This window comes from Elephas maximus, chromosome 18, assembly GCF_024166365.1.
Source record: "Elephas maximus indicus isolate mEleMax1 chromosome 18, mEleMax1 primary haplotype, whole genome shotgun sequence".
Lineage (NCBI taxonomy): Eukaryota > Metazoa > Chordata > Mammalia > Proboscidea > Elephantidae > Elephas > Elephas maximus.
The window spans coordinates 69,169,151-69,290,307 of NC_064836.1; the positions used below are offsets into that span (position 1 = coordinate 69,169,151).

General features: G+C 39.8%; 1 protein-coding gene and 1 long non-coding RNA gene across 2 annotated transcripts; both read right to left on the minus strand.

Annotated features, from left to right (window-relative positions):
- Positions 1-13,236: 13,236 nt before the first annotated feature.
- CPOX (coproporphyrinogen oxidase) lies at positions 13,237-28,596 on the minus strand. The gene is made up of 7 exons (XM_049858158.1): positions 27,954-28,596; positions 23,607-23,750; positions 22,879-22,989; positions 21,398-21,539; positions 19,918-20,136; positions 15,801-15,905; positions 13,237-14,732 (listed from the first exon to the last, which is right to left on the minus strand). Exons 1-7 carry the CDS (start codon positions 28,471-28,473, stop codon positions 14,645-14,647), a joined length of 1,329 nt encoding a protein of 442 aa, XP_049714115.1. The 5' UTR covers positions 28,474-28,596; the 3' UTR covers positions 13,237-14,644.
- A 13,504-nt stretch (positions 28,597-42,100) lies between these two features.
- Positions 42,101-106,541, minus strand: LOC126061673 (uncharacterized). The gene is made up of 3 exons (XR_007513865.1): positions 106,363-106,541; positions 89,392-89,505; positions 42,101-42,311 (listed from the first exon to the last, which is right to left on the minus strand). It is a non-coding gene; the product is annotated as an uncharacterized LOC126061673 (long non-coding RNA).
- Between the last annotated feature and the right edge of the window lie 14,616 nt (positions 106,542-121,157).

Consider the following 121,157-nt stretch of genomic DNA (forward strand, 5'->3'; position numbering starts at 1 on the left):
CACATGAGAAAATGCTCCTGATCACTAGCCATTGAAGAAATGCAAATCAAAACCACAATGAGATACCATCTCACCCCAGCATTACTGGCATAAATCAAAAAAAACAGGAAATAACAAATGTTGGAGAGGCTGCAGGGAGACCGAAACTCTTATGCACTGCTGGTAGGAATGCAAAATGATACAACCATTTTGAAAACTGATATGGTGCTTCCTTAGAAAGCTAGAAATAGAAATACCATATGATCCAGCAATCCCACTCGTAGGAATATACCCTAGAGAAATAAGAGTTATCACACGAATAGATATTTGTACACCCATGTTCACTGCAGCATTGTTCACAATAGCAAAAAGGTGGAAACAACCTAGATGCTTATCAACAGACGAATGGATAATCAAACTGTGGTACATACACACAATGGAGTATTACACGATGATAAAGAACAAAGATGAATCTGTGAAGCATCTCATAACATGGAGGAATCTGGAGAGCATTATGCTGAGTGAAATAAATCAATCACAAAAGGACAAACATTGTATGATACCATTACTGTAAAAACTCATGAGAAGGTTTACACACAAAAAGAAACAATCATTGGTTTTTACGAGGGAGGGGAGGGGTAGGGATGGAAAAACACTTAATAGACAATAGATAAGTGGTAACTTTGGTGAAGGGTAAGACAGCACACAGTACTGGGGAAGCCAGCACAACCTTGCACAGGTCATGGAAGCTCCATAGACACATCCAAACTCCCTGAGGGACTGAGCTGTTGGGCTGAGGGCTATGGGGACCACAGTCTCAGGGAACATCTAGCTCAATAGGTATAATGTAGGTCATAAAGAAAATGTTCTACATTCTACTTTGATGAGTAGCATCTGGGGTCTTAAAAGCTTGTGAGTGGCCGTCTAGGAGACTTCACTTGTCTCACCCCTTCGGGGGCAAGGAAGAATGCAGAAAACTAAAGATACAAGGGAAAGATTAGTCCAAAGGACTAATGGACCACAACTAGCACAGCTTCCACCAGACTGAGTCCAGTACAACTAGATGCCACCCGGTTATCACCACTGACTGCTCTGACAAGTCATCACAATAGAAGGTCCTGGATAGAGCTGGAGTAAAATGTAAAACAAAATTCTAATTCAGAAAGAAAGACCAGACTTGCTGGCCTGACAGAGCCATGAGACACCCTTAGAATATGGCCCCTGGACACCCTTTTAGCTCAGTAATGAAGTCATTCCTGAGGCTCACCCTTCAACCAAAGATTGGATAGGTCCATAAAACAAAACATGACTAAAGGGGCACACCAGCCCAGGGGCAGGGACTTGGAGGCTGGAGGGAACAGGAAAGCTGGTAAGAGGGAAACAAAGTTGAAAAAGGAGAGTGTTGACGTGTCAGGGGGTTGTTAACCAATCTCATAGAACAATGTGTGTACTAACTGTTTAAGGAGAAACTGGTTTGTTCTGTAAACCTTCATCTAAAGTACAATAAAATTTTTTTTTAAATGAGCTACTGAAAATGAATTTTGTATTAATTTTTTATGAGCATTATATAATGAAAACATTTCTGATGAAAGAAAATTGAAGGGTTCAAGGATAAAAAAACATATAACTGAGGAAAAAAATATTCTGTATACATGTGTTTGTCAATATGTGCTTACTTCCAACTCTGAAATGTTTTTCTGAGCTAATAAAAGTTCAGATAAATTTTCTTACTATGTCAACGAGGTACAGTATGACACTAAAAATTATGAGAAATGAGAAACAGTGAACTCAGAGTGTCACACTACAAAAGTAGAATAAGAATGAGAGGACTCCCCTCCCCTCCTCACCTCAACCCTCCATCCACAGAAGAACTTGGTCAGGGTATACAACAAACCATGTAACAACATCGAGAGGAAGCCCAAAGATTTCAGGAAGAAACATTCTTCTTCTTGTGATCCAGCTTTCCTAAACAGCAAGTGTCCTTCGATCTTATTTCTTAGCTCACCTGTCTCATACCACTCAAACCGCAAAGCAATGAGGCTGTGGTGTCAGCGTGTAGATTGTGTGACAGGCCATGGAAGAAACTCAATGTTTTGTTCAAGTTCCTGGTTGACTCATTCCTTCCACTGATCTTCCTCTAATTTGGTGGGAGTCGTGGAGAAACAGGAAGTTATCTGGGTCCTTGTTTTTTAGTTAGGTCACTTTACATTCAGGTCCCTGTTCCAGTAATTGGCAAAACAAAAAAAACCATATGGAGGTTTTTCTGCCATGGCTAGTGTCCTTTTCAAATTGTCTATAACATATTGTTGTTGTTAGGTTGTTAGGTGCTGTGGAGTTGGTTCCAACTCACAGCAATGCTATGTACAATAGAAAAATAATGAAATAATAATAATAATAAAGAATAAAATATAATGTGAAGAAAATGAAGTAGAACTATAAAAACTGGAATATGTTTATTTACTTATTTTTTTTTTTTTTAGCTTTCTTCCTGTGTAAACACAGATATGCTCAAGTTCCTACGTAACTCATGAGGTATCTCTGTGATTGAGCCTGAGGACTACTGTGTCTAGAAAACATAACCTCAGAAACAGCAGTCAAATTGTTAAACGGTCATTGATGATTTATATGTAACTTCTAAACTCTTAGGCAAAAACTTCAGCGAGGTCACACATCTGGAACATTGTCCAACCCCTCACCCTCTGAAACACCTTCCCTATACATATACCTGGAAACCCTGGTGGCTTAGTGGTTAAGAGCTACGGCTGTTAACCAGAAGCTTGGCAGTTTGAATCCACCAGGCGCTCCTTGGAAACGCTACGGGGCAGTTCTACTCTGTCCTATAGGGCATATACCTTGTCGTTTCTGAAATTTGTGATGCTACAGTTTAAATTTCACGAACAGTAGTTTTCCTTTTTAGTATAAATAGAAAAGATACTTGAGTATCACACAAAAAATTCTACGACTCTTTAAGAACTAATTAGAACCTGTTAGATAATCCTTTTCTCTAAGCATGCCTGATTTCTCTAAGAGAGAACTAGTTAGAAGGTAATGTTTACTTAATTAATGTTAACGATGAGGTTAAAGACAGGAAGGAGGCCTTCAGAAAATACTGATAAAGTACTGGCAACTCGTGATAAAAATGAATGTAACAGAATGGAAAGTTAGTTCGGATAAGAAACACCTCTACGATGAAAGGTAATCCTGGTAGCTAGTGGTTGCAAGCTATGGCTACTAACCATAAAGGCTGGCAGTTCAGATCACCAGGCGCTCCTTGGAAACCCCATGGGGAAGTTCTACTCCGTCTTACAGGGCTGCTATGAGTCGGAATCAACTCAACAGCAATGGGGGTTTTTTTGTAGCTGTTGTTCTGTGATAAAAAATATGCATTATTCAAGTGATGTTCTGAGACTTTAAAAACATCCAGGACTTTTACTTTCTAATACTTTTATTAATCTAATAAATGCACTCAGTTTTTTAAAACCCAGATAGTACTAAAGGAGTTTTATAGGGAAGACCAGCAATGCCCTATCCATCCACGGTCCTGTTCTCCAGAAACAATCATTCTTAAATCCTTTAGCTGTTTCTTCTGTTATTTACCTCTGTGTTTCTAAATACAGCTTAATCTCTTATCTGTTTGAAGATATTAATAAGAAGTCTGCTGATCTTTCTTTCTCCTACTTGGAGACAGGCCTCAAATGTCTGATGATTCTTGGCCATCCATACCTACAATGAGGCGCCAACAACCTGCCTGGATGCTCTGGGTGTTCAGGTGGGAATACCAAAGTTTCCAAAGTAAAAAAAAATTTTTTTTTTTTGGAGAAACTACTCACTTAAAGAATCCTTGAATCTCCTGCCTGGCCTGGAGGCCCAGTTTGTACGGCGGAAGTGGGTGGTCACAGGTTAGAATACATCTCCACCCACCCTGACCCACTCCCCTCTCTTTCTACTTCCCCAGTCCCCGTCAGTATCTCACTTTCAAGAAATCCTTTATGTTCAACCCCAGCCTGTCCTCCGCCTTTGAAAGTTTTAAATAACGGGGAAATGCGTAAGGTATAAAATTAAAAGGAAAAGGTCAAGATACAAAACTATATGTGCAGTATGTGTGAACTATATTAAGACATGTATAAATAACGAAGAAGATACACAAAACTATTAACAGTGGTTATATCTGAGTGATGGAATAAAATGTGATGGTTATTTTTTCTCGATACTTTTGTTTATTCTCCAAAATCTCCACAAAGTAAATACATTAAATATTAGGGGAAAAAAATTTTTTACAGAAACACAACAAAACCCACAGAGGTACAAGTTGATATCAGAGCAAGAGAACTTTTCTGATCCAGATTTAAAAGGATTTTGATTAACTATTTAGCATATACATATTAATATTTAGAAAATAGGAGTACGATATTAAGAAATAGTCTATTGCAATGCTGAAATTTTGAAATAGCCACTTGTATACCAGAAAAAAAAAAATTTTTTTTTTTTTTTTTTTTTTATACCAGCACCCAGCTCAAGAAATACAACGCAACTAACCACTTCGAAACCCTGAGTGAGCCCTGCCTCAAGCCGATTCCCCACCCTTGAATTTGGTGTTTGTCATTGGCTTTTTATTAGAGTTTTGTCACCTGTGGCTATCTCTAAACAATCTATGGCCTAGCTTTGCATCTATTAAATTTTGTACAAATGGAATCGTACTGTCTATATTATTCTGCTGGTTGATTTTTTCACTCAATATTACATTTGTCAGATTTATACACATTAATGTCCATTGCTCTGTCATACATGAGGAGGCCTGGTGACACAGTGGTTAAGCGCTCGGCTGTTAACCAAAAGGTCAGCGGTTTCAAACCCACTAGCTGCTCTGTGGGAGAAAGGCGTGGCAGTCTGCTCCTGTAAAGATTAAAAAAAAAGACAAAAACCCACTGCCATCGAGTCGATTCCGACTCATAGCGACCCTATAGGACAGAGTAGAACAGCCCCATAGGACTTCCAAGGAGCACCTGGCGGATTGGAGCTGCCGACCTCTTGGTTAGCAGCAGTAGCACTTACCCACTAAGATTACAGCCTTGGGTGTGAGTTGAAATCAACTCGAGGGCACTGGGTTTGAGTTTTTGGTTTTTTATCACGCAATTCTACTCTGTCCTATAGGGTCGCTACGAGTCGGAATCAACTCGAGGGCTCCGGGTTTGGGTTTTGGTTTTTATATATAGATAGATAGATAGATAGATGATAGATAGATAGATAGATAGATAGATAGATAGATAGATAGATAGATAGATAGATAGATAGATAGATAGATAGATAGATAGATAGATAGATAGATAGATAGATAGATAGATAGATAGATAGATAGATAGATAGATAGATAGATAGATAGATAGATAGATAGATAGATAGATAGATAGATAGATAGATAGACATAAATTTATAAGTCTATAAATAAATTCTGGTATATTAATAAAATGGAATGCTATAGACTGTATGAGAGATACACATACGTGATATATTTATATATTCTTTCATTGATTAAAGTCGGGTTGTTTACTGATTTTTGTTTTTACAGTTTAACCTATTCTTTACTAACTCTTATACCTCTTCTTTTTTCTTTTTGCATAAACCACGAATTCTATTTTCTTGAGCACACCTGCTCCCCCTACTGGTTCTTGAGCACACCTGCTCCCCCTATTGGTTCTTGAGCACATCTGCTCCCCCTACTGGTTCTTTCGAGAATTTAATCTTTAAGCGCAACAAGAAACTAGAGATAGAAACTGGGATGTTAATGGAAATAATTTTTTTGTTTAAATTTCAGTGCATAAGAAGACCTTAGTAATTTATGGCCCAGGATTTTTTTTTAATTGCATTGAATTCCCAATTTATCAAACATGTTAACATAGAGCATGTATTATTTTAGCATCTTCTCTTATATTTAGAAACATAGCTATTGTAGCATTTTAACCCCTATTACGATCACATCCAACTTGTCCTTTTCTGTTTCCTTTTTCCTTATTCCATGTGTCCAGTGAGCTGCTTCTTATCAGCCTTCCCTGACGCCTCTTTTCATGCTCATTTCTCTGCCCTCAAATTCAGTCTTTTCTCATTACACAATAGCCACTTCCTTGGGTAGTACACCTCCTCCCACTTTTTCGGTTATCACCTCCACACAATTACAAAATTCGGGTTTCTAGTCTGAACTTCCCTCCCAAGCTCTAGACTCACATTTCCAAACACCTGCATAGATGGCTGGCAGGCGTGCCAAACTCATCGAAACAGCCACCTCCTTTCTTATTTCTGTTAAGGGCATCTAACCAGTTATCCATTGCTGTTTAACAAACTACCCCAAATTTAGAGATGTAAAACAGCAACCATTCAACTTTGCTCCCAGTTATGTGAGCCAGGAATGCAGAGGGCGCCTCAGCGATGGCTTGTCTGCTCCTCAAGGCCTGGGGCCTCAGCTGAGAAGACCCAGATGGCTGAGGGTGGAATCGTCTGGAGGTTTTTACTCACAGGTCTGCGCCTAGGCTAGAATGATGCAAGGGCAAGGCTCTGTTTGGACTGTGGACCAGAGCGCCTACATGTGCCTCACGACACGTGTCCAACAAACAGCTGTCTTAATCAGAGTTCTCTAGAGTAACAGAATCAGTAAGATAGGGAGAGAGAGAAAGAGAGAGAGACAGATGGGGTAGGGGTAGAGGGAGGAAGAGAGGGGGAGGAAATGAAAGAGAGAGGCTGATTAATTCAAGAAACTGGTTCATGCGATTGTTGAGGGCTGCCAGGATCTGTAGGTCAGGCAACAGGCTGGAGATTCCTATAGTCTTGCCTCCCAAAATTTGTAGGTCAGGTGAGTGGAAGAGTGAAGCCTCCCCACTGTCTATTTATAGTCCAGAGGCAGAATACACCCTAGGGAAAACTCCCTCTTTGCTCCTAAGGCCTTCAACTGATTGGTGAGACCTGCCCACGTTATGGAAGGTAACTGTTTTACTTAAGACCAACTGATTTCATCACGTGTAGCTATTTCACAACAGCACCTAGGCTAGTGTTTGACCAAACACTGGGGATTAGAGCCTAGCCAAGTTGACACATAAAATTTTCCATCACGATGTAGAAGCAACATGCTTTTTTCTGACCTTGCCTCAGAGGTTCTGTGGTGTCACTTCACCCACAGTCCATTGGTACAAGCGAGTCACTAAGGCCAGCCCCAGATTCAAGAAGAGGAACTTAGATCCCTACTCTCAATGGGAGAAGTGTCAAGAAATTTGTGGCCATCTTTAAAACTGCCACACTCCAAACCACAAAGTAGACTTGATTCTTTCCCTCATTGCTTTTTTCAAACCCTGTAGCATTTACCTTTGAACTGTCTCTTGGCTTCCTTCCTCTGCCCATTGACACAACCCTACTTTGATCCCTCATTCTCTCTCATCTGAACTTTTCCAATACTCTGCTTTCCTCTGGTCTTTCTCCCTCCCTTTAGAATCATTTCCCCAAGTCCTATTATCACTACCCTGATCAAATATTCTAACCTCCCCTTCTCCTACAGACAAGATTATAAACTCAGCCTTACATTCAAAGCAGTCCACCATTTGACTCCTACCTTTCTTTTTAGACTGTCTTCTTCTACATTCCTTCCATGCACCTCATCTTCCATCATACTCCCACCACTCACCCTTTTGCTGGCCATTCTCTGTCCAATCTGGTGTTTTGCCAACGCAGCTGCTAGCTCTCCTTGGGATCTCTATACTCCTGTCTATCCTTTCATGCCCAGTTTTCAAATCTCCTCTAAGAAATTTTGTTTGGAATCAACGTAGAGGGTCAGCGATAAAGAGGAAGACTCTCAGTGAGATGGACTGACACACTGGCTGCAACAATGGGCTCAAACATAGCAATGATCATGAGGAAGGCACAGGACCTGACAATGTTTCCTTCTGTTATACATAAGGTTGCTATGCGTCAGAGCCAATTCCACAGCACCCAACAACAATTACAACAACAGCAATTGCTCCTATCTGTATTCAATGCACACTCTATCTTGCAATATATTGTGGTTTCAAGCCTAATATTGTTTGGCTGTGTGTATAACTGTGTTATCTCTAGGTTGCAAAGACAGAAGTTCCCAGTTTACATCTCTTAAAAGCCCTTTTAGAAATTGTTTTCAAGGCTGTCTTGTATCATCTCTGGCACGAGTATCAATTATGTATGTAAAATCTCACGTTTTTAAATTTGGCCCTTCTTCCCAAAGAAATACACATATAAAATTATAATTTCATAGTAAACCCAAATTAACACATTTAAGTTAGTGAAGCTTAAACATGTACAAACAAATGGCTTGACTAAATTCCCTTGTATTGCTACTTGAAACCAAGTCATCGGTTATGCAATACAGAACCTCCAAAACTTGTTTCTACAGGTGGCTTTATGTTGCATATGCACTAACATACGCCAGCACAGTAACGTAATTAAAGCGCATTCCATCTTCCAATCCATGTACTGGGTTCTACCTAGAAGTTAAGCTCATTCAAACAATATTTTTAATAATTCTTCACCTGGCAATCCCCTTTCACTTTGAAAACCTGTTTGAACATAACACTTCACATAATTTAACTCATCATGGTTTCGACAAGTTGGCATAAATACAACCATTTAGGAAAGCAAATTGGCTTTGTAGTAAGAGTCGCAACATTGACTCTGCCATGGATGCGTTTATAAAATGTTTGGGGAGTTATTAAACTACATTCACAAATACAGCTGAACCAGCTGAGTGCCTCTATTACTTAACAGCAAGTGAATAATACATTTGTAAATAGAAGTCTTCATAGTAATTCATCTAGGATCAGGTCTAGTCACGATTGCTTCCATTTTCCAGTTTGTTGAGGCAACCATCCAGAGCCTGCACGGCGAGTCCTTGGTTCCAGCATGAGGCTTTTGGAATCCGCTCCACATCTATTGCTGGACATCCTTCTAGCCATGAGTATAACATGCAAATTCAATTCCATTTTATCAATCTCTTATAATTCAAGCTGTAGTTTTAACTATTAAAAATAACTAATCGAGTAGATATTCTCAAGGAACATTTAAATTAAAAATTATCTATATTAATACAAATAATTTCATTAACTTCTGCTCAAAGTTGTTTTTACTCTTTAATGTGTATTTGATCGTATATGTAATTTAACATTAGGGTGGTACTTAAAAATAATGTGAATATTTCCAGGAAACAAAGAATAAGGACCTACTTTTCATCTTTTAACACCCCCCACCCTGTGTTGGTAATGTGAGAGAGATATGGTATCACACTTCTAACCGAAAGACTCATGGGAGGATAAATCATAAAGAAACGGATTACCATATTTTTACACAAATAACACATGCCTTCTCCATTTGTTTGCCAAACACACCCTCCCTGCCATGAGGTATTATCACAAGCGTGTGATGCTATTTTTTTTTTTTAACATATTTGGCTTCTTTCTAATCTGGTACTCTGGAGCATGCAGAAGTGATTATCTCACTTAAACACTCAGTTGAGTAGGGGGTAAGAGGAGCATAGTAGTTAAACTGCGGTAGGTCTGGGTTCAAATCTTATTTCTACAAGTTACTAGCTATATAACTCGATGCAAGTTAGCTCACTTCTTCAAGTTGCAATAGTTTCCATCTGTAAAATAGGCATAATATAGAGCCTATCAGATGTTTATTTGTGAGAATTAAATAAGAAAATGATTGTGAGCACTTTGCACAGTGTTTAGCATATCATAAACCTGCCAAAAAAAAAAAAGCTATTTAAAATCCTGCAAATTTCTGATATACACAGTCTTTCTCTCATTACAGGCAGAGTCACGGCCCGTTCAGTAACCTAAGGCACATGAAATTGCTGTAAGCAGTTAGTTAGCTTAGAAGGTGAGATGCTTTAGGGCTTTTGTGATATGCGTGAAGCCAAAGATTACAGTATTTCTAAACATGCCTGGTCCCAAAACAGAAGCTATAAATCTAGTACAGATTACTCTGTCCCTGCTAATGTCTTGGCTTTGGAAAGAGAACATTCATCATTTGGTATGCCTGTTAGTTGGAAAGAACTAATGTTACAATAGAATATTAAACATATTAATATGTTCTAATTTTAGGCACAGGGTTTTTTTTTGTTTTTAAAACCACCCTACAAGGTAAATAATACCATCTCCATTTTACAGATACAGAAACTGATAAACTAGAGAGGTTTAATAACTTGTTCATCATCACTCAACTAATGAATGGTAGAACTGGGACCGGAACCCTGGTTTACCTGATCCCAAAGACCATGCTCTTGGCAACTATTTACTGCCAATTTACTTCAAATAAGGTAAGGCAACTCCATCCTAGAGGTAGGATGATCCTTTTTCCTCAACTCCGGCTCCCTCTGCCCCTTCCCCCGGTCCCTAACTCAAGGCTTGTGCTCTCCACTCAGACTCATGCTCCCTCTAGACCTAAAAAGCAAAGGACTTGTAGATGCAAAGGCTCTAAGCCATGCAGGCTGGGCTAAGCCAAACAATTTGCCACAGTTTCTCTGAGTTAGATGACTGGCCGACACACCCCTTCCATGGATCAAGAAAGACTATTATTTTGAATTCAAGTATACTCACTATCAATTCTTACTTAACAGCATGAACAAAGCTCAAGATTGGGTCAACTAAGTGTGTATTCATCCTGAAAACTAATAACAATGTATAATTTTCTGAGATCTAAAATAACTCTGGCCTATTGTTGGTAGAGGTCTTGTGTAAGTAGATTTTAAAGATGAGTTTTGTAATCAAATATAAATTATAGCTACAAAATACCTTCTGACTACCTCTCCTACACCTGATTGATCAGAGTATAACACTCATAAAAGTGATTATACACATAAAAGGATGTTCATTAAAGTGTTACTTATGATAGCATCTGGAATAGACTCAAATACTCATCAACTGGTGAGTGATAAACAAACTGTAGTACATCCGCACAATGTAATACTACTGAGCAATACAGAGAAATGGACTACCAATACATATAAAATGGATAATTTTCAAATGCGTTACGCTAAACGAAAGAAGCCAGACTCAAGAAGTTACATACTGTATGATTTCATCTACATGACATTCTGGAAAAGGCAAAACTACAGGGATAGAAAACAGATCAGTAGTTTGCAGAGTCTGAGCGTGAGGGTAGGGGATTGGCTACAAAGGGGCACGAAGGAATTTTGGGGGCTGATGAGAATATTCTCTATTTTCCTTACGGTGGTGATTGCATGACTGTGTGCATCTGCCAATATTCATAGAACTGATCACCTAAAGAGGGTGGATTTACTGTATGTAAACTATTCCTTAATAAACCTGACTTTAATAACAAAATGTTATTTATGATAGTGAAAAAATCAGAAACAAACCAGATGTCAGGAACAGTGCACAGGCTGACTAGATTGGGTAAAATGAAATGCTATAAAACCATCAAAATGACTTGGATGCATTTTATTGACATTAAAAAAATTCTGCATGTTAGTTTAAAACAGTTGTTTATAGTATGTTTAGTATGAGGCTGTGCATGATAAAAGTATCAGCAAGAAGTACATAATTAAATGTGTTAATAAGGACTGTCACTAAAAAAAAAAAAAATGTCACTAGGTGGTATGATTTTATCTGATTTTTAATTCTATTTTCTTTCTACTTATCTCTCTTTTTTTTTTAATTTTTCTATTACTTGCATTTTTTTTTCCCCCTCCTTTTAAATGGCAATAGGATTAGAAACACTAGTACGGTAGATAGAAAGTACTGGTTAGAAATTTGCTCCCAAACATTGCAACTCCTGCTTCCTACTCTTTACGATCACTAGTGTGCCTGTGTGAGGCAGCAGGAGTCAGGTGTTCAGTAATGTGCCCATGGAACAAAGAAATGCAGGCCAGGCCATTTGGAGGTACAGCCTGAGCCCCCAGTAAACGCAGAGTAGATGTCACCAAGAATTTGAAAGAAAAATTCACTTTGAATAAGCAGCAGAAGGATCTATTTTTCAGTAGTTACGCAGTTGTTATCTTTTTCCAGATACGGCCTCTTTCTTAGTAAAATTACATGATTATTAAAGAGCAAAAAAAGTTGCACACAAAAAAATTTCAAATTTTGCCTTAGTGTATTTCCCAGCACCTAACAACCTTAAACAAACCATGTAGGCTATCAGATCTACAATAAGAGACTACTTTTTATTTTAAAAGGAGAGATTTGTTCCTATACACTTCCCGCTTATTGACTATTGCATTATCCAACATTTTGCATTTATGACAATAGTAAAAAATCTACTATTTTGCACATTAACAATGTACATCTGGCAATAACTAATGTTGAATCGAAGGTGACTAACACTGGCTGTGATGGTTAAGGTTATGTGTCAACTTGGTTGGGCCATGACTCTCAGAGGTTTAACAGTTACGTAATGATGTAATATGGTGGTTATGTAATGATGTAGTCATCCTCCATTTTCATATAACACCAATCTTCACGTAACGACCTGGCTTTGAAGCCTAACCATGTCGATAAGTGAGGAGTGGGTGTATTTTTATATTAAACTTTTTTTCATCAGCCTCATTGTTTGATGAGTTTTGATAAATGCACAGTCCTGTAATCCCACCTCAATCAATACACAAAACATTTCTGTCAACTCAAAAGGTTCTCTTTGCCCTTTCATGGTACATTCCTTTCCTTCCTTCCCCACCCTCGGCAACCACACAACTGCTTTCTATAGCTAAAGTTTTGCCTTTTCTAAGTTTCCATATAATGGAGTCATATGGTAAGTATTCTTTTGTGTCTAGCTTCTTTCACTAGGTATAATGTTTTTGATATTCATCCATTTTCTTACATTTAACAAGTTTGTTCCCTTTTATTGAGCAGTATTCTCATGCATGGATATACCACAATGCCTCTATCCACTCACGGGCAGATGGACGTCTGGGTTATTTCAAATCTTGGCTAACATGAATAAAGATACTATGAAAAATTAAGTATAAAATTTGTTTTCATTTTTCTTGGGTAAATACCTAAAAAACCAAACCAGCTGCTGTTCAGCAGATTCCAACAAATGGTGGCCCCATGTGTGTCAGAGTGGAACTGTGCTCCATAGGCCTTCCAATAACTCTTTTTATACTGAAGAGTGAGGAAATACTGTTTTAGTACTAACAAATACTTGTGTCTTCTTTTTATTGATTATTTTGACAAAAAGAAAGGGTGCAAACATTTTTTACTCTTATTTGTAATAAGATTTATTAGTGGATCTGTTCTAAAACAGTTGAAGAATTAAAGTACATTGAGCTTCATACATTTTCTAGCCCTGAAGAGTCACACACAATAACATATATTCGACATATTCCAAGACATTCTTAACAATAAGATACTATTCCTTAGAAACTTCAATGTTTATGAATCATAACAATATACTCACATTATTGTATGAACAAAGAAGCCACACATTAGAAATTCTGTTGTGATTCTCTTAAGAGTAAAGATAAGAATCCCATTTTGCAGAAAGTATTTTGATAACGGATGGTAATTTCAATTCCAATTCATTCCAAAATGAGAAACTTTTCTAAATTTCACAACTTCCCCAGCATTATTAGTCTAAACTTCCATATAGAAATGTCTACAATAGAAAATTTTAAGTATCAGAATCCAGGGATATAAGTTTTCACATTCAACAGAACAGAGAATGCCAACATTAACACACTGCCATATTTTTACCCAAATAACACGTGTCTCCTATGTTTGTCTGCCAACCATGCCCTCCCCCTGCGAGGTATTTTCGTAAGTGCTGCCATGCCAATTTTTTTTAAATGTTAACATAGCATGCTTACAAAAACACCTCATTGGGGGAGGGTGTCGTTGGCAAACAAAATAGGAGGTGAACGTCATTTGCGTAAAAACACGGTGTAGTTCTACAAAAATCAAAATTACAACTCAAACATCCTTACTTAAATACCAATGATGTCACTTTGGAAGTTAACAGCTACAGGTAATCACGGAACTGTAGCACATGCATAGATAAGGAAAATATTAAGTTTTCCTAAGGATGTATAGTTTAAAAAAATGAATATTTTACAATATTATGGCCTCTGGGGGATACAAAATATAAACACGGATGATCCAAGAAACTTCAGTGTAGACAAAGTAAAACTTTTACATTAGTTTCAAGCTACTTTCTAAAATTACTAATAAGTCTCAATGTCACTGAATTAATGAAAATGAAAGTTATCCCAGGATGGAGATTTTTGTGGCCAAAACAAAAACTTTTAAAAATACATAAAACAAAAATAACATGAGAAGCTTCATGATATAAAATTATTACATTTAGATTCCCTTTATTCAGCACTTATAAATTCAATGACATATTTTATAAACTAGTCGTATAAAATGATTCTAAAAGTATAAACCAATTTTTGTACCAATTAAACGGCTCTAAAGAACAAACACTCCGCCATCTTACAGGCCGACACTGACAACATTCACCCAGAAGTTGTGGTGTGTAAAACACACTTTACCCCCAGAGAGGAGGGGGGCCCAGAGCGGAGAAGACCGGGAAACACGTAGGCACAGGAAACAAACTGCTAAGTAGTGGCCACATGCTGGCCAGGGGGAGGGTGCACACTCTGTGTCCCCCAAACCCCAGCATGGTGGCTCCGCCTGCATCAATGCACCCAATCTCTCGGGTGGCGTAGAACTTCCAGAATTTCAGCTTCTTTGGAATTCTCTGAGGGTGAATGCATGTACTCCCATCTGTGCAGGGCCCAAACAGAAGGGAAGAAATGTAATAATAATAGAAGTAGTAACTGACACACACACCTCTTTACTTTTTATATCAAAATAAATCAAAAGTTTCTAAATACATGAGAAATTCTAAAAGAGTAAAAAATGCCTTACACGTCTTTGTCTCTAATATGCCTAATGTGCCTTGCATGCACTAGGCTTTTAAAAACTATGAGAGTCCTGGTGGAGCAGTGGTTAAGTGCTTGGCTGCTAATCGAAAGGTTGGCAATTCGAACCCACCATCCATTCCACGGGAGAAGACCCAGTGACCTACTCCTGTAAACACTAAAGCCTTGAAAACGCTATGGGGCAGTTCTCCCCTGTCCTATAGGGTTGCTATGAGTCAGAATCAACTCAATGACACACAACAACAACAAAAGAAATTAAGTTTCTTAATAAAGAAGCTATGTAATTTTTTTCTGATCTTTCAGTCTGGACACACATCATTCTGACTTTGTTATAGCCAAGACGAAAACTGCAGATCTTAACACCATCAACCTAAGAGCACCAACCTAAATATACATGTGGCTTTAAAACTCCCCAAACAAATGCAACAAGCTTGTACGGACGGCTGCTAGAGCAGCTCGTAAAGCACAGGCAGAAAGCTGCGTGCCTGAAATATCCCTCATACTTTCAAATAGGTTTAACACCTCATCCTGGAAAGTAAGATGTTTCTACCAAGAATGTTAATTTCTAATAAAGTTTAAAAGCTGATGTACTAAATAAATTTGCTTTGCCCCTAGCTCTTCCCAGAAAATTATCAGGTAAGGAAGGTTAACTTGGCCTCCTTGGACACACCACGCTACCTTCTCACTCCTGTTCACCCCAGTCTTACACACAGTGCTATGCCATTCATCCTTCACCCTTAAAGAGCCAATTTGATTTTCCATAAGTATTTGACCCTGATTTTCCTATAAAATCAGAAAAATCAAGTCCAACTAAGTCTGAGGTAAGACATTTGTGGTGTTAACTTTCATATTCTGTTGGCGTTAGGGAATCAAGGAGAGGAGGAATAACTTCTGTAAGTTACCTCCTTACCTGGCAGTTAGAGGTAAAGACATCAAGATGCTTTCGATCCTGGATCCTGGAGTAAAGAGGCCAAACTTTGTGCCCCGATCATACAGCAAGTTAAATTCCACATACCTGCCATGAAGACATCAAATAACATTAAGGGTCAGCTAAATAAAATCTTAAAGATTAGTTGATAACAAATACATAAAGTAGAGAGGGTTTTTACCTTCTGCCCCCTCCCCAATCAGCTGGAACTGGCTCAGAGAACACCAGTCTTTGGCCAGTTGAGTTTTCTCCATCTGGATGAGCATGAACAAAAGGGTATTCTCCTCACCAAACAATAGGATATAGAGTCTGCCCCAGCACGGAACAGTTATAAGAAGGTTATGTTTTCCAGTAAACAAACCGAATGGACACAAAGCTGCCGACTTGAAGGCACAAGGACAATTCAGAAAAAGAGCTGTCATCCTTTCTCAGCATTACACACGTCCTGCTGGTCCTCCCCATAGTCTGAGATGTTTCAGGGTCAATATTTCATTTCTCTGTCTACAACTCACAAGTACTTGCACTAAGACAGTATAAAATGTTTATAATTGAAAAACCACGTATAGCTAACAGTAACATATTAATAATTACTAATATATTCTGAGACTCCCCTTTTCTTAAAGTAGCTAAATGCATCAGTAAGTTGTCACATAAGCCAATCTTCCTGCATATTCATAACAGCCATGCTCAAAAGGCAGTGTTTGCATTACAGTGCTCAGTTTTTGGTTTTTTAGAAAAATATCCTCAACATCAGTGAAAACTTGGTCCAACACATTAGTTTCCTATTAACTACCATAGAGTTTGATCTACAGAGACTCAATCTAGCCTAAAGGCTGTGTCTGCCTTTGACATCAGGGTATACTATGTGAATGGTCTGTCCTATCCAATTTCAAAAGGGTAATCTCTTGTACTACCTAGAATTCAGCACGATCCACGAATCTAAAATTTTCACTAAATACTTCCTCTTTCAGAGTTCATTCAGAAGCTACTCTCTTGGTCTAAGCTTTTCTTAGAGGTTAACATTTACTCCATCAGCTCCGGCCTTTAAGTCTAACCCACTGTCGTCGAGTCGATTCCAACTCATATCAACTGTACAGGACAAAGTAGAACTGCCCCATAGGGTTTTCAAGGCTGTAAATCTTTATGGAAGCAGACTGCCACTATCTTCTGTGGAGCAGCCGGTGGGTTTGAACCCCCAACCTTTGGGTTAGCGGCCACGCAAGCACCAGGGCTCCTTTCTTTAGGTTCACAAAATCAAAATATTCTCTAGAACCCCACAGCACTTCAATTTTTTTAAAGTACGCTTTTGTGTGGAAACTTGCAAAAGGACCTACAAAAATTTAAATAAAATGCATCCACGGATACCTTCTTAGTCTTCATCATTTACTTACTATTGACTGAATTTTGTGTACTACTATTTAACACCTTCCTCATGCCTGTTTCAAAGCATAATTTAAGAGGAGCTTTGAAACTTCATCCTCAGACTCTGGAAGGGCATTTCAGTCTCTTGGTCACCTTTCTGTCACCCCTGATCTTACCCTTCTGAAACATGATCTCTAAGGGAGGATCAGGACTCTGTAGTTTGTACTGATATATACAAAGACCTTCCTCAGAGACCCTTGTAAGGAGTTCCCTAAATTAACTTCCTCTGGCCCACTTAAGTTCTATACTGTGATCTACCTATAGCATCCCTGGCTCCTTTCGCTCCTTGAGTGAAATATGCCCCATTCCCTACATTAACCTCTCTGACTCCCACCAGGTTCCATTTAGATATGATCTTTCTGATCCTTCCCACACATTTATTCTCTGAGCTGCCTGTCAGTTATGGACTTTAACCATCCCCTTCAATGTAACTAATGCTCCAAATATTATCCTGTTTTTCTCCCCCTGCCAAAAAAAACCAAAAATGAGTCAACATCTTTAACTTCTATTCTCCTATGAAAAAAGTGACTATGAAAGAGAAGTTCAACGGCTTAGGGAGAGTAGTTGAGGGCCCGAGACTAGCTAAGACTGCCAGATAAGAGACTGAGAAGTCAAAAGGGAACCAGGCTACTCCCTGCAAGGGTAACTCGTATTTTATGGTGGGGGAAGTAGCAAAGAGTAACCTGTAAAGGATACAGATAAGGGGTTATGAATGTAATTTAAGAAAGTGAAGACAGTGCTGACAGCCCCAGTAAATAGCTGGGGGTCATCTTAAACCATAGAAAGTACTACCATCCTAAAGCTCAGAGATAAGGGAGACAGAAGGCTTACTTTGAAGACCAGTCACACACCACACCACAGAAAATTAACCTGACAGCCCACATTTCTGCCTCACTCAAAAGACACCAGACATGCAGTGATACACCCACAAATGAAACTTTCAGAATGCCTCGTATCCAAATAAATTGAAAACTTATGTCCACACCAAAACCTACACACAAATGTTTATAGCACCTTTGTTCATAATTGCCCCAAACTGGAAGCAACCAAGATACTCTCAGCAGGTTGAATGGATAAACAAACTGTGGTACTTTCATACAATGGAATGTTACTCAGCAACAAAAAGAAACAAACTACCAAGACACGAACACACATGGAGGAACCTTACATTTCACTTAACAATATTCATTTAGGTTAATTTCTGTCTTCCCCACTCAACTGTAAACTTCTTTTTGGCAAGATCCATCTCCTGCTCACCTCTGCAGCCAGCAGACTGCCTGACCACGGAGGTACACCATAACTGCAGGGGGAGGGAAGTGAGTGGAAGGAGTGATAAAAAATATCTCGGAATCATGGAAACAAATAAAAACCAAAGTGTCCCAAAAGAGATGCATTGTTTAAGAAATTTCTAAAAAGAAAACTTAATCAACTCTCATTAATCCAAGTTTATAATGGGGACCAGGTAGTATAGGCAAACACAAAAATCATTTATCTTTAGTTTTGGAGCATTATTTAAGTTGGCCTTTTCAGGGCAATAGTTTTACCTTCTTAAGTACCCAAAATTTCTTATGCCTGAGACAGAATTAACATTAAATGAGGACATCTATTTTATAGACCATTGACTAGTAATATAGATGCAGTGAAGGAGGCAGTAGGAAATGGATGTAGTCCCGCTGTGTGGAAAACTTGGGGCTGATTCACAAGTACGTATGGCTGAAGATGACCTAAGGTTGGTCACCCAGCTGAGCCTGCCAAGCTCAGCGCACAGAGCAGGCTGGCTAAAACGGGCATGATGGTGAGACACACAAACTGACTGAACTACTTAACTTCCTTCGTGTGCGGGAAAGGTTTTAAGTTTGGAGTCATGATATCCTAGTTCCTAAGTTAGTCGTGATATCTTAGATCCACTAGCTGTGTAATCCTGGGCAAGGGCTATACCTGAGAGTAACTTCTATCATCTGTAAAATGGTGATAATTACACCTATCTCATAAGTTTGTTGAGAAAATTAGATTCAAAATGTCTAAAATAGTATCTGGCACATAGTTAGGGCTCCATAATAAACATTATTTTTAAGTATAAATAAATTTTGAAATTATTACTTCAATTAAAACATTCATGAAACCTTTAAGATGAACGAAAAGAGGTGTGATTCCAAATTTACCAAGCAGCAAAAACATTAAATGATGACTACATCTTGGCCTAAGGCTGTAGGGTGTTGCTAGAAGACTGATTAAAAGAAATCAGCTGAATTCGATTCAGTCTAAGTATTTACTACACGGAGTCTCTAATGTACTGGATAGATGAATTAAATAAACTTTGCTATTCCTGGTGGCACAGCGGTTAAGAGCTTAGCTGCTAACCAAAAGGTCAGCAGTTAGAATCTACCAGGCGCTCTTTAGAAACTCTATGGGGCAGTTCTACTCTCTACTATAGGGTCGCTATGAGTCAGAATCGACTCAACGGCAATGGGTTTTTAATTCTTATAATACTATTGTATATAATGTCTTTTAATATTCATTTAATATATTCAAGATTCATCTACTTATGAAAAACAATTAGGGTGAGTATTAAGGAGACCATTAAAAAGTACCTAAGACAGCACGGCACCCAAAATTATTACTGCTGCTCCATTTCTCCCAATTATGCAAGGAAACCGTTTATTCTCGTGTCACTCACCGGCCTCTCCTGAGCTGCTGCCACAGCTTCTCCTGGGGAGTGAATGAGTCATTACAGTGCTTTTTCACAAGAGGAATGTAAGAAGGAACCACAGCCTGGGCACAGCTCTGCACAAAGCGAAACACCTCTTCCTTGGATGGAGAGTCAAGATCGTCAAAAAAGATCCCACCAACGCCCCTCCGCTCTCCACGATGGGCTATAAAAAAGTAATCATCGCACCTGGAAATGCAACAAGGCAAATCAGGGGTCAAAGGGAAAAAAAGGAAGACATGAAAAATCAATGTGAACACATCCATTTAGAGCACTGTCCTTGACTAATATCCTTGAGCAGTATCCTTGGCTCCCTTACTTTTAACTATGATAAAGAAACTAGGACTTTAAACAGACTTCTTGCAGACATCCTCAATGCAGAAAATGCTTATATTCTTATCTGCAAAGCAACAAGGCAATTTAACATAAGTCTAGCCAACCAAAGCCAAACCCACGCCCACTGCTATAGCATCGATTCTGACTCATGACTATGGGAAGAGCTGGTGGAAGGAAACATTCAGAGAATAAGAGTCTTCAGTCATATCCAGTGTGCCCATGTGAGTCAGCACATGAAATGATCCATCTCTCTTTGAGTCTTTGCCTACTACAGTGGGTTTCCTATGAAGCTATTCCCTAAGTGCTAAATTTGTAGAATAATTTACATCTTGGAAATAGTTCTTTCAATGATCTCTATACAATAAAAAAAAAAAAAAACCAGTGCCCTCGAGTCAATTCTGACTCAGTGACAAAGGGCTCCTAAATATAAAAACCTGTACAAACAAAAACTAAAAGCAGTTTCAAAGGTCACCTTAAAAACAGCCTTGATTGCTTAAATAAAACAAAAGGCAGCAAGCACATGCAAATTCCTAGAATTGATGCGTTGGTAAAATTCAACTCAATTTTGACTTGTTGGCTTTCGTTTACATACACATTTTATTAATTTAGTTAAGAAAGTATATCCTGAGCAAGCCGGTAAAGTCAGCTTTTAAACCAAATCATATTACTTCAAAATATCTCTTCACGAGATTATAAAATTAAGAGATTTACTAAACACTTACTAAAAACTTTTTAACTAGCCTAAAAAACAAAAACCCAGTGCCATCGCGTCGATTCCGCCTCATAGCGACCCTATAGGACAGAGTAGAACTGGCCCATAGAGTTTCCAAGGAGCGCCTGGTAGATTCGAACTGCCGACCCTTTGGTTAGCAGCCGAACTCTTAACCACTATGCAACCAGGATTTCCAATTTAAGTTATAGACATACACGTATTTCTAAATAAGTAATTTATTAAAACCTCTCATGTTAAGACTGGTATTCCAACTCTGGTGAGCAAAGCTCCATCTTCACAAGCTAAAGAAGGTATTTAGTGACAAAATAGTTACCTTTGGGACCCACAGAGAAAAATGGAATATACTTTTAGAATCACAGTAAGTTCAATACCTTTACCTACCATTTTTTAAATTTGGGGTATAGGTCTGGACCATGCTTGTCACAAGCCTCCTTTAGAGTTCTGTGAAAATGGACAGCATCATCTTGGTTCAAATATGTTGGAGTAAGGTCACATCCACCACCAAACCACCACTGCTTGTTACCTACCAAGTCAAGACACATGATTCTAACATGTACTTTGAAATTCAACACATTAGTAATCGTATCAGCAAACATAACTTATCAGCTTAATTTATTAAGCATGGAATGAGTGAAAAAAAACAAAAACCAGAACAATTTCTTTAGCCCTGGATGGCTAGTAAGGCCTAGGCAGGAAAGAAAGAGGTAGAGGCAGAAAGAAAAAGAGAAGAAATTAAAAACTGGAGAGAGCAGGAATGATATGCATGGTAGGGGAATGACATGCCCATGACTGCGAAGGATAAACACCACACGCTGGACCTGACAGTGGATCTCAATTCTGGCTGCTTCTACCTCTGCTAGACAAGATTAAAATCACATCTCTGGGTGTAAGACCCAGGCATCTATAGTTTACAAAAACTCCCCAGGAGATTCTGACACTCCCTGGAGGAAGAACCTCTGCTACCACTGCCCCCTTCCCACTAGAGCGTTTATGGAGGGAGGCGACTTAACTATTTGAGAACTATTTGATGCACTACTTAGGTCTACAAGTTGTCAGTACCAGTTTAAAAAGGAGTTGCCTTGATGTCAACTGTGACTCAAGACAAGCCCATGTGTCAGAACAGAACCGCCCCATAGGGTTTTCAATGGCTGTGACCTTTTGGAAGTAGATCGCTAGGCCTTTCTTCCGAGGCATCTCTGGATGGATTTGAACCACCAACCTTTCGGTTAGTAGCTGAGCTGAGCACTTAAACTGTCTGTTACCCAGGCACTCCTGTCAGGGCCAGTTACCAACTTCCAAACATGTAAAGGTTGAACAAACTGAATGACTTCAAAATGAAAAATTACAACAATGGCTTTAAATGCCACCATCTGCAGAGACATCAAGAGGCATAGGTGTGGCGTTGCACAGATGCTCTGGCGTGTGGTGACAGCTGGCCCTGCTGATAGGAAACCCAGGCTGGAACCACAGGGGCATGAGGCATGATCGACTGCACTCCCTTTAAACCACTGACAGTGCACTGGTGCCTGGCAATGCTATGCATCTAGAGGATACTTTCCAAAAGCAGGTTCTCAATTTCAACTTAATGTAATGAACTTATATTTGCAAAGAACTCAGTGTGTCCTACAATATTATTATATTATATTGCAGAAAATATGGGGAGGTCGGAATCCGGCCACTACCCTTCTCACTTCTCATGTCGCCTGCGTAATTCATCACATCTGCCAAGGAATAAACCTTCTTGTGCTATCTGAAAAACCTGGGAAGACTCTATTCTTTCTCACTTCAGATCCTATGCCCTCTTATCTATTTTAAAATACACATTTCACACGGTAAGTTTCCACAGCACCAGCGGCCCTTACCATCTGCTTCTTCAACTTCAAAGTATCTGTAGTTGAAATGGATAGTAGGTGCATGAGGGTTCTTGGGATGGATAACGGAGCTCACGCCCATAGCAGAAAATGGCAATTTACCTGGCAAGTAAAACACACAGTGAGTTGCAGGCAAACACCTGGACTCATATAAATTAACTCCAATGTGGTTTCTGGATCAATTTTCAAAAGAAGATTTTAAATTGGCTCTTAAAATATAATCTTTTAAAAGTAATTGTTGTTGTTGTTAGCTACCATCAAATCTGTCCCTGACTCATGATAACTCCATGCACAACTGAACAAAACGCTGCCCAGTCCCACAACCATCTGCATGACTGGTTATGTACCAGACCACTGTGACCCACAGAGTGTTCACTGGCTCACTGTTCAGATTACCAGGCCTTTCTTCCTGGTCTACACCAGTCTGGAAGCTCCACTGAAACCTGTTCAGCGTCACGGCAGCACGCAAGCCTCCTGTGACTGAAGGGTGATACAACCGTGGGTGAGCTGCACCGGCCAGGAACGGAACCTGGGTCTTCCACATGGAGCACGAGAATTCTACCACTGAACCATCCACTACTCCTCAAAAGTAATCACTAATACGTTACCTGGCATAGGTACTCAAACGGCATTTTTCAGAAGAGATGTTTATTTTATAGTAAGACTTGTGGGGGGAAAAGCTTTGCATGGACTGTTAAAGGCTGTTAAAATTGATTTACCATCTTTAGTCTTCAGGATTTTCCCTCTGCTTCTCATTTGTTTTGATGCTTCCTCAGAAAGATTTCCATGAACAACAGAAATGCTCACTCCAGCCTTCTCAAAGACATGACCATCTTGAAGCACGCAGCTTATGCCACCACCTCCTGTTTATATAAAGGTAAAATGAGAAAATGTAAGGGTATACACAAAATTGGAAACAGCGCTTGCATGAAGATGGTAGGATACAGCAGTTATTTTCTTCTAATTTCCAAATCTTCTAAAGTATCATTACATTTATGATTTTTAAATACAATGCAATTAGATAACTAATTTAACTTTATGGTATTAGCTACTGATATTGGGCAAAGCTTATGCCTCCTCACCGCTCTCAAGTGAAGATGTCTTCTACACTCTTACGCTGTCACCTACAATAAGGTCCTAGAATATTTTCCTTCAAATGCCACTGCTCAGAATGGCAACCACCAATTACGATATAATGAGAGAAAGCTAAGGTGAAAAACAAGAATGGGTATATTTGAAGGGAATTCCACTATTATTACTGAATTTAAGAACTCCATACTGTTTCAATTTTTTTTTTTTAATTAAATTTTAAAAATGTGCTTTCGGTTGAAGTTTACAGCACAAATTAGTTTCTCATTCAAAAATGTATACACAAATTGTTTCATGACATTGGTTGTAATCCCTGCAATGTGTCAGCACTCCCCCTTTCCACCGCGGGGTTCCCCATGTCCATTTGTCCAGTTTTCCTGTCCCTTCCTGCTTTCATGTCTTTTCTTTTGGGCAGGTGTTGCCCACGTGGTCTCCTATACTTGATTGAACTAAGCAGCACATTCCTCACATGTGTTGTTTGTTTTATAGGCTTGTCTAATCTTTGGCTGAAAGGCGGACTTTGAGAGCAGCTTCATGGTGTCCAGAGGCTACAGTCTCAGGGGTTCATCCAGTATCTGTCAGACCTGTATGCCAGATCCTTTTATTGTGAATCTGAATTTTGTTCTACATTTTTCTCCTGCTCTGTCCTGGACCCTCTATTGTGATCCCTGTCAGAGTGGTCGGTGGTGGTAGCCAGGCACCACCTAGTTCTTCTCAGGCTGGTGGAGGCTCTGGTTCATGTGGTCCATCAGTTCTCTGGACTAATATTTTCCTTGTGTCTTTGGTTTTTTTTTTTTTTTTTTTTTTTCATTCTCCTTTGCTCTGCATGGCCTGGGACCAAAACATGTATCTTAGATGGCCACTCACCACCTTTTAAGACCCCTGACACTACTCACCAAAGTAGAATGTAGAACATTTTCTTGATAAACTGTTATGCCAATTGACCTAGATGTTCCCCAAGACCAAGGTCCCCAGCCCTCAGCCCTAGTCCCTCACAGTGTTCTGATGTGTCTAGGAAATTTCTGTGACTTTGCCTTGGGAACCCTGGTGGCAGGGTTAAGTGCTACAGCTGCTAACCAAAAGGTCAGCAGTTCGAATCTACCAGGTGCTCCTTGGAAACTCTATGGGGCAGTTCAACTCTGTCCTGTAGGGTCACTATGAGTCAGAATTGACTTGATGGCAACGGGTTTGGTTTTTTGGTTTTTGCCTTGGTCAAGTTATGCTGACTTCCTCTATATTCTGTGTAGTCTCTTCCTTCACCAAAGTTAATACTTGTTTAATATAGTGATTTCCCCTTTCCACTCCTCCCTTTTCTTGTAACCATCAAAGATTATTTTTTCTGCGTGTAACCATTTTCTTGAGCTTTTATGATAGTTGTTCCATACATTTGTCCTTTTGTGATTGACTTATTTCACTCAGCATAATGCCCTCCAGATTCATCCATGTTGTGAGAGGGTTCACAGGTTCATCATTGTTCTTTATTGTTGCACAGTATTCCATTGTGTGTATGTATCATAATTTATCTATTCATCTGTTGACAGGCATTTAGGTTGTTTCCATCTTTCTGCTATTGTGAATAATGCTGCAATGAACATGGATATGTATATGTTTCTAGGATATATTCCCAGGAGTAGGATTACCAGATCGTATGATATTTCTATTTCTAGCTTTTTAAGGAGGTAACATATCATTTTCCATAGTGGTTGTACCATTTTACATTCCCACCCGCAATGCATAAGAGTTCCAATCTCCCCGCAACTTCTCCAACATAAGTTATTTTGTCTCTGCTTTATTTTTTCTTATTTTTTTAGTGCCAGTAATGTGGGGGTGAGATGGTATCTCATTGTAGTTTTGATTTGGATTTCTCTAATGGCTAATGGAAACCCTGGTGGTGTAGTGGTTAAGTGCTACAGCTGTGAACCAAAGGTTCGGCAGTTCGAATCCGCCAGGCACTCCTTGGAAACTCTATGGGGCAGTTCTACTCTGTCCTATAGGGTCGCTATGAGTCGGAATCAACTCCACAGCACTGGGTTAGGTTTTTTTTTTTTTGGGTAATGGCTAAAGATCACGAGCATTTTCTCCTGTGTTGGTGAAGTGTCTGCTCATATTCTTTGCCCATTTTTTAATTGGACAGTTTTTTTTTGTTGTTGTTGTTATTGAGGTACCGAAGTATCTTATAGATTTTAGAGATTAAACCCTTGTCGGATATGTGGTAGCCAAAAATTTTTTCCCAGCGTGTAGGCTGTCTTTTTACTCTCTTGGTGAAGTCTTTTGATGAGCGTAAGTGTTTAATTTTTAGGAGCTCCCAGTTGCCTAGTTTATCTCTTGGTGTTTGTGCATTGTTAGTTATGGTTTGTACTGTACTTATGCCACATATTAGGGCCCCAATGGGTTTCAATTTTTTTCTCAGTGTGCTGTCTGCCTTTTAATTTTCTTTAAAGGCAACTACAAAACAGTAAGTATGGAACTCTTAAGGACTCAGAACCTTACAATGAGTGAACCAACCAACTGCTTCCAAGTCAATTCTGACTCATGGAGACCCCACGTGTGTCAGAGTAAAACTGTGTTTCCAGCGGCTGATTTTTTGGAAGTAGATCACAAGGCCTTTCTTCCGAGGTTCCTCTGGGTAGACTCAAACCTCCAACCTTTCGGTTACCAGCTGAGCACATTAACCACCTGCATCACCCAGGGACTCCTACAGTGAGTAGGACACCCGTTAGTACTTAGCCATGCCGTTAGTAGCTGTTAGTAGTTGTTTGTTAAAAGCACTTGGGTTACCACAGGGGCAGTTGTTTCATGAGGATCCACGCTCGGTTTGTTTTATTTCTAAGGACTTTTGGAACTGGATGGAATATGAGACGATCCAGTACAACTCTTGAATATTCCAAATGAGAAAACTGAGGCCCAGAGAGGCAAAACATCTTATCCAAGGTCACACAGCTGGTAAGTGACTGGAACAATTTGTCTCAGTGCTTTCTGTATATCAGACAATATTACAATAGCTTTACACGTATCCATCCCATTTAATCATCGTTACACCCCTATATATTATTACCTCATTCTAAGATGGGGGAACAATGGCAAAACGAAAAAGGATAACTTCCCAGGGTCATACTGTTAGTCTAGGACCTGAGGTTGTGTCCTGCTTCAGTGGTCTTCATTTGAAAACATCTCAAGATTGAAAAACACGATGAAAGCCAGATTTAACGTCATTTAATATAGATGTGACAATATCACAGCTCAGAATCTGCTAGTGACAAACTGCTGTAGAATTCCAGGCTACAAAAAGCCAGGAATCCTTCAAAGAGTACAACCAAGATGTGGAGTTTCACTATAAAGACAATACGGTCAAGAATACACGACTCCGCAAGAACTGGTTTTTAATACTAAAATATTTTGGCACTGGAAGAAAAGTATTTCCCTAGCAGGAAATCTCAAGAGAGCATTTGGAAGTAATGACAAGCCAATGAAATTATTTCTTGTGCAAGGGGAAAAAGAAGTGGGAAGATTCTGAGGCAATGACACCCTCAGCTAGGGAAGTCTGGCTGTCACTTAAAAAAAAAAAAAAAAAAGGCTGTCACTTAGCATGGAGGAATTCCCCCGTCTACCTCCAAAGAAGTGAAAAAGGTAAAGAATGCAGAGAAGCAGATGAAATGTGGGGAAAATTTTCCTTCTATACAAACCGTGGATATGGCTACAAGTATTCCTAAAATATCTTTAATAATGCCGTTATATAACTGTAAAATTTTTTCAAATGCCCAGTACTAAAGTGACAGCAGATTTGAGTCCACACTTATAAGCAGAGGGTTGATGACCCTTACGGTTTCAATCTTTTTCACGGTGTTCCCCGCAAGCAGCCCCTCCGTCGGATTCCCCCCTCCAACTCCCATCTCTATTCTGGGCCCCTTTCTGCCTGCAACCGAGCTCCCGGCTGCTTTCCCCCAACTCCACCTCCCGCTAGAGGCCGAGCTCCTCACCTTCCTTCCTCTCCCACCGGTCCACAGAGAAGCTGGCGCCTCCGTCTACCTGTGCCAGCGCCTGGCACACCTGAGCCTGGGTCTCCATGATCAACAGCTCCATCTTGGTCTTCATGTCGTCTGGCCTCCTCCGCAGCTCGCGCAGGTCGGTCACAGGCGAGGCCATGAAGCAGCTGCAGCGGCGGGCCAGGTCGTCCTGCTCCTCCGGCCTCCCCGGCTGGGGGCTCCGCGCCCCCGTGCTCTTGGGCACCATCTCCGCCCGCTTCACATGTCCGAAGGCGGCGGCGGCCAGCCCCGCCAGCCCAGCTAGCGCCGCGGTCAGGCCGGCACCCAGCCTGGGGCCGCCGCCCGCTGCGGGGCCGTGTCCCAGCCCGCGGCTCTGCACCGCGCCAGCCGTGCCAGGCAGTCGGCAGATGCGCCCGGCGGCGCAGCGCGGGGGCCCAGCGCGCAGAGCTCCGCAGCCGCCCCGCGCCGCACGCCAGCAGGGGCCCGCGCTCAGCCTGCTCACGTGCAAGGCCATGCTCCCGGCGCTGTCACCCCGGGCAGTGCCCGCGCCGCCGAGTCGGGACCCCGAGCCCCCCCGGGGTGCCAGGCGGCGAGCTGCGAAGCGAGGAACCCGGAGCGGAGAGGAGCTACTACCGGGTCCGGGGGCTGGCAGGGGGCGAGGGATGCTGGGAGCTGTAGTTCCCGCCCTGTCGCCGCCTGCCGGCGCCGCGCCCGCCGGTTGCCCGCGATAAAGGATCCACCGCGCCAGGAGGGCTGGTCCGACGGGAGAGCTGGGCGCGGAGGGTGCAGGCGGGCTGTGCAAGCCAAGGTGGAGATAAAAGGGGTTCTTTGGGCCTGCTGTTTTTATCAGCCGCAGGGAGAAGACAAAGTAGGACCGGGGGGTTGAGGATGGGCGCGAGCAGAAATATAGCCAGAGACAGACTCCCTCCCTGACTTAAATTTTCAAAGTCAGTTCTGTAGCTATGAAATGCCCCTTGGCCTGCGCTCATGGAGTCTCCTAGACCTTCTGGAGCTTGCAGGGGCCAGAGCCTGGGAAACTCCTTACCTAAAGGCTAAACTTTCAAAGGAGTAGGAAAAATTAGTAAAGGGCTTTTAAGAGAATCCTGGGAACAGGCTTTGTGGAATCAATTCCACATCTCAGTTCTGAAACTAAAATCTTTCCAGGCCTTGATTATTTTAGAAATAGGAAAAGCAAAGTAACTGTTTCACTTAACCAGCATAAAACTCCTAATTGGATGTTTGGGTGATTCAGAAACCAGAGGTTTGAAAATACTTATTATCCTACAATTGTAGAGGTCTGCCACGTTTCTCACGTTTTATAATCCTGACGACTCCTGTAAACTGAGGCAGGGAAATACCTACACTCCCCGCCTGGCCCCCCACCCCGGTGCAGCTCTCCACCCACCTTCTCCCCCTCCAGCACGCACTTTAAACAAAGGGGAAAGAAGTTAGCAAGATACTCACGTTTTTTATTACTTAATCATCTCAGTGGGAGTCCCTAGGTGGCGCAAGTGGTTGAATGCTCCACTACTAACCAAAAGGTTGGCCGTGCAAACCCACCCAGATGGGCCCAGGAGACAGGCCTGGCACTCTGCTTCCAAATGGTCACAGCCTTGAAAATTCCATAAACCTTCTGTATCCATGGGGCTGCCATGAGTCAGAATCGATTCATGGCAAATAACAATAATCATCGCACAGCCTAGTGGCATTAGCACGTAAAAGTGTATGAACAATTGTCATAGGTTAATTTGTCCTTGAGCCTCCAGAATATTTTATTTTCTAGTCGTAAGAATGTCTTAGAAGTACAGCCAGAATGCTACTTAGAAACGAGGATGGGAAGACTTTTTCTTGCTTACTTTGACAGGTACTGGAGGGACCAATCCCTTGGTCAAGTAGAGGGTCAGCAAAAAAGAGGAAGACCCTCAGTGAGATGGATTGACACAGTGGCTGCAATAATGGGCTTAAACATAGCAACAATTGTGAGGATGGCACAGGACCCGTCTGGTTTCGTTCTGTTATGCCTGGGATTGTGATGGCACCTAACAACAGTACCGATAAAACCAAACCAAACCCCTTGCCATTGAGTCAGTTCTGACTCATAGTGACAGTAGTAAGTAACCTAAGCAGTGATGGAACTTTGGTAGCTATAGGTCAGACCAACTGCATCTGGTGGCTCTTACAGTGGGGACACGATTAATGATAAGTAGAAGAACCTGCCTGCCCAAGCCTAGCAGCTAAGATTCAATGGGAGGGAAAGGCCTGGACTGAGAAGGGAGTAACCTACTTTGAGGCAAGAAGAAAAACTACTGGCTTTTATCCACAGTGTAACTTGTGAGGAGGCTGAGTTGGAAGAGGAGGAAAGATAAGACTTATCACTCTAATAAGGGTTGTTTGTCTCTTCTGGGTACCTGTGATAGGGCTTGGCAGGACTGGTGGTGGTGATAAATGAACCTAGTTAATGAAAGGGAACCTCTTTGGCTCATTTTTCTATAAGAACCCTCTTCAGTATTGCCCTAATTCTGAGAATACCCATGAAGTTAGTAAAAAAAATAAGCAGGAACAGGCCATTTGAACATTTTCCCAGTCACGTAAGCTGGTCCTGAGCAAATTGGCTACTAGCTCCTGGGTTTCCATCCCTTCCATCAACATTACCTGCTCCATGCAATGGGCCTCCCTCCTTTCCTCCTCTGGCTCCAGCCCACTTCCTATTTTCATCCCTTAGGAAAGGCCTTAACAGTCTGGTTAGTGTGAATTTGAATCACCTTCATGGAGTTCAAATTATCTCCAAGTGGGTACTTACACTTGTCTTATTTGTTAGCATAGAAAAAAAAAAAAAGACATTCTCTATTCAAGCAATCTCCAGCATCAAAATGCTAAAAAAAGAAAAAAAAAACTATCAAAATGCTAGTGGGGATAAAATAAGTTGTAAAGCATGAGATATACAGTAGACGTTGTCTTTTTTTTTTTTTTTTTTAACCCAGGGTCCTGCACTGCTTTATAACTTTATCTTCTATACAGCCCTACCAGCCAAAAAAGATTCTGTCTAGCCTTATACAAACTCAGTATACAAACTCAGTAGGCATAAAAAAAAAAAAAAAAGGCATAGGTATATTAAATATCATTTTTTAAACTCTACATGCTTCTCCCAATCCTTATAAGCTTCACCCCTCCTCCGTCCCCCAAAGCCCTGTTGAACATCACAGCTTTTAGGCCTGCTGGTGGTATATTAGTCTGTCCTTTTCTGGAGAGAAGTAGACGGGTCTCTGACTTCATCCCTCTAGTAGCTTTACTGCCTTCTAACCACACACACACACAATATCATATAATTCCTTCCAAAAATAAACAAAACCCATTGCCGTCGAGTCAATTCTGACTCATAGCGACCCTATAGGACAGAGTAGAACCGCCCCATTGGATTTCCAAGGAGTGCCTGATGGATTCGAACTGCGGACCTTTTGGTTAGCAGCTGTAGCTCTTAACCACTGCGCCATCAACCAAAAAATAAAAATAAAACCAAACCCATTGCTGCCAAGTCAATTCCAATTCATAGCAGCCCTATAGGACAGAGTAGGACTGTCCCATAGAGTTTCCAAGGAGCACCTGGTGAATTCAAACTGCTGATCTTTTGGTTAGCAGCCATAGCTCTTAACCACTATGCCACCAGGGTTTCCACTACACTTGCAGGGTTTCCTAATTCCTTCTGGTTTTACCAAATTATACTGTTGTCGCCAATTCCCAAATTTTGAAAGCCAAACTTAAGAAATGTACTATCGAAGTGATTCACTTCTGTTACTTTAAGATAGGGCCAGAGATGCAGGCTAATTATTAAAAAGTATTGCTAAGCGGATGTGTTTGCCTTGTCACACTGCCATCTAACTTACCAGAAATTCTAATGAAGGTGATGGCATGATTGGCAAAGAAGTGAAATCTTTGAAAATTTTACCCATTTTAGTCCTAGAATTTATATTTAAAATTTTTAGGCACTAGCTTTCACAAATCATTAATGTGACCCCAATACCCCCCAGCATGTTTTCTCCTTTTTCCAAATGGGCAACTGAGAGCTTAACATAACTAAGGCCATGATAAACCTATAAGTTATTCTTCTTCTGCCTGGCTCCTTCACATACCTGCATTAATGACTTTGTTTTGACCAAATGTTAATGACTTTGTTCTTTGTTTTAAACTGAGGCAAATAACCTTTTGTTCTGTCCAGACTACCTGTGGCATACAACCCCAAAAGGAAAGTTGGAGCCCAGGTACCAGATATGTATATCTTTAGCCTAATAAAGAAATGTCTGGCAGGGGACTACAAAGACACCTGTAACCCTTGTGAGATTCTATGTAAGCTTTAATGTAAAATTGCTCTTTGGGGCTTCATAGAGACAGGCTGTGTTGCTGCTGGGTCCCCGATGATGTATACTTCTCCTTAATAAACTTTCTCACTCCTTCTGACTTGGAGTATGTTTCATTGGCTCGACTGCTCCAGGGCACGGACACTAATCGGGTAAAAAAATAACGTTAATATAAAACCCAGACCCAGTGCCGTCGAGTCGAGTGGTTCTTAAAACTAAGTGTAGACTAACTAGCCCATGCAATTTGGTGTTGCTGACTCACTTCTCACTTTAACAGAAGTAATTTTTTGTTCTTTTTTTTAATAACAATTTTTTTGTGTTTTCAGTGAACGTTTGCACAGCAAATTAGGTTCCCATTTGACGATATCTACACAAATTGTTTGGTGACATTAGTTACATTTTTCACAATGTGCCGACATTCTCTTTAATTGTGTTCTGGTTGTTCTGTTTCCAGCACTCTAGTTCCCATGCCCGCTTACCGTCTCATCTTTGCTTTAGAGTAATTGTTGACTTTTTGGTCTCATATCTATATAGATGGTTTTTTAATAGAGCACCATACTCACAGTTAATATCCTTTATTTTCTGTGCCAATCTGTTATTTTGTCTAAAAGTTGACCCCAGGGGATAGTTTGGGTTAAGTGAAGTAATTTTTAAATTAGTTTCTCACAGAGATATAGATACTAAAAAATAGATACTACCACCCAGATATTCTAGAAAGTTTTATAAAAGCGGATTAGACTCACCTGACCTATCTCTTCAACCTTTTACATATTCCCTTTAGCATCTCCTCAATTCTTCCCTCCTGTAATATGCATGTGATGCCTGGAGTTGCAGCAGCCATTTTGTGACCAAGATTACGAACTTGACATGAAAATTTTGCAAAGTAGGAAGATAGAAGAGTGTGGGTCCTGGTGATATCCTAAAGCAGATGGAGCAGCCCTGGGCTGCCTACCTTGGAATTTCCTGTTATGTCAGAAAAAATAATTTAAGGTATTGTTTGTCAGGTTTTCTGTTACAGACTCTAATTATTCCGCCTTGAGTCAGGTACCTGCCCTGGAACGGTGACCAGGAGCCAGGATTGGGATCATGTAAGACCACAGGGAGCTCCCACTGTAATTGTTTGATGGGGTGGTGGTGAGGGTGTGGGACATTTCTAGAAAATGTGATGAGTAGAAAGTACCATAGATGTCTCCTCTGGGGTGTACAGAGGTGTATCTGTAGAAAATAGCGCAGATGGCAAGCCACGAAATCGCATCCCTGCTGAGGCGTGGCCAGGAGTTGCACCCCACCCACCCCCGATTTCAAGATGAATAGATGTGGATAACAGGTTGCTTCAGCAGAAACACCTTACCCCTCTTGCCCAGCTGCCTCAGTCAGGTTCCTTTCGTATTTGTGGTGCTTTGGGATGTCGTTCTACGGGCCTCATCTGGCACCTCCTTGTAGTTGCACCCAGGGCCAAGTGCCCCCCCTGCCTCCCCCTTGCTGTGACTCTGCACCCCATTCAAACATCTGACACCCATCTCTTAGATAACTTTACCATAATAAACCATAATACCAACCCAAAAATACAAGTCAGGCTCGTTTAATCTTTTTTTTTTTTTTAAACATGTTATGGCACTACATGAAAATTACAACTGCCCCTTCCTTGCTTTCTTGATGAAAATTGGTCTATGATGTGCTCAAAGTAATTTTTTTTTTCCCCAGTATCTTCTCTTTCTGCCCTCAGCAGAGCAAGCTCACACAGTCTACCTTGACCCACGGAGGCTCTTAAATATGAAAATATTAGTCTTAGCTTGCTGGATAATCTTTCACAGCTGGTGATGGAAACAGAGATGGTTAATAGAAACTGCACGTCCCTCCCTCACCCCATTCAGGTGGCGCCCAGGGCACTGTCATACCTGCCATGCCTTAGCTACACCTCTGGCTAAGATTAACAAAAATAGACTTCAAAAAAGAACCAGCAGAGGCGGAGCCAAGATGGCGGACTAGGCAGACACTACCTCAGATCCCTCTTACAACAAAGACACGGAAAAACAAGTGAATCGATCACATATATAACAATCTACGAACCCTGAACAACAAACACAGATTTAGAGACGGAGAACGAACTAATACGGGGAAGCAGCGATTGTTTCCAGAGCCTGGAGCCAGCGTACCAGTCAGGTACGGCACAAGCACAGAGAGCGGCTCCACCCCCCTGAACTTACCCCGGGAGGGGGAACAGCCGGTTCCACGGGCGGCGTGGGACGCAGCCGGTAGGAGAAGTCCCCAGGAGGCAGTGACTGGTCTTGGAGCAGAAAGAGCAGCGTCCGAGCCGGGGAACCGTCCCGCAGGGATTTGGACTGGACGCAGCGGATTTTCTGGAAAAACTAGTTTCCCAGTGATGGCTCGGAGACAACAATCCATATCAAACCACTTAAAGAAGCAGACCATGACAGCTTCTCCAACCCCCCAAACAAAAGAATCAAAATCTTTCCCAAATGAAGATACAATCTTGGAATTATCAGATACAGAATATAAAAAACTAATTTACAGAATGCTTAATGATATCACAAATGAAATTAGGATAACTGCAGAAAAAGCCAAGGAACACACTGATAAAACTGTTGAAGAACTCAAAAAGATTATTCAAGAACGTACTGGAAAAATTAATAAGTTGCAAGAATCCATAGAGAGACAGCATGTAGAAATCCAAAAGATTAACAATAAAATAACAGAATTAGACAATGCACTAGGAACTCAGAGGAGCAGACTCGAGCAATTAGAATGCAGACTGGGACATCTGGAGGACCAGGGAATCGACACCAACATAGCTGAAAAAAAAATCAGATAAAAGAATTAAAAAAAATGAAGAAACCCTAAGAATTATGTGGGACTCTATCAAGAAGGATAACCTGCGGGTGATTGGAGTCCCAGAACAGGGAGGGGGGACAGAAAACACAGAGAAAATAGTTGAAGAACTCCTGACAGAAAACTTCCCTGACATTATGAAAGACGAAAGGATATCTATCCAAGATGCTCATCGAACCCCATTTAAGATTGATCCAAAAAGAAAAACACCAAGGCATATTATCATCAAACTCACCAAAACCAAAGATAAACAGAAAATTTTAAAAGCAGCCAGGGAGAAAAGAAAGGTTTCCTTCAAGGGAGAATCAGTAAGAATATGTTCTGACTACTCAGCAGAAACCATGCAGGCAAGAAGGGAATGGGACGACATATACAGAACACTGAAGGAGAAAAACTGCCAGCCAAGGATCATATATCCAGCAAAACTCTCTCTGAAATATTAAGGCGAAATTAAGATATTTACAGACAAACACAAGTTTAGAGAATTTGCAAAAACCAAACCAAAGCTACAAGAAATACTAAAGGATATTGTTTGGTCAGAGAACCAATAATATCAGATATCAGCACAACACAAGGTCACAAAACAGAACGTCCTGATATCAACTCAAACAGGGAAATCACAAAAACAAATTAAGGTTAATTAAAAAAAAAAAAAATACACATAACAGGGAATCATGGAAGTCAATAGGTAAAAGATCACAATAATCAAAAAGAGGGACTAAATACAGGAGGCATTGAACTGCCATATGGAGAGTGATACAAGGCGATATAGAACAATACAAGTTAGGTTTTTACTTAGAAAAATAGGGGCAAATAATAAGGTAACCACAAAAAGGTATAACAACTCTATAACTCAAGATAAAAACCAAGAAAAACGTAACGACTCAACTAACATAAAGTCAAACACTATGAAAATGAGAATCTCACAATTTACTAAGAAAAACGCCTCAGCACAAAAAAGTATGTGGAAGAATGAAATTGTCAACAACACACATAAAAAGGCATCAAAATGACAGCACTAAAAACTTATTTATCTATAATTACCCTGAATGTAAATGGACTAAACGCACCAATAAAGAGACAGAGAGTCACAGACTGGATAAAGAAACACGATCCATCTATATGCTGCCTACAAGAGACACACCTTAGACTTAGAGACACAAACAAACTAAAACTCAAAGGATGGAAAAAAGTATATCAAGCAAACAATAAGCAAAAAAGAAGAGGAGTAGCAATATTAATTTCTGACAAAATAGACTTTAGACTTAAATCCACCACAAAGGATAAAGAAGGACACTATATAATGATAAAAGGGACAATTGATCAGGAAGACATAACCATATTAAATATTTATGCACCCAATGACAGGGCTGCAAGATACATAAATCAAATTTTAACAGAATTGAAAAGCGAGATAGATACCTCCACAATTATAGTAGGAGACTTCAACACACCACTTTCGGAGAAGGACAGGACATCCAGTAAGAAGCTCAACAGAGACACGGAAGATCTAATTACAACAATCAACCAACTTGACCTCATTGACTTATACAGAACTCTCCACCCAACTGCTGCAAAGTATACTTTTTTTTCTAGCGCACATGGAACATTCTCTAGAATAGACCACATATTAGGTCATAAAACAAACCTTTGCAGAGTCCAAAACATTGAAATATTACAAAGCATCTTCTCAGACCACAAGGCAATAAAACTAGAGATCAATAACAGAAAAACTAGGGAAAAGAAATCAAATACTTGGAAAATGAACAACACCCTTCTGAAAAAAGACTGGGTTATAGAAGACATTAAGGAGGGAATAAGGAAATTCATAGAAAGCAACGAGAATGAAAATACTTCCTATCGAAACCTCTGGGACACAGCAAAAGCAGTGCTCAGAGGCCAATTTATATCAATAAATGCACACATACAAAAAGAAGAAAGAGCCAAAATCAGAGAACTGTCCCTACAACTTGAACAAATAGAAACTGAGCAACAAAAGAATCCATCAGGCACCAGAAGAAAACAAATAATAAAAATTAGAGCTGAACTAAATGAATTAGAGAACAGAAAAACAATTGAAAGAATTAACAAAGCCAAAAGCTGGTTCTTTGAAAAAATTAACAAAATTGATAAACCATTGGCTAGACTGACTAAAGAAATACAGGAAAGGAAACAAATAACCCGAATAAGAAATGAGAAGGACCACATCACAACAGAACCAAATGAAATTAAAAGAATCATTTCAGATTATTATGAAAAATTGTACTCAAACAAATTTGAAAACCTAGAAGAAATGGATGAATTCCTGGAAAAACACTACCTACCTAAACTAACACATTCAGAAGTAGAACAACTAAATAGACCCATAACAAAAAAAGAGATTGAAACGGTAATCAAAAAACTCCCAACAAAAAAAAAGCCCTGGCCCGGACGGCTTCACTGCAGAGTTCTACCAAACTTTCAGAGAAGAGTTAACACCACTACTACTAAAGGTATTCCAAAGCATAGAAAATGACGGAATACTACCCAACTCATTCTATGAAGCCACCATCTCCCTGATACCAAAACCAGGTAAAGACATTACAAAAAAAGAAAATTATAGACCTATATCCCTCATGAACATTGATGCAAAAATCCTCAACAAAATTCTAGCCAATAGAATCCAACAACACATCAAAAAAATAATTCACCCTGATCAAGTGGGATTTATACCAGGTATGCAAGGCTGGTTTAATATCAGAAAAACCATTAATGTAATCCATCACATAAATAAAACAAAAGACAAAAACCACATGATCTTATCAATTGATGCAGAAAAGGCATTTGACAAAGTCCAACACCCATTTATGATAAAAACTCTTACCAAAATAGGAATTGAAGGAAAATTCCTCAACATAATAAAGGGCATCTATGCAAAGCCAACAGCCAATATCACTCTAAATGGAGAGAACCTGAAAGCATTTCCCTTGAGAATGGGAACCAGACAAGGATGCCCTTTATCACCGCTCTTATTCAACATCGTGTTGGAAGTCTTAGCCAGGGCAATTAGGCTAGACAAAGAAATAAAAGGTATCCGGATTGGCAAGGAAGAAGTAAAGTTATCACTATTTGCAGATGACATGATTATATACACAGAAAACCCTAAGGAATCCTCCAGAAAACTACTGAAACTAATAGAAGAGTTTGGCAGAGTCTCAGGTTATAAAATAAACATACAAAAATCACTTGGATTCCTCTACATCAACAAAAAGAACACCGAAGAGGAAATAACCAAATCAATACCATTCACAGTAGCCCCCAAGAAGATAAGATACTTAGGAATAAATCTTACCAAGGATGTAAAAGACCTATACAAAGAAAACTACAAAGCTCTACTACAAGAAATTCAAAAGGACATGCTTAAGTGGAAAAACATACCCTGCTCATGGATAGGAAGACTTAACATAGTAAAAATGTCTATTCTACCAAAAGCCATCTATACATTTAACGCACTTCCGATCCAAATTCCAATGTCATATTTTAAGGGGATAGAGAAACAAATCAGCAATTTCATATGGAAGGGAAAGAAGCCCCGGATAAGCAAAGCACTACTGAAAAAGAAGAAGAAAGTGGGAGGCCTCACCTTACCTGACTTCAGAACCTACTATACAGCCACAGTAGTCAAAACAGCCTGGTATTGGTACAACAACAGACACATAGACCAATGGAACAGAATTGAGAACCCAGACATAGATCCATCCACGTATGAGCAGCTGATATTTGACAAAGGACCAGTGCCAATTAACTGGGGAAAAGATAGCCTTTTTAACCAATGGTGCTGGCATAACTGGATATCCATTTGCAAAAAAATGAAACAGGACCCATACCCCACACCATGTACAAAAACTAACTCCAAGTGGATCAAAGACCTAAACATAAAGACTAAAACGATAAAGATCATGGAAGAAAAAATTGGGACAACCCTAGGAGCCCTAATACAAGGTATAAACAGAATACAAAACATTACCAAAAATGATGAAGAGAAACCCGATAACTGGGAGCTCCTAAAAATCAAACAACTATGCTCATCTAAAGACTTCTCCAAAAGAGTAAAAAGACCACCTACAGACTGGGAAAGAATATTCAGCTATGACATCTCCAACCAGCGCAGGATCTCTAAAATCTACATGATTCTGTCAAAACTCAACCACAAAAAGACAAACAACCCAATCAAGAAGTGGGCAAAGGATATGAACACACATTTCACTAAAGAAGATATTCAGGCAGCCAACAGATACATGAGAAAATGCTCTCGATCATTAGCCATTAGAGAAATGCAAATTAAAACTACAATGAGATTCCATCTCACACCAGCAAGGCTGGCATTAATCCAAAAAACACAAAATAATAAATGTTGGAGAGGCTGCGGAGAGATTGGAACTCTCATACACTGCTGGTGGGAATGTAAAATGGTACAACCACTTTGGAAATCTATCTGGCGTTATCTTAAACAGTTAGAAATAGAACTACCATACAACCCAGAAATCCCACTCCTAGGAATATACCCTAGAGATACAAGAGCCTTCATACAAACAGATACATGCACACCCATGTTTATTGCAGCTCTGTTTACAATAGCAAAAAATTGGAAGCAACCAAGGTGTCCATCAACGGATGAATGGGTAAATAAATTGTGGTATATTCACACAATGGAATACTACGCATCGATAAAGAACAGTGACGAATCTCTGAAACATTTCATAACATGGAGGAACCTGGAAGGCATTATGCTGAGCGAAATGAGTCAGAGGCAAAAGGACAAATATTGTATAAGACCACTATTATAAGATCTTGAGAAATAGTAAACCTGAGAAGAACACATACTTTTGTGGTTAAGAGGGGGGGAGGGAGGGAGGATGGGAGAGGGTTTTTTATTGATTAATCAGTAGATAAGAACTGCTTTAGGTGAAGGGAAAGACAACACTCAATACATGGAAGGTCAGCTCAATTGGACTGGACCAAAAGCAAGGAAGTTTCTGGGATAAAATGAATGCTTCAAAGGTCAGCGGAGCAAGGGCGGGGGTCTGGGGAACATGGTTTGCGGGGACTTCTAAGTCAATTGGCAAAATAATTCTATTATGAAATCATTCTGCATCTCACTTTGAAATGTGGCGTCTGGGGACTTAAATGCTAACAAGCGGCCATCTAAGATGCAGCAATTGGTCTCAACCCACCTGGAGCAAAGGGAAATGAAGAACACCAAGGCCACACGACAACTAAGAGCCCAAGAGACAGAAAGGGCCACATGAACCAGAGACCTACATCATCCTGAGACCAGAAGAACTAGTTGGTGCCCGGCCACAATCGATGACTGCCCTGACAGGGAGCACAGCAGAGGACCCCTGAGGGAGCAGGAGATCAGTGGGATGCAGACCCCAAATTCTCATAAAAAGACCAAACTTAATGGTCTGACTGAGACTGGAGGAACCCCGGTGGCCATGCTCCCCAGACTTTTAGTTGACACAGGACAGGAACCATCCCCGAAGACAACTCATCAGAAATGAAAGGGACTGGTCAGCGGGTGGGAGAGAGACGCTGATGAAGAGTGAGCTAATTATATCAGGTGGACACTTGAGATTGTGTTGGCAACTCTTGTCTGGAGGGGGGATGTGAGGATAGAGAGAGAGGGAAGCCGGCAAAAGTGTCAAGAAAGGAGAGACTGAAAGGGCTGACTCAAGAGGGGGAGAGCAAGTGGGAGTAGGGAGTGAGATGTATGTAAACTTACATGTGACAGACTGATTGGATTTGTAAACGTTCACTTGAAGCTTAATAAAAGTTATTAAAAAAAAAAAAAGAACCAGCAGATATGGAGTGGGAGTTTACAGAGGAGACAGGAGGTAATCAATTTGATACAGACAGTTAACAAAAGGGTCGTTTCTACCAATTTAGTGGACACTCCCTATCTGTTCCACTTCCCCAGGTACAAGAGATGCTGTACCCGTCAGTGTACCGTGCTCTCACCCCTCTGGGAGGCTTAAGAGCGTCATGGGCTAACTGAAAGGATGGGTCATTTGCCTTGGCACAGAGGCTTCCAATATTGAATTTTCAGAAGCTGCTGAGGTCTGATAAGAGAGACAATTATCTGACAAATTCAGACAACATTCATATAATTCTTTTAGTGACAAAAATAAATTTATGGTAGTATTAACTTGTGAAATCTTTGATATCGAAGTAACTTATCCTGCTAGAGCCATTAAACATTGTATATCACGAAATTTGTCTCTCTTGTAAGACGCAGATAAAAAAAGATCAATACGTCATCAAAGAATGTGACACTCAAGCATGTACACTAGAGGGCGCTCACCTTCCACTCGTTCGTATTTGAACAAACGAACAGCAATGGTTCTCAAACCGCACTGGGAAGAATGACCTTGGGATCTTGTTAAAGCTGTGCCGCTGCTTGTGAATCCGCATTTTTAATGGGAGGAAATATAGGATCGTGGTTTAGAGTATACCTTGTAGAGCCTGACTGCCAGAGTTTGAATCCTGGCTTTGCCACTTGTGATCTTGGACAGTTATTTCTCTGTGTCTCAGTTTCCTCATCTATCAGATGAAATTAGAAATGTACTTGCCTCTTAGGGTTGTTGTGATGATTAATGAGTTAACTTAGAACGGAACCTAGTGCCTGATAATGAGTATTAGCTCTATTACTATAAGTATTATTTTTAATAGGAAGGACATCATGTTTGGTAAAGTGGAGGGTCACTGAAAAAGAGGAAGACCCTCAATGAGACAGACTGACACAGGGGCTGCAACAGTGAGTGGTGTTACCCCAAATTGTGGATTCCAGCCGCCTGCCGCAAGCCAATGTGAGACAAGAGGAGGTAAGCGGCAAGAGGGCTTTATTGAACACTGTGTTCAAGAGACAGAGGGGGCAAAGTTTCCCCCAGATTCTGTCTGCCCCAAGAGGGCTACAAAAGGGTTTTATAGGGAGAGGGTCAGGGTTTAGAAATTCCCAGGAATGTTGATTCTTCTCTGAGGGGGACGTAATGACGAAGTGACTTATTTTTGACGTCTTGCAGGCCTCTTTACACCATCCTGGCTTCGGTCACTGGATGGGTCCGGGGTGAGGGTCCGGGGTGCTGATGGTATCGCCCATTGTTTTTGTCACCTCAGAGAGAAACATGGTTTAATCAACAACAAAAATCTTGATTATCTTGTATTTCTACAATGGGATTTGTTTTTCTACAATGGAACAATCGTCAGACAGATTCTAGTGCAAATAATCAACGCTTTTAAAGACTAAAGATTTTAATCACAGCTTATACAGCTAAACTAGAAAATATATTCTCTTTTATTTTACTACTAAAACACTACAGAAAATGTATTTTCTCTACTTCAGTGGGCTCACACGTAATAATAATTGTGAGGATGGTGCAGGACTGGGCGGTGTTTCCTTTGTTGCACATAGGGTCGCTGTAAGTTGGAACCTACGGCACCTAACAACAGCAACATTTTTAATAAACGCTTTCATTGATTTTTGTTGCAGGAAGACCCAAGGACCGCCCTTGAGAAACACGGGACTACTTTAAAAAGAAAAACAAATAGGAGGATACTCTATCAGCTATCATTTTAGCTTATATGTATGTGTATATATATATATATATATATATATACACATGGTCACTATGAGTCAGAATTGACTCGATGGCAACGGGTTTGTTTTTGTTTGTTCTATCAGCTAAGCGAAGACCTCAGGTTCTGCCCTTCAGCTAGAGTTTTAATGGAATGGCAGGAACCAAAGAGTGGGATGGGAATGGAGCAAGATGCATCTGGTCCTTGTATGCTCTGCCAAAGAATTTATTCAGAGGTCAGTGGTAGTCCATCAAAGGTGCTGAGGCCGAAGAAGGCATGATCAGCTTTGCTTTTGGGTAGATCACTCTGGGAGCAGAATGGGGGTTAAAAGTGAGGGATGAGGCTAGAGGCAGTCAGACTGGGGGACTCAGGTAGAGCAATACCACTCCTTTCTCACCCTAATGAAGGGCCTCTAGAAACCATTAGATTATTCACATCAGTGATATTAAGAATACAAATTTGAGACTTATAAGTCCTTTCCTTTCAGGAGCTCAGAGACGTGTCCAATTTGTAATAAACCGCTTTGCCCCCACCCCACCCCCGTGGTTCACACACACCATATAGAATTCAGTGTCCAACAGGCAGCTCCCTAAGTTTGGGGACAGGGGGTGACAGTCCCGCAAAGAGGACTCCCGTGAGCTCTGCGGTCACCAAGGGAAAACTGACTGCTCCCCACAGCCCCAGAAGCTGTAGAGTATTCTACATCTCACCTGGGGATCTGGTAGATGTGGGGGTGCATTTCCAGGAACTGTGGCTGCTTTGAAGTGTCTGACCTAAGAGATGCTGGAATAAGCTTCAGTTCTGCTTTATCAGGCCCCGGGCATAATGGGAAGTACAACCAAGAGCCGAGCTGAAATCACTCTCCTTGGCTCCACCTAGAATTCGTCAACAAACACTCTTCTGTCACCTGCAAATTGGCAGGGTCAATGGTGCCTGGGAAAATAGCTAAACAAATCTTTTCTCTAAGATGGGAGGAATGACTGAATGGTTTCATAAGAAAGGAATTCCTCCATGGGTGCCTCTGCCAGGACCAATTCCTACATCTGCATTCAGCAAAGCCTTAAGTATAACCTACATACCTAGCCTCTAAGCTGAAATGTGCAAAATGTTAATAGAATAGTTGTGCCATCTGTTAGAGGTGGCAAGATTGCAGAATCATAGCATATTATCTTAAACTGTTTAGAGGTAGACGAAACCTTAATCCAATGGTTTTCCAACTTGTTTTAGTAGCAGATCCCTTCAAACAAAACCCTGCAAAGAATTAAATTAATATGTAAACAACACAGAGCTGCTTCTGTTGAAGGGAGTTCTGGCTGGCAGTGCTGTCCTATTTGCCACGCCTCCAACACCCTGTCCTATGAAGCACTTCTTTGAATCCCTAGGACAAAGAAGAACACAATCTGAAAGTCATGAATAAACCAATTCCTTCGATTTACAGAGGACAAAAGTGAGCTCCCAAGAGTTAAAAATTATTTGAGAAGAGCGTAACAAGAGTGGTTGCGGGGTACACAGTAATAAAATTGAAGGTTACCGTTCAAATTCATGGTAGAGAGTAGAGATTGGAAAGAATTTTTTAGTGGTTTATTTGGGGTTGGATAAATGAATCAAGAAGAAGACGAACTGAGCTGTGTGATGGGTGAGGGGAAGGTTTAACATAGATCCAGAGAAGAATTTCCAATAGAAATGGATGAAAATAGAACTTTGAAGTTTTTGCCCTAGAGTCTGTTGTGGCAAAGCTGCTCATCAGTCTAGAAAGACTTGAAGCTAGCCAGCTTTTAATTACAGTCAAGCACTGAGGTGGAGAAGTTCAGCTCTACCAGCCATCAGTTATCCTCATCATCTTTGACCTTAGCAAACATCCATTAAGGAAGGGTCTTTACAAGTTAAACACGGAGGCACTTTTCCCACTGGACACAATTTTTGCAGATGAATATTTTAGACAGACAACCACATAGCAATTTTCTGATGATGCATGGGAAAAATATTACCCAGTTCCAAACCTTTCCTACTTTCCTTTCTGCCTCCAAAATCTAATTCAAAACACACCTGGTCCAGGAAACGTCTACCCACCTGACTCTATTCGTCATTGTGCTCAGCAAGTTCTATTTTTAATCTGCTTCATTCAACTTCTGATCCTCACATGCAAAGTATGAATTATAAGAAAATTTTTTGGTGTCTTTACATGAGTATAAAGAAATAAGATACATGAGATATGTTAGGTATTTAACACAGTGCCTAGCACATAGCAGTTATTCAAAAACTATTAGTTTCTTCTCTAGAGTGGATCTCTAAATTAAGGATGCTAGTGGTTTTTTTTGTAATCATTTAAGGACGCATATTGTAATCTCCAGAACCACCACTTAAAAACAAAAAGAGGTACAGCTAAAAATATGGTAGAGAAGTTAAGATTAAATGCTAAAAAATACTTGAAAGAAGTGGGGGAAAGAGCAACTGAGGAACAAAAACAGAGAGGAAAAATACAAACCAAATAGGATGCTGGCTTTTCCTGATAAACTCAGAAGGGAACTGCTCCTTTTTCTGAACACTCTAACCATTCTCACAAAACTTTTTCATATTCTGCCTTGCTTAATAATTATTTGTTCCTATATTTTTTCTTATACTAGATAAAACTTGCTTGAGGATGAAGGCCGTGCTCAAATGGAAAAAGAGTAGAAACCAGGCAGACTTTCAAATGCACTACAGATTCAGTCTAGATTTCTTCGGGATGTCTTGTTTGCTTCCATTTAAATTAACAAAAGTGAGTAACAAAGGGTGTAGGTTTGAACAGTCTGTACATGTTCTTGTCATGTTTCAGATGAACTCTTTGCCCCACTGCCCATTGGCCTGACCATTTCTACACAGTGGTCGCCAACAATTACACCTAAACCAGATTAACAAAAAGCTTTCCTGTTGATGAGTGCCAGTTCCAACTGACTGGTTGTGAGACCACATCACACTCAGTAATTGAGGGTGTCACAAGTGCCTTAATGTCAACTATGGGTACACTAGGGAGAAATAGGAGCATACACGTATGATCCCAACCCAAAAAATAGACTGACCCAACTCAGAATATCATAATGCTAATGTTTACTATGACCACAATTCCTGTAAATTCCTACAAATACAATTCCTATAAATATATTCTTAGTTATTAGATAATGTGTCCATATTGGGAGTTCAGAGAATATGATTGCCATACTTAGGATAATATTATTCACTTGAATTAGCATGGAAGTTCCTAAAATCACCCTTCCTCAAAGGCTCATCAGTTCTTATTGTTCCCATAATCAGTCTGCAAGTGGTGAGATGAAGCTTGCTAACTGGACCAAGAGTACATGATCTCACTTCATTTTACTACAGCTCTCATCAAGGCTGCCAGAGTTGTGGTTTTCAAATAAACACTTCGGAAAAAATAACATTTTCATATGTGAAATATTTCCTGAACTTTGAGCATTTCATCAGTGGAAGTTGTTTTTCAGTCCTTCAGTTTCCATATCATATTCAAAAAGAAAAAAAAAAGTGAATTTTCCATTGACTATGTGAAAATTATTAGAATTGATTCTCCCTCAAGTTTAACAGAAAACCCTGTGGAGCAGCTAAGCAGTTTTACTGTGCGTACCTAGGGTCGCCATGAATCAGAATCAACTCAACGGCAACTATTTTCTTTTTTTAATGTAAAAAATAAGAAACTTTCCTCTGCTTCTCACCATACACAAAAATCAATTCCAGAGAGACCGTAACTCTAAATATGAGAGTAAAAAAATAAAAGTCATAAGAAAATATAAAAGAACATCTTCAAGGCATTGGAGTGGTGAAGGATTTCATAATCAGGACACAAAACTCTTAACATCAAGATTGCAAAATTGGCCTACATTAAAATTAAGAACTTCTTTTTATCCAAAGATAAATTAAATGTATGAAACGCAAACAAGTAGCACACATATCATCAACAAAGCGCTGTGCCTAAGTGTGGATTCTCCCAAAAGCAGAGCTTGAGAAAAGGCGTTGGGTACAAGGGCTCTGATGTGCTGTTATACTTCACAATAAAATAGCAACAACTAAAAAAAAAAAAAAATGAACATGGTCCTAAATGTAATAGCTAACATTTATTAAATGCTTTCTATATGTTAAGTCTTTTTCTGATCGAAGTGTTTTACATGTGTCAACTCAGTTAACACTCAAAGCACGCCCAAGAAATTAATATCATTATAATTTCCACTAAGGGGGAAACTGAGTTTCAGAATGGTTAATGAGCAAAAACTTAGGAAGTAGAGTTGCTGAAGCAGAAAAATTTTTTTGTCTGTTTTGTTAACTGCTACATCCCCAGTGCCCAGAAAAATGCTTCTTGATTGAATAAAGTGTCAAAACAAGATTCAAACCCAGGAAGTCCTTGGAAAAACCTGCATTCTTATCCATGGCACTATACAACTCATGATCTCACTCATTCATTTAAAATCTCCTATTCAGGTCCAGCCTGTAAAACAGAAGATAATAAAAGTCTAAGAAAACGAAAAGTAATTACAATGTTTCACCCATTAATCTAGATTTCTCAGAGGAAAGGGGGTGGGAGAAACCGAAGGCCTGAAGAATGTTTCAAAATACTTGTCCTCCTCACTAGGTTTGTTTAAGATCATATTCTTGCCACTTCCAGCCAGCATTTTAGCCCTCGTGAATGATTGTCACAGACTACAGGAACACACAGTCACCATCCTTCTTCCCAACGCCCGAGCCAAATCCCTGTGCAACCCTCTCTCTACCCGCTGAAGGCCAGTTAGCACTGGCCGCTAGCACAGCAGTTGTGTTTACAGTCATGGGGTCATATCATGCTGAAACCAAAACCAAGCACATGTTTTTCTAAGAAGCAGAGGGCTGGGGCTTTCACACTAAACACTGAGCATGTTTGTTTCCCAGTAGTCCAGCAGGTCAGGGATACTTCATTGTTTAGAAGTTGTTTGTTGGTGGTGGTGTGTGGGTGTGTGTGTTTGAAATAGTAGAAAATGCATGCAACATTCTGCTCTCACCTTAAGAGAAATGATTACCAATATAATTTCATATAACACAGACTCTAAAATATGCTGTGAGAGGATCACAATTTCCCTTCAGTTGGGTGACGGCTGGGTGTTTTGGGATTGGAAGTAAGATATTCAAAAGTATTCTTCATATTTTTTAATCGAAACATTTGCCAACTGAAGCTGTAGAAGTGGCTCTTACAGTGACTTTGGGTACAAGTTTTTGGCACTAGTGCCTATATCTGCAGGGAAACTATACAGTCTAAAATACTAATATATTCTCTGTGCGTCTTCTCTTCTATGAAAGTTTTATAGACACACATGCGTTCATTATTATAAGAAGTCAAAGTGACTTCTTATTGCTGTTTCCTTGAGCCCAATGAAAGTGGATGATTTATGTTTTTCTTAGAATCCATTAAGTTTATATTCAGTGATCTTTTATTCAGCCATAACTACTGTATTTATTTTGAAAGCTATAATTATGTATACTCCTTCTAGAATTATATGTAATAAGGTTTCAGGCTGTAGGGAACAACTTGGTGGGGGAGGAGGAATATCTGAAAGGCTAAAGAAAAAATTCAAATACCTAATATTATACACAGGATCTTTTTGCTATTTGTCACATTTTACGTATTTTGTTTATTATGATTTAATTTTTTTTTCAATATAAAAGAGTTCATAAGTATAGCTAAGTGTGTTTTAAGTGTTTGTATCCTATGACTTTTTATATTCTTACATCAATAAATCAGAAAAAGGAAGCGTTCACTTGAATGCAATGGGGTGAAGGGCTGATTAGAAAGAGTGTGAGATGCTGGAGTCAAACAGAGATGAGTGGTGCTCTGACTCTGCCACTACCAGTGTGATGGAAGTGCGTCACTTAACCTCTCTTAGACTTTGTTTTCCACTTTCAAAAAAAGCAATAATAACTCTTGCCTGGCAGGTTTGTTGTGAAGGATTTTTATCTATCAGTTTCTTCCATATTTAAGCATTTATAAATCCTACAACTTTATAGTGCAAATATTGAAACAATTGAAACAAATACCAAAAAACCAAACCCACAGCCATCAAGTTGGTTCTGACTCACAGCAACCCTATAGGGTTTCCAAGGCTGTAACATTTACGGAAGCAGATGGCGACATCTTTCTCCTGCGGTGTGGCTGGCGGGTTCAAACCACCCAACTTTCAGTTAGCAGCTGAGCACTTAACCACTGCGCTACCAGGGTTCCTAGCAATAGATAGGAAATAAACTTCCCTGTGTCCAGTTATGCGCCAGTTCGTTAATATCTCAAAAATGTGGAACCAGAATTAAATACAAATAATGATAAAACATTAGTCAAAAAGCTCCTCAGTGCTTGTCTATCTTTATTACCACGTAACACTCATCACCTACCTCTGGTCGGTACTTGGCAGGTGTGTGTTGGATGGGTGGACTCTGAGAAACCAGTGGGTGGTCACTGCAGAGGTACAGTAGAACCGCTATGTCCTGTGATCTGCTTACTAAAGTTGCTTATTCAAAACTAAATTACATTTGTGTTTCTGTCAATTCTTTGGTTATATTGAGTATTCGCCCAATTAAAAATCCAGGTCTTTTTCACATGAACTACTATTTTAAAAGTTCTCCCTCTTTCTGTTTATGAGCTATTTAGTGGACTGAAATTATAGGATTTTATATTCATTTTTAATTATAATTCATTGTATTAGTTTTAGCCAAATTGATTTAACCCGTTTAATTCTATAGATCTTTGGTGCTGTCATTGAGCCTACTAAATATCCCCTCCATACTTGCGGCATCTGTAATTTTGATTGTTGTTGACATTGCCATTGAACCTGCTCTGACTCATGGAGACCTTTAAGTGTAAAGGAGTGAAATACCGCACAGCTCCGTGACGCCTTCACAACGGTTGGTGTGTTGGAGCGCACTGCTGTAGCTGTTTTGTCGATCCATCCCATGGAGCGTTTTTTCTTGTTTTTGCTGACCCAGTACTTTACCAAACAGGATGTCCTTTTCTAGCAATGGGTCTTTCCTGATGGCATGTCCAAGGTAACTGAGACCAAGTCTTGCCATCCTCACTTCTAAGAACGTTGTAGCTGTTTTTACCATCATCCCTCCCCTATGATGACCTTATCTTTGTGGCTGGGCCAAACTTGGAGTGCTTGACTCCTTCTCTTAGGACGAGCTCTCCCTCAGGAGGCTCCCTCCCTCCTCACTGCCTCATAGAAACAGACTTTTGGGACCCACCACTTCTACTTCATTTCAACCAATATGGCTGAGGCTCAAACTAGGACTCCACCAGACTCATGGGAAATCTTACAGTGCTGCACATATAATACATATTTTTATTTAATAACTATTGATTCAGCATATGTTATTTAGAGATACTTCATGATAAGCTGCAGGAACACCAAAATAAATGAAACACTATCTCAAAAGGAGGCAAATGAAGAAGGTGTGTGTTGGGGCAGATAGGGACATTTGGGATATAATTTGAGGAAGGAAATAAAAGATTCCAAATGGTGCAGTGTTACTGTAGTTTGGAAAAACCACTACTAAATCTTGTACCTACAGCCTGTGTGTATCTGCTGTAGAATCCTCTTTCATTTCCATTTCTCTACATTCTTACGCACCTTCCATGGCTAATATATCAACAAACTCTGCCCTAATTTCCTTAGCTAAATATGATTTTTGACTCTTTAGCATGCTCATCATATTCTGCCTTAGGATCTGATATGCATGTTGAGGACTTATGGTTGGGGGCAGCGTAGTAAATCCTTTACAGGCAGAGAAAGTATTTTAGTCAGTCTTTTTAGATTCCCCATAGAAACTAGCATGATGTGCCATCAATGTTTTTGAAGCTAATGAACCCATTATGTTAATATTTCCCCATCAGCAAATTTAGGTCAGCCTTCACAAATCACAGTTAGATGACAGGGAGAGCAGAGAGACAGAGAAAACACTGACTGGGAGAGTTAGCAGAGTTACCCCTTATTTTATTTATATCATTTTCTCTAGTCAGATTGGTTCTTTCTTCTCATCTCAGCTGGATGTAATTTAGTCCTCTTTCCGTGGCAGCAAGGCTGGCTATCTGCCCATTAGCATTTAAGAAGAAGCCCCTACTGGGTAGCACCCTTTATGCCTGGACTTCCCTGATGTGAGATGGAACCCCACGTCCAGAGACCCCTCCCTGAAGAGTGTCAGACTGCTCTTAACCAAGTGGCATCTTATGAGCTCCATGTCAGCGATGCTTATTTATCCATGGTGAGTATGGGCTCTTAGGCCACTGTGAGGAAGGTCTGAGCTCTGGTCTAAGTGATGATATACCTTCAATTTTCTTAGTAATGGTGGTTGTGGTCTGATGCTCGATGAAATGGCAACTCGGTGGCTAGGATATTGATGCTCTGTGGTGCAATGATTTTGAGTTGTAATTGTGATCTATGGGCTACAATAGCGAGAATCCGTTGTCTCCACTGGGTTCCCAGAACTGTAAGGACATCAAATACTGATGGTGACTTAATTAACAATTTTATACACATATGCTTCTTGCAATTAATGTCCATGTGTTAGAAGTGGCAAAACAGATTCTATTAAAATGTCAGTTTATGCTAGACTTTTGTGATATGTCTATGTAATTACTGGATATAAGTGCTATCATATGGGGCTCACAAATCTGACCTTTTAAGAGGCTGTGACACTAGACTAAGACACTAGCATTTTGGAATCTGGGTAGCTACTCTTTGAGGTGACTTAGGTCCAGGGAGAAAGCTGGGCCTTCTGGAAGCTGAAGGACAAAGCATCTAAGACTGACCAAAGAGGAGTAGGCCTCTTTCTGGACAACTACTGAGTCAACAAATATGTTTGTGTGAGATTTCCGGCCTTAAATATCTGCTTCTCACCTCCAGCCTCTGCCTACTCTCACCTCTGTCCCAGGCCTGTTATTACAATGAAGAGATGGGAATACCTCCTTTTGCCAGATTCTTCAGGGAGCAGGCTGATATGAAGAGGGAGCATGCAAAGCAGTTCCTAAGATATCTAAGAAAACATGAAGGTATCGTCTGCCTTCCAGTTATTAAGGTGACTACATAACTTTGTTATGATGACCCCTTGGGGTCTTTTCCGGGTCTAGAGAACTAAATTACTAGCTGAGACCTAACTATTGTTTCTATGACATATCACATATTCAGAAACCACCGTGTTTCTCAATAGCCTCTGAGGGCAAGCATGTGTCTTCTTTGTAGCTCCTGAATGCATTATTTTGTCGAGTTTTAGCCACTACATGCTTATTTGGCTTTTCTCAATTAGTGCTACACAAAGTACAGTCTCTGGACCAGCAGTATCTGCATCACCTGGGAGTTCATTAGAAATGCAGATTCAGGGAGCCCACCCCAAACCTACTGAATCACATTCTTGGGGAAGGGGTCCAAGGATCTGTGCCTAAATAAACTCTACAGATTGTTCTAACGCCCTGTGAAGTTCGAGAAGCACTCCTCTAAAGGCTTCTTTCTAGAGCTGTTGGCATATTTTTCAAATCTTTAGTCTAATTCAGGCGTTTAACATGGCTGTCTCTTCGATGTAGTAGAACAAACTTGTTCACTGGGACAAACACTCCACAGAAACAGGCTGAACCTTAGTTGGGAGAATTACATCCAGGTACATTCCTACCTATAAAGAGAACTAAATGTCTGACAACTAGAAGTGAACCATCATCATGGAATTCCAAAGCCAATGGAGTAATTGTGTTAATGGTTCCCATTCTTTGCAGCACATTAAAATCACCTGGGAATTCCAGATAATTTTTCACACATGCTAAGAGCAAAACCAGCTAACTATCTAGAAAGTTATTGTTTCCTCTTCTGCTCTAGCTCCCATAGGCTAGATATTGCTGGATGTTAATGTCCATGTTGTAGCCCATACCAACTAAATCAGAGTGGCTGGGGCTGAGAGCCAGGCATCAGTATTTAAGATCCTCAGGTGATCCCTTTGGGCTACGAAGCTTGAAAGCCACTGGCCTATGCAAAACCAGTCATATAACCCTACACAGAAAACAGGAGGTGAATAACAAAGCTGTGCCTGATGTCTGAAACCAAGTGTCTATTCATCTCCAACAGAGGCCTGACATAGATAACTGGGGGAGCAGCATACAAGCCCTAGAGGCAGCTTTACAGTTGGAGAACATGTTAAGCAAGGCCCTGCAAAACTTGAAGATCCTGGTTTGTGAGAAAAGTGAAACTCATGTAAGTGGGTAACTGGGTCTCACAAGCAATGCCGTCTTTTACTTCTCATTATAACTGGCTCCTGGGAAATGGGCCGAAGGCAGTAGATCACCCAACATTTGCTTATTTTTCCCACAAGGAAGTACAGGAATTTATTCCTGGGGGTGGGTGTGGGGCAGAGATGCTGGTAAGGAATGCAACTGAACACAAGATGATGTCTTTCCAGGGGGCAACGTACTCTGGACAATTAAAATAACCATTCTGTTGCTGGCTTGTGAATCTCCTAGGCCAGTAGTGCTTAAACTTGAGTGGGCATCAGAATCACTTGGAGAATTTGTTAAACTGCCAGGCCTCACCCCCAGTGAGTCTGATTCTGTAGATTTGGGCTGGGGTCTCAGAATCTACAGTTCTAACAAGTCCTCAGGTGATGCTGATGCTGCTGGCTGGGACCACAGATTGAGAACCGCTGTCCTCAATTGTCTCTGCAAAGATGGACGTTAATGGTGACCTATTACCCTGTAGTCTTCTCTGCAGTCTTCCTGAAAACCCTACATTGCAGTGGTAACTCCTTTCTCACCAATGCCCTAGCTTCTCAGGAATTCAAAGAGAAGAAAATGCCCCACTACAAAAGTTCCCAATCCTAGATACATATTGGAAACTCTGAAGGGGTACTAATGCCTGAGCCTTTCACCAGACCACTTAAATGTAAATCTTTGGAAGTGTGATCTGGGCGTCTGCTCAAAAGCTCCACATGATTCAAATAAGAAGGGTTGAAAACCATTGCAGTAGTAAGTAGCTTGTTAATTAATCTCTAGTTTTGATGAGATGCCCTAACAGTCATATACACTGAAACTCTACAGGGCATTAGAATCATCTGGATACTTGTTTTCACCTGGAGGTCTTGAATGTCTTAGATCAGTACTTCTGAACTTCAATATGTGTATGAATCACCTAAAAACTTGTTTCCATGGAGTCAATTCTGGCTTGTAGAGATCCTATAGGACAGAGTGGAATTGCCTCATCGGGTTTCCAAGGAGTGGCTGGTGGATTCGAATTGCTGACATTTTGGTAATCAGCTGGAGCTCGTAACCACTGCACTACCAGGGCTCCATGAATCACCTAGTTCCTTTAAAATTCAAGCTTTGATTTAGGAGATCTGGGGTGGGACCTGAGATTCTGCATTTCTGACAAGCTCCCAAGACTGCTGGTCCATGGGTTACAATTTGAGAAGCAAGATCTTGGATAGCCTCTCATTGTTCCTTAATATGGACACTTCTCTGTCTTATTTCTGTAGCTCTCAGGCTTCGTGGAAGAGGTTTTGGATAAACAGGTGAAGAACATAGAGTACCTGGAATACCATCTTGTCTATCAGAAGGAATTAGAAGAGCTGGTCCAGCAGGAAGGCCTGTTTATGAAGCCTTCGGAACAGTCAGATGAAAAACTCTGCACTTCCCAACATGGCAGGAAGTCTGCTACTTAAATGCCCAGATCTTCTCCAATTGCCAGAAGACTGCTTTTTCTTTTTATCTACTACCTTACTCCTCACTGCTTTGCATGCAAATAAAACTGCTTTGCATTATAATTGTGTAAAGAGAATGATACAAGAAGAGTTAGTTTCACCAGTGTGAAATCAGTGAAAGCTTCCTGCGTGACAGTGGGTGCCTTAGACCTTGAAAAGGCTTTTCCTCAACAACATCCAGAAGGCAGAATCAGGATTTGGTCAATCCTATCAGTACAAGTAGATCTACTGGAAATTAAGTGGTAGAACCTCAGGTCTCACTGATGCCCCACACATGCATATACAATCGATGAAGCAATAGGGGGTTTCTTCAAAGCTAAGCTTGAAGACAAGAACCCTTGGTGACTCTTACCTGAAAGGTGTACAGTGGATGGACAGATGCATGCAGGTGTGCCTTTATAGCCAGAGGTAGGCACAGGGAGCAGGAGAGTACACAGAGGTAATTGAGGTACTGCAGCCAAGTGTGTGGGTGTTTCTGTCCCATCTGCTACAGGCCAGCTAGCAGTTACTGAAGCAATTGCTTTTAAGAGTAAAAAATGAGCATGCAAGTTTAGGTCAGACCCCTCAAGGCCTCACGTGACTAGTTGTTAGCTGCCATCAAGTCAACTCCAATACAACTTATGTTAAAAAAGGACAAAACATTGCCTGGTCCTGCATCATCCTCATAATCACCATCATGTTAGAGTTCATCGTTGTGGCTATTGTGCCAAGACATCTAACCAAGGGTCCCCCACACCCTTACTGGCCCTTCTTCACCAAACATTATGTTCTTCTCTAGCAATCGAACCCCCCATGACTTGTCCAAAGCAAGCAAATCAGACAATGCTCTGCTGTGATCCATAAGGTTTTAATTGGTAATTTTCAGAAGTAGATCACCAGGCCTTTCTTCCTAGTCTGTCTTAGTCTGAAAGCTCCACTGAAACCTGTCCACCATGCGTGACCCTGCTAGTACTTGAAGTACTAGTGGTATAGCTTCCAGCATCACAGCAACATGCAAGCCACCATAATACACCAAACTGATAGAATGGTGGTGGCATGTGGCTAGTATTACCTGTGAAGAACATGGGGGTTCTCTAGGATTATGTCCTACCTCCAAAAACTACTAGCTCCATAGCCTCGGGTGTTTGCCTCTTTATTGCCTCAGTTTACTTCTCTGTAAAGTGGGGCTAATAAAGCTTACGTCATAGAATTAATAGGATTAAGTAAATTAAGGCATGTAAAATACTTAGAACAGCAACTGCTCAGATTATGTATTCTGTTAGTTTGTATAATAGTGCCACCTCCTAAACTTGAGGAAATTCAGTGGCATTGAAAAGAGCATACTTAAATAGAAGTACTTACAACAAGAAAGCAGGTGACTGAAATTGGGACAAAAACTTCAAACATTTAACATCCTTAGACAGAAAGGAGTAACTTGTTTGAAACAAGGACAAGTGGTCATCAGAAAAAAACCAATGAGATATCTCAGAAACAATTCAAGTTAATAAAGGAAGTGAATATTCAAATAAATACAGCGAATCAAACAAGTGACCTAAAAGTAAGCTAACTAGGACCAGATGGCTGTACTGGAGAATTCTACCAAACATTCAGAGAAGGGCTGACACAAATCCTACTCAATCTCCTCAGAAACTTAGAAAAGGAAGGAGCACTAATGAACTCTTTGTATGAAGCCAGCATAACCCAGATACCTAAGCCAGGCAAAGATATCACAAAAAAAATTACAGACCAATATCCCTTGTGTACATAGATGCAAATATTTTCAACAAAATTCTAGCCAACAGACTTCAGCAATATATCAAGAAAAAAAAGTCATATGCCATGATCAAGTAGGATTCATACCAGGATTATAAGGTGGTTCAACATTAGAAACTCAGCCAGTGTAATCTACCACATAAATAAAACCGAAGAACCATATGATCATATCAATTGATGCAGAAAAGGCATTCAATAAAATTCAACATCCTTTCCTGATAAAAACCCTCAGCAAAATAGATATAGAAGGGAAATTTCTCAACATAATTAAGGGCATATATGCAAAACCAACAGCCAACATTATACTCAATAGAGAAAGGCTGAGAGCCTTTCCTTTGAGAACAGAAATGAGACAAGGGTGTCCTTTATCATCACTCTTATTCAACACTGTACTGGAAGTCCTAGCTGAAGCAATAAGACAAGAATGAGAAATAAAAGGTATCCAAATCAGAAAGGAAGAAGTAAAACTACCTCTATTTACAGATGACATGATTCAATATGTAGAAGATCCTAACGATTCCACAAGAAAACCATTGGAACTAATAGAAGAATTTAGCAACACTGCAGGGTACAGGATCAACACACAGAAATCAGTTGGGTTCCTCTACACTAGCAAAGAGTACTCTGATAAAGAAATCAAGACAGCAATACCATTTACAATAGCCTCTAAATCAATAAAATACCTAGGAATTAACCAGGGACATAAAAGACTAATACAATGAAATTATAAAACACCATTTAAAAAAAAAAAAAAAACACCATTACGAGAGATTAAAAGAGACCTACAAAAATAGAAAGACATTCCGTCCTCATGGATTGGAAGACTTAATATAGTAAAAACATCAATTCTACCTAAAGCGATCTATAGATAAAACACAATCCCGATACAAATCCCAACAACATTTTTTACCAAGATGGAAAAACTAATGACCAACTTCATATGAAAAGGAAACAGCCAAAGCAATACTGAAGAAAAAGAACTGAGCAGGAGGCCTCACACTCCCCAATATCAAAACATACTCTATAGCCACTGTAATCAAAACAGCCTCGCATTGGTTCAACGATAGACACAGACTAAAGGAACAGAATTGAGAACTCAGAATTAAACCCAGTGGTCTATGGACAACTGATTTTTGACAAGGGGTCAAGTCCATTCAGTGGTGCAGACACAGTCTCTTTAATAAATGGTGCTGGCAAACTGGATATCCACCTGCAGAAAAATAAAACAGGACGCACCCGTACCTTACACCACACTCAAAATGGATCAAAGACCTAAATGTTAAAACTAAAGCCATAAAATTCCTGAAAGAAACCATAGGGAGAAAACTATGGGAATTAATCTTGGATAACAAACATAACAACAAATGCAAAAATGCAAGAAGACAAAATAGATAGATGGGGCCTCATAAAAATTCAAAATTTATGCTCATCAAAAGACCTTATTAAAAGAGTAAATAGAAAACCTATAGATTGGGAAAAAATCTTCCAGAAATGACTTGCCTGAAAAGGGTCTAACCTCTAAAATTTATAGGAAACTGCAACAACTCAACAAGAAGACAACCCAATCAAAAAATGGACAAAGGATATGAAAAGAACCTTCACCAAAGAGGATATCCAAGCAGCCAGCAAACATATGAAAATACATTCACAATCATTAGCCATTAAAGAGATGCAAATCAAAAGTCCAATGAGATGATGCCATCTTGTTGTTGTTAGGTGCCATCGAGTTGGTTCCAACTCATAGCAACCTTATGTATAACAGAATGAAACACTGCCTGGTCCTGCACCATCCTCACAGTCATTGCTATGTCTGAGCCCATTGTTGCAGCCACTGTGTCAATCCATCTTGTTGAGGGTCTTCTTCTTCAATGATCCTCTACTTTAAAGGATGGTGTCCTTCTGCAGAGACTAGTCCCTCCTGATAACATGTTCAAAGTGTGTGAGACAAAGTCTTGCCATCCTCGCTTCCAAGGAGCATTCTGGCTGTACTTCTTCCAAGACAGGTTTGTTTGTTCTTCTGGAAGTCCATAGTATATTTAATATACTTCACGAATATCATAATTCAAATGCATCAGCTCTTCTTTGTTCTTCCTTATTCACTGCCCACCTTTCACATGCATGAGGTGATTGAAAACACCATGGCTAGGGTCAGGTACAACTTAGTTCTCAAAGTGACATCTTTGCTTTTTAATACTTTAAGGAGGTCTTTTGCAGCAGATTTGCCCAACGCAATGAGTTGTTTGGTTTCTTGACTGCTGCCTCCATGGGTGTTGCTTTTGGATCCAAGTAAAATGAAATCCTTGACAAGTTCAATATTTTCTGTTTATCATGATGTTGTTTATTGGTCCAGTTGTGAGGATTTTTTTCTTTATGTTGAGGTGTAATCCATACTGAAGGCTGTAGCCTTTGATCTTCATCAGTAAGTACTTCAAGTCCTCTTTGCTCTCAGCAAGCAAGGTTATGTCATCTGCATACTGCAGGTTGTTAATGAGTCTTCCTCCAATCCTAATGCTGCATTATTCTTCATATATGCCAACTAAAATGGCACTGAATTAAAAAAAATTAAATAAAAACAGATAACCACAAATGTTGGCAAGGACGTAAGGAGGTTAAAACTCTTATCCATTACTGGTGGGACTGTAAAATGGTACAACCACTATGGAAAAGAGTATGGTGCTTTCTCAAAAAAGTAAAAATAGAACTACCCCATGATATAGCAATCGCTCTCCTAAGTAAATACCCTAAAACCTGAAAAAAATCAAACCTGTTGCCTTTGAGTCAATTCCAACTCACAGTGACCCTATAGGACAGAGTAGAACTGCCCCATAGCGTTTCCAAGGAGCAGCTGGTGAATTTGAACTGCCTGTCTCAAGTTAGCAGCCAGAGATCTCAACTACTACACCACCAGGGCTCCAGGTATATACCCTAAAAAAAAAAACAAAAAACCTAGATACCTAAAAATGACACTAACAGACATGCACACCTATGTTCATTGCTGCTCAATGGTAACTGTTTTTTAAGCTCTGGTAATTCTAGTGGGAATAGGCATGCCCCAAACAGTAATCAGAAGCACGTGGTGGACTTCTTCACCTGCCTTTTCACCTGTTCTACAACTCACTCTTCTTGGAAATCGCTGCCATGGTGAGCTGCTTTCACCATTGGAGAATTACTAGTTTATAAAACACCCTTGGATAAGTGTCCTATTTTCATATTCAGTACTAGTTTAAATCCATTTTTTTTACTTAAAGAATATGACAGAGAGCTAGCTGAGTTCAGCAGACAAAACTACCAAGAACGCAGGCAACATGGATGCATGTACACAGAGAACATAAAAACAATAAATTCTATTGAATTCTTAAAATGTAGTAGGCTCAGGGAACACAATGGAGAACTCCCGAGGGAGCAGGAGAGCAGTGGGATGCAGACCTCAAATTCTTGTAAAAAAACTGGACTTAATGGTCTGACTGAGACTAGAAGGACGCTGTAGGTAATGGTCCCCTGACCTTCTGTTAGCCCAAAACAGGAACTGTTCCCAAAGCCAACTTTTCAGACAGGGATTCAACTGGACTGTGGGATAGAAAATGATACTGGTGAGAGGTGAGCTTCTCGGATCAAGAAGACACAGCTCCTGTCTGGAGAGGAGATGAGAGAGCAGGGGAGATCAGAAGCTGGCTGAATGGACACGAAAATAGAGTGGAAGGAAGGAGTGTGCTGTCTCATTACAGGGAGAGAAACTAGGAGTATATAGCAAGGTGTATAAGGTCGCTATGAGTCAGAATCGACTCGATGGGTTTTGGGATATAAATTTTTGTGTGAGAGACTGACTTGATTTGTAAACTTTCACTTAACCCAGTGCCATCACTTAAAGCACAATAAAAATTTACAAAAAAAAAAAAGTACCAGGCTGTGTTCAAAGTGATCTACATGCATTGATTCACTTAATAGTTGTAACAACCCCATGAGATAGTATATTATTATCTACATTTATAAATGAAGAACCAGAATCATACAGTTAGTAAATGGTAGAGCCAAATTAAAACCCAAGCATTGGGTCAGCCAGTAAGAGAAATGAAGTCTTGGTACATGCTACAATGTGGATGGAGATTGAAGACATTATCCTGAGTGATGTAAGTCAATCACAAAAGGACAAATACTGTAAGACAAGAACAGGCAAATGTATAGAGACAGAAGTTTATCAGTGGTTACCAGGGGTGGCAGGGAATGGGAAAGGGAAGATTATTGCTTATATATCACTGAGTTTCAGTTTGCAGTTATGGAAAAGTCACATTGGTTAAGGCTACGGCTACACAGCTGATGAATGTAATTGCTGTCACAAAGTTGTACACCTGTAAAAAGATAATAGATAAAAGTTGTGTGGTAGATATATTTATACCAATGGAAAAAAAAAAAGCTGCTGCTGAGCTGCTTATGTACAACCAAACACCTCATGGGATTTGGTCCTTTGTTTGGAGGTTTAGGGTCATGGTTTCTGGGACATCCCAGTTAATTAGCCTAATAATGTGTTTAGTGCTTCTGTTCTATCTACTAGTTCTTTGAGTAGTGCCTGGGGTCTTAAAACCTTGCAAGCAGTAATCCAAGGTACAAAAATTGGTCTCTATTCACCTGGAGAAACAGAAGGAGAGTCAGGAATAGGAGGAGGAAATGGGATGTGTAGCTAATTGCCTCTGTGAACAACTACCTTCCTTGCCATGAGACCAGAAGAACTGGATGGTGTCCAGTTACTATTACTGAACACTTGAGCAATGATTCTATAGAAGAATCCTGATGAAAAGGGGGAAAATCCAGAATGGAATTTCACATTCTCATGGACTCCAGACTTTCTGGAGCCATGCAGGCTGGATGAATACCTGAAACTATTGCCCTGAGATAATCTTTAAACTTTAAACCAAAAATATCTCCTGAAGTCTTCTTAAAACCAAACAACAGTTTAGCTTAACTAGTAAAAAAGTCTGCCTCCAGCACTGTGCTCTTTTAATATCTATCTATATGGGATCAAACTGACAATAGTAACTCAAAAGATTAGATAGGAACATTAAAGGGCACTGAGTTTATATTAATGGAGGAGGAACAACTCAGAAAAGGAGGGTGAGAATGGTTATACAACTCAAAAAACGTAATCAATGTCACTGAATTGTATAGGTAAAAATTGTTGAACTGCTCTAGGTTCTGCTGTATATATTCTCAATAACAACAAAAATAAAGTAAAAAAAAAAAACCAGGTAGTAGGAACCAGGATCAATATTTTTAGCCACTACAGTATACCGATATAGCATTTTGGGACCTTAAAAATTTTATTCTTAAAAAATTCGTGGCTTAAAGAGACCATCAGAAGATGTTACAAAATATTTAAAACTGAATGAGAATGAAAAAGCTATATATAAAAACTTGTAAGAAGCAGCTAACATAGTAATCAGAGGCAAATTTATAACCAGAATTTTTTTTAAGAAATTACACATTCACCATTAAATTTAGGAAAAAAATAAGTGAAGAATAATAAAGACAATAGCAGTGAGAAAGAAATAGGAGCTCTGCCATCCTGGAACCAATCTCCACTCAGTGTTGCTAGGAGCTGGCCTGGCTAGGCCATGTTATTGTCCTATTGGACATAAACAATCTCGGACAACACCAACATCAGTGAAAGTCACTCTGAGACCACCATAAAGTGAGAAAAAGCAAGACCACTTCATAATTTGTTTAAGCACAGTCCAAAACAAGGTCACTGTGCAACTCACAAAATACCAAACATCTTGGCTAACAGGAGTCCTTGTTGCTTCTTTACCAATGACAGCTTTATCATCACAGTAGTCTGCCCTCTATGGATATGAGTTATTGAACTACCCAATCATAGAATTGCCTCTCCTTCCTGAGAGCATCCAATCTAGAGCAAATCCCCACATCCTTAAACCCTCTCCCAAATCACCCAAACAAGCCTGAATCTTTAATAAATCTTTTCTAATACCCTCTTACTGAGCGTGGTGAGTAGTCTCCCTTGCTACAAGTAATAAACCCAACTTATTCAATTACAGGTGTGTTACTGGTCATCTTTGGCTGGACGGCATTGACAGCAGATACTAATGGAGTAGAATGCAAAGAAAAAAAAATAGAATACATCTACAAAGGTTAAAAAAAAGCTGGTTCTTAAAAAATGAGTTGAATAAACAAATCTTTAGTAAAACTAATCCTAAGAGAAAGAGAGTGAAGTTAGATATGAACAATATTAAGATAAAAAAAAAAAAGCATAACTACAGATATAGCAAGGAATTTTAATTATGAAAAATTTTAATGCCATTACAACTTTAATTTTTGAGTGAAATAAACAGCTTGTGTAATAATAACAATAACAATAAACAATTACCAAAATGAACTCAAGGAAAAATAGAAACCTAGACATACCCGTAAACATTAGAAAGACTGAACTGGTAGTCATAAAAATCTTTTCCTTTTGTTTACCTCTCCTATAAAAAGAAAGAGAGAGAGAGAATGGAAGGAGGAAGGCAGAGAAGGAAGAATAGGAAATATTCACAAAAGAAAACACAAGAATTAGGTGGATTTACAGACCAGTTTTATGAAATGTTATACAAATTAATTTAATGGCTTATGGGGGGGGGAAGCTATCTATGTATACATACCAATGTCTCATATATACAAAATCAAACTAAGTACTGAAAGAAATGTAACAGTGTATAAAAATCAGTCCATTATGTTAAAAAAAAGCTTTATCTCATGAATGGACAATATGTTGCAGCAATAGTGTTAATACATGATGCTGGGAGATTAAGGGAGAGAAAACATATATGTATTCATCTATGTCATGCAGAAAACACATTTGATGATCAACACTCATTCATGATTTAGAAATAGTTGGGAATTCTAACCCAATAACAGACATCTATCAAAAATCTACAGCACATATGGTGACATTTTAGAAGCATTCTCATTAAAATCAGGTGCAAGGCCAAATACTTGCTATTGCTACTTTGTTCAACTTTATCTTGGAAGTCTTGCCAATGCAATACAATTAAAAAAAAAAAAAAACTTTGATGAGTTTGTGGAAGCTGCTTGGTTCTGAATATTCCTACTTTACTCACCAAAATTACACTAGTAAGAAAAAACAATAATGACAACACACATATCTTCCATGAAAATGGAACACAGAAAAAAAACCTGCAAACAGAAATTACATGTGCACAAAAAAGTTGCTGCTATCAGCAGAACTGGGACAGGAAGCCACAAAAGCAGGGTGGGTGTGGTGAAGAACAGGAAGGTAATGTATCCAAAAGTGGCAGATGTCCAATGTTGGCACTGCTCACAGCTACCTGGGGCTATCACATACCTTCGCTGTGACTTGCAGCCTTTACCACCATAACGCTGAGCCTTCTTTAGGTAAGTACTTTCTTTGGTATAGAAATCCAAGTTATTAGAACCTCTATCTTTCATTTACATTTTTATCCTTTTCTTTTAGTTATGTCTCTTTTATACATAAGAGAGTTTCATCATACTTGCCGATATAATGTGCTATTTATAATTGGTAAGTAAAACACATTTATATTTATTAGCATATTTATTAGGCCTTAGTTTTTCTTATTACTCTATATTGTTTTTATTATGGATTTGTGTATATGTGTGTGCACAGTATGAATTTCAAGAATACAGAGCACATAGGTAAACATTAAGAAAAAACTAAAAAAAGATGATATTAAATAAAACTGGGTAGAGAAAGCAAGGGAAGAAATAGAAGAGGAAGAAGTTACAAGCTAATTCATTCAACGCTGATGTTGTCGTTGTTAGATGCTGTCCAGTCAGTTCTGACTCATAGTGACCCCGTGTACAACAGAACGATACACTGCCTGATCCTGTGCCATCCTCACAATTGTTGTTATGCTTGAGCCCACTGTTGCAGCCACTGTGTCAATCTGTCTCGTTGAGGGTCCTCCTCTTTTTTGCTGACCATCCCAACCCAGTTGAGTCGATGACCATAGTAGGAATCAATAGATACTATATGAAGAAAGAGGGTTCTAAGGGTATTATATAAACTTCTAATTTAAAGGCAGGCACTATAATAAAAAATATCATTAAGAACCTCAATTTTTAAAATAACGACTCCATGGTGACAGTCTATATAGATACCATGCTCATATCGTTTTATTTTGTAACCCTTACACTTGCCGTTGTTCTACTGTTAAACATACTCAATGTTCATCTCTTTTGTAGGGAAGCTTCCGTGATCATCTTTTAGTTAGGGAATCTATTTCCCTGAGAGATCCTTCAGTAGGGGCTCCGGTGGACAACAGTTCCCAAATCCTTGAATTTTCAGACATGTTTGCCCGTACACTTGACAACTAAAGGGCAACTTGGATGGATTTAAAAACCTTGGTTTTCTTTCTTTAAATAGCTGATAGGCCTTACTCCATTTCTGTTTACACTGACTGTCACTCTACAGACTTGGTTTTCTTTCCCTTAGAAATGACATGATATTTTTGCCTGGATACTCAAAGCTTGCCGTGTTAGTAGGATACGTCTTGGTATTATCGGTATGACAGATACACAGGCCTTGATTTTGTGATATTACTCTATATTGTTTTTTGTGTTTGCATGTGTGTGCACAGTATGAATTTCAAGATCACAGAACATATAGGTAAACATTCTGGGACAATTTTCTCAGATCTTGGATATGCCTTTTAATACACAGACCAAGTCTTATGTCAGGAATATTTCCTAATGTTTGTTCTGCTCCATTCTTTTACCTTATTTTGAAGAACTCTAATATTTTGGATCACTTTTACCTGTCTTTTGTAACTTAAATTTTTTTTTTTTTAAATCCTTTTGTCCAGCAAAGTTCTGGGGTCACCAACAAAGCACAGCATATGCACAGGCATTGACCAGGACAATGCTTTACTCACAGAGAAAAGAAACAAAGCAAAGGCAGCTTTAATGGTGGGCACTGGTCCACCATGACCAGCAAGTCACTCCCCGCTGCCGATGTAGGGCTGGTGGTCTGCACACTCCCCTCTCTCTCCTGTTGCAGTTGAAAGACCCCGTTCCCTTGCTACTGGGAAAAGACAGGCAGAAATGGGGTTGGCCAGGTGCCATGTGACACTCATGCATAAACAGAACATAGAGAGAGTTTTCTGTGTACCCAGAATATGGAAGAAGTTTCCCTGATAAGGAGAATGAACTGGGAGACAGGGACTGGCTCGGTTCCCAGCCTCCATTATCAGGGAATGCTCCAGGCCCAAGGCTTCTGATTTTAGGTGTCATGGGTGAGAGGTGCAGGGGCCATGAGACTATCATTCCAACATTTTTTGTTTCTCTTTTCCTTTCTTCACTTTCCTTTATACTCTGCCTTGCTGTGCTTTCTGTGTTGCCAGTTTTCCCTTCTAGTCCTTGTAATTTAGTCTTCACTAATAAAATGGTTCTGCATCTTTTTTTCCCTAAATTTTACTAGTTGCCATTTCATATTCTATTAACTAACACTATCACCTCCTGTTGACTGTTGATTATCTTCCTTTTTCTGACCATGTCGTCCCTGAATTTCTGTGTTCATATTTTTTAATGGTCTTCCTTCCTAGAAACAACTATATCATTTCTTTTTTCCCCTTCATTCATGTTGGAATGTTGTGCTGCAGTTTTCCTCTGCTTTGTGGCACTGTTTGTCTAGTTAGTGTTTTTACTCTGCAAGAAAGATTCGTGGCTTTTTTCAGTTCCTTTTTTGCCTTTTTATTAGAGTATCTTTGTTTGGATTTTCTAGTTACACAATTACTTTGTTACTTATTTCGAATGAGTTAGATTTGAATGAGCCTTTCCCAACGTCTCCAATCAAGAGTTCTCTTCTGTTGCTGCAATATATATCACTTCTGCTACTAGGCTTTTCCTGAATTTCAGATCTTCACTTGGTTCACAAAAGCTCCTACCACCAGTTTCCAGTTTCTTGCATTCCTCCCCACCCAAACATATTCTATACTTTCTGTCTCTTAACCTCCCATGGCACCAGGCATAGCAGTTCACACTGATGGTGGGGCCCAATCCCCCTGGGAGTAAATGTTTACCGTTGGTTTCCTACATCTGCCCCTTTAAAAACCCATCTGCACTTCCTATTCTTCTCAGTCATTCCGGATGCACTGTTGTGGCTTCCTCACCAAAACAGCTGATTCAGTTACCAAAAACAGTCATCACTCAAGATACACAAAGGAAGTGAGGTAGGGGAGAGCGAGCCCAGTAGTGATAGATAATCATAAAGCACACACACTAAAATGTACACTTCCTAAATGCAAGCAATATATTTTGAGGGCAAACTTTGTCTGCTAAAGCCAATGCAGGTACAGGGCTGTTGCTGTTGTTATTAGTTGTTGATGAGTCAGTTCTGACTCATAGCAACTCTATGTACAACAGAAGGAAACACTGCCTGGTCGTGCACCATCCTCACAATCGTTGCTATGTCTGAGCCCTTTGTTGCAGCCACTGTGTCAATCCATCCCATTGAGGGTCTTCCTCTTTTTCCCTGACCCTCTACTTTACCAAGAATGATGTCTCTCCAGGGACTGGTCCCATCTGATAGCATGTCCAGAAAGTATGTGAGACGAAGTCTTGTCATCCTCGCTTCTAAGAGGCATTCTGGCTGTACTTCTTCTAAAGTAGATTTGTTCGCTCTTCTGGCAGTCCGTGGTATATACAATATTCTTCGCCAACACCATAATTCGAAGGCATCAATTCTTCTTTGGTCTTATTTATTCATTGTCCAGCTTTTGCATGCATATGATGTGATTGAAAACACCAAGACTAAGGTGCACCTTAGTCTTCAAGGTGACATCTTTGCTTTTTAACACTTTAAAGAGGTCCTTTGAGGAAGATTTACCCAATGCAATTCATCGTTTGATTTCTTGACTGCTGGTTCCATGGCTGTTAATTGTGGATCCAAATACAATGAAACACTTCACAAATTCAACCTTTTCTCCATTTATCATAATGTCGCTTATTGGTCCAGCTGTGAGGATTTTTGTTTTCTTTATGTTGAAGTGCAATTCATACTGAAGGCTGTGATCTCTGATCTTCATTAGTAAGTGCTTCAAGTCCTCTTCACTTTCAGCAAGCAAGGTTGTGTCATCTGCATAACACAGGTTGTTAATGAGTCTTCCTCCAATCCTGATGCCCCATTCTTTTTCATATACTCCAGCTTCTTGGATTATTTGCTCAGCATATAGATTGAATAGGTATGGTGAAAGCATACAACCCTGGCGCACACCTTCCCTGACTTTAAACTAATCAGTATCCCCTTGTTCTGTCAGAACAGCTGCCTTTTGGTCTATGTAGAGGTTCCTCATGAGCACAATTAAGCGTTCTGGAATTTCCACCTCTCGCAATGTTATCCATAATTTATTATGATCCACACAATCAAATGCCTTTGCATGGTCAATAAAACACATGGTCAATAAAACATCCTTCTGGTATTCTCTTCTTTCAGCCAGGATCTATCTGACATCAGCAATAAAATCCCTGGTTCCACCTCCTTTTCCAAAACCAGCCTGATTTTTGGGCAGTTCCCTGTTGATATATTGCTGCAGCCATTTTTTTAATGATCTTCAGCAAAATTTTGCTTGTGTGTGATGTAAATGATATTGGTCTATAATTTCCACATTCAGTTGGATCACCTTTCTTGGGAATAGGCATAAATATGGATCTCTTCCAGTCAGTTGGCCAGGAAGCTGTCTCCCGTATTTCTTGGCATAGACGAGTGAGCACTTCCAGTGCTGCATCCGTTTGTTGAAACATCTCAGTTGATATTCTGTTAATTCCTGGAACCTTGTTTTTCGCCAATGCCTTCAAAGCAGCTTGGACTTCTTCCTTTAGTACCATTGATTCCTGATCATATGCTACCTCTTGAAATGGCTGAACATTGACTAATTCTTTTTAGTATAATGACTCTGTGTATTCCTTCCATCTTCTTTTGATGCTTCCTGCGTTGCTTAATATTTTCCTTATAGAATCCTTCCCTATTGCAACTCAAGGCTTGAATTTCTTCTTCAGTTCTTTCAGCTTGAGAAACGCTGAGCGTGTTCTTCCCTTTTGTTTTTGTATCTCCAGCTCTTTGCATGTCATTATAATACTTTACTTTGTCTTCTCAAGCTGCCCTTTGAAATCTTCTGTTCAGTTCTTTTACTTCATCATTTCTTCCTTTTGCTTTAGCTGTTTGACGTTCGTGATTAAGTTCCAGAGTCTCCTCTGACATCCATCTTGGTCTTTTCTTTCTTTCCTGTCTTTTCAATGGCCTCTCTCTTTCTTCACGTATGATGTCCTTGATGTCATTCTACAACTCGTCTGGCCTTCGGTCACCAGTGTTCAATGTGTCAAATCTATTCTTGAGATGGTCTCTAAATTCAGCTGGGATATACTCAAGGTCATATTTTGGCTCTCGTGGACTTGCTCTGATTTTCTTCAGTTTCAGCTTGAATTTGCACATGAGCAACTGATGGTCTGTTTCACAGTTGGCCCTTGGCCTTGTTCTGACTGATGATATTGAGCTTTTCCATCGTCTCTTTCCACAGATGTAGTCAATTTGATTTCTGTGTGTTCCCCCTGGTGAGGTCCATGTGTATAGTTACTGTTTATGTTGGTGAAAGAAGGTATTTGCCGTGAAGAAGTCGCTGGTCTTGCAAAATTCTATCATTTGATCTCTGGCATTGTTTCTATCACCAAGGCCATATTTTCCAACTACTGATCCTTCTTCTTTGTTTCCAACTTTTGCATTGCAATCCCCAGTAATTATCAATGCATCTTGATTGCATGTTCGATCAATTTCAGAGTGTAGCAACTGATAAAAATCTTCTGTTTCTTCATCTTTGGCCTTAGTGGTTGGTGCATAAATTTGAAGAGTAGTATTAACTGGTCTTCCCTGTAGGCGTATGGATATTATCCTATCACTGACAGTGTTGTACTTCAGGATAGATCTTGAAATGTTCTTTTGGACAATGAATGCAACACCATTCCTCGTCAAGTTGTCATTCCCAGCATAGTAGACTATATGATTATCCGATTCAAAATGGCCTTACCAGTCCATCTCAGCTCACTAATGCCTAGGATATCAATGTTTATGTGTTCCCTTTCATTTCTGATGATTTCCACTTTTCCCAGATTCATACTTTGTACATTCCAGGTTCCAATTATTAACGGATGTTTGCAGCTGTTTCTTCTCATTTTGAGTCGTGCCACATCAGCAAATGAAGGTCCCGAAAGCTTTACTCCATCTACATCATTAAGGCCGACTCTACTTTGAGGAGGCAGCTCTTCACCAGTCATCTTTTGAGTGCCTTCCATCCTGGGGGGCTCATCTTCCACACTATGTGAGACAATGTTCCGCTGCTATTCATACATAAGGTTTTCACTGGCTAATGCTTTTCAGAAGTAGCCTGCCAGGTCCTTCTTCCTAGTCTGTCTTAGTCTGGAAGCTCAACTGAAACCCTTCCTCCATGGGTGACCCTGCTGGTATCTGAATACCGGTGGCGTAGCTTCCAGCATCACAGCAACACACAAGCCCCCACAGTACGACAAACTGACAATTCATAGTTAGTGTTTCAAATGATCATCTTCAGGAAGAGCTTATAAAGTTCAGATGCACTGTATTATTTGTATGTTATTTAAATAGGCTCCCCCTGTATATATACAGTATTTCCTGTGTTACACAGACTCTCCTCTGACAATATGGACATTGTTATCTGTTACAGTTTGAATTGAGTCCTGCCAAAATATGTGTTGTAAATCCTAACCCCTATACCTAGGGTTATAATCCCATTTGGGAATGGGTTTTCTTTGTTATGTTAATGAAACAGTATTACTGTAGGGTATGTCTCGAGCCAATCTCTTTTGAGATATAAAAGGAGCAAATTAAACAAGTGAGGGGGGAGGGGGGAGGGGGGAGATAGATGCCATGCCACATGAAGATCATCTAGGAGCCAAGGAAGAGAAGCTGAAAAGAGACAATTATCTTCCCCCAGAGCAGACAGCAAAAGCCTTCCCCTAAAGCGGCCACCCTGATTTTGGACTGCTAGCCTCCTAAACTGAGAAAATAAACTTCTGTTTGTTAAAGCCACCCACTTTTGGTATTTCCGTTATAGCAGCACTAAACCGCACTAGATGACTAAAATACCATTCTGAGCAACAATAAAATCTAATGTGGTAAATACTGGCTATCTTAGGCTGGGTTCTCTAGAGAAGCAAAACCAGTAAAGCATCTATCTATCTGTCTGTCTATCTGTCTGTCTGTCTGTCTACACACACACACAGAGATAGAAAGGTTTATCTCAAGGAAATGGCTTAGCTGGTTGTAGGGGCTGGTAAGTCTCAAGTGCACGGGTCAGGTGGCGGGCTGGAGTCATCTCCAGATTTATGTAGCTGAAGGGGCTGACAAACTTGATTGGCAGTTGAGCTGGCAAGCCACTAGCTCATGTCCCAAGAGCCAGAGGTCAGATGATGATGAGCTGGATGCAGAATCCAGATCAGGCAAAAGCCAATGTGGGTTTTCCAGAACACCCACATATATTGGATGCAGGCCATAACCCTGAGGAAATGTCCGTTACAACTGATTGGCTGATCACATCATGGAGGTGATTACATTATATCACAAAATGGAGGATAACTACATCCTTATATAATTGCCAAGTTACATCATTACCATAACTGCCCAACCACTGAGAATCATGGCACAGCCAAGTTCACACAATCTTAACCATCACAGCTCATCCCTTGTCAATTTGGCACCTGTACACACCTCCTTAAATCATACACAACCTCTAAATAAAGACAATTACAGAGTCATACTTGAGGTTAACACGATACAATTAACATGCATACAACTGAAAATATCCTAGCTCTGTTTACATCTTATATGTTGTAAGTAAAGAAAACAAGAAATATTTGATGCACACATTCAAGGAAGATATACTCATAACAATTATAGTCCTCATTTCTACAACTGGTCAGGTAGTCATAACTGGTATTTAGGACTACCTTCTTTCACCACCCATTCTGTATTCCCTTTGCCCTCAGCAAGCAGCTCAGCGGGTCATGGTTCTTTGCCTGGTGGGGTGACCCAAACTTTTATTCCTGAAGGGTCTGGGTGATTAGCAGTCATGTTGGAATTGGGTTCCAACATGTAGTTTTCCAGTGACTTTAATCACAGGGCATGGTAGTACTAAGAGACATCCTAAGGGATCTCCTGTATTCCAGGCATACTCTTCTTTATCTCCATTCTGTAATACCAATCCTATTTCCCTTTGATAACCAGGATCAATCACAGCAGCCAATACAGTAACTCCCTTCTTTGCCTGTTACTCCAGAGGAATGAGAAACACAAAGTATCTGCGTGGGACTCTTAGGAAGAAGAACACAGCCACTGATAAGCCACAGCCCAGCAGGGAGAGAGATGGGGGTTAAGCACCACAACATCTCTCTCGTTCCACATTCTAATCTCCTACCAGTGCCATCCACTAGTTACCCAACCAGAAGCCAGAAGACAAGGGAGCCTGGATGATGCAGTCTGTACGAGGCAGTCACCCTGGGGAAGAGCAGAGAAGTGCTAGGGTGAGGCAAGTGAGGCACTCGCCTTAGTGCAAAAAATACTTAAGAGGGCACCCAAAACCTCAGCAATCAAGATAAATCATATTTTAGTGCAATGTTTTTAAAAATCAAAATTAACGCAACAAAATCCATGATGAATGAAGTATTAATACGTATTTTTTAAAAGACAGAATCTGGCCCTGTACTTTCACATCTCAACTAGTCTCATTCCTAAACAGATCTGAAGAGGAAATAAAGAAAACCCGAAATGTGGGAAACTTTATAGGACAAATATCCCAGGTTTTCAATAAATATATTGTACAGAAAAAAGAAAAAGAAGGGGGCTGTGGCCTTTGTTTGGATTTTAATTTAAACAAATAAACTAAAATAGTGTGTAAAAATACATCATGAGGCAATCTGGGACATTTGAACTTTGACAGAATATTCTATGATATTAACGAATGATTATTTTAGATGTGAAAATTGTATTACAGTTACATATAAAATAAAAACCTTTAACACTTAGTGATACTAAATATACTAATATACTTATGGATGAAATGATAAAAGTTAGAAGGGAGGAAGCCATAGATGCAATATAGTTGAAGCAAGATTAGTCATTGTTGAAGCTGGATGAGTGTCCTTGGGGTTTATTTTACTGTTCTATATACTTTTCAATAATGTTATTTATTTTTAAAGTTGATCTTAAATAACAATTTTATTCCCATAACTTCAGGCTCAGAGCAGGGAGAGGTCAATTTACTATAGCTTCAGACATTGATATGGGTACCCTACATTTCTTACTCAGGTCTCTCCACTTCTCCTTCATAGAGTTCATTGTAAGAGTCATCCCAATAATGTTCCCCCCATTGTACTTACAGAGATGGCAGAGTTTGTTGGTCACCAGCCATCTCTGAGGTGCTACAGTTCTCACTAGTCCCCAGGATGTCTGGTTTCTTATTCCGCTTAAGTAAAGCACAGTGCAGGCTGCCTGCAGTTAATGGCCTAGTGGGCTGTTTAAAACTTTTTTTTTTTTTCTTGCCTGTTTCTGCCTCGAACAAACAGGTTCCCAAAGGAGGCCTGAAAGACACCCATAGCACAGAAGTCTCCAGCTTTTAGCATCAAATAAAAAGGCTCCCATAAAACATCTGTCCAAGTTTGGTCCCTCAGCAGCCATAATTTCTTGTCTCTAACCAGCTCCACTGTGTCCCTCATGATGCATAACAGATTGTACTAAAGATTCAGGGTAATGGACAAGAATTACAGTAAAGCACGAAAAAGGCAACAGCTTTAAATAGAGTAATAGCAGTCTCTGTGCCTCAAAGCCCCTTGGCTATCCTGCCAGCCCTGACAATTTCTCCTCAGGGCTTGGTTTCATGCCTTCACTGTTCCAAGATTTCTCCGACATCTCAGTATCTGGATCTCCATTACTGATTCAGAAGAAAACAAAAAATCCTTGTTTTTTTTTTTAATATGCAAAGCATTAAACTCTTCTTTGTCTGAACCGGACAAAGAATGGGCCAAAATCGATTCACATGCTTCCCTAAACAGAGGTGTAACTGTCTTCCAAACAGGAATTCTACCTTCCTCCTAGGCCAACAAGCTCAAATTGTTGCTTCCCTCCAAGAATAACAAGTTTTCTAAATAACTTTTTTTTTCTCCTTACACAATAATTCTGTCTCAGCTGCCGTAGACACCACAATCTGTGGTACACATTTACGTAATAAAATGAGGTCAAGCTATGTGCATAGGAAGAGAGCAGCCAGATCTGAGCAAACATATTCACAATCAATATAAGCAGAAACTAAGTAGCTCTTTACAGTTACTTTGTTTTACTTTGTGCTTAGGATGCTTAAAATTGACTTAAAATACCTCTAAGTGGTAAGGAGTGGGTCCTCAAGGATCTTCAGTTATTTCAATCAGACATTAAGGAAGGTAATGTCTTGGCCCCTTGTTCTATATAGTCTTTTGTCCTGTTTCTATCCTTCTTTTTTTCTTTGTAGGTTCTTTACCTTGTTAGTGCAGTCAGTTGAGTCCTCTTGACTTAGTATGTCAATCAGCAAAAACTGATCAGTGGCTTTGAACCCCAGTTCCAAAGTACTGTGAGAAAGATTTCAGTTAGCCTAAGAAGCCAAGGTGTCCATCCTCAGAGAGAACACCTGTGGCCAGGGGAAGAAGGCAAGGTTACATATTACAGATATGGCTGCTGGAGTTCACGGAGGATAGTCTGCAGAGGAGTATATGGACTGACAGAAAACCCAGTATGTACCTATTATTAGACTATGTCTTCATTGCATTTGAAATCTTTTGTATAATAAACCTGTTTGAATTACAAAGAGTGCTGGTGGCTCCGTGATTAAGCGTTTGGCTGCTAACTGGAAAGCCAGCAGTTCAAACCCACCATGAGCTTTTCTTCAGAAAGAAGGTGCAGTCTGCTTTCATAAAGATACAGCCTTGGTAACCCTGTAGGGCAGTTCTAGTCTGTCCAATAGGGTCACTATGAGTCAGAATTGACTCAATGGCAAGAGGATTGGTTTGGTTTTGAGTCTGAATTACAGTCACAAAAGTAGACAGACACACTCTTTCAGCCTACCCTTCCAGAACAAAACTCTTTTGTTCTTCAGTGGCCTGACAAATACAGAATTTGTGTAGAATCAAGAGAGTGTCTTTTGCAGCCTTAACCCCTAAAATCTTGGCTCCTCTAAATAGATTTGTTTTATCAAATGCTGACTATGTGACAGGCACTGTTCTAAGCACTTCACAATTATTTTACCTAATAGTTGTAAAATGGTGTTGTTTTTCTTCTGGATCATTCTCACACGTGTGAAAGGCTGACAGTTCTTTCCCCCGGCAGCTGGTCCGCTGTTCCGGGCATGATGACCCTGATGTAGGCTGCCCCTCAACCTGATAAAGTCCATGTGGTCTCTAACTTAAAAAGTGAAATGTCACCTCCCAGAAAACTAGAGGAAGAGGTTCCAGAAAATTACAGGTGAGATTTAAGATTCCTGGTGCCAATATCTTCTGGGAAAATGGGCAGAAGGAAAGCTCCTTAAGGGAAGAAAAAAAGGGGCAAGAGCCAAGACTGACAAGCAGCCATAGCGGGAAGCAGAAGCTGGCTGTGCCCTGCCATGCGGAGTTCAGGGAGTTCAGGGATGTTCCCTGAACAGTCGTATAATAATCACCTCCAGATGAGATCTGATATAATGTGATCACCTCTATGATGAGATCTGCAGTGATTAGCCAATCAGTTAAAAGGACGTTTCCTTGGGGGTGTGGCCTGCATTCAGTATAGGTGGATTTTCTGACAAGGCTCTCAGGCTTTTGCTTGCTCTGGACCCTACAGCTGGCTCCTGTTCTACCGACATCCAGGTCTTGGGACTTGAGCTCTCAGCTACCTGCCTGAGGCAGATGCCTTAAAAGATAATACTGACTCTTCTAAATCTATAACCAGACTTGAGTTCCAGTGAGCCCCAAAAGGTGAAGTACAAAGTGACCCAGGAGGAGGTACGCTACACTTCAAAAGAACTGCGACTTCTCTAATATGTACAAACAGAAACCTGGGGGATATGTGTGGGAATGGCTATTAAAGGCGTGGTAGTATGGTGCAGGGAACATAAAAATTGATCAATCTGACTGATCCATAATAAACGCTGGAACTTAAGTCTATATCTGTATCTCAAGGAAATGACTCACATGGTTGTTAACACTGGAAAGTCTAAAGTCCGTGGGTCAGGCTGGAGGCTTCTCCTGACTCATATAGCTGCAGGGCTGGCAAACGTGAGATTGATGGGTCAGACAACAGGATTCTGGCTCACAGGCTGCAACCCTTTGCTGTCGAATCAGTTCCTACTCATAGCGAACCTATAGCACAGAGCAAAACTGCCCCATAGAGTTTTCAAGGAGTGCCTGGTGGATTTGAACTGCCGACCTTTTGTCTAGCAGATGTATCTCTTAACCACTACACCACCAGTTTCTTGATGGTGTCAGTAATCTCTGCAATCCCTCTAGGAATGCAGTATTGCTTTTGGTTTACTATTTTCCTAGGTTGGGGCAGTTCTAACGACTTCCAGTTGGATTTTCCTACCGTTATAGCCCTTACTCTACTTGCCAAGGATCCAATGTGGTGGTTCTGCCAGTTGCTAAGTATATCTATTCCAATTATGCATTCTGGAACTGGGGAAATCACTACAGGATGGGTTCAGGGACCCACTGGACCTACTGTGAAATGGACACGAACTAAGATTCCACTAATAACCTGACTTCCATATGCCCCCACTCTGACTAGTGGGCCACAGTGTCGTTTTGGGTCTCCTAGAATTAGTGTCAGTTCAGGGTCTGTCATGGATTGAATTGTGTCCCCTAAAAATATGTGTATCAATTTGGCAAGGCCATGATTCCCAGTATTGTGTGATTTTCCACCATTCTGGCATCTGGTGTGATTTTCCTGTGTGCTGTAAATCCTATCACAATGACGTTAACGAGATAGATTAGTGGTAGTTATGTTGATGAGATCTACAAGATAAAACTGTGTCTTAAGCCAATCTCTTTTGAGAGATAAAAGAGAAAACAGATCAGAGAGACAGGGGGATCTCATACCACCAAGAAAGCAGCACTGGGCGGAGAGCGCATCCTGCGGACCTGAGGTTCCTGTGCAGAGAAGCTCCTAGGCCAGGGGAAGATTGATGACAAGGACCTTCCTCCAGAGCCAACAGAAAGAGAAAGCCTTCCCTCAGAGCTAACACCCTGAATTCGGACTTCTAGCACACTAGACCATGAGAGAGAATAAACTCCCGTTTGTTGAAGCCATCCACTTGTGGTATTTCTGTTATAGCAGCCCTAGATAACTAAGACTGGGCCAGTATCCAGTAATCCCCCCAAAATCTAATTATTTCCTTTTCCCCAATGAACCATCACTCTCGTAAAAGGTTGTAGATCCCTTTAGGAAAGTCTGGGAGAAAGAGTAACGGTATAAATTTTTGATAGTGTAGTGGGGTCCTTCTTCAAGAGGACCCAGCCTCCCTTTCATTCAAAGGGTTGTGGGTGTTTAAACTTGCACAAGTCTGGGAGTTGATGGTGGGGCCGTGACACACTATTCTGGCAATTCAAGTTAGAGTGCTGTTCACTTGATCTAGAATTCTTCCACTTGTACAGGTTGAGTAAATATTTAGATTTCCTATCTATTTCACTTAGTTACACCATGACTAAGTAGCCAACACCATAAATCAATACAAGTCAGACTATTCTGATTACTGCTTGACTCCAGCTGTCCATTACAGTAACTGTGCCCACCTTGTCTCTGTCGTAGTTGGGTGTCTTAATTCAGTTAGGGCAGTTCCCATTATCAAACCCGATTTACATAAAACAGCAATCACAGCAGTCTTCAAGGATGCTAGGCCTTACTTCACAAATTTGTTCCTCACTGTTGTGGTAAAGGGTATCTGTCCTCTGGGCACTCCATGTGTAGGTTTGTGGGTCTAACCTGATAAACCCACTCTAACGTGCCAATTCCCGTAAGCCTTTGGATACCTGCTTCTACAGTATACCAGGGCAGGTCTGGTACTTCCACTTTACTTAGTGTAGGCCACCGTGTAGTCCATGCTGCAGTGAACCAACCATCTCCTCTCCTAACCTCTCAAGCTGAAACACTGAATGAAGGAGATCTAAACCTGATAGTTTTTGTAGTAAATTTTGCTTGTGAATTTCCAATTTCTAATTCTCTAACTTTAGAGAATTAAAATTGAAAATTTACAAACTAGTTTCAGGAGAAAGGCCAAATCTTAACACACCTCTACACTACTTAAGGAAAGCCTGGTGGTTAAGAGTTATGGCTGCTAACAAAAAGATCGGCAGTTTGAATCCGCCAGCCCCCCTTTGGAAATCCTACGGGGCAGTTCTGCTCTGTCCTGTAGGGTCGCTATGAGTTGAGGTTGACTCGGGAGCAAGAGTTTTTTTTTTTTTTTTTTTTAACAGTACTTAATGGAGTCCCTGGGTGGTGTAAATGGTTAAGTGTTCCCCACCACTAGCCGAAAAGTTGGCAGTTTATATCCACCCAGAGGCACGTTGCAAGACAGGCCTGGTGGTCTCCTTCTGAAAGATCACAGCTTTGAAAACCCTATGGAGCAGGTCTACTCTGCACACAGGTGATCTCCATGAATCGGAACCGACAGGACAGTACCTAACAACAACAGTTGTTATTATTGTTAGGTGCCCTCGAGTCGATTCCAACTTATACCAACCCTATAGGACAGAGTAGAACTGCCCCATAGTTTCCAACGCTGTAACGCTGCAGAAGCAGTTGGCCGGCGCTTTCTTGCATGGAGCCACTGGGTGGGTTCAAACCGCCAACCTTTCAGTTAGCAGCAGAGTGTTTAACTTTTTGCATCACCGAGATTCCTTAAAAGAACAGTACTTAATGGAATTAAAAACCCAGCAGAAACAAAGTACAACAAGGTTTAATGATCTTATATAACTGTGTTCTTTCAAAGTAGCTCTGAAGAGACAGGGAAGAATTTGCTCCCACCGTTTTACATTAGCAGCCTGTCCACCTACCCTTGCTTGTTTTCAGGCCCTTGCCAGTGAGGAGGGATGGCCTGCAGCTTTGGCTGGACAGAGGAGAAGGAAATGTAGCAATATGCAGTTCAGGGCTGGCCCTCCCAACATTTATCTTTCTGTGCCTCTCAGCAGCCTGTTTTCTTAAGAGGCGTTCATGTTTTCACTTCCTCTGAGAATCTGAATTTGTTCTTAATTTCAACTCTTGCCTGGACCAGATGAAAGCCTCCTTATAAGGTTCTAAAAATGATCACATGGGAACGAAAGAAGTGGTAAGAAGGCTGCCTTTTTAGGATCAGAGTTCTAACCCGTAAAATGATGGCCGGGTTGAGGGGGGCTGGCTCCTCAATTCTGAACCCCTTTTCTGCAGTGACACACATTACAGATGATCATCTCATGGACAGTAAACATCCACTGAGAAAGCCCCAAAACATTCCCAGAGATAGAAAGCAAAAAGCAAGTAGATCGTTTTTTGTTTGCTTGCTGTTGGTTTTAACATAACATGAAGGGCTATATAAAAGTCTACAGAGAGCCAAATAAGAAATGCATTTTATTTCTTTTTTTACTACTAGGACTGTAGGACTGTTGGTTTCTATCTGGTGTTCTTAAAAATATTGTACAAGCACATGAATCATGAAAAAAAATTGCCACTTATTTCACAAGGAAATTCTAAAGTCTTCATTTTTCTTTTTTTTAATGATTTTTTATTTTTTTAACTCCTCTAAGATAAACTAAATTGAACAGATTCTTCATGCCTCAGCATTTTTATTATTCTCATGTGGAGTGTGACTCTCCAAAGCGTACCAGAATAAACAGCATGTACTTCCTGCGGCAGTGTTCCCGGGACAACGGTTTTGGAAACGCTCGTGGGGTGATAACCTGATGTTCGGAGCTGGAGACCTGGGCCTTCATCCCAGTTCTGCCACTTGCTGATGTTTCAGCGTCAACATATGTAAAACCTTGGTAATCATGTAGGACCTCTAAGAACTACTGTTGTTAGCTGCCATTGAATCAGTCCCTGACTCATGGTGACTCCATGTACAACAAGATCAGACTTTTGTGATCAACATTTTCAAAGGCTGGTTTTTAAGAAGCTTATTGCCAGGCCTTTCTTCCTAGTCTGTCAGTCTTGAAGCTTTGCTGAAACCTGCTCAGCGTCATAGAACCATGTAAGCCTCCACTGACGGAAGGGTGGCTGCACTTGAGATGAACTGACTGGGAATCAGACCAGGGTCTCCCACATGGAAGATGAGAATTCTCCCACGGAACCACCACTGCCCCCTACAATTATAATGAATATCGAAGAAGCTAGTAATTGCTTAATGGATTATTGTTGTTGGGTGATAAATGCTATCATTTTCCTTTTCCTTCCAATTTACACCTTGGTGGCAGATGCTTATTTTTACTGTGTATAAAAAAAAAAAAAAATTCCATGCCTGAATTTTTTTTCCTCTGATCAGGAACCTGGGAATTTATCTAGAACTGAAAAGTTATTAATCACCTACTGCGTGCCATACAGAGTGTTGCAACTATGAAAAATGCAAAGATAAGAATAAGGCATAGCTTTGGCTTTCAAGTTTCTTATAATCTGATTGCCACAATTTACCTTTGTGCTTAAGGCAAAAGTCACATTCATTTTCTCCCTATTTTTCAGTTAATTCTTATTTAAATATATAAAATGAAGGTAGCAGCTGATTAACAAACATGGGTGAGCATTCGTACCAACATTCTACACCATTCATGCCCTTATTTAGGAAATGGGATAAACTTTTACCTCTAAAGGCTTTTAAAAGGCTGTAAAGGCTTCCGTATTGTTTTAACTGCCTGGAGAAGCTATAAACAACTTTATGAAGACAAAGAAAGAGAGAATTGTGCTACACACCAGGGAAAAAGTAAGAGAAAAGGTAAGAAAAGCAGCTCGTTATTATTTATATTATTTTTTAAGAGCTAAAAGGGCTATAAAATTGTGTTTTGTTTTAGTTTAGCTGAGAGTTAGCAATACTTCCTGTTTAAAACATTTACTTCCAGAAACCTTCTTCTTAGTATTCAGGGGAGAAACAAGGACTACTAACTGAACGTTTCGAAAAGTATAGACCACATCCTGGATCTTAGTCCCTCAAATACTTAGTCAAATCAATGAAGTGATTGGAAAGAGTAGCAAGATGTGTGTGAACTCATAGTTGTGGTTGTTAGGTGCCACGTAGTCGGTTCCAACTCCCAGCGACCCTATGTGCACCAGAACGAAACACTGCCCGGTCTTGTGCTATCCTCACGATTGCTGTTATGCTTGAGCCCATTGTTGCAGCCGCTGTGTCGATCCACCTAATTCAACGTCTTCCTCTTTTTCAATGACCCTCTACCAAGCATGATGTCCTTCTCCATGGACCAGCCCCTCCTGATAATATGTTCAAAGTATGTGAGACAAAATCTTACCATCCTCGCTTCTAAGGAGCATTCTTGCTGTACTTCTTCCAAGACAGATTTGTTCAATCTCCTGGCAGTCCATTCAACATTCTTTACCAACACCATAGCTCAAAGGTGGCATAGTTGTTAGTGGTATTCAAATTTCAACTATTTCCCAGTGGTTTTTAGCAAAGTGTTATTCAGTTTCCATGTTTTTTATTTTTTTTCTTGTTCTATTATTGATTTCTAATTTTATTGCATTGTGATCAGGGAAGATACTTTGTACTATTCCAGTGTTTTTTGATTTATTGAGACTTGCTTTATGGCCTAAAATATGGTCTATTCTGGAAAATGATTCATGTGCCTTGGAGAAGAATGTGTACTGTGTTGCTGTTGGGTTGAGTGTTCTGTATATGTCTGTGAGGTCAAGTTGGTTGATTGTGATGTTTAGATCTTCTGTGTCTTTGTGGAGTTTTTCTAGTTGTTCTGTCCTTTATCAAAAGTGGTGTGTTAAAGATACTACCCTTCCTTGTCTTTTGTGGTAGATTTTGCCTTAAAATCTATTTGGTCAGAAATTAACATTGCCACTCCTGTTCTTTTTTGGTTACTGTTTGCTTGATATATTTCTTCCATCCTTTGATTTTTAGCTTATTTATATCTTCGTGTCTAAAGTGTGTCTCTTGTAGACAATGTATCAATGGGTCATGCTTTTTTACTCATTCTATTACTCTCTGCCTCTTGACTGGTGCATTTAATCCATTTACATTCAGTGTGCTGTCATTTCGTGGTTACCCCTATTTTTCTAAGTTTAAAACAAACTTTTATCTCTCTATTTCGCCTTGACTTTCCTCTCCATATGAAAGATCTATGACTACATTTCTTAGTCCCTCTTTATTAATTTAATGTTGTCATCTTTTACATAATGACATCACTGTTTCCCTGTTTTGAGTATTTTTTTAATCTTGATTTTTGTGATTTCCCTATCTGGGTTGATATCTGCTTGCTCTGTCCTGTGTTCTAGTCTTAGGTTGTTATCTGATGTCATTGATTTTCTAACCAGAAGACTCTCTTTAGTATTATAGTTTTGGTTTGTTTTTTTGCAAATTCCCTAAACTTGTGTTTATCTGGAAATGTCCTAATTTCTCCTTCATATTTGAGAGACAGTTTTGCTGAATATACGATTCTCGGCTGGCAATTTTTTTTTCCTTCAAGGCTTTATACATGTCATCCCTTTGCCTTCTTGCCTGCATTCACTTTTCTTATATGGACTGAGCTCAGGTGTCCAGGTAGTCAGTCACCAAGCGTGTGGTACAGGCTCTCACCTACAGTCTTAGAGGAGCAGGGTGATTGGTGTAGGCACTGGTATTTAGTTGCAGCAGGGGGTCACACTCTAAGCAAGGCAGGGGGCTGACAAGCACCCCCCAGTTGTCTGTGAGGAAAGCATATCTCCGTTCCCTAGAGCACACAGGTGCGTGGGTTCTGCAGCTGGACCATGGGTACCCAATGCTTTTGTCTGTAAGGACTGGGAGGCACCAATTATCCTTGAACTCCTGTCATGGGTGGATAGGTGGTATATGTGGAGCCACCAGTCCTCAGGCCCCGATGTGGATAAGTGAGGACCCTGCTTAATAGGCAGAGTGGTGTCATATATCAAAAACCCACCTCTCCACTGTGCAGCTGAAACAGTTGAAGCCAGACCTCAGGCACACACACCCATTGCACCCCGCCAGCATGGGCCCGAGCTGCTGAAATGGGCCCGAGCTGCTGAAATGGGCCCACACAGGTCCAAGCCAGGGTGAGAGGACTTCAAAGTCTGTAGACTGTGCCTGGACAGCAGCTGCTTCTGCACTGAGTTCCCAGCTTAGGGGAGCTGGCAGATTATTTTTTCCCCGTTTGTTAATTTGTTCCTTTTCCAAGGCTGGGAGAATGGCTCGGGGCATGTGGCAGGACCTATCTCAGGCCCAGGGAAATCCACAGCCATTGAAGCCTGTCTGGAGGCTAGGACAGTGGGAGGAGGGATCAGATAAATGGGAGAGAGTTCTTACGCAGGGGTGCTTTTGATCCGCAAGCACTCATCTCTTGTCAAGAACGTGGTTCTTTGCTGATTCTGGAGGTGTGAGTAGTCTCTGTGCTGCTTGCTCAGTCTCTCTGGCTAAGGAAACCGTGTCTCGAACACTACCACCAGCACTGCCACAGTCGCATCAGGGGATCAGGTCTGAGGCATGCTGGTTCCCACTGAGTCAGGTCCAGCAACTCCTCACCGCTTCTGAACTGTCTCTCCCACCCCCTACCACTCAGTCTGATTTCTTAACTTTGCCTTTGATGTTCAGGGCTCCTAACTTGTCATATATAATAGTTTCGCTTGTTTTTTGGGGGTCTTTCTTATAAGAGGGGTCACCGGAAGCATTTGACTACCCCACCATCTTGGCCCCACCCCCTCCAATGTGCTGTCAATTTGTTGTGCTTTTGTGTGTGTGTGTGGTATTCGATGGTTTCTTTGGCTTACTTTTCTGTACTGAGTTCTTTTTGTTCACAGAGTTTCTTTTCATTTCCTTCATTGTCGATTTTGCATTTACTGAGTCTTTATGGTTTTCTTTTCTATTTTGGTAAAGTGGGTTTATTAATTTTCTTTGTGGTTACCTTGAAATATACTTTTACCTTCCTAACTTTAAAACAGTCTGTTGTATCTTGATATTACCTTGACTTCCTCTCCATATAAAAGTTCTATAACTACACCATTTATTCCCTTTTTTTATTTTGAAATTGTTTACAGATTGACATCCCTAGTTCCCTTTTTTCAGTCTTGTAGATTTTATTTTTTATAGCTTTTATTTTTTATAGAATTCTTTATCTTGGTTGGTATCTGGGTGATGCTGTCATGTGTCATAATCGCAGGTTGCTGTCTGCTGTTGCTGTTTGTCTGAAGGTGTCCCTTTAATATTTCTTGGAAGGTCGGTCTGGTTTTTACAAATCCCCTTAGTTTCTGTTTATCTGGATATGTCCTACTTCTGCCATTGTATTTGAGAGATAATTCTTCTGGGTATATAATTCCTGTTGGTGACTTTTTTCTCTCAGGGTTTTATATATGGTATCCCATTGCCTTCTTGCCAACATGGTTTCTGCTGAGAAATCCAAGCTTAGTCTTATTGGTGCCCCTTTGTAGGTGACAGTTCATTTTTCCTGAGCTACTCTCGGGATTCTTTCACTGTCTTTGGTTTTGGAAAGTTTCACTATGATATGTCTTGGTGACTTTCTTTTGGGATCTATCCTGTGCATGGCTCATTGAGCTTCTTGAATGGATACCTTCTCATCTTTCATGATACTAAGGAAGTTTTCTGCCAGTAAATCTTCAAAAATTTTCTCTGTACTTTTTTGTGTCTCCTCCTGTTCTGGGACTCCTATCACACGTAAGGTATTTCTCTTGGTAACATCCCACTTAATTCTTAGGTTTTCTTTGTTCTTTTTTTCTGAATGTTTCTCAAACAAGTTAGTATCAAGGAATTTGTCCTCTATTTCATTGATTCTCTCTCCCAGGGTTTCAATTCTACTCTCACATCCTTCCATAGAGTTATCTATTTCTGAATTTGTTTTATCTTCTGGATTTCTAGTTGTTTTGTATGGTTTATAGTTGTTTATATATTTTAAGCCTTTTGTTCTTGTATTATTTTCCCGAATTCTTCTAGGGTTTTTTCTATGTTTTCCTTATCGGTTTGAGGACTTTCTATATAAGTCTTTTGAATTCCTTGTCAGGTAGTTCCATTACCATTTCTTCCTCAGGAAAGTTTTCTGCCTCTTTATTTTGGTCACTTGCTTGAACCATCCTGTCCTATTTCCTTATATGATTTGATATTTTCTGCTGTCTCCAAGACATTAAGGTGTTATTTTATTTATTTATGCTATTTTGTTTTGATATATTGGTGCAGGTGGGGCAGGCATGCTTTGATAATAGCTTGTCTGGTGTCACGGGAGCATGCATCACCTATCTCCAGCTAAGCATAGCTGCAGCAGGTAGGGTGAGCACGTTACTGTTCACTGGCCATGTGAGACAGCTGAGGGCATGCTGGGCAGGTGCTGGCCACAGTCTGTCATTGGTCCAGTGGTGCAGGAATGCTCACAGTTGCAGAGGTGCTCTCCGCCTGCTTAGCGGGGGGGTAGGTGAGGTGCGGGGTGCGGTGGTGGTTGGAGAGCATGGCAGCACTCGCTCTGCCTGCTCAGTGGGGTGGCGGGTGAAGGCAGGGTGGGGCAGGCAGCCAGGGAGTGTTTTCTCTCCACCACTCACTGGGTGAACAGGGAGGGGGTGGTAGATGGGGCTTGCTTTACTCCAGGTATGTCTACACAGTTTCTTTGTGTCCTATTGGGAGTTCCATGAAGTTGCCTTCCTATGTTCCTCACCTGGGATTGCTGCTGGCTTTATCTCGAGATGGCCATGCTGTGCTGGGTCAGCTGGCAGGGCACCTCCACTCCATTTCTCTACTCTTTCATTGTTTTCATTCAGCTTCTTCTTCCAGTCAGTGTTTGATCTAATTCCTTATCCTTTCATTTGATGCTCAGGGTTCTGGGACTGTCAACTGTAACTATTGCACTTGGTTTCTCAGGTCTTTGCTGGAGAGGGACAGCGTGGTGTGTCTGACTAAGCCACCATGTTGACTCATTTTCACTGGCATTCAAATTATTGTGCTATTTCTCGCAATATATAACAAGAGCCCTAAAAGGGTATTAGCTTTTACTCTAGTAATCTCACCACTGTAAATTCATTTTAAGGAATAAAGCTAATCATACATACCTTTTTAAGACAGTAGTGTTTGTATCAGCAAAACCCTGGAAACAATGCAATTGTACAGCAGTTATATAAAGACTGATTAAAAAACCACAAGTGATGTGAGGGAATCTATACAATGATTAACAATACAGATAGAAGACTGCATTGTTGTTGTTAGTTGCCATCAAGTCAACTCCAGCTCATAGCAGCCTTATGTGTAACAGAACAAACGTTGCCTGATCTTCTACCATCTTCATGATTGTGGCTGTTTTTGAGAACATTGTCTCAGCTACTGTATCAAATCATCTCACCAAGGGCCTTCCTTGCTTTCAATAACTCTCTTCTTTACCAATCACGACGTCCTTTTCTAGCGATTGGTCTTTCCTGTTGCCATGTCCAAAGTAACTGAGGTACAATCTCACCATCCTCACTTCCAAGGTGCACCAACAATAAGTCTATAAGGCTATACAGAGCCATAGAAAAGTGAATGCAGAACCATACAAATAAACATAGACTATGTTATGAATGCACATATGTAACTGAAGAAGCTACACAGAGATATAAATAAATAATTCTTCAATATGGAAGGACTTTTTTTGGTTTGTTTTTACAGTGTTAAGGTATAATTTACATTTCGTGACATTAAACCATTTAAAATAAACAATTCAATGCTTTTCGATACATTTACAGAGTGCTTCTGTTTAAACATTTCCCTTTTTTTAAGAGATGAGGCAAAACCACAAATATAATTGACTGATACAAAGAGAAAAGAGAGAAAATTTAATTTGTTTGAGAAATATTGGCAAACTGTTGCTACTATACTCACCCAGTGATCATAATTTCTGCCTGTTATCCAAATAGATGTCCAAGAAGTCCAAAAAGGTTTTTAAAAATCTGAATCCATTGCTGGCAGTAAATTACTTCTATATTTCCCAGTTCACATAGGGTTTGTATTCTCTACAGCCAGCTGATCCTAGCAAGTTTAAATCCACCGTATCTAATGTCAGTTCCACGGTCTAGTCTCTAGTGCATTCCACGTGGTAAGGAGGGAATAACATCATGTGTATTGCCTGTATTGTTAAGAATAAAGGTGGAGTAATGGTAAACACACTGGCTTTGAATTTAAACTTGGATTTAAATTTTAGCTCTGTTATTTATGAACTGCTTTGACACTTATCCCAGTTACCTCATCTGTAAAATGGGACTAATGCCACTTACTTTCAGGATGATAATTGATATGATGAATATAAAGCACTTAGCCCAGTAGTTGGAATGTTGTTGAGGCTCATTCACTGGTATAATTACTACAATTATTAATCCTATTATATTAATATAGACCCAAATACACACAAGCCTTGTTTCCCAGGTTACACCAACCATAAGAAAACCAATTAAGGCTATGAATTACAATTGAATAATTGTTTCAGTGCCCAGCCCATTTTCCTGGAACTCCTATTGCACTGCCACTAAGCCTGTGTGCCATTCTGGAACTAAGGGGATACTCCGTCACCTCCTTCTTCTGTGTGTGTGTGTGTGTGTGTGTGTGTGAGTGTGTGACCATGCATGTCCATGGATGGACTCAAGGATCATTTCTGGTGCAGACTGAGCTGCCCTGGCACAAGCAGTACCTCCACTTCTGCTCTTCCTCTAACACTGATGGCCTGCCTCACCAAAGTGCCATCACCACCCCAAGTATGTAATTCTGCTTCTCCCCAACCACGGCTTTTGGGAAATCCCAAAGGATGGCCTTGTTCTTTAGAGGGATAATTTAACCACACCAATCTGTGACTATACATTAAGGTACAATTCTACTGCTTTGGCAGAAGACCTATGACCTAATTGCTGGAAATTTCCACACCCACACACATACACAAGTGCTTAAACAGTGCCCCAAACATGTTTGCAATTTCCCCAAAGTGTTTTGGTTACAAATCCCTCAGGTTCTTCCAACAGAGCTCCTATGTGTGTGCATGTATTTTCTTCAGATGTGGGCTTAGGAACTTTTTTTTAAAGAGGCTTGGCAAGGTTTTGAGTATTGAGAACTTGAGCTTCACTTTCACCAATAAAGAAGTTAAAGGGTTTGTTTTCGAAAACCTAGTATGGAGTCTAGGATTTGGGTTGTCTGCAAAGGTCAGGGTTCCCAGGATTAAAGGGGCATGGAGTGGCCTGGATTTGGGCAAAGGGGTGGTAGAAAAGGGTCTACAAACTGTACAGATGCTCAGACCTTACATAGGGGATGCCTGCATCACCACACCAGAGTTCCTGATTGTGCTGGCACGGAGTATGCTATTCTGGACAATGAACATCTTGACGGTGACCATGAGAGAGTAAATATCAGAGGTCTACCCTCAAAATACTGATAAAGCACCAGGATTTCTGTAGAATCCTGATATATAGAAAAGAAACCCCACCCACCCACGTAATAACTAAAATTGGATTTTCTGCCAGACAAAAACTGTATTTTCTTCTAACCTTGATGGGTAGTTGGAGCAATATAACACTCAAATGTAACATTCTTTGATTTTATTTCTAAATCAAACCAAAGAGTGTTACATTTCTTTTACTTGGCGTGAATGGAGCAATTCATGCTGATTACTCCCATTTCAGCTACATTAAATTCACAGGGCTGTAGCAGGGATTCTCAGGCTCATTACTGAGAAGTTCTATTAGGTTGAATAAGGAGCCCTGGTGGCACAGTGGTTAAGAGCTACGGCTGCTAACCAAAAGGTCAGCAGTTTGAATTCACCAGCTGCTCTTTGGAAACCCTATGGGGAAGTTTTACTCTGTCCTATAGGGTTGCTATGAGTCAGAATCAATTTGACAGCAACAAATTTTTTTTTTTTTTTTTGGTTAAAGAGCCCTGGTAGAGTAGTGGTTAAGAGATCAGCTGCTAATCTAAAGGTCAGGAGTTGGAATTCACCAGCTGCTCGGTGGAAGAAGGATATGGCAGTCTGCTTCTACAAAGATTACAGCCTTGGAAACCTTATGGGGCAGCTCCGTTCTGTCCTATATGATCACTATGAGTCAGACTTCAGGATATGGGTATTAAGTTGCATACTCAAAGGACCATCTGGAAAACAGAGACAGATTTATATTAACTGGATTATCTTTCTTTGGAGTTTACAAGATTGTTGTTGTTAGCTGCTACCAAGTCAGTTCCATCTCGTGGTGACCCCACATACAACAGAATGAAGCACTGTTGTTCCTTCACCATCTTCATGGTGGTTGGCATGCTCAAGTCCATTGTGGTGACCACTGTGTATTTGGAGTATCTTCCACCTGAGGGGCTCATCATCCAGCACTATGTGGAATAATATTCTGTTGTCATCCATAGGGTTTTCACTGGCTAATTTTTAGAAGTAGATCACCAGGCCTGTCTTCCTAGTCTGTCTGAGTCTGGAAGCTCTGATGAAGCCTGTCTACCCTAGGTAATCCTGTTGGTATTTGAAATACTAGTGGCATAGCTTCCAGAATCACAGCAACATGCAAGCCACCATACAACAGCAAACTGATGGGCAGCAGTTTACATGATTAGATTCAACCAAGTAGATTATTTAAATGAGATATTGCCCAACAAGACAATTTGTGAACTCTGAAGCAAACTACAGGAGCAACATAGTGCAGTGCAGAAAACAAAACCTTTGGAGACAGAAAAATGAGTTGTAAGTCCTGGGACAAGTTGCTTACCTCCTCACAGGCTCAATATTTTCATCTGTAAAATAAGGATATTAAGCATATTTTCATCGGGTTATGGTGAAGAAGAAAATAAATGCAGGCTTCCCAGACAGAGGGGGAGAAAAATGTAGAACAAAATTCAAATTTACAAAAAAAAAAAAAAGAGCAGACTTACTGGTCTGACAGAGACTGGAGGAACTGCCAAGACTACGGCCCCCAGACATCATTTTGACTCAGAACTGAAGCTACTCCCAAAGTTCGCCACCTTTCAGCCAAAAATTAGACAGGCCTAGAAAACAAACAATAACACACATGAGGAATGTGCTTCTTAGACCAATCAAGTATACCAGACCAAATGGGCTACACCTGCCCAAAAGCAAAGACAAGACAGTAAGAAGGGACAGGAAAACTGGACGAATGGAAACAGGGAACTGGGGGTGGAAAGGGGGAGAGTGCTGATATATTGTGGGGATTGCAACCAATGTCATGAAACAATCTGTGTATAAATTTTTAAATGAGAAACTAATTAGCTCTGAACTTGCACCTAAAGCCCAATAAAATAAAATTAAAAAAAAGAAATACATGCTTAAAGACACGTGACCTTCAAGAAATTCTCATCTTATCCTCTGTTATAGCCACAATTAGCTTCTTTGGATCTCCTTTATTTTTTTTAAGAAATTTTATTGATCTATAACATACAGAAAAGCACATCATAAGTGCAGAGTTTAGACAGATTATCACAGAATGAACACACCTTATAATCATCATGAGATCAAGAAGTAGAATATAACCAATGTCAGGGAAGCCCCTCCTGCGCTGGCATCTCCCGGTCATTACTTCCTCCCTATGTGTAATCACTATCCTGACTTCTAACACCATGATTTACTTTTGCCTGTTTTTTTTTTTTTTTTAACTTAATACAAATTGAATTACTCATTATGTATCATTTTGTATCTGCTTTCACTGGTCATTATGTTGATAAAATTCATTCATATTTTGCATGAAACAGGAGCTTGCTTGTGTTCACTGTTGAATAGTTTTCCATTGTTTAAATGTACCGCGTTATATTCATCCTTATGTCGGTGAACATTTGTGTTGTTTGCAGATCGAGGCTATTACGACTAATGTGATGATCTGTACTCATGGGTATGTGTTTCTGTTGAGAGTATGCCTAGGAATCAAATATATGATATGTACAACTTTAGTAAATACTGCCAGAAAGTTTTCTAAAGTGGCTGTGCCACTTTTCTCTCCCACAAAGAATGTAAAATTTCCTGTGGCTCCGTGTCTCCACACTTGGTATTAGCTTTGTCTTTTTTTTTCAAACGTTAGCCACTCTGGGGGGCATGTACTGTTATATCATTATGGTTTAATTTCCATTTCCCTGATACTAATGAGGTTGAACACATTTTCACACATTTGTTGGCCATTTGGTTAACGTCTTTTTGTGGAGTGCTTATGTAAACATCCTTTTGCCTATTTTTTATTTGGCTGTTCTCATATTGTGTTTATATATATATATATATATATAGTAGCACTATTTGTCAGTTTTGTTCTTTATGGTTAGTGTTTTCATCATAAAAAAAAAAAAAACCAAACCCACTGCCATCAAGTCGATTCCAGGACAGAGTAGAACTGCTCCACAGTGTTTCCAAGGAGCGCCTGGCAGATTCGAACTGCTGACCTCTTGGTTGGCAGCTGTAGTACTTACCACTATGCCACCAGGGTTTCCGTTTTCATCATATTAAGAAATAACTGCCTGCGCCAAGATCATGATGATATTCTTCTATATTTTCTTTTTGAAGCTATTTTTTTTAACACTTTGGTAAAAAGTCTAAAATCCACCTGGAACTTATTTTCTAATAAAACAACAACAACAAAAAAACCATTACCATTGAGTTGATTCTGACTCACAGAGACCCTCTAGAACACAGTAAAACTGCCCCATAGGGTTTCCAGGGAGCGGCTGGCGGATTTGAACTGTTGACCTTTGGTTAGTAGTTGAGCTCTTAACCAATGTGCCACCAGGGCTCCAAATATGATATTGAAAAGTAGTCAGAACTCACTTTTTTCCTCCTTGTGTATATCCAGTTAACACCACTGATTTGTAAAGAACATTCTTTCCTCACACCTCTGCAGAGCCACCTGTCTCATTAAGTCATCATACATGAGTGAGTCTGTTTTGATTCTCTGTTCTGTCCTAATGGTCAATTGTTTATTTGTAAGCCAATAATAGGCTGTCTAAAGTAATACTTACATTATGGTAAGTATTAATAATGGGTACTGTAAGTTCTCCAAGTTTTGTTTTTTTTTTTTTTTCCTGCAATCCATGATAATCCACCAGGCGCTCCTTGGAGACTCTATGGGGCAGTTCTACTCTGTCCTATAGGGTCGCTATGACTTGGAATCGACTTGACGGCAGTGGGTTTTATGGTTAATGACAGTGAGCATTTCCTTACGTGTCTGTTAGCTACCTGAATATGTTCTCTGGTGAAACGTCTGTTCATATCTTTGCCACTTTTTTAATTGGATTATTTGTCTTTTCGTTGCTGAGGTGTTGAAGTGTTCTATAGGTTTTAGCGATTAGACCCTTGTTGGATATGTCCTGGCCAAAATTTTTTCCAGTTTGTAGGTTCTCTTTTTACTCTTCTGGTGAAGTCTTTTGATGAGCATAAGTGTTTAACTTTTAGTAGCTCCCAGTTACCTTGTACCTGGTATTTGTGCATTACTGGTTATGGTTTGTATTGTTTTTATGCTATGTAAGGGTCCCTAACATTGTTCCTATTTTTTCTTCCATGATCTTTATCGTTTATGTTTTACTTTTAGGTCTATGATCCATTTTGAGTTAGTTTCTGTGTATGGTGTGAGGTATGGGTCCTGTTTCATTTTTTTTACAGATGGACATCCAGTTTTGCCAGCATCATTTGTTAAAAACAATGTCTTTTCCCCATTTAATGGATTTTGGTCCTCTATCAAAGATTTTTTTTTTTTTTTTAAAGATTAGCTCAATATAGGTGGATGAAATTACATCTGGGGTCTTGATTTTGTTCCACTGGTCTATGTGTCTGTAGTTGGGCCAGTACCAGGCTGTTTTGTCTACTGTGGCTGTATAGTAGGTTCTGAGGTCAGGTAGTGTGAGGCCTCCTACTTAGTTCTTTTTCTTCAATAATGCTTTGCATATCTGGGGCCTCTTTCCTTTCCATACAAATTTGCTGATTATTTTTTTCCATCTGCTTAAAGACTGCTATTGGTATTTGGATCAGGGATGCATTGTATCTATGTATCGCTTTGGGTAGAATTGTCATTTGCACAACGTTGAGTCTTTCTATCCACGAGAATTGTATGCTTTTCCATTTATGTAGGTCTCTTTTGGTTTCTTGCAATAGTGTTTTGTAGTTTTCTTTGTACAGGTCTTTTACATGCCTGGTTAAAAAAAGTATTTAATCTTTTTAGGTTATTATTTTCCTGATTTTCCTTTTTGAAGTTCTCTTTGTTGGTGTATAGGAATCCAACTGATTTTTGTATGTCGATCTTGTATCTTGCTACTCTGCTGAATCTTTCTATTTAGTTCCAGTGGTTTTATAGTGGAGTTTTTGGGAATCTTTGTGTGTAGTGTATCACCTGCATATAGAGATAGTTTTAATTTTCCTCTCCAATTTGAATGTCTTTTATTTCTTTGTCTTGCCTTATTGTTCTAACTAGGACTTCCAGCAAACATTAAATAGGAGTGGTGATAATGGGCATCTTTGCCTTGTTCCTGTCCTCAGGGGGAATGTTTTCAGCCTCTCTCCATTGAGAATGATGTTGGCTCTTGGTTTTATATAGATGCCCTTTATTATGTTGAGGAATTTCCCTTATGTTCCTATTTTATTGAGAGGTTTTTTTTTCTTTTAAATCAGGAATGGGTGTTAGACTTTATCATATGTTTTTTCTGTGTCAGTTGAGATGATCGTGTGATTTTTTTTTTTTTTTTAGGTAGTGGATTACATTGATTTTCTAATGCTGAACCATCCTTGCATACCTGGTATGAATCCTACTTGGTCGTGATATGTTATTTTTTTGATATGATCCTGAATTTAATAGGCTAGGATTGTGTTGAAAATTTTTGCATCTATATTCATGAGGTATTCATTTGTAATTTTTTTTTTTTTTTTTTTTTTGTGGTGTCTTTGCCTGGTTTGGTATCAGGGTTATGCTGGCTTCATAGAATGAATTTAGGTGTTAAGCCTTCCTTTTCCTTTCTCTGAAATAGTTTGTGTAGTACTGGTGTGAGCTCTTGTCTAAGGGTTTGGTAGAATTTTCCAGTGAAACAATCCAGGCCAAGGCATTTTTTTTTTTTTAACTCTTTTATTTCTTCTTTTGTTATAGGTCTGTTTATTTTATTTTTTACCTCAGTTTAGGTAAGTGTGTGTTTCTAGAAATTTGACCGTTTTCTCTAAGTTCTCATATTTTGTTGGAGTACAGTTTTTTGTAGTATTCTATTATTCTTTAAATTCAGTTGGGTCTGTCAGAATGATCGCCATCTCATTTCTTATTCAGGTTATTTGCTTCCTCTTCTGTTTTTCTTTTGTCAGTTTGGCCAATGGTTTGTCAATTTTGTTGATCTTTTCAAAGAACCAACTTTTTGTCTTGTTGATTCTATTTTTTTTTTTTTTTTCTGTTCTCTATTTCATTTATTTCTGCTCTACTCTTCTTCCGGTACCTTTGAGTTCCTTTTGCTGTTCTCCTTCTATTTGTTCAAGTTGTAGTACTAATGTTTTTATTTTGGTCTGTTCTTCTTTTTTGATGTGTGTGTTTATTGCTATAAACTGACATCTGAGCACTGCCTTTGCTGTATCCCAAAGGTTTTGGTACGTGTTTTCATTCTAATTTGATTTTATGCATTTTTTTATTGCCCCTCTTAGGTCTTCTATTACTCAGTTGTCTTCAAGCAAGGTGTTATTCAGTTTCTACATATTTGATTTTTTTCCCCTTGCTCTTCCTTTTATTGATTTCTATTTCTATGATGTCGTGATCAAAGAGGATGCTTTGCATTATTTCGATGTTTTGTATTTTATTGAGGGTTTCTTTGTGGTCTAAAATTTGGTCTATTCTGGAGTATTTCCATGTGTGTTGGAAAAGACTGTGTACTTTGTTGTCATTTGGTGGATTTTTCTATAATGTCAAGGTGGTCAGTTGTGGCCTTTAAATCTTCTGTATCTTTGTTGAGTTTCTTTCCAGATGTTCTGTTCTTTACCAAGTGTGGTGTGTTGAAATCTCCTACTATTATTGTGGAACTATTTCTCTTTTCAGTGATGTTAGAATTTGTTTTACATATTTTGGAGCTTTTTTGTTGGGTGTGTAGCTATTTATTAAAGTTATGTCTTCTTGGTGGATTGTCCCTTTAATCATTATATAATGTCCTTCCTTGTCTTTTATGCTGGATTTTGCTTTAAAGTCTGTTTTCTCTGAGATTAGTATTGCCACTCTTGCTCTTTTTTGGTTACTGTTTGCTTGATATATATTTTTTCCATGTTTGATTTTTAATATATTTACGTCTTTGTGTCTTAGGTGTGTCTCTTATAGACAGCATATTGATGGGTCATTTTTTTATCCATTTCACCACTCTCTGTCTCTTTTCAGGTGCAGTTAAGCCTTTTACATTTAGTGTGATTATCGATAGGTCTGAGTTTATTGCTGTCATATTGCTGTGATTTTTTTTTTCGTGGTGCTGGCATTTTCTTTGTTCCTCTTACTTTCCTATGCTCAGTTCCTTTCCTTTGTGGATTATGTTTTCTTTCATAATTACAGATTTTGTATGTACTGAGTCTTTACATTTTTCTTTTTTATTTTGTTGAGTAGGTTTATTACCTTTCTTTGTGGTTACCTTGAAATTTACGCTTATCTCCCTTAGTTTGAATTTGTGTTTTATTACTTGATATTATCCTGACTTCCTCTTCATTTGAAAGTTCTATTTCTAAACTATTTATTCCCCCTTTTATTGTTTTGATGTTGTTGTCATTTACAGATTGATGTCTCTGTTTCCCCATTTTAAGTCTTCTAGCTTTGTTTATTATGAGAGTTCTTTTCCTAGATTGGTATCTGGCTGATGCTGTCCTGTGGCTTCAACTCAGCTTGTTGTCTGATGTTGTTGGTTCTCTAATCAAAGGACTCCCTTTACTATTTCTTGTAATTTTGGTTTGGTTCTTATGAATTCCCTTAATTTCTGTTTATCTGGGAATGTCCTAATTTAGCCATTGTATTTGGGACAAAGTTTTGCAGGCCATATTATTCTTGGATGACATTTTTGTTTCTTTCAAGGATTTATGTATGTCATTCCATTGCCTTCCTGCCTGCATAGTTTCTGCCAAGTAATCAGTTTAGTCTTATTGTTTCCACTTTGTAAGTGGCTTTTCATTTTTCTCAAGCTGTTCTCAGGATTCTTTCTTTGTCTTTGGTTTTGGCAAGTGTGATTATGATATGTCTTGGGGACTTTCTTTTGGGGTCTATCCTATATAGGGTTCATTGAGCATCTTGGATGGTCAGCTTTTTGTCTTTCATGGTATTTGGAAAGTTTTCTGCCAGCAAATCTTCAACAATCTTCTCTGTGTTTTCCATTTTCTACCCCTGTTCTGGAGCTCCAGTCACGTGCAAATTTTTGCACTTGATTGTGTCCTACATAATTCTTAGATTTTCATCATTCTTTTCTCTGATTTTTCCTGAAATAAGGTAGTATCCATGGATTTGTTTTCAATCTCACTAATTCTGTCTTCTGTTGTTTCAATTTTTTTCCTAAAACCCTCTATTGACTTATCCTTTTCCAAAACTTTGTTTTTTTTTTAATATTTTTTATTTCCTGTTGCTGTTTTTGTACAATTTATAATTATTTATTTTGTTGTTTTGTTCTTGTATATTTTTCTGAATTCTTCTATTTTTTTGTGTTTTCCCTGGTTTTGGCTATGTTTTCCTTGATCTCCTATTTAAATCTCTTGGACAGCCCTAAATATTAGTCCTTTGAATTCCATATCAAGTAGTTCCACTGCCTTTTCTTCTACCAGAAGGTTATCTGATTCTTTATTTTGGTCACTTGCTGGAGCCACCTTGTCCTGCTTTTTTTTATATGTTTCAATATCTTCTGCTGTCTCTGAGACATTTAGGTATTATTTTCTTTACGTATTGATCGTTTGTTCATTTGTTTTATCCCCCTTTTTTGTTTTGTTTAGATATGTCAGGGTGGGCAGGCTGGCATGCTTTGCTGCTTGCTCATCTATGGGCATGATAGTTCTCATCACCTTGTCTGGGTGGGCAGGGCAGCAGCAGGCATGGTAAGACCGCTTTGCTATACACTTGTTTGGCAAAGTAGCTGAGGGTGAACTGGGCAGATGTTGTTTGCCTCCTGGTGTTGGTCCAGGGATGTGGGGGTGTTCACAGTCGCTCACAGATGAGTAGGGGTTTCAGAAGGGGAGTGGTATGGTCTCACGTCCCACTGTTCAGCAGCTGGTCGAGAGGCAAGAAGGGATAAGCAGTGGGCTCCCGGTGTGGCAGTGGGTATGAGTGCCAGCGACAGTCTAGCCGCGGCAGCACAGTGGGGCTCAGTATGATGGGGGAGGGCAGTAGTGTATTGGGATAGGTAGAAGGGAGAAAGAAAAGGAGGAAAGATATAAAAGAGAAAAAATGGCACTGCGGTGGGTAGGGATCATAGGTGACTTACAAGGCTAGTTAGGAGAAAGAAAAAAATGGCAACGTGGCCAGAGTTGGCAGGTGGGGGCAAGGTAGACCCAGGGAGGTGACAGGCCAGTGGCTCTCTAGCTATGCCAGTGTGGCAGTGTGACGGGGCTTGTGGGAAGGAGGGAGGTAGTATATAGGGCTAGGTGGGAGGCAGAAAAAAAGAAATAATTTAAAAAAATGGCAGCTTCATGGAAACCAACAATTGGGGGCAGGGTGGACCACAGTACCAGTGTGAAGAAGGGGAGGTGATGTACATGGCTAGGTGGGAGGGAGAAAGAAAAGACAGAAGAGAAAGGAAAAAAAGACAGAAAAACAATGGTGGCACAGCAGGAGCTGGCAGGTGGCAGTAGGGTGGACCCAGGCCAGTGGTGGGCCCATGTGGTTCTGTAGCCATGGTGTCTTTATCCCTTCATTTGATGCTTAGGATTCCAGGATTAATGTTTGTATCTGTTTTTACCTAGTTTTTTAGGTCTTTGCTGCAGAGAGATAGCATAGTGCATCTGTCTAGGACACCATGTTGGCTTTGCCTCCAGTCCTGTATTTTCTTCTGGAAGACTTACAGTTTTTTTTTTACCCTTTACATTTAGGCCTAAAATCCTTTCTAAGTTAATTTTTCTCTGTGGTGTGAGGTAACAGTTGAGTCTCCTTTTTTTATAAAAAAAAAAAAAAACCTTAATTGTTGTTTGATTACTGGTTTCTTGCTTAATTCCATTGTGGTTAGAGAACACATTCTGCATAATTTCAATATTTTCAAATTTGTTGAGACTTGCTTTGTGGCCCGTCATAATGTCAGTTTTTAAGTGTTTTATGAGCATGTGAAAATCATATTTTGTCAATTAAGTAAATCTTGTTAATTGGACTGTTCAAATCTGTATGTCTACTGATATTTTGTCTGCTTGCTCCATCAATTTTTGAGAAATTTGTATTAAAATTTTCAATTCTGAATGTGGATATACCTATACCTACTTGTCTTTTCAGTTCTGTCTAGTTTTGTTTTAAATATTTTGAAGATTTTGTTTTAAGTTTAATTGAATTTAGAATGTTGTATCTCCCTAGTAGACTAAAACTTTTATCATTTGAAATCTAAGTAAATATCTTTACCTACGTCTGATTTTAATATATCAGCTCCGTTTTGTTTAACGTGTGTGTGGTTTATATGTTTTCATATAAACAGATATGGAATATTCCTTTTAATCTTTGTAAATTAATCAAATAAATCTAAATTCTTATATTTAAGATTTGTCTCTTGTGACAGCATATCATTTTTTTTTATTACCCATTCTGACAATCATTGCCTTTTAACTGGAATATTCAGCCTGTTTACATTTAATGTACTTACTGATAGGAGTTTAGATTTGGCATTTGTCTCTCTCATTTTTTTAGCTTAATTAGACTTTATGATTATTTTATTTTTACCTCTATTAGCTGGTTAATCATGGATTTTTACTATTCTTTCTGTTTTTACTTTGTAGATTATTACATATATACTTGATTTGTTCAAATCTGATATAAATGATTACTTCTAACACTTCCCACACTATGCAAGAATCACGGAACACTTTAACACCATTTACTCTTTTACCTTTTGTGCTAGTGTTGTCATGGATTTTACTCTGGTATACGTTTTACATCTTCTCAGATATGATTATTGTTTTATACATTTCATATTTACCCATATATTTACTTTTTCTGTTACCCTTTATAGACGGAAACCCTGGTGGCTTAGTGGTTAAGTGCTACGGCTGCTACCCAAGAGATCGGCAGTTCAAATTTGCCAGGCGCTCCTTAGAAACTCTATGGGGCAGTTCTACTCTGTCCTGTAGGGTCGCTATGAGTTGGAATCAACTCGACGGCAATAGGCGGGTTATTCTTAATTTCATCCTGTTTCTTTGTGCTTCCTATCAGGGACCATTTACTTTTTGACTAAAGTACTCCCATTAGTATTTATGTACTGTGAGTCTGCTGATGAATAATTCTTTCGGTTTCTGTTCACCTAAAAACATCTTTATTTCTCTTTTACTTTAGAAAGATATTTTTACTGGGTATAATATTCTAAGGCAGTTATTTTCTTTTAGCTTTGACATTAGATAACATTTTGATGTTTGTGGCTTCCTTTCCTTTTGTTGAGAACCCAAGCGTCAGTTTAACTACAATTTGAAAGTCATATGCCCTTTTCCTCTATCTGGTCTTAATATTTTCTCTCTGTCTTTAATTTTTAGCATTTTCAATTTAATACATCTATATATTCTTCTCTTTGTATTTAATTTGCATAGAGTTTATTGTGCTTCCTGAATTTGAGGCTTGATGTCTTTCATTACCTTTTAAAAATTCTGTCATTTTTATCTTCAAATTTTGCCTCTGCTTCATACTATCTCTCATTTTTTGGAGGTTTTCATTTACATGTTAGATATTTTTACTAAATATCTCTTATGCTTCCTTTTTTTTTTTGTATTTTCCATTTTCTTTTCTTTCTGTGATTTGTACTGGCTATTTTCTTCCAATCTATGGTCCAATTTACTAATGTTGTCTTCATTTACTTCTAATATGTTTCTATTAAGTTTATAATTTTAGGTACTGTACTTCTTCATTTCTAGAATTTCCGTTTGAGGAGTTTTTATGTTTTCCAAATTTCTGCTGAGATTTTTCATTTTGTCATCTGATTTCCAGAATGTATAAATATTGGTTATGTAAAGCCCATGTTTAATAATTATGATATCTGAAACTCCTGTGAATACGTTTCTATAATATATTTTTACTCTTGGTTTTCAGTCCTGTGGTCTCATCTCCTGGCATCCATAGTAATTTTTCATTGACTGCCTTTCAGACAGTGTGTATGATAAAGTGTAGAGATATTTTAAGAATCTAGATAACATTATCTTCTTCCAATAAGGATTTACTTTTGTTTGCCAGTTAGGTAAGGGGAAATTCATTTTAGTTCAATCATGGATTAGTTGATTTGATGCCAGGCTTCATTATTTGTGTAGTTACAACTGAAAACTTGGTGTTTCCCAGTCCCCCTCCTCTTTGATGAGCCTGAATTCCAGTTTTTGCCCACCACTCGTATAAGACTGTTGGAAACTCTGCTCAGCCTCTCAGCTGCTTGGCTCCTGCTTACAAATAGGCAAATATATCAAGGAAGAAAATCATGCCAGATATTGGTCTCGTGTCTTTATACTTTCATTCTGTCTTGGCCTAAGTTCCTAGAAAAGAATATCTGAGGCAAAGTTTAAGTGTTAATTGGTTACTGGGAGCTGTAACCCCAGGACAGAAAGAGTAAGGGAAAAGGAAAGCGAGGCAGAAAAATAGAAGAAGTAAACAGGTTGGTGGATTACTACAGCTGACCACAGCTTCAAGAAGAGACACAGTTTACTGCTCAGTCACACAGGCTGTACAGAAACACCATGCCTTAGAATAGTCTGTCAGAGGAAGAAAATGAGAGGAAATTATCCAATGGCTCCCTCCTGACTTTCATGGGTCAAAATTTTGCCCCACAAGGCATTAACTTTCATGCATTTGCAGATTATGTCATTTGGACTTTTTAGACCCACAAGGGAAACCAGATCCCATAACTGGCACTATTTGATTTCGTACTTATGAGTATGGTGGGTCCTGGAGCCATAGCTGCAGCAGCTCAGCCTACATCAGGCACAATGGAGTCTCCATGCTGGGACTATAACTCAGCATGTTAGAAAGCTGAGGCAATACAGAGCTTGTTAATGGAGTAGTAAAGACCTCATGCCCGTGGCAAGAGTCTGAGAACCTATGACACAGATAGGGCCTGGATGATCTGAAGAAGTTCCAAAACTGTGTCCAATGCACCTTCTTTCAGAGATTTTGACTTCTCAAAGCTCTTGGTCCCTAGATAGTTCCATAGTACCTTCTAACAGATGGTTTTATACCTTGTCCAGTATTTCTAATTCTCAAAGGAAGGTTTGATCTGCAACAAACTGCTCCAAATTACTGGAAAAGACAAAACACTGCAATCTTTAAAAGATCTAATTACACTATTATAATATATTAATTCCATGTACCACCCACACCCAAACATAAATAGTTGACATCAGCCTCACAGTAAAATTAGTTCTCACCTGTAGCTATAAATAACCACTCACCATTATATCTACTTCTCGGATGACCTCATTAGATGTTTTCAATGTCTCATTTGCACATAATTTCCTCAGATTAGTCACTGACTCTATTACTCATAGAAATTCCACCATGACTAAAGCACTAATCATGGGTGGGGCCATTAAAGAAGGACACAAAATTTAGTAGGTAGATAATTTCTAAGGAAGAGAATTCACAACTGGTTTGTTATACAGTTACTATGTATTTAATCCTGATTGTTGAGAAAACTCAATTCAGACTGATGGTTATTTCCTCTTCCATTTTCCAGCTATAAATACCTCTGGCATATGAGTTCTATGGATTTCTCGTCTGTGACTCATGTCCTTGTGACATGCTCTGAGAATTTCAGAATCTTTCTCCTGTTGTTCCCAAACCAATATTAATCCTGCAGTTTTAGCCTCTTCTGGGCTAAACCAAAGATATTACTTCTTAATAATTAAAAAAAAAAAAAAACCCTCTTTATTAGAATTTTACCATTATATCTGTTCTATGTTTATGTAATATGGAACAGTAGGTATCAATGTCAGGAGCTCAGTTAGGAGTCCTAAATAAAGGTATTCTCTTGCATTTGCTACCTTCTCATAGCACCCCAGAATAGATTTGGCAACTCTGGATTCAGGTGCCTCTCTTAATATAAGTATCACCCTTTGGAGAACGTTGATAGATGCATGCTTAATGACACAGCTCACAGAAATCCAGAGATATTTTACACTGTTTTCCTCTGAATTAACAATAAATTCAGCACAAAGAGATTTTAGAACTTCCCAAACTAGATTTTCCACGTGTCACCAATACTGGTCATCCCTGTCACTCCAATCTGAAGATGTGTGGTCAGTAGAAAATGGTGACCTTTCCAACAGTAGGAAGACCTTTCTTCAATAAAAGGAATATGAGTGGTTGTGGGTCCCTGCTAGAAACCGACAGTATTTGTATTTTCCTCATTTTACTTACTAGGCATATCATTTTTTAATTTAAAAACTTAAAAAAAAAACTATTTTATTGGGTGTTCATACAGCTGTTGTGTTCTAGGTATTAGATGTTATATTCTTCTAGATATTTATATATTAAATGAATTAATAAACAAGAAATGTTTAGAACAGGGCCTGACACATTGTAATAAGTGCTCAATGGATGTTAGCCATTATGGTTACTACAGAGGAAATTAAATTCATTCTTTTCACCAACTGCAAATTTAAGACATCTATTTTTTTTTTATATTTAATGCCAGAGTCCCTGGTTGGTACAAATGGTTAATCGCTGGACTACTAAACGAAAGGTTTGTGGTTTAAACCCACCCAGGGGCACCTTGGAAGTAAGGCCTGGCAACCTGCTTCCAAAAGGTCACAGTCTTGAAAACACTATGGAACCGTTCCACTCTGCACACATGAGGTCCTCATCAGTCAAAACTGACTTGACAGCAACTAACGACGACAACAATAAAATTAATACCATGCCACCATTTTCCAAAGTAAAAATTCAATCATTCATTTCAACGTATTTGCAAATTTTATACATAAAACTTTGCTAAAGCATTAAAAAGAAAATCACACTGCAATATATTAAACAAAACTTTTTTTTGAAAAGCATATATATTTAAATAGTATTTATTTAATAAAAGGAGCTCAGCTGCTAACCAAAAGGTTGGCAGTTCGAATCCACCAGCCGCTCCTTGGAAATCCTATGGGGCAGTTCCACTCTGTCCTATAGAGTTGCTATGAGTCAAAATTAACTTGACTATAACTGGTCTTTTTGTTTGTTTTTTGGTTTTATTTAATAATAAAATCTTTTAGGAATTTTAGAATTTTAATATTGTCCCCATAAATACCTGATATCTGTGTTACCCTTATTTAATAAGAAAAAAATTTCAAAAAAGAATGCTAAACAGGAGAAGTGGCTATTGTAAAATTTTATACTTTCCTCGTATTTGGCTAAAAGAATTTCAGATTGGCAGTCTAGATTATACCTTAACCTCGACCCCTAACTTCTCTAGATCTTAGTCTCCAGACCTATAAAATGAAGATTTGGGTAATATAATTGCAAAGGTTCTATGACGGTAGAGATTATAAAAAATAAGTCAGGGAGCTCTTTTGTGCTAAAAATAGGTCACAAAGAACTTTAAAGTTAATATTTTAGGATTTCTGATACCTTTGCTAAAACAAACAAACCTTTGCTAAAAAAAAAAAAAAAAAAATCACGTCAGTCATGGTTTCGGATTTCTACTTGGTGTGATCAATCACACCAAACCAGTTAACATCAAATCGATTCCAATTCATGGTGACCCCATATGTATCAGGGTGGAACTGTGCTCCACAGGGTCTTCAATGACTGGTTTTTTGGAAGTAGATCACCAGACCTTTCTTCGAGGTGCCTCTAAATGGACTCAAGCCTCCAACCTTTTGGTTAGCTGCTAAGTGTGTTAACCATTTGCACCAACCAAAACCAAAACCAAGCCCATTGTCGTCGAGCCCATTTCAACTCATAGTGACCCTATAGGACTGAGTACAACTGCCCCATAGAGCTTCCAAGAAGCACCTGGTGGTTTCCAACTGCCAACCTTTTGGTTAGCAGTCTGTCACGGATTGAATTATGTCCCCCCGAAAATGTGTATCAATTTGGCTGGGCCATGATTCCCAGTATTGCATGGTTGTCCTCCATTTTGTGACTGTAATTTTATGTTAAGAGGATTAGGATGGGATTGTAACACTACCCTTACTCAGGTCTCCTCCCTTATCCAATGTAAAGGGAGTTTCCCTGGGGTGTGGCCTGTACCACCTTTTCTCTCTCAAGAGATGAAAAGGAAGCAAGCAGAGAGTTAGGGGCCTCATACCACCAAGAAAGCAGCACCAGGAGCAGAGAGTGTTCTTTGGACCTGGGGTTCCTGTTCCTGAGAAGCTCCTCGACCAGGGGAAGACTGATGACAAGGAATTTTCCTCCAGGGCTGACAGAGAGAAAGCCACTCCCTGGAGCTGACACCCTGAATTTGGACTCGTAGCCTACTAGACCATGAGAAAATAAATTTCTCTTTGTTAAAGCCATCCACTTGTGGTATTTCTGTTACAGCAGCACTAGGTGACTAAAACATAGCCATAGCACTTAACCACTATGCCACCAGGGTTTCCTGCACCGAACTAGGGACTCCATAACTCACAGAAGACCTATTAATGGTGGGTGCTCACACCAAGCAAAAGAAAACTGTCCATAAATGTCAAGTTAGTGGCTGTTCTTCGTCTTTCATTATTTTGTAATACATTTGTGTAAAATATACCACAGCAACAGTTCAGTCAAAATTGAGATTATCAAAAGTTAGTTGTGTGTATTTTGCTGATTGCATGGTAGCAATCATTCTGGCTAAAACACAGTTAACATATTTTCCAAGTGTAGGCCTCTCAGAGGGAGTTTTAAAAGTTGAATAGCTGGTGTCAATCAGAAAGGTGTGGAGGCAAGAGAGGAAATAATTACTCAATTGCTTTTGGAAACCATCTTGCAATTAACATCAAATTACATGAATAACTTACCATACTAAGATTCAATAACTTACTGTTTAAGATACATTTTCCAATTTTAAAGGTTTAGAAATTTTGAAATTGAAAAAAGGAAGAAAAATTTTAAATGGCTATATTTTTCAAACCAGTTAGTGTGTGTTTGCCATATGCCTCAGTGTGTGTTTAGTTTCGAGAAGCAGAATATACTATTAACAGTGGTTTAATATAGGGTAGCTATGAGTCAGAATTGACTCGACGGCACTGGGTTTTTTGGGTATCACTTTACAAGGTCCCTGGGTGGTGTGAATGGTTTGCACTCATCTACTAACTGAAAGGTTGGTGATTCTAACCCACCCAGGGACACAGTGAAAGAAAGGTCCAGTGATCTGCTTCCGTCAAGATTACAGCCAAGAAAACCCTATGACTCTCACCTCTACTCTGTAATACATGGGGTTGCCATGAGTTGAAATCGACCTAATAGCAATGGGTTTGGGTTTTCTGGGTTACTTTACAACCACAAAGTCTGGAGGACAACGGTTCCAGGTTTGTTAGAGTAAATCCACAATTTCATCAGGGGACAGTGCTTTCCATCCACCATCCTTGGTACATTGGCTTGGTACCTTCATACTTGTAAGATAGCTCTCCTTGTTCTAGGCACCACATGGAAATATGACAACATTTGGGGCCCTAACTGAGTGCTTTTTCCCATGTGTTACTATTTTTAGGGAAGAAATCCTTCCCAGACTTCTTCTTATGTTCCACTGGTGAGAATGCAATCTCATGCCTGTGCCTCAGCTACAAGAGGCCTCGCCACACAACTCCTGCCCCATCCAGTCTGTGTTAAAGGAGCCACGCTCAGCCAGCAAGAAAAACGGGGTATACAGCCAACACAGTCACTGCTTACATGTTGGTGTATGTTGCTATAAGGAGCCCTGGTGGTACTGTGGTTAAGTGCTTGGCTGCCGACCAAAAGGTTGGCAGTTTGAACCCACCAGCTGCTCCGTGTGAGAAAGATGGGGCAGTCTACTTCCATAAAGATTACAGCCTTGGAAACACTGTGGGGCAGTTCTACTCTGTCCCGCAGGGTCGCTATGAGTCAGAATCAACTCGATGGCAATGGGCCAGGTTTTCTGGATATACATTGCTATAATGTAAAAGCTATGCCACTAGTATTTCCTATATCAGCAGGGTCACCCATGGAGGATAGGTTTCAGTAGAGCTTCAGACTAAGATGAAAGGCCTGGTGAGCTACTTCTAAAAATTGGCCAATGAAAGCCTTATGAAATGCAACAGAACATTGTCCAACCTGCTTCCTCTGAACACATCATCAAAAGGACTCGAGAACTAGAGGAAGACATCGTGTTTGTGAAGTAGAGGACTAATGACATTTTGTTGTGTTAGATATAAAGGCGCCATGAGTCAGGAGCTGACTTGACAGCAGCTAACAACAACATGTGTCCTTCAAAACTTTTTTCTTGGTGAGGTTTTTTTTTTCTACATTGTTCAAATCATACTGTACATCAGATTTGTAACCTGCATTGATAATTTAACTTTTTACCATAAGCAACATTTCACCATAAGCATGTCTCATAATATTAGTCTTTGGAAATTTTATTTTAAACAGCTACACAATATTCCATGCAAGAAACACACCATAATTTACTTATCTTGTAATAAGCAGCATTCCTTTCATTTAGGAAATACCCACGAGGTATATCCCAGAGGCTTTATATAAGGACTTCTAATCTTTAGAACAATCCTGCAAGGTCCCTATTATTATTCCTGTTCCATAAATGAGAAAACTGAAACTCACAGAGGTTAACACTTACCCGATATTCCTGCTGGAAAATGGCAGAACAGGGAACTTGAGCCCAGGTTGATCTGCTTCCAAAACCAGCATGCATAATGATAGTTATCCAACACTGTTGGGAAAGAAAAGAAATTGAAATCCAAAGGAACAGGCCAATTTGGAATTATAGAATTAGTTTATTATTGAGCAAAACCAAAAAAACCCAAAGCTGTTGCCGTTGAGTCAATTCCAACTCATAGCAACCCTACAGGACAGGGTAGAACGGCCCCATAGGGTTTCCAAGGAAGACCTGGTGGATTTCAACTGCTGACATTTTGCTCAGCAGCCGAGCTCTTAACCACTATGCCACCAGGGCTCCATTGAGCAAAGACAAACAAAAGCAAATTCATGCAGACAGGCAGCAAGTGGCTACCAAGGTACTGCAGATATTCAATTCCATATACACAGAATTAAAGCCATAGCTGATCATCTAACGTTTGGTAAACAGACTGTAGTTATTCAGTTTGCATCAGTAGTTATATTGAGCTTACTTTGACATCTTGTTTCTCATAGTTCCTGATCAGGCTTATTACGGCTTTTTGTTCATCATAATTCTTTATCAGTACTTCCTACAGTTGCCCCAACAGCATATCTGTCTAGCACATATGGTTAGTCACATTCTTCAACATTCCTCAGTAAGCTTAGATTTAAGTTCAGTTTCCACAGCACCAAAACACCAAAAGCTTCCCAATTTGATTCTTTTTTAGCAAAATAAATTTTGTTAGCCAAAAAATTTATATGTGTATATACCAAACGAAAAAACCAAACCCATTGCCATCGGGTTGATTCCAACTCACAGTGACCCTACAGGATAGAGCAGAACTGCCCCATAGGGTTTCCAAGGAGCAGCTGGTAGATTTGAACTGCTGACCTTTTGATTAGCAGCGAATCTCTTAACCACCGCGTCACCAGGGCTCCATTATATATGTATAAACCCATTGCCATCAAGTTGATTCTGACCCATCGCGACCCTAGAGGTCAGAGTAGAACTGCTCCATAGGATTCCAAGGAGCAGCTGGTGGATTTGAACTGCTGACCTTTTGGTTAACAGCTATATCACTTAACCACTGCACCACTAGGGCCCCATTATATATATATATATATATATGTATACATATATATATATATATATATATATATATATATATATAAACTTCATACTTTCTCAAGTAGGCTTGATCCATATCCTCTAACAGGTGAAAACAGTCTTTTTGTTCTTAAAGACATTAAGAAGACCATACAGTGTCTATTGGCATCAGCAGTTAAATGCAATACATGAGTAAAAGAGGAAAAATAAAAAGGATTCAGGGGCAGGAAGAAAAATGCACATACAGGGCAAACGAAGGGAAGAATGGAAAGTGCTGTGATTATTGTCAGTTCTGCTGTGACAGAATAAATTCTAGAGCAGACTGGAAAACAGCATGGGCAAATATTTCTGGCCAGTAAGCAGGACAAGCAGAGACTAAGCCAAACTCAACTGCTGTCACTGGTTGTATCACTACAATTTGCCTTCTCCTCCTTCCCTCCCTACCCAAGGACTTGGGCTCTATTACAACTCCCTGTTCACTTTCAGGCAAGCTAGGCCTAGTCTAAATTATTTTCCTACTCCCCTTCCAGGATATGCTCCAATGAGCTTTTCCAGTATGCCACCTCCCTTCATTGTTCAGTCCTTGCCTCTGACTTCCCCTCTTGCCCCACATCCTCCCTGCCTGTGGCGTGGGTGGTTCTTGGAGAAAGGTGACATAAACAGCTTCCCTTTGGACTAGACACTGCAGAGCTAAAGTGGAAGCGCTGCTGGCATCGTTCCTTGTAAAGTCAGAACACTTAGTGAAAAGCGCTGATGGCCTGGCAGATGGAAAATGAGAGTCCCTTATGGAGTAGGCCATGTTCACAGAGCCTCCCAGCCTCCCTTCTTTGCCCTCTGTCACAGTTAGCAAGGGTCGCACTAAGTCAGTGAACACCCTCTCAATCTGTCTGACCAGCCTAGGCTAACGCGTAGGGCTAGGCTTTGTGTTGGTTCTTAGGAATGTTGCTTTGCCAAGTCCTGACAAGGGCCTCTGGAAGGGAGAGGGGAATGTAAATATTTGCCTTAGTCTGATCTTTGTGAATAACAAGAAAGAAGTGTTGGTTTTACCTTTCTCTATTCTAGACTACTAATATTATTACTTCCAGATGCTGTGGATTCAATAGTGACCTCATGTATGTCAAACAGAACTGTGTTCCACAGGGTTTTCAATGGCTGAGTTTTTGAAAGTAGATTGCCAGACCTTTCTTCCAAGGTGCCTCTGAGTGGGCTTGAACCACCCTTTCAGTTAGCGTTAACTGTTTACATCACTCAGGAACCGAGTATTCTCTCTCTCACACACATACACAAACAACAACGGCGATGAACCCCTCCACCAAAATAAAAACACACCCGTTGTTGTTGAATCAATTCTGACTCATAGGAACCCTATAGGACAAAGTAGAATTGTCCCATAGGTTTCCATGCTGTAATCTTTACAGAAGCAGACTGCCACATTTCTCTCCCACGAAGCAGCTGGAGGATTTGAACCACCAACCTTTTGGTTAACAGCTGACTGCTTAACCACTGTGCCACCAAACAAAAAAACCAAACCCATTGCCATCAAGTAGATTCTAACTTGTAGCTACCCTATAGGAATATTCTCACATAGCACCTTATTATGAATAAGAATGATAGAAAAAGAATTGATGAATTTGTAATATGGAGTTGGCAAAGAATGCTGAATATACCATGGACTGCCAGAAGAAGGAACAAACCTGTCTTGGAAGAAGTACAGCCAGAGTACTTCTTAGAAGCAAGGATGACAAGACTTCTTCTCACATAATTTGGGCATATTATCAGGAGGGACATCACGCTTGGTAGAGGGTCACCGAAAAAGAGGAAGACCCTCAATAAGATGAATTGACACAAAAATGGGCTCAAACGCAGCAACGATTACAAAGATGGGGCAGGACTGGGCAGTGTTTCATTCCGTTGTACACAGGGTCACCGTGAGCCGGTACTGGCTCAACCGCACCTAACAACAAGTTTGGGATTTACTTAAGGCAGGAGAAAGATGATGAGTGAAGATGCGATAAATAAATCTTATTATAATGTGCGTATATGATAATAAATGTTATAAAACAAGTATATTTTATAAATGTATAAATAGAAATAGAGTAGACTTTGAGAAATATAGATCTGGTTTTCATTCTGGCTCCCAATGTCCTAGCAGAGTGACACTGGACAAGCTGGTCAACTTCCTTAAGCATCACTTGATTTCTTCATTGCTGAAATGAAGGTGGTAATGTCTTCATCAAAGTGTTGTTAAGGTAAATGAGAATGTCTATCACACGTAAGGCATAAAGTGATTGCGTAGAAATACTAGTTCCCTTTTCCTTCTCTTTCACCTAGTAGCCCAAGAGGATGTAGACTTTTCAAAAATTTCAATTGATCAACCAATGCATTAAAGTATTGAAACATTATCACTACTCTCGAAGAGCTTATAATCTGGTTGAGGACATAATGATAAATCACATGGAGCAGTAAGAGAACAATATAAGAATATTTAGTTAAGTAATAAACTGTATGTGTGCTTCAGCTTATTTAAATATAATTGCTATGAAAAAAGAGAATTAAACGTGGGCTGGGATTTTGTGCCATGGAACTCTTCCCCCTTCTAGGGTCTTCTAGGTATCCTATGGAGTAAAAAATAAGACATGGCTGGAGTTAATTATATAAAAATATTGATTCATATATTTTTTCACATAAAAATAGACTAACAGGTATATTTGATGACATTTCTTTTAGGTGTGCTCTGGACAAAGTTCTACAAATCCCCTGAGGACTAGTCCAAACTCTACTTCTAAAACAAAAAAAATGCTCTTAAGATTCCATGTTAGAATTCACCTCTCCTTCCAACCTTTAGTTTTTTTTCCAACCTTTATACATCAACAGTAGTTTGCTCCACCTCGTGTCTATCATGGCAGTTATGAAAGTATTTTATATAGACAAATTTTCTCATCCTTATTCACATTCAGTAAAAGAATCCATCAAAAATGTGTGAAGAATCTCAAGCTCTTTCCAACTCCCACTCAGTAGAGAAGGAGATATCCTACTAAATACCAAAAATAATAAAAATATGCAAATCCCCCTTTGGAAGTCCTCATACTTCATGAGATTGACCTCTATAAGGGAAAAAAATAAGACTCTAATCAGACTTCTCATCTTTTTGTCTTAATTTTGAAGATGATAGAAAACATTCACATTTTTAAAAGTATTTTCATATGACTCACGGTCATGTTCCTTCTCAGCCGTCTAATACAAATTCAGGATGTTATTTATCATCTCCATAGAAACTATTCTTCCATATTCATCTGGCCAATTCTTGCGCCACATCCTAAGGAATTAAGATGTATTTCATCTCAAGAATCAAAGTAATAAACGTGGCAGGAAAGCAATACTTATTATGTGGACAAAATCCAAATAAGGTCAGTCAAAAGTAGAGAACAAAAGAACTTACATTTACTATCTTTTCTATGTGCCAGATACTGTCCAAAATATTTTATAATTAACAAATTTCATCTTCACAACAATCTTATGAGGTAAAATAAATAAATAAATATCCCCACTTCATAGATGAGAAAATTGTAGTGCAGTGAAATCACTTGTCCAAGGTCACAGAGCTACTAAATGATGGTCAAGACTCAAACAAGCAGTGAGACTCAAAACAAAATGAGAGTCCCAAAACAGAGGCTCATAAGCCCTGGTGAATTTTGAGCAAGGATAGTAAAATCTTCACCTAACGTGATTAAAGAATGGAGTATTCTGCTAATCCAGAAATTCCCTTAAATGTCAATACAGTAACAGCAAGACATTTGCAGTAATACTGAAAATCTCACTTTAAAATAAGTCTATTTCCTTTTCGTATAAGTTTTTTTCACCTATATATGTCTATAAATATGTGTATATATATTTAATTTTTTCATTAAGGGGGGAAGATACTCTTGTCCCACCTTGGGGATCATGAATAGAAACATTTGAAACCGCCATTCAAGAACTAAAGACGTAGAAAGTATTGGGCCAAATTGGGTTCTGATCACTGAACATGACTGGGAATTTGATATCATAAATAAATACTGACTGAGAGCATTTCTTATAATTCATCTCTGTTATGATTCATTCCTACTGTCTGAAGGCAAACAAAAGAAAAATCAGGTCAATCAAGATTTTCATGTAAAATGAATACATGTTGTGTATAAATATTTATCTATTCAGGACAAATTATCAGAATGTTATTTTAGATACCAATTTATATGCATTATCATTGTGATGTATGATTAATAAACAAAATAAAATGGAACTATTTTTAAAGTATTTTATTTTTATTTCATCTTTTACATTTCTATTTTTCTGAATTTTTATGATATATATAATTGGCACAGTGACACATACACATGTATGTGTGTAAATGGGGTCCCTGGGTGGCCCAAACAGTTAAGCTCTCAACTATTAGCCAAACGGTTGGTGATTCAACTTACCCAGAGGCACCTCAGAAGACAGGCCTGGTAATCTGCTCCCAAAAGGTCACAGCCTTGAAAACCCTATGGAGCAGTTCTACTCTGAACACATGGGGTCATCATGAGTTGGAACTGACCAGAAATCAACTAACAATAACATATATATGGAATTTATAACAGGATTTTAAAATACAACTCTGGAGTTGGGTGGAGGGGAGAATGTTGCCCCCATGACTTACACCCCCTGGTTCATGCCCAGGTTTGTTGTTACATAACACAAGGGGTTTTACAGATGTAATTAAGGAATTAATCGGTTGATTTTAAGATAAGGAGATCAGTCTGAATTTTCCATGTGGACCCAATGTAATCACATGAGTCCTTGTCTTAGGCTGGGTTCTCTAGAGGAACAAAACCAGCGAAGCGTATACACCCAATCCTTACTTATCAACATGGTTGGGTTCTAAAGAATAGGTCTTTATGAGAAAATTGGCATCATATAAAAGTGGAGGATGACCACATCAGATCACAAAATGGAGGACGACTACATCATTACATAACTACCAAATTACACCATTATATAACTGCCAAACCACTCAGAATCATGGCCCAGCCAAGTTGACACATAAACTTAACCATCACAGCCAACATTACTGTTGCCTTACCTGGGTATTTGTTACTGCCAGACATATGTCATTAATGTGCAAAATAGTAGGGTGGTAAATTTTTTACTATTACGGTAAATGAGAAATATTGGGTAATTAGACAGTCAATAAGTGAGGAGTAGGTGTATATGTAAGCATATATAGAGCTATTTCTCTCAAGAAAATGGCTCATGCAGTTGTGGAGGCTGGCAAGTCCCAAATCTGTGGGTCAAGCGTCAGGCTGGAGGCTTCTCCCAACTCATGTGGTTGCAGGGGATGATGAACTCAAAATTGTCAGGTCAGAGAAAAGGCTGCTGGCTCACAGGGTTGCAGGAGCTGGTGAATCCCAAGATCTGCAAGTCAGGTGGCAGGCTGCCGTCTTTCGTTCCAAGACCCAGAGTCACAGAATCATGAGTCAGCCGCAGGATCCAGAGCAAGGGTGAGTCTTGCTGGAACATCCATTTATGTATTGGAACCAGGCCTCAACCCCATGAACACTCCCTTTTCAACTGATTGGCTGCTCATAGCAGATCACATCACGGAGGTGGTTACATTATATTACGTTATGGAAGAGCAATCAGTCAAATGTCTGCCAAACCACTGAGAATCGTAGCCTGGCCAAGCTGACACACGTAACTTTAACCATCACAGTCCTTAAAAGCAGAGATACGAGGTGGAAGTAGAAGTCAGAAGCACAGCATGCAGTTCCTTGCTTGGAGACGAAGAGGACCACATGGAAAACAGGAGAAGGAAATGAATTGTGCCAACAACCAGTGAGCTTGGAAGAGAATCCTGAGTCCTAGATATGAACATAGCTTCAGCCATCTTGATTTAGCCCAGTGGCAATCTGAGCCAAGAATCCAGCCATGCCACACCAGCCTTCTGACCTATAAAGACTGTAAGATAATAAATTTGTGTTTAAGGAACTAAGTTTCTGGTAATTTCTTACAGTAGCAACACAAAACTAATACAGAATCTCATTTGTGACTAAGGCAAGAATAGATGATACACTGCAAGTGAGATATGAAACAAACCGTCATGACCCAGAACACATTAGATAAAGGAATAAAGGATTGAGAAGTTGGAGATTAGGAGGAAATTTTGGAGGAGAAAGTTTTCACAAAGAGATGTGCTCTGCGCAATCTCCTCATACTCTCCTTTCTTCCCCTCTCACCCCTTCCAAAGCACCTCCTACTAATCCCAACCTAATAAAATGGCTGTCAACAGGATTACTCAGAGACCTTAAAAAGCCTGAGTTCCTACAAGTGGACACAAAGTGAGCCAGAGCCCAAGTCCCCCCTGAGATGCTGAAGTAGCTGGTAGCAGCAGGGCAGAAGGCTACATATGGGGTGTTACCACTCTCCCCTTCTGTGATGGGTCAAAAATCCAAGAAGGTAGCCCGCCAAGGTGAGGGTACCCAAGTAATAAATGCTGTGGGCATATCCCTGGGAATAGAAGTGAGGCGAGATGGGCAGTGGCCAGGCTTGCTGACAACAGGGAGCTGTAGGGAGAAGGGCCGAGCAGGAGAGCCTTCAGAGGATCTCAGAGTAGAAAGCTAGCTTTAAACATCAGCCAGGCCCAGAGAGTGCAGGGACCAGCCAAGCAAGAACTTCTGGCCCCATTTAGCTCTCTCCCAATCCCTAACTCCCCTTCAACTTCTCCAGAATCAGAATTTCTTCAAAGTCAACAAGTGAGAAGTCACTGGGGGTGTGGTGAGCTAGTGAGAAAGATGAACTCCGTAAAGTCCTCTTTGCTGGGCCCAGGTTCTTACCTGCAGCAGGCTTCATCTGGAGGAAGAAATTTTAAGTTTGACTCAAGTTAGCAATTGTTGATAATTTTCTGTGACTGGACACTTTTGTTACTGACTTTTGACTCTGTGGCTTAAGATGACCACAGGCCTTTCTGTTAACCAGAAATGAGAAAAATATCATGGAAACTGCCCATATTTTCATCCAGGAACAAGAACAAATCCCACTAAAGAGACAGCGGGAGACAAAGCAAAGGACGCATTGGTGATTATACTTCACAAGGCTGGTCAGTATCCCCATTATAAAACTAAATAAAAGCAAGTACATTGGGGATCTGTAGTCAAATTATTTTATTGATGAGGTGAGAGATGAAGAAAGTCTGGAGACCACTGACATTATACAAAAGATCTCCTTTCTTCTCTCACTCATGTCATTGGAGCCAAACAGGATTGTCCTGTGAATGACCCTAGGTTGTCTGGCAATGAGCTAGCTGGGCCAGGGATGTCGCCATCCACCCAGCAGGAGGAGCTCAATTTCTCATGGACCGAAAGCCTCCAGAGTTCCCAGGCACTAGACAGCTGGCAGTTCCCGGCACTTCTGATGGAATTAAAGCTCAGTCTGGTTGGCACTGGAGCCCAAATTGCGTATTCCCTCCATGCGAGGCCCCTTCACATAAAAATGCCCTATAAAAAAGGAGTGTAAAACTAAGGCAGGAGTTGAATCACAGCCCCATGGTGCACCCAGCTGAGCTCTAGCCAAAGCACGCTTCTCTGAAGGATGCCAAGAGAAAAGGGGGCTTATGTCGCTGCTGAACCTTCCGTCTGCAACTATCTACCTGCGTAAGTGGCACTGCTGTCTTCTCCCTGAACAAAAACAAAGGCATGGGGACTGGCTCACTGGCTTTCTCCAACTGCCACCACTTACCTGATGATTCTGAGAAAAGTATCTGTTTCCTGCACCCCCATCTGTACCCACTCCACTTTGGAAGGATAAACCATCTCCCAGCACCTCCTGTGTTCTTTTGTCCAGATATCATGGCCATGCCCTTTTCCAGGATCTCTCTGTAGGCAACAACATAGGTATTTGCTGAATAACAGCAGCAGTAATGTTTCCAAAGCCTGCCTCCCATAAAAGAAAGAAAAAAAAATTATACCAACCATCAAAAGAAGATAGAAGGAACACACGGAGTCACTACACCAAAAAGAACTGGTCAACATTCAACCATCTCAAGAGGTAGTAGATGACCAAAAACCAACGGTACTGAAGGAGGAAGTCCAAGTTGCACTGAAGGCACTGGTGAAAAACAAGGCTCCAGGAATTGACAGAATACCAACTGAGATGTTTCAACAAATGAATACGATGCTGGAAGTGCTCACTAGTCCATGCGAAGAAATTTGAAAGACAGCTACCTGGCCGACTGACTGGAAGAGATCCATATTTGTACCCATCCCAAAGAAAGAAGGTCCAACAGAATGTGGAATATCGAACAATATCATTAATATCACACGCAAATAAAATTTTGCTGAATTCAAAAATGGTTACAGCACTACGGTGACAGGCAACTGCCAGGAACTCAAGCCAGATTCAGAAGAGGATGTGGAATGAGGGCTATTATTGCTGATGTCAGATGGACCTTCGCTGAAAGCAGAAAATACCAGAAAAGATGTTTGCTGGTGTTTTATGGACTGCACAAAAACAACTGCACAGTTGACTGTGTGGATTATAACAAATTATGGACAACATTACGAAGAAAGGGAATTCCAGAACACTTAATTGTGCTCATATGGAACCTACACATAGACCAAGATGTAGTCATTCAAACAGTATAAGGGGATACTGCATGATTTAAAGTCAGCAAAGATGTGCTTCAGGGTTGTATCCTTTCACCACTTATTTGATCTGTAGGCAGAGAAAATAAACCAAGAAACTGGATTATATGAAGAAGAATGTGGTATCAGGACTGGAGGAAGACTAACAACCTGTGATACGCAGATGATAGAACCTGTTTGCTGAAAGAAAAGAGGACTTGAAGCACTTCCTGATGAAGATCAAAGACCACCATCTTTGCTATGGATTGCACCTTCACAGAGAGAAAACAAAAATCCTCATAATTAGACCAATAAGCAACATCACGATAAACGGAGAAAAGACTGAAGTTGCCAAGGATTTCATTTTACTTGGATCCACAATCAACACCCATGGAAGCTGCAGTCAAGAAATCAAACGAAGCATTGGATTGGGCAAATCAGCTGCAAAAGACCTCTCTCAAGTGTAAAAAGCAAAGATGTCACACTGAGGGCTAAGATGCGCCTCACCCCAGCCATGATATTTTCAATTGTCTCATATGTATGCAAAAGCCAGACAATGAATAAGAAAGACCAAAGACGAATTGATGCCTTTGAATTATGGTGTTGGTGAAGAATACTGAACACACTACGGACTGTCAGAAGACCAAACAAGTCTGTCTTGGAAGAAGTATAGCCAGAATACTCCTTAGAAGGGAGGATGACGAGACTTCGTCTTATGTACTTTGGACATGCTATCAGGAGGGAACAGTCCCTGGAGAAGGACACCAGGCTTAATGAAAGCAGAGTAAACAAAAAAGAAGACCCTTAACGAGATGGATTGACACAGTGGCTGCAACGATGGGCTCACACATAGCAATGATCGTGAGGATGTCGAAGAACAGGGCAGCATTTCATTGTGTTGGGTGAGGACTGGCTCAATGGCACCTAAGAACAATATAACATACCAAGCAATATTTTCAGTTGAAATATGTGGCTACTATCATTTTTGCTCTCTACTTTTATAGGAGGATGTTGTTGTATGGACTAATCTATAAAGCCATGTTTATGGCCCCACATCCCTCTAAAAGCTTGTTTGACATGTTTATGCCCCACTGAGTCCTGGATAAATCCAATACACGTATTACATTCCCACGATAGGTTTTCTCTCCTTGACAAGGAACTCTCCCTTGTAAGCTCATCCCATGTATGCCTTATTTTAAAGACTATGTCCCCAGGTGGTCCTGTTTCAAAGAATTTCTTATAAAGGATCTTAAGCAAAGTAAGCACCAGGAGTTATGTTGCCAAGATCCTAGTCTACCCACTGATGCTGTATCCCTTTGTGTTAAGGCTTTAGTCCTTATGGAAATATGAATTGGACACTTAAACTCTGTGTGAATCAACATGATGAGACGTGTAAATAGTCTACTGAAAGTGCTAAATGTGGTAGGAGGTAAACAGAAAACTACTCTTTCTTCCTTTGTGCTTTTGAATCCAGTCTGTCAACTTCTTCGTCCTATCTGAGAGGAGAGCTCTATAGACTTTTAAACTTTTTAATTTTTTTTATTGTGAAGTGCATCATATCTGCCTATATTTTTAAAAAGCGCAATGGAAATATAAACTTTAAAAATATTTAAAATGGGTGCATACAGAGAACTGGGGAAACCCTGGTGGCATAGTGGTTAAGTGCTATGGCTGCTAATCAAAGGGTCAGCAGTTCAAATCCACCAGGCGCTCCTTGGAAACTCTATGGGGCAGTTCTACTCTGTCCTATAGGGTCTCTATGAGTCGGAGTCGACTCAACGGCAGTGGGTTTGGTTTTGGTTTACCTACGGAGAGAGGGAGGTGTCTGTAGGCCTGAACGTATTTGGTTTTACAGCTTTGACTTTGGAACCAGAGAAATACTTAAATAAAATATTAAAAAGAATGAATTTCTAAAAAGCAAAAACAAAATTAAGCAAATAGATTTGGGCTCTGGCAGGTAGGCTGTGGGAATTCTTGTTGAGATGTTGCCTTCTCCTGGGCTGGCCCGGTCCGCCAGGGCTCCCCAGTCTTCTGTGGCAGCAAGAACTCGCTCTAGAAATTTATCTTTAAAAAAAGAAAGAAAGAAAAGAAGATGAAGAAGGAAAAAGTTCTGGTATGAAAGTGTTTCTTTGGGATCTCGTCTGACTTACAAATTATCAAGTTAGAATTCCTAATGAAAAGCCCCTCAAAGAAAACCATGAAGGAAGAACACGAGTACCGAGAGTCCTCACTAGTCTTCTGGTAGAATGCTGCAGGCTTGCTGCTGTGCATCTCTGAAGTAAAGCCAGCAGTCTGTGATCTGGACATGGAGCTTTCCCCGTCTCTCCGTCAGAGCCCGCTTTGCTGCCTGGGAGTTAATGCCAACCCCAGTGGTATTCAACAAATGATAGGTGGGAATTGGGGCATAAATACCTCAGTCCTCTCACCCCTCAGTTAGGATAGCTCTAAGGTGTATGTTTCTACCCTGATACCCAGAGTTTCCCCAGCAGGTTTAAGCTCTAGTGGCCCACAGTGGTATCTGGCTTGATAAAATACATTCTGTTTATTGGTGGTCTCCTCGTCCTTATCTCATTTCCTTACTTCCCTTCTAAGTTTCTTTCACCTACCAAATAATCTATCTGCATTGGAACCCTTACCTTAAGGTTTGCTTCTGGGGAAGTCCAAACTACGAAGCATTCTAGTTAATAAATGAAGAAATGATAGAATTCAAATCCACCATTTTTCAAGTCCCTTTTTTTTTTTTTTTTTAATGAAATAATAGTATATCTAAGCAATGTTCACCAGCGACCACTGATGGCGCAAAAAATTTTAGACAACTGCATGTCATGTGCCTTCTGGGAGAGGTACACAACCCCATTCATGAAATATTCTTGTCACAAAAATCAAGCCTGTATCAGATCAAGCCTCTAGAGCTAATAAACAATTTATAGGAAATGTAAGGAAGAGGAATATGCAAAATTTGGAAAGTGAGAAATTTTGAGAAAATATATGGAAAAATACAGAGGGAAAACCCAAAAATTTTAAGAGAACTGAGAAATGTTATCAATCAGATACACAGCACAGACTTCACCTGGATCTGGGTTCAAACAAACGAATAGTTTAAAGTATTTATAAGATAACCTGGGGAAATCTGAACACTGACTGGATATCTGATAATACTAAGGGTTTATTTATTTATTTGCCATTTTTTTTTAGGTCTGCTAATGGACCTCTCTATCTTTTAAAGACATAGAGGTATCATCATTTAGAGACAGAGGCCATATGGTTTTGAGATAAATATTGAAATGTTTACAGAGGATGTTCTAGGATCTCTAAGATTTGCTTGAAAATAATTCAGTGGAGTAGGGGAGGGTTGAGTACAGGGTCACTGACGAAAGAACGTTGACTACGACTTGATAAATGTTGGAATTGGAACCTGAGAGTTCACCATACTATTACCTCTGCTTTTGTTTTATTGATATTTTCTATAACAATCTCTTTTTATATATGCCAGTTGAGAATTGCACTGTTCAACACATGGTAACCACTAGCCACACATTACTATTGACAACAAATGTGGCTAGTCCAAATTAAGATTTCCTAGTTGTCAGTTAGATGTATTATGAATATCTTCTCCCATATTCTAGTTGATCTTTTAACTCTGTGGTGTCTTTCAATGAAAAGAAAGTCTTGATTTTAAGGTAGCCAAATTTATCAATTTTTTTAAGGTTTGTATTTTTGTGTGTGTCTTATTTAAGAAAATCTTTCCTACCTTGAGGACATAAACATGTTTTCCTATTTTTGTCTTCTAAATGTTGTATAGTTTTGACTATCACCTTTACACTTTAATCTACCTGAAACTGAATTTTTTAAAAATGATGTACTGACATAGACACTGTGGTAGACTGCAAAAGTGACCACCACACATTCTATCCATCCCTATATGCATGTCCTTTTGCTATGTGACTTTGCAAATACTCCCACAAAGAGGCAAAGTCCATTCTACCCCTTGATACTGAGCTTGACCAGGTGAACAAAGGGATTGTTATTATTGTTAGTTGCCATCAAGTCAGTTCCAACTCATGGTGACCTCGTGTGGGCAGAATAGAATTGTTCTATCAGGTTTTCAACCTGTGACCATTCAGAAGGAGGTCATCAGGCCTATCTTCCGAGGTGCCTCTGGGTGGGTTCAAACCTCTAATCTTTCGGCTAGTATTCGAGCATTTAACCATTTGTACCACCCAGGAAGTCTGTTGTCATGTGCTATCAACTTGATTCCAACTCATAGCAACCCTATATGACAGAGTAGAACTTCCCCATAGGGTTTTCTAGGCTGTAATCTTTACAGAAGCAGATCACCAGGTCTTTTCTCCCATGGAGCACTGGTGGTTTCAAACCAATGACCTTTTGACCTTTTGGTTAGCAGCCAGATGCTTAACCATTGTGTCAACCAGGGACCTTACTTGTAGTCAAAGAGTAGTTGCAAACAGAGGCTTGAAAACTGGTTGCAAACTGGGGCTTGCTCCCTCCTGCCGTTGGGAATGCTGGCAACCACTGCCATGTTAACAAGCCTGGGTTAGCCTGCTGGACAATGATATGTGGCTGAGCACCTAGCCGAGAGCCAGACAACTGCCAGTTATACGAGGTTATTGAATGCCCTCTGACCAGGAGGCTGAGACCAAGAGTAGAACTGTGCAGCAGAGTCTAGACCAAACTGCCATCTGACAGGGTCATAAGCTGATAAATAAATGATTGTTATTATAAGCTACTAAGTTTTGGAGTGGTTTGTTCATAGTAAAAACTGAGAGAGGAACTGGTACCTTAAAGTGGGTTGCTGTTTTAACAAGCCTAAAACCTGTAGCTTTGGGTCTGTCAATTGGGCAGAAACTGAAAAAACATTAAGAACACTGGTAGCAAAAACTCAAAAAATGGTGAGCAAACTGTTAGTGGTGGCAGGAAAGATGGTGAGCAAACTGACATACCAGACTAGAAAAATGGCAGCATGTATTATGCAGTTAAAAACAACTGGCAAAACTGTTTTTGCCTGCAGTAAGTTCTAAGATTTAAACATATATA

Excerpts from the sequence above, each read along its gene's own strand:
- CPOX (XM_049858158.1), bottom strand. The coding sequence starts at position 28,473 with ATGGCCTTGCACGTGAGCAGGCTGAGCGCGGGCCCCTGCTGGCGTGCG. Across the intron at positions 23,751-27,953 it reads CCGGTGGGAGAGGAAGGAAG|GAGGTGGTGGCATAAGCTGC; the intron begins GTGAGGAGCTCG and ends TTATATAAACAG. Across the intron at positions 20,137-21,397 it reads TACCCCAAATTTAAAAAATG|GTGCGATGATTACTTTTTTA; the intron begins GTAGGTAAAGGT and ends TTGCATTTCCAG.